Raw genomic sequence first — 122,858 nt, 5'->3', positions numbered from 1 at the left:
AAACAGCTGCACAATGGTACACTTGGCCTTCACGTAGTCAGAAGCTTTTGGATGGTTCCCCAAGTAAAGCTGAAATGAAAGCAAACTAGGCCACTGACAAAAGTTGCTTTCTCCCTCCTGCGTTTTGGGAGGGGTGGTGTGTGTGTGGGGGCACCTGGGGGCGGAATTGGGTGGAAGGAGAGGCGCAACTGGGGCCCCACTCGGATCGTGTTCAGCCGCCATCTCGTTTGTTCCCGCTCCCTCGGTGACTGAACGATAGCGGTCCTGGCCTGGAGCGCAGTCACGTGAGCAGCGCCAGTGCCGAGCCTGGGCCCGAGCAAGGCCGCGCGGCGACCGCTAGGGGGAGCGCGGGAGCCAGGTCTGTCGGGGAACTGGGGCGCTCAGCGCGGGCGCGCTGGACCACAGATTAGAGGGGCGCTCCCCCTAGCGAAGGGCCCCCCACCAAAAGCCTCGGAAGACAGAGACGACGATCTCCGCGGAGCTCACGCTGGAGCCAACTCAGCAGGGCCTCCCCGTATCTCCCCTTCCCAGGCTCTGAGAGGAGGGCAGGGGAGCCCCCAGATGTATCACCCTCCCGCCTCCTTGGGGGAACTGACGCTGAAAGAGCCAGTGTATCACGGAGCAGGGCTGGGGTAGCTTTCCTTTAGAAAAAGAGAAAGATTTTTATCATACAGATTACCTCGTCTTTCTGTGGGGGCCCATGTGACAGATTACCTTACGGATGACCAAAAGATTCCATACTGGTGGTTAAGATTATGTTTCTGGGAGAGGCCGAAACTCCAGTTAGATTCGGCATTAAATCTAGGTTTGTTTCATGCAATAAACATTCTTGAAATATAAATGTTTATTGCATGTAACATTATTATATTTAAAATAGTTTTTCTTGAAATGTTAATGTTTAATGCATGTAACATTATTATACTTAAAATCATTTTTCTTGAAAAAAAAATCTAGGTTTATCATGGGCTTTTAGCATGAACGATGCCATTTTGGGCCTGTGGTTTTTGTCTTTAACACTCCCTGTCTACTACACCTAATTCAGATTACACTATAGTTATCAAAAATGGTATTTCCCTACAGATCCTCCATAGGTCCTTTCTGAGCCTGCTGGGCCTTGATTGTTTTCAAATCCAAATAATCTGCATGCAGGGCGTGTGTGCTCAGTGGTTGAGCATCCACCTATGAACCAGGAGGTCAGGGATTCCCATGGGGCATGCCAGGGTTGCAGGCTCATCCCCAGTAGGGGGATTTCAGGAGGCAGCTGATCCATGTATTGCTCGCTCATCAATGTTTCTCTCTCTCTCTCTCTCTCACTCTCAAATCAATAAAAAAATCTTTAAAAATACATAAAAATTTAAATTAAAAAAATAGACTACTGCTGATGATAAACTGAACAAAACCCTTTTCAGCTACTTTTTAAAATGTAATGAAGGCTCTTGATTTTAAAAAATCTTCTAAATTTTATTTACTCCTCTTAAAGGAAGCTAGAATTTCGGGGAATCAAGATCAATAATAGAATGTGAGAGTTGGAGGTTTTTATTTAGTTAAAAAAAGTCTCATTTTATAGATAAAGGAACAGGAGAATAATTTGCTTAAGGCTGGAGACAAGAACCACAAGATTTTAAATAATCATTCTGCATTCTACCTCAGTGGAAGACTTGCTCTGGCCAAGTTTTCTGCCCCGGGGTTAATTCTTTTGCATTTAAACTAGGACTGTTAGAATAGTTTGGAATGTGTGGGGTGGAAGGGGAACTAGTTGGGACTTCTGGAATTCAGTTTCCGGTCTTCCGAAGATTTCGAAGTGATACCTATGTGGACGAAAGGGGCCACATGCTGACCTGACAAGCTCAGGAGAGGCTTGCATGGCAGTTTTGCCACAAAGGATGGTCTGAAATTAAACTTTAATTAAAAGCAGTTATGGTGGGCAGTTGCGTCCTAAGCCGATATCTTCACTGATAAGGTCAACCTTTACTGTAACTCAGCCTATCTGTCTTTTTGCATCTATGACAACATGTCCTTGGGATGTCTGGGTAACTTGTGACTTCCCTTTTTATGGAGCCCCTGGGGCACAGCCAGGTGTGCTGGGTCCCAGGACAGATACCACAAATTCCTTCATCATCATGTTAATTGTTCCTGCACCCACCTAAGTATGTGTCCATCATTTTACTTTTTATCCTATCACAGAGGTCCCCCCCCCACCCCCTTCGCTTAATCCCACCTCCTTAAATCTGTCACCAATGAATTTCATGTATAAATACGGATGTAACCCTGCAATTCTCCGGAACACTATCGCAATTCGTTGAGGTTCTGCTTCCCGGCATATGTCGACAGTTTGGCTCAAATAAACTCACAAAAATTCTTCACAGGTTTCAATGGTTTTTTTACGTTAACACCTATCGCCTTTGTCAGCGTTTCCTTATTTTAAATGGACTCCAGTCAATAAATATTTCTTGACTGCCTAACGTGTAGAGCGCATGAGGATTGTATTTTCACAATAAACTAAAGAGGAGCCTGCCCCTCAAATATTTGACTGATAAACTGGTACCTTGCATGGGTACATGTTACTATAGGGAAAGTTCTCTCTTGGCTAGACGAATGGACGGGTTCATTATCTGCTTTAACTCCTCCGTCGCTAACAGTTCCTTGCATTACCTAGAACAGAGGCTAAGACGCACGGTGGAATCAGTCCTTTTTTACGTAGATTTTCAAATTATGCCAGGCCCTTTCTGCCGAGTGATGGCGAAGGCACTTCAGGTTTCCAAGCTTTCGCGGCTGTCTGGAGCTGCTGCAGACCACCAAGACGGGTCCTGGGCCCGCGCCTTCCCAGCTCCGGCGCCGAGCGCGCCTGCGCGCCGCAGCCCCTTTGTTGCTGGGGCCGGGCGGCTGCGCCTGCGCGCTGGGCGGGCGCGAGCAAGTGCGCTGCGCCGCAGGCACCGGCGGGGGGCGAGCTGGCCCGGAGCCGCCGCCGCCGTCCTCGCGACCGCCGCAGTGGCGTTCTGCGGGCCTGGCGGCGGGAGACCGGCCACGCTTAGCCGAGATGTCGTCCACCGCGGCTTATTACCTGCTCTCCACCCTGGGAGGGTACTTGGTGACCTCCTTCTTGTTGCTCAAGTACCCGACCTTGCTGCACCAGAGGAAGAAACAGCGCTTCCTCAGCAAACACATCTCTCACCGCGGAGGTGAGGGGTCTCCGGAACCCGGTGGCGGAAATGGGGGAGCCTTTTTGGTTGGGTTTGTTTTGTGTGTGTTTTTTGCCCCCCTAGGTCCTTCGGAGCCCCGCCAAAGCCTGGCGGGTGGACATACGCCCGAGTTTGAGGAAGAATGGGGATGTGTGAATGGGGGCTCCCCGGAGGTGCGGGCCGTGTGGAGGGGAGGTCTCCTGTGGGAAGGAAAGGGCCGTGGGACAAAGCCCCGGGTGAGGGTTTCTTGGGTGCAGCGGTGTCGGGGTCCTCGGGCGGAGGAGGGACCGTGGAGAAGCGGGTGGACGGGAGCTCCTCAGCGGACGCAGGAAGGGTCGCGCCGGGAGGCACGAGGGGGCCGGGGTGGGGGGCCGGGACAGGCTGCTCCCAGGGGCCGGGGAGCTGGTGCGGAGGGAGGTCCCGGGCCGCCGTCTTCAGGGCTGAGGAGCCCGGAGCCCGGAGCGGGCTGCCGCCCAGGTGTTGCCGAGCCCGCGGCCGGGGCCAGCCCAGCCCACTCCGCCCAGCGGGATCGTTCTTGGAGGGGATGATCCAGGGGCACCGTCCGCGCTGGGGCCGGAACCGGAACGTCCCGGTGCCCGAGGCTGCACGCCTGTGGGGTTTTTGGAAGCCTCACCCACAACCCAGCCTTGACACGTGGATCTCCGCAAGATGAAAAGATGATTTCGTCTGAGACAGCAGAAAGCGAAAAGTTTATTTTGGAAAGATGTCTTGCTGGAAGGAGACTAGATGGTCCACCCTGTTTCCCAGGCAGCGGTCACAGCAGGTCCAGCCCGTGCCTCTTCGTTATTGAGTAATAAGTGTCTCTTTCACTCTAAGTGCGATGTGTAAAATGTCATCCAATTGGATGATTTCAATCCACGTTAACTCTTCTTTAGAAATGAGTGTAAAAGTAGGTTAACATTGCTTGGAGTTTGTAGCCTACTACTTAAAATGGTACATTTCTAGATTTATAGTCTAAAACTTGGTTTAGTAGCATCACTCCCTTTCTGACAAGAACTGGCCAGGAATAGGGTCTTAAATGCCACAGGAATGCATTATCATTCATCTGTATAATTTTATCAGTTACACTTAGTGCGAAAGACTAACTTAACTTGCGTGGTTATGCTCGTCTCCCACGCATGAAAAGTATCCAAGGTTTTCAGGGGTCACCTGCTAAGCGCCATGTTATTTCTCATTTGGTTTATCTGCATTTTAATAAGTGCATAGTTCAGCTATAAGATGTACATATAACCGCTAACACGCCTTCAGCCATTAACGCCGAAAACCAGCGTTTAGTGTTTACGTTGTTGCTGCAGAAGCAGTTTTCAGTGGTGATCGTCCTTTTCTGGGGATGGGCAGTCCACACTGCAGTTGTGTTCACTGGTTTTCTCAAAAAGTGTGCTTGCTTACAACCCAAAACAAAACTAGATCCTCTAAAAAGCTCTCTAATCTGTCATTGTGGGTGATCTAAATTTTATTTTAGAAGAAATAATCTTGTTAAAATATCTGCAGGCTCAAAAATCTGTTTTACTCTGTATGCTGGGCTAAAGCCCTGTAGTGAGTTTCAGTGTCTTAGTGGCTTCATATGCTTTTGTGTGGAGCATGTATACACCAAACAATACAGTTGAGTCCAGAGTGATAGAGGAGATACTTATTTTAAACACACACACACACAGACTGTAACTCAAGATCCTACGTTTCTGGAAAACAATAGACTGGGAAGGAGTCTCCTTGCTTGCTTATTTTTTTTTTCTTGGACACTGATAACAGCAATCTCTCAGTGCATATGACTAACATTTGGGCTAATACTATAATTGCTCCAACGACAAATACCTGTTATTTCATATAAACCAGATGTATAACCATTCCGAGACTGAAATATTGGTAGCTATATGTGTTTAAAGTATATACAACTGAATTGCTATAACTTGAAACTCTTAATGTGTACTATATTATGTCTGCTATAAAAGCATTTTCCTGAGTCAGATGCTGGACCTGCCACTAATTAGCCTTGGGAATAAGCATGAGTTTTGCTTATCTATAAATGGAGAGCATTTGCCTTGCTTCTCTTTGAGTTGTTAGAGGACTAGGCGTATAGAAAACACTATGAAATTTTGTAAAATTGAAAATATAAGCATGGCTATAGGGGATCCACATTTGCATTTTTCAATAGAACTTTGAGTTGATTATGAAGATTGAGATCACCCTATAATTGTTTTCAACATTGTTTTCAAACTTTTAATGAACACTTTTGCCTTTTTTAACATTGAGTGCTCTTGAAAGCAGCTGTCTCGGAAATTAAATGCTGTAGTCTTGCTTTGCTCTTACCTCTTTAAAGCATACCTTGTATTGCATTATATTGTAATAGGATATATTAATACATCTGCTTCCATTACTAGACTGTGAATTCCTAAAGGCCAACTTTTAGATTTTACTAATTCTTTTGTCTCTAGCCTCTAGTACAGATACTAATATATAATTAAAATAATAGTTTAAAAGTAATAGCTTATTGTCTGCTAATTATCTACTACATGTTAGATACTTTTCATGTATTTCTTAAATTTATTTGACCAAGAGCACACTTTATAACTACAATGTATTGATGAAACATCAACAGAACCAAAGATATATCCTTTGGATTAAATGGGGAGCAAGCAGTATAATCAAGGGCCATTTTCTTAATTCCTTTATGAAATTATGGGTTTTAATATTTTTCCAATTACAAAAGTAACTCATGTTCATTGTAGAAAACTTGGAAATATGGAAATGAGAAGAGAAAAAATATCTCCTAAACGTTACTATCTGGACATTTTGAAGTATGTCCTTTAAGTACATATTGTCCTGCATTTGGAATTATACGGTATACAGTATATATTTATTTCAGATAGAGATAGGGTAGCAGGGAAATAACATACTTTAATACTCTCTAACCTGTCTCTGTGAGCCAATTGAATTAAGCAACAGGCTTTAAAAGAAAAGTCTGCTTACTAGGAATTAATGGTCAAAGAATTTTTAAAAATCAACAACTGATCAAATCTTTTTTTAATAATTAATTTTTTTTTGAGAGAGAGAGAGAGAGGAGATGGGAGAGAGAGATAGAAACATCAATCGGCTGTCTCCTGCAAACCTGGGCATGTACCCTGACCAGGAATCGAACCAGTGACCTCTTGGTGCATGGGTCAATGACATTTCACCACCGAGCCACACCAGCTGGGCCAACTGATCACATCTTAACCTTTCCTCCTAATCTTTCACCCTTGCAATTAAGCGAGAGTACCGTCACAGTCTGGGCATATTGCCACAGATTGATTTAACAGATGATAAGTTTGAGGGTAAAGATTGCTTTTGGGCCTTGGCCGATCGATGTGAGTCAGTTTGTTGAGTATCATCCTATGCACTGAAAGGTCGCCAGTTCGATTCCCAGTCAGGGCACATACCTAGGTTGATGGTTCAATCCTTCATGGGTCAGAGTGCATATGGAAGGCAACTGGCTGCTGTTTCTCTCTCTCTCCTCCTCTCCTTTCCTCTCTCTAAAATCATAAAATAAGGTGGAATGAAAGTATCTCTATTCCTTTAAAAAAAAAAAAAAGGAATTCCAACCATTTCATGAAAGAAGCACTAACACCAAATAATTCTTTGGAGAGGAATGACATACTCTTAATTAGTCCCTTAGTTACTCTCTAGGCTTTCCCCATATGAATCTAATAAGTAATTTGTCCCATGCACCAAAACGTCTCTGGTTTGATCCCCAATCAGGGCACATACAAGTATCAACCAATGAATGCATAAATAAGTGGAACAACTAATTGATCTCTCTCTCCCTTTCTCTAAAATGAATAAATAAGAAAAACTGTCAGTTTCACTTAAGACTATCTTTGATGTGTTAGTAAAAATTAGTAGTGTTATTAAATTTCAACCTTCAACTATACATATTCTATGTGACATAATTGGAAGTATTCACTTTTGCTGCATACCAAAGTATGATGATGGGTGTCTTGAGAAAAAGCACTTGTGCAGTCATTTGAGTTGTGAGCTGAATTTACCTTTCCCACAGAACACCATTTTTACTTAAAAAAAACCTGACAACTGGTTATGGATACTTGAATATTCAGCAGATATGTTCTTGAAAATTAATAAAGTATATCTCTCGTTAGAATAAAGATAATCTAGCTGCCTTCTATCAAGGTAGTGCCAATGATTAAATTTGAGCTTTTAAGCAAAAATTAGAATTTTGAAAACTTGCATCTGCCACTGTGAGCTTGATAGCTTTCCAATTCTCAAAGATTCTCCTGATGAGAGAAGATGTTAACAAATGAGATTTAAAAATATGTATTTCATGCCAAAACCGGTTTGGCTCAGTGGATGGAGCGTCGGCCTGCGGACTGAGGGGTCCCAGGTTCGATTCCGGTCAAGGGCATGTACCTGGGTTGCGGGCACATCCCCAGTAGGAGATGTGCCAGAGGCAGCTGATCGATGTTTCTCTCTCATCGATATTTCTAACTCTCTATCTCTCTCCCTTCCTCTCTGTAAAAAATCAATAAAATATATTAAAAAAAATAAAAAAATAAATAAAAATAAAAATATGTATTTCATAATGAATTGTGTCCAAATTTAGGAGATTAGCATAATTCAGTGAATCAGTATTTTCCAAAAGATGAGTGGATGATATAAAGCCATGAATGGGTGAAAGATCCATTCAGAGTTCACAGTGGACCAGTGGGTTTTTACGTAATAGAGTATGAAAAGGACATTTCTGTGGTTCAGATTCCACATTGCAGCTATCTTATAAAACTACCCCTTGTTGAATTCAAGTACATATTAAGCAGATATAAGAATCTAGCTGCCTTCTATTAAGCCAGACGGAGTCAATTTCTGAAGCTCTTTGAGGTAGTCAGTAAGAGTCGTGAGAACAAGTGGCTGGAAACTGCCAGTTTAATGAACTCTTGTCTGTGATAAGTATCATTGTAATCTGAAGCGACAAGAAAGTACTGTGAATTCATTCTGGAATTAATGTTAAGAAACATTGGGAGGCAATGGTGAAAATGATCTTCCCAGGCATATGGCATGAGCTTAAGACTTTGATTCTTCCCTCTGCTTTTAAAAGTAGTGCATATTCATTGTAGAGTGTTTGTAAAGTATAGAAGAATGCACATTAGAAAAGAAATCATTTGTATTCTGACCAAATTGATAACTGTTATTAATTTGCTTTGTGAAATTAAACTACTCACTGCTTATTGTGCCAAAAAGCAAGGAAATTAACAGGACACAGCAGTCAGCTTGAAGGAGCCAGTGATGTTGAGTTTGGTCATTTGGTTAAAGTGGTTTCTGAGAGACTTTTCCACTGAAGTTACTCTTTATTCTTCGTAATTAATAAGTGTTTTTGTAGGGAGGTACTTTGAAACTACATAAGTAGGCATTCCTCATCAAACTTTCCATTTATTAAAATAGACTGAGAATTTCCTATTTTATCCAGTAGTTTAAAATTTGTTACTATCACTAGTTTGATGCTAACGTTGTTTCAGGTTTGGCAGGTGAAAATGCGTTTAAATTGCCTCCAGAATTCTTTCAACTTGTTGGGTTTTTTGGGTTTTTTTGAGAAAGCAGTCACTAGTTTACTTAACAATAACCATTTTAGCACTCTAGTTATTTTGATAATATTTTAGAGTGCTTTGTTCTTGAAATGTTGGTTAACTGAGTGTAACATATTTCCATAGTTTTTGACTAAAACAGACACCAGCTGGATGTTTTAAAGTCATTTAACCTCAAAACAGCACTTACTTGCGAAAAAAAACTATAATCTTCATATTTACTTCATCTCTTTTCTATTATGCAACAACTCTAGTAACCATTATCCTCATTCTTATAGGTAAGAAAGCTCAGTCTAACAGAGAGATTAGGTAACTTTCCCAAGGTGACACAAATGTCAAATAGATTGTAGAACAAATATCAGAACTCTGGAGTCCCATTCTCAGCTACTATAGTATTCTGCTTTCAGCCAAGGTGATTAAAGTACAGTCACTTGTCTTAAGTAATTCATGGGAAAGGAAGGAGAGAGATAGGTAATAACTTATGCTATAATATGATAAATGCATGGTAGAGAGGTGCATAAGGGACTATGTGAATACAGAGGAGAGATGTTGTAACTCTGCTTGGGGAGGTGCATATGTACCAAGTCCTCTTCTGTCGTTCCTCTATGACAAGCTGGTATGACAGTTTAAAAATCATGTTTAGGTGCTCTCACACTTCTGTGGTGGTATGTCTGTGTTTTGATCTTTGATTCTTCCTCGTACAGCTAAAATATAAAATAGAGATACCATTATATCCTTTAGAACATTTGTAAAGATGTATCTTTTTTTTATTTTATTAAATCTTTATTGTTCAGATTATTACATTTGTTCCTCTTTTTTTCCCCCCATAGCTCCCCTCCACCCAGTTCCCACCCCACCCTCTGCCCTTACCCCCCCCTCCCCCCACTGTCCTCATCCATAGGTGCACAATTTTTGTCCAGTCTCTTCCCGCATCTCCCACACCCCTTTCCCCCCCCTCAAGAATAGTGAGTCCATTCCCTTTCTATGTCCCTGATTCTATTATAATCACCAGTTCATTCTGTTCATCAGATTATTTATTCACTTGATTCTTAGATTCACTTGTTGACAGATGCATATTTGTTGTTCATAATTAGTATCTTTACCTTTTTCTTCTTCTTCCTCTTCTTAAAGGATACCTTTCAGCATTTCATATAATACTGGTTTGGTGGTGATGAACTCCTTTAGCTTTTCCTTATCTGTGAAGCTCTTTATCTGACCTTCAATTCTGAATGATAACTTTGCTAGATAAAGTAATCTTGGTTGTAGGTTCTTGGCATTCATCACTTTGAATATTTCTTGCCACTCCCTTCTGGCCTGCAAAGTTTCTGTTAAGAAATCAGCTGATGGTCGTATGGGTATTCCCTTGTAGGTAACTGAGTTTCTTTCTCTTGCTGTTTTTAAGATTCTCTCTTTGTCTTTTGCTCTTGGCATTTTAATTATGATGTGTCTTGGTGTGGTCCTCTTTGGATTCCTTTTGTTTGGGGTTCTCTGTGCTTCCTGGACTTGTAAGTCTATTTCACCAGGTAGGGGAAGTTTTCTGTCAGTATTTCTTCAAAAAGGTTTTCAATATCTTGCTCTCTCTCATCTTCTGGCACCCCTATAATTCTGATGTTGGTACGCTTGAAGCTGTCCTAGAGGCTCCTTACACTATCTTCGTATTTTTGGATTCTTTTTTCATTTTGCTTTTCTGGTTGGGTGTTTTTTGCTTCTTCGCATTTCAAATCTTTGCCTTGATTCTTGTGCTCCTCTGGTCTGCTGTCGGGAGTCTGTATAATATTCGTTATTTCAGTCCGTGTATGCTTAATTTCTAGTTGGTTCTTTATCATAACATCGAGGGTCTCATTAGATTTCTTGTAGATCTCATTAAGTTTATCGGCGGCTTCTAGACAGTTCTTGAGAGCCCTTAAAAGTGTGGTTCTGAACTCAATATCCTCCATTGACAGTTTTGTCCTGTTTCTTTGTCTCCGCATTTTTTATGCTTTCTTGGTGCACCCCCTAGTGGTCTTTGTGCGCAGTCTTGTTGTAGTTAAGCCTTGATTGTTGTAGTTAATACTAGGGGGATTTGACTTCCAGGCCAGCTGGCTGTGAGAATCAGCTGTGTCTGCAGTGAGAAAACTTCTGTCCTCTAGGGAGGTGCTAATCTAGCCTTTGCCTGAGGCTATCTGGCAAATGGCTCTGCGCAGGGCTTGGGCGGAGTGGGTCGCAGGGGATCAACAGAGCGGGTGGAGGGAGCAGTTATGGCTGCTCTCAGTCCCGTCCCTAGAGGCTCTGCCTCTCAGAGTCCCAACAACTTCTGCAAACCTCGGAGAGAAAGCTGCCCTTGCGTTCCGACTGATGCCAGACAGTCTCACTTCTTCCGTTTGAGTCTGAGTCCCTAGAGACTCGCCCAGAACTGGAGCTCAGAATCTGAAACTCCCTCCCGATTGAAAACGACAACCGCGCCCTCAGCTACCAGCCCGCTCCACGCGTACCTCCGCACCTTTGTATTTTCCGCACTGCGCCTCCTCTGAGTCTCGTATGCTGTTCTCTTTCCTTCTAGTTGAAGAATTTCCCCTCAGCCAGTCTTCCTGTGGTTCTGGGCGATGTCCGTTCCATCTTTTAGTTGTATTTTTGAAGTGGTTGTTCGAGGCAGCTAACTCTGGTGTTTACCTATGCCGCCATCTTGGTTTCTCCTCTAAAGATGTATCTTATTAAAATGAATTTATAGAAAAATAAAATGTTCAGAGTATATAAGTAAATGAAATTTACATTTAATGTTTTTACAGGTGCTGGAGAAAATTTGGAGAATACAATGGCAGCGTTTCAGCAGTAAGTATATAAAAGATTATTCATTTAATGTTGATTCACAAAGTGAAGATAGTATACATGTCATATCCACTTGTGATAGTTGTTCCTATATTATTAAAATTGCTTTTTTATGTAGTTAGTCTCCAGTGTAACAATAGAGACTGGCCTCTGCGTAACTGAAAAAACTACACCAGAGTTTTGGGTAATCAAAAGATACTATAGTCCCAAAGTTGAAAGAAGACATTTATAACAAGGAACGTACTGTGTGTAATGCTAATTAGTCTTGGAGAGAAAGAGAAAAGGAGAAAATGAAACAACTGTAACACTGACTGCTGTTTATGAATAGGATTATGTGTCTACCCAGTAATTCTCGTACAGGCTTAAACCCGTAATCTAGTCTAAAACAGGGAATGTGAGAAGTTAAACCCCGTGAAAGACGTTACCTATCCATATTGATTTTTTTCTTACGTAATTTTAAAACCATTTTTATGTATGTAAAGAGAGCTAAGAAATCAGGAAAACTTGGCTTATGTTTTGGTCCTGCTTGTCATCATTCAAAGGCATTTTAGAGATTATTTTTCCTGTTATCAGGTCCAAAGGTATGCTTTTCCATGTTTTAGTTTCATCCAAATCCTATCCCCCTGAATTTGTCATGGCTTATTTTCCTCTTCTATATGATGCCTTTTAACTATAATCTCAAGAGTCTCTTACAGCTTTAAAGTGAAAACTCTTTCCTCCTGCCATAGACTGTGAAACAGAATAATTTAAATTATTTTTTTCTACTGAGATTATATTTCTAGCTAGCTATAGCTAAATATGTGTATAACTTCATGTGTACAGTTTCCACTGAGATACACCCCCACACACATATTTAGAAGAATGCACATTAGAAAAGAAATCATTTGTATTCTGTTATTAATTTGCTTTGTGAAATTAAACTACTCACTGCTTATTGTGCCAAAAAGCAAGGAAATTAACAGGACACAGCAGTCAGCTTGAAGGAGCCAGTGATGTTGAGTTTGGTCATTTGGTTAAAGTGATTTCTGAGAGACTTTTCCACTGGGAAGTTACTCCTTTATCCTTCGTAATTAATAAGTGTTTTGTAGGGAGGTACTTTGAAACTACATAAGTAAGCATTCCTCATCAAACTTTCCCTAATACCTAGCTCTGGTACTAACAGGCTCTTACTAGTTGCTTACTGAATGGCATACAGAACGGGGTACTCAAGAACAAAGCAGAATATTAGCAGAAGACAGGATGAAGAAGATAGAACCCCATCCATAATAAACACAGAACCAAAGACTAATGAATTATACTACACACACACACACACACACACACACATACACATACACATACATACACACACACATACATACACACACACACAGTGTCACCAAGCCCTTGAGTATGTAAAATCTGGTTCTTAAGAGCTAGTAAAACTAGGTTATTAAATCAGGCCGTATTTGTAAATACCCATAGGACAATTTGATCCCTATGGTATTAGCATGAATGGTAAGAGAAAGAAACAAATTGTATTAGCAATAGCTGGAAGTATAAGTTGGCAGACAGTCAAAGTAATCAGCGACCTGATTCTTATAATATTTTTTAGACTATCTAGTTAATATAATACCAATTTTCTCATCAATGAAATGGGAATGATAATACAACCTCAATATTGTGAGGAATAAATGAAATTCAAATAAATTCCTTAACAAAATTCCTGTTGAAACTGTGGAGTTTCAAGTAATTTCACATCTTGTATAGCTAGAGTTTTACTTCCTTTTTTCTTTTTTAAAAAATATATTTCTTTATTGATTTCAGAGAGGAAGGGAGAAGGGGAGAGATAGAAACATCAATGATGAGAGAGAATCATTGATTGGCTGCCTCCACACCTCACTCTGGGGATGGAGCCCACAACCCAAGCATGTGTCCTTGGCCGGAATCGAACCCGGGACCCTTCAGTCTGCAGGCCGATGCTCTATCCACTGAGCCAACCCGGCTAGGGCAAGTTTTAATTTCTTTCTCTGGAAATGTTGGAGCCTGGCTTCCCTAACTTTTTTCAGTGTTTTTCATCAACTTGTCAGAAATTTAGCTACAAAATAACTGGTGTTTCAATTGATGTAGATGCATATTGTTATTTATGGAAATTTCTGAAGGCCAAAGTGATAAAAAGATTTTCTTGCTATGTTCTAGCTATTTGTTTATCAAATTGGGATAATTTCTTAGAATAACTTATAAGTTGTCCTAGATATACTTGCTATTGCTCTAAATTTTTATTATCTTGTTATTAAGAGATAAGCATACGCCTGGCCAGTGTTGCTCAGTGGTTTAGCATCGAGCCATGAATCAAGAGGTCACTGGTTTGATTCCTAGTCAGGGTACATGCCCAGTTTGCTGGGCTCCATCCCCAGTAGTGGGGCATGCAGGAGGTAGCTGATTGATGTTTCTCTTTCTACCTCTTCCTTCCTCTCTAAATATTATATAACAACAATATTTAAGGAAATTAAAAAATACAGAAGAATAATCTCCCAACCTAAAAGCTGTTTTTGTTTATTATGTCTTTTTGGATTTCATTTTTACACATTTGTGGCTCTAAAAAAAATACAATATTTGGAAAACAAATATTCTCTTTTAAAGTTGAGAATTTAATGCTCATTGAAAATGTACCTGGTCACCCAAGAGTTCTGGTGGAGATGTACACTGAGTTTAATGTTTTCTTTTTTTAGATATATTTTTATTGATTTCAGAGATGAAGGGGAGGAAAGAGAGAGAGAGAAAAAGAGAGAGCGCGCGCTACACTGGCCTGGCCTGAGTTTAATGTTTTCATTTCTGCTAGCACAACATCCATTCTGCAGCTCATGGATCAATAAGTAATTTCAACTTTCAAGTCTTATTATTTAGGAAATATATTTTGTAAGGCTATAGCTGCTTTAGTGATTTCTCTGATAGATTTGGGCAAAGTAAATTGAAAACCTTATGGAAAAGATTCACCATTCTAGATGTTAAGAACATTTGTGATACATGGGAAGAGGTCAGAATATCAACATTAACAAGAGTTTGGAAGAAGTTGATCCTAACCCTTATGGATGACTTTGAGAGCTTCAAGACTTCAGTGGAGGAAGTAACTGCAGATGTGTGGAAATAGCAAAGGAACTAGAATTAGAAGTGGAGCTTAAAGTCATTACTGAATTGCTGCAATCTCCTGATAAAACTTTAATGTATAAGGAGTTGCTTCTAATAGGTGAGCAAAGAAAGTGGTTTCTTGGGATGGAATCTAATAAAGTCTAAAGCAGCCGTGGGCAAACTACGGCCCGCGAGCCGGATCCAGCCCGTTTGAAATGAATAAAACTAAAAAAAAAAAAAAAAAGACCGTACCCTTTTATGTAATGATGTTTACTTTGAATTTATATTAGTTCACACAAACACTCCATCCATGCTTTTGTTCCGGCCCTCCGGTCCAGTTTAAGAACCCATTGTGGCCCTCGAGTCAAAAAGTTTGCCCACCCCTGGTCTAAAGTGAAAAAAAAAGGGGAGAAAAATTAGCTCTGGCCAGTGTTGCTCAGTGGTAGAGCATTGGCCTGTGCACTCAAGGGTCATGGGTGTGATTCCTGGTCAAGGACACATACCTGGGTTGCAGGTTTGTTCCTCACTCCAGTGGTCTGGGCACATGCAGGAGGCAACCAGTCGATGTGTCTCTCTCACACAGATGTTTCTCTCTCTTATCTTAATGTTTTCTAATGTTCCTTATAGTAGTGTTCTGATATGCATAAAGCCTAATGTGAGGTGGAGTCTGTTCCTGGAGAAGATGCTGACAAAATAGTTGAAATAACAAAGGATTTAGAATCCTATATAATAAAAGGGTAATAATGCAAATTGACCCTAACAGCAGAACCACTGGGAATGACTGGTCACTATGACACACACTGACCACCAGGGGGCAGACTCTCAATGCAGGAGCTGCCCCCTGGTGGTCAGTGTGCTCCCACAAGGGGAGCACTGCTCAGCCACAAGCCAGGCTGCCGGCTGCCAGGACAGCCCTGGTGGAGGGAGCCTCTCCCGCCTCCTCAGTAGTGCTAAGGAAGTACGACTGCAGCTTGGGTCTGCTCCCCGCTGGCAAATGGACATCCCCTGAGGGCTCCCGGGCTGCCAGAGGAATGTCTAATTGCCGGCTTAGGCCCAATCCCCCGGGGAGCAGGCCTAAGCCAGCAGGTGGTCATCCCCTGAGGGGTTCCAGACTGCGAGAGGGCACAGGCCAGGCTGAGGGAACCCCCTTACCCCTGAGTGCACAAATTTTTGTGCACCGGGCCTCTAGTATTACATAAACTTCATTGATAAAACAGTGGCAGGGTTTGAGAGGATTAACTAGATAAAATTCTATCAAACAGCATCACATGCTACAGAGAAATCATTAGTGAAAGGAAGAGTCAACCGATGTAGCAAACCTCATTGTTGAAGAAATTGCCACAGCCACCCCAGTCTTCAGCAACCTCCACCCTGATCACTCAGCAGCCATCAACATCGAGGCAAGACCCTTCACCACCAAAGAGTATGACTCACTGAAAGCTCAGATGATGGTTAGCATCTTTAAAAGTATTTTTCAATTAAGGCATCTACATTGTTTTTTAGACATAATCCTTTGCAAACGTCTTTTAAGTGGATGCCTTGGCAATCAAAGCTTAAGTCAGTCACTTGCATTATAAGAAAAAAATATCAGGGCTTACACTACACTATACTGTAGCTTTGTAATAAGTTTTGAAGTCATGAGGTGTGAGTCTTCCAACTTTGTTCTTTTTCAATATTGTTTTGACTCTTTGGGGTTCCTTGAGGTTGCATATCAATTTTAGGGTGCATTTTTCTGTTTTTGCCAAAAACATCATTGGGATTTTGATAGTAATTACATTGACTCTGTAGATCAGTATAGTATTTGCATTTAGCAATGTTAAGTATATTCTGATTCTTGAATGTGGGATGTCTTTCCATTATGTATTTCTTCTTTTCTTTCAACAATGTTTTGTAGTTTTTTTTGTACAAGTCTTTCACCTCATTGGTTAAGTTAATTGCTTGCTAAGTTTTTTATTTTTTTTAAAATATATTTTTATTAATTTTTTACAGAGAGGAAAGGAGAGGTATAGAGAGTTAGAAACATCAGTGAGAGAGAAACATTGATCAGCTGCCCCCTGCACACCCCCTATTGGGGATGTGCCTGCAACCAAGGTACATGCCTATGACCGGAATCCAACCTGGGACCCTTCAGTCTGCAGGCCAACACTCTATCCACTGAGCCAAACCAGTTAGGGCTAAGTTTTTTATTCTTTTTATGCTATTATCAGTAGAATTGTTTCATGATTCCCTTTCCAATTTGGACTCCCGCCCCCCTTTTTTTCCTCCTTGCTTAATTGCCCTGGCCAGAATTTCTAATCCTATGTTGAATTAAAGTGTCAAAAGCTGTCATCTTTTTCTTGTTTTTCACTCCTTTCATTTTATAGATGTGGAAAAGTGGGCCCTGAAGGGGGCATTTACTTGCCCAATGTTATACAGCAAGTTTGTAGCAAAGCAGGAACTGACACCTAGATCTCTTCACTTCTGGCCCAGTGTTCTTTCCGTTCTATTGGGTTGACAGAAGTTAGGATAGCTAGTTATGGAAAGACTCGTCTTCTGAGTTCCTTTAGAATATTTTCACATCAGTAAATCCTAATAGATGACAGTGTTGAGAAATTTTAATATTATGGATTTTTAATTTTTTGCTGTTTGATTTATAATTCCAAATTTAAGTTTCAGAATGTCATTATTTGTATTTCTTCAGTGCAGTTACCATTGGAACTGATATGCTGGAATTGGACTGTCATATCACAAAAGATGAGCAAGTTGTTGTGTCACATGATGAGAATCTAAAGAGATCAACTGGGGTCAATGTGAACATCTCAGATCTCAAATACTGTGTAAGTATAAAAATGCATGGTAAACTAATATCTAGTAGATCTTGGGCCTGTAACATTTTTAAAAACAGTGAATGCCAGATAAATAATAAAAAATAAATGGCAGTGGTTAAACAATGAATGTCAAAGGAAATTTAAAATAACTATTCTGAGTTTCAGTAAAAATGTACTCACTATGTACATATATAGAGTCTTATTTTTGTAAGTAATTTAACAAAATTACCAAAGTCCTCAAATGTAAAACTACTAGTGTTCAGTTCCTTGAAGTATTCTTTAATTTGTTTTATTTGGATTAAATATGTAAATTAGTTTTACTCTTACAGTATAGGAAAGAACTCTTTAAAAATCTGGTTTTAGTAGTAAATCCCAATAAATAGAAGGCAATGCTGTTTTACCACCTAAAAAAAATTTACGTTAATAGGATACTATCTTATTGAATATCCTGTATGTTTTTTATATAGTTGTGATCCTGCTGTTTATTATATATATTGTATTTTCTAATATTTTCACATGATACACATTTTCTGAATTTTTTGTTTTTAATGAACTTTAGTCTTTAGAGCAGTTATAGGTTTACAGCAAAATTGAGCAAGAAAGTATAGAGAATTCTCACATAATTATATGATTAAATTGCTTTTGGAGATGTTCTGCTACAGGGGGCCTTACATATGTAGTGTTTTATTTTATTTTTTGAAGAAGCAAATATTTATGTCTTAATGTAAAACATTAAAATACTGATTTTTTGAGAGCTAACTCTTTTCAATCATATCTTTTAAAGGAACTCCCACCTTACCTTGGCAAACTGGATGTCACATTTCAAAGAGGTAATATTTCCCATTTGCAACTTAAACATGAATATTAAAGTGTATTCATTTATGTTGAGAATTAGATATATAGGCATGTTCTCTTGTCATAGTAAGTTCCAGCTAAAAGTACTGCCCTCAAAAAATTCTCTCAGGCCTAATCTGAAATCTTGACCCTGAAAAGATGAAGTCCAGAGATTTAATTAGCTCATTCTACTAAAATTATATACAGTTAATTTAAACCAAATACTAATGACAAGAAACCCATATATTATTAGGGACACTTTGTACCTCTAAAGCTTCCAGTTCTAGAATATTACTATAACTTATAGTAATCATAAATCAAGTAAATAAATAAATGAAAAGAAATTGAAGGGACCCCTTTCAGATCCTTACTAATTGTCTCACATTTGATTCTATGTCATTCAGGTGCTTCATATTTTAAATTTTTAAGAAAATTTGGTTTCTCAAATAAATTGTCCAGTCCAGCCAGTGTGGTTCAGTGGTTGATCATCGATCTGTGAACCAGAAGGTCATGGTTTAATTCCCGGTCAGGGCATATGCCTGGGTTGCTGGCTTGGTCCCCAGTGGGGATTGTACAGGAGGCAGCTGATCAGTGATTCTCTGTCATCATTGATGTTTCTATCTCTCTCTCCCTCTCCCTTCCTCTCTGAAATCAATAAAAATATAAACATATAAATAAATAAAAACCATACTTTTCCTAGTCATCTTCACTTTTTAATTACCAGCATAACAGTTTTCTTTCCTTTGAAGGAGCATATCTTACAAAGAAACATGTCCCTTGGCCCCAATTTGTTAGTTATGTTAGAATGGAAAATACACCTAGAGATACAGGTTGCTGAGCAGGTATAGTCTCCCACACTACCACAATTCAGCCTCGTGCTTTGAATGATTCACATGTAACTCAGTAAAGCTATGAGATGCTATATGTTATGGTCCATTGTATGGCTTGGATATACTTAAAACTTTGGTTAAATGTGAAGGATGTATTGATACTAATTTTCAAAAAGAACTGTTAACTGCTCAGTGAGCTACATTTAAAATTAGTATAATTTCTCTTTGGGAAATTTTAGAAAGGTAAATAAAAATTAGAAAACTGTTTAAATTAGCTATCTCTGAGTGATATTTACCTCTGATGTTTGTTGGTTTTTGCCTTCTAGGTAAGTATCATTAAGCTGTGTTGGTTTGAGGAAATATCTTTCTCATTCTTGTAATTAATAGGATGATACTTGCCAAGCTTTTCTAATAGTTGTGTAAATTGTGAACTTGTGAAAGTTAAGAAAATTTCATGGGTGGGGAGTAGGGGTCAATTTGGGGCAAAACGGGACATATGTAATACTTTTGACAATAAAGAATTAAAAAATAATAAAATATAATTTTTTAAGTAAAAGAAAATTTAGAAGTGAAGTTTTTTCTGTTTTTCCCTGTGTAGAGCAAAGCCAAAGCCTCATAAAGATGAAAAGATCATTTGCGGGGGAAAAAAAAAAATGTTTTAATTTTTTTCTGTTTTTTATACCTTCCTCATAAAGTCATAAAACTTTTGAATGTGAAGAGACCTTTGAGACAATCTGTCTCTTCCTGTTATAGATAAAGAGGCCTAAAGATGTAAATTAAGGTCATACAGTCGGTAAATGACAAAGCTAGGGCTTGAATCTAGATTTTCTCCTCACCAGGCCAGTATTTAGCTATACCATATTGCCCCTCCATCTGGAGAAAATAAACCTCAGGGAATACAAAGAAATATAAAGGATGATTAAGACCCTCTTTTAATTTTTTTCATAACTCAATTTTCTTTGAATTGAGTTGCACTCAACACATTACTGAAGTAGCATATATTTCTCTTGCCTGAACATATTATTTTCAACCTCTGAAAAATTCAATGATGATAACAGAGGAAAACTTTAGAAACAATCTCAGTAACCACTTATAGGCTATGGAGAAGAAAAAAATCTTTTTCTTTCTACCTTTCTAGATTCTCAGCTGAGACTCTGTAGCAAAAGAGAGATTAATATGAGAAAAACAAGCAGAAGTGTATTAATATGTATGTCTCATGGGAGAGACTCAGAGATGGCTAGAACCTGAGTTTATAGAGCATTTTAACAAAACAATAATATATTTTCAGAGAAGTGACAAGACAAAGGAAAAGGACTTTGAATTTTTAGGGTGGCAAATTGTGGAAATGTACATATGTGGGAGAATAATGGAAGATAAAGGCTAGTCAGTTTGTTATATCGAGTCCTCTGGTACTGATAAGGGTTTATGGTTGTGGGTGATTAATTTTTGTACAAATTTAAGTCTTGTTTTAAGGCAAAAAGGGGAAGGGCAGAGAGCCTTTCTTGTATCTGCTTCTTCTCCATTGCCTTCAGTTAGAAATAATCCTTATACCAAAGTGGCATATTTTGGAGTGGCAGACACTGCTACCTTTCAAGGGAAATGGTTAAACAAAAATAATTAAATTGATATATGGCTACTCAATGGGATATTTTAAAACTTTAAAATAATAATTGTAGTCCTGACTGGTGTGGGTCAGTGATTAGAGAGCATTGCCCTGCACACTGAAGGGTCGTGGGTTTGATTCCTGGTCAAAGGTATGTTACCTGGGTTCCAGGTTCCATCCCTGTCCCAGGCTGGGCACATGCAGGAGGCAACCAAGCAATGTGTCTGTGTCTCTCTCATCAATGTTTCTCTCCCCCTCTCCCCCCTTCCACTCTCTCTAAAAAAAAAAAAAAAAAAAAAAATTAATGGAAAAATACCCTCAGGTGAGGATTAACCAAAAATAATAATAATTATAGTATTAGATCAGTGGATTATATCAATGTCAGTATCATAACCTGATATTATAGTTTTGCAAGGTCATCATTGGGGGAATCTGGGTAAAGGGTACACAGATATCTATTATCTCTTACAACTTCATGTAAATCCAGTTATCTCAAAAAGTTTAATGAACCCTAACTGGTTTGGCTCAGTGGATAGAGTGTCAGCCTGCAGACTAAAGGGTTCGGGATTTAATTCTGGTCAAGGACACATGCTTGGGTTGCGGGTTCCATCCCCAGTTCAGGGGGGGTGCAGGAGGCAGCCTATCAGTGATTCTCTCTCATCATTAATGTTTCTATCTCTCCCTCTCCCTTCCTCCCTGAAATCAATCAAATATATATATATATATATATTTTAAAGTTTAATGAAAAAACTTAAAACATAATTATAAATGCAGTGTGTTAAAATGCAACATTTATTTATTTTTTATGTAAAAAGATCAGGTTAAAATGTGTAGGTATACTATAACTCTATTAAATTATGCATGGGGGAAAAGAGTAGAGAAAGTATACCAAATGGTCACAATGGTTATATCTAAATTGTTGCATTTATATGATTTTTCTTTCCTTTTTTTATGCTTTTCATCATTTTGTAAATGTCCTATTATGACTACTACTTTATCTCTTCTAACCATCAAAAAAATAAGTTATCTTTTAAAAATACATTTAAAAATCTTGCTTTCTCAGCATGCCAATGTGAAGGAAAAGATAACCGAATTCCATTATTGAAGGAAGTTTTTGAGGCCTTTCCTAACACTCCCATTAACATCGATATCAAGGTCAACAACAGTGTGCTGATTAAGAAGGTACTTAAGGCATTGCCTCCTCTGAATGTGTTGCATCCAATTTCACAAACTAATAAGGCTAGAGTAGGTGGCTGCATAGACTGATAATGTGCAGGGAAATGTGATGCTCTAGGGTCAGTGTTGTTTTAAATAATGCTCTGGTAAAAGAGATCACTTTACTGTCCGAAAGCCTGTTTTCAGAGTTGTCATGTCTCAGTCAGGGATAAAAGTGAGCTCCTGTGAGCCAATAGTTCTGGCACTTGTATAATTAACTTCTAGTTTAACTTGTTTCATTTTTAGTTAGTGTATGTCAAATTATTAAGTAATTGTATTCTGTTAGATAAATGATATAATGGTAAAATGTAACTAATTTCTTATATTTTATAAAATAATCTTAATTTATACATCGGTTCTTCTAAGATTTTGTAGTCTTCACTGGTAGATAGTCAATTATAACCCATTTTTAAAATGAAATAATATAAGTGAATTTACAGTAGGCACATGCATAAAAATTTGAATTTTCACTTGTAGGTTTCAGAGTTGGTGAAACAGTACCGACGAGAACACATAACAGTGTGGGGTAATGCCAATTATGAAATTGTAGGAAAGTGCTACAAAGAGGTAATTCTTTCAAAAATGATACAGAATGACCTTTGTTGTTGTTATGTATCTATAAATGGTAAGTTATTGTAGTAATAATTTTTTAATATGAAGACCAATGGTACTGGGTGAAAGCAACTAACCAGAGTTTGCTAATAGAGATAATGGATTTATAGATAATGGGTTTCATAGAGATAATGGACCTTGCAATTAAAGTTCAAAATAATTGGACTGGTTTACAGGATTATCACCATTTGGGGCAGTTAAGTTAAGGCTAGATAGGACTATATTATGTTTTTACAACCTCCTTTTTATTATTTCAGAATAAAAAGTTAACTTTTGGCCCAGAATCACAGAACTTTTCCTTTGATTCATTTTTTTTTTTTTTTCCTAGAAGCCTCTGGCTTTCTGTCATTTTATTTATTTAGTTAGGTAGGTAAGTAGTTGGGTTTTTTTGTTTTGTTTTTAGTTTCCTGTCATTTTAGAATTTAAAAACTTCCAAGCTTTCAATAGTAATTTTCTTGTTTGTTTTTATTTTTTTCTTCCAACAGTAATTTTCAGACATCAAATAATGATTGTTTCAATATTTGTCATTCATATTATGAACATCTGTATATAATTGTCATGTGTCTTTTATAATTCTTAAAGTGTGATTTACAAGAATTTTACATTAACCCTTTAATTCCCACATGCTAGAAACTAAAAAAGAAAGAAAGAAAGTGGGCTACACACTGGTGATGGGAAAACATGTGGCACTATTCTCATTTAATGATTTTTTTGTTTTTCATTTGTTTGTTGTGTGTGTTTTTTTTTTCAGAGAGGAAGGGAGAGGGAGGGAGAGAGAGAAACATCAATGATGAAAGAAAAATTCATTGATCGGCTGCAACCCGGGCATATGCCTGACCAGGAATTGAACCTTGACCTCCTGGTTCATAGATCCATGCTCAACCTTTGAGCAATGCCAGCTGGATAATGCAGTGGTTCTTCACCTTGACTGTATGTTGGAATTACCTGAACAGTTACAAAAACTACTGATGCCTGGGCCCCATCCCAGATTTTCTCATTTAAAAAACATGGGGGCCTCGTTGCCAAAACCGGTTTGGCTCAGTGGATAGAGCGTCGGCCTGCGTACTGAAAGGTCCCAGGTTCGATTCTGGTCAAGGGCATGTACTTGGGTTGCGGGCACATCCCCAGTAGGAGATGTGCAGGAGGCAGCTGATCGATGTTTCTAACTCTCTGTCTCTCTGCTTTCCTCTCTGTAAAAAATCAATAAAATATATTTACAAAAAAACAAAAAACATGGGGGCCTGGTCGGCATGGCTCAGTGGTTAAGCATCAACCTATGAATCAGGAGGTCAACCTATGAATCAGGAGGTTACAATTCGATTCCCAGTCAGGCCACATGCCCAGGTTGTGGGCTCGATCCCCAGTGTGAAGCGTGCAGGAGGCAGCCAGTCAATGATTCTCTCTCATCATTGATGTTTCTATCTCTCTCTCCCTCTCCCTTCCTCTCTGAAATCAATAAAAATATATTTTTTAAAAAAAAACATGGGGTGTGGCCAGTTGTTATGCCAGTGGTATACCAATTCCCTCCCACCTCTCCCATTAGCAGCCTTGCATGACTCTCCAGAAGTACCAGTTACTGTTTTTAGTTCTCTGGTTCCAAAGTTGCCAAAGTTTTGAGGTTCAGCTCCTAACCCTATTTTCCCCATAAGTTCTGTTATTCTTAGGGTCTGAATTTGCAGAAATCAAGGTTTTTCGGGACTTGTATATTAAGTTGTAGTTGACACACCTGTATATATAAATAAGCTGAAAATACTACAAAGCAGCATGTGAACATAGAGGAAAAAGAAATCCTCACACTTATTTATTCTGTTTTTTAGAAAATAAAGAGGTGGGTAATTTAGAGCTACTATTTAAAATAAATTACTTTTTTTATATGTATTTCCCCCCAATATAGTACTTTTATGTAAAAAACTCAAATGTAGCTCAGCAGGTATGCTCGGTGGTTAGAGCATTGGCCCGTGTACCAAAGGGTCTCAGGTTTGATTCACAGTCAAAAGCACACACCTGGGTTGTAGGTTCGATCCCCGCCCTGGTCAGGGCACATGCAAGAGGCAACCAATTGATGTGTCTCTCTCACATCGATGTTTCACAGTCTGTCTTTCTCTGTCTTTCTGTCTCTCTCCCTCCCTTTCACTCTCTCTAAAAAAATTAATGGAAAAAGTACCCTCTGGTGAGGATTGACACACAAAGATAAGAGTCTTGGGAAATTTTGAGGATTGTAAAATAATCCTCTACTTGAGCAGTTGCAAAGTAACATAATATTGTTTGTGTCTTTTAGAATTCAGATATTCCCATCCTCTTCAGTGTACAACGTGTTCTGCTCATTCTTGGCCTGTTCTTCACTGGTCTCTTGCCCTTTGTGCCCATTCGAGAACAGTTTTTTGAAATCCCAATGCCTTCTATCATATTGAAGTAAGTGATTACCTGTTTTCATCAATTATCCATTACAGGAGGACGAAGATAAAGCTCATTAATATTAATATTAATGATAAAGAATAGATTGCTATAGTTATTTCCATATTTTTTTAGCTGACCTATATTAACAGTGCTTTTTGCCATAAGACATTCTCTAAAACAAATAATAAAGGGTTATAAGTATTTAATCTGGGCCCATTTCACATAACGACGACTTTCTGTGCCTATGTATTCAGAAGTCAGATAAAAAGAATTGAGCTTAATTGTTGAAGTTTAATAATTCCCTTATTCTAACATCTAGTAGCAATTGCCCTCCAACTTCCTTCCCTTCTTCCTACTTCATTGACAACTATACAAAGCTGAAACTCCATTAAACTTGAAATTCACCACTAGTATTAATACATTTAGGAAGAAAAACAACCACCCCCACAACAACCCAAAAGAAACCTCTAAAGATGGGAGAAAGAAAATGATAGGATTTGTTTACATAAGATATTTCTATGTATGCATAACTTCTCTACAGGATACAAAGCCTTGCTTTCACACACTAATTTACTACAAAAAATATATATAAAACAATTAGTGCCTGACAAATAATAAGCACTCAATAAATGATAGCTTTTATTGTTAAATTATCTTTATCATTATTATTAAAGACAGTTTTATCTCCTGCACCCTCAGAATGTAATCGCTAGCTATAAGTTTATAATAATAACTGAATCATCACAAAGGAATTCAGAGTTCCTGGGAGATCATTTAAATGTGATTTCACCTGCATGGAAACTTTTTTCATTCTCCAAACAAATTTTTTTAAAAAACCAAGCTGAGCCGGGCTGGTATTGCTCAGTGGTTGAGTGTCAGCCTATGAACTAGGAGGTCGAGGTTTGATTCCCAGAGTACATACCCAGTTGTGGGCTCGATCCCCAGTGTGGGGCATGCAGGAGGCAGCCAATCAATGATTCTCTCTCATCATTGATGTTTTCTCTCTCTCTCCCTTTCCTTTCCTCCAGGAAATCAGTAAGAAATATTTATTAAAAAACAACAAGGTGAATAATTGTCATTAACCATTAGAGAATATTAGTAAGAAAAGCAATTTGGTCAGGACCCTTGTATTCAGCATCTGTGTTTCATACCAGTTTGAGTTACTTAGTGATGAGCATTTTTATCTATTCCTAGTTATATTTATTAGCGATCTTTGTAGCTATTTCTCAGACAAAACAACAGAAATCACTTCTTGTTTACAAAGAAATAATTTGCATTTCTAAATTAAAATGATTTCTAACCATTTATTCCTAGTGTTCTTAGCTTTCCTCTGGCCTGGAATGAACTCTTGAGCTCTCTGGATTATCTCTATGTGTTCCTTTTAGAAGTTAGTATTATTGAAATACAGACATGAAAAAACTTTATAGAATTAATCTTTTCTCTAAAGAGTGATAATGGATTAAGTCATGGGTAAAACATTGTGTTGTATGTTTTAATGTTTTGGGGTTCTTTTATGGGAGACAATGGGTACTTCCTAAGACAACATAATAATTTGTATTTAGTGAGGTACTTTAGTATTTGAGGTACTAAATCCCTGAGATTCCTGAAATAGCAACCAGGACTTTCCACTTTGGCTAGAGTTAGGGAAAAAAGGATTTTATTTAGAGAGCTTCTAAATAAAAACTGAATTCAGAGAGAAAGAACAAAGTGAATTTAAGTGTGGGGACTCAGGATTATACTAAGAGTATAGATAGGTGGCTTTAGAAAGAAAACAAGAAAGAAGATCTGGGGAGATTGAGAATCATTGTGTGCTGTTAAACTTAGAAAGAAACTGAGAAATCTTCATAGTAGAGAGGCTAATCAGAGATTTCCTATGGTCACAACCCCAAGTTAATAACACAGGTAGTGGTGCTGCTCTGGGCATCAATAAGATTGAAGAAGAAATAGCATAGGTCTAAAAGTCGTGTGCTCTTTCAATAGCAAAGATAATTAAAAAGTACAGGGCCTAGATCTTCAAATATTGAAAGGGAAAGAAAAAAAAAACCCATGCTTTTATAGGGGGTTTTTTGGTGTCTCATTTTTACCCCAAATATCTTTTAATCCATAGTAAAGTTTGGTTATATGTTTTAAGTCTACTATATACTAAACCATAGCAGACAAAGCAAGAGAAAGTTTCACCAAAATAAGAAGAGACATGAGCCCTAGGCATTCAGGGTCTCTAGAAAGATAACTTTTTTTAAACCTTTCAGTAGTGTTTGCAAAAAGCCTGAAATCAGTGGAAAATAGAGAACCCAAATGGGCTTTATTTTAATTTATAGTTGTCCTTTTAGGAATATTTTTTCAGTACATACTAAGTGTAAGGCACTTTCTGTTTTTGAACTTGTTTTATTTTATCACACTGTGTTTCTAATTTATTCAAATTTTATTTTGTCTCAGGTTAAAAGAACCACACAAAATGTCCAAAAGTCAGAAGTTTCTCATCTGGCTTTCTGATATGTAAGAATTTTTGTTTCTTGATATACAAGTTAGTGTTTTAGCTATATCTATTAAATACTATGCTCAAGTTTAGTGTGATCTTTCTACATGTAATTTGTAACAAGGATGTGTTGAGTATCAACTATACAAATGGATGTGTATGGATCATTTAGAACTAGTTTAATTACTAGTCAGAAAGCCTTAGGCAGAATCTAGGGAGATAATCTCATTCAACTAGAACACAACCCACCCAAAGTTAAATTATTTACTTGGGGTTATCTAGCTAGTTAGTAGCATTCTAATAAACATAAATGGAATAGAAATTAGATGTAGCCCTAGCTGATTTGGCTCAAGGGACTGAAGGGTCCCAGTTCAATACCGGTCAAGGGAACATGCCTGGCTTGCGGGTTTGATCCCCAGTAGGGGACATGCAGGAGGCAGCCAATCAATGATTGTCTTTCATCAGGGGTCCTTAAACTTTTTAAACAGGGGGCCAGTTCACTGTCCCTCAGACCGTTGGAGGGCCGGACTATAGTTTAAAAAAAAACTATGAACAAATTCCTATGCACACTGCACATATCTTATTTTGAAGTAAAAAAACAAAATGGAAACAAATACAATATTTGTATTTGCATGTGGCCCACGGGCCATAGTTTGAGGACCCCTGTCTTTCATCATTGATGTTTCTCTCTTCCCCTCTCCCTTCCTCTCTGAAATCAATAAAGATATATTTTTTAAAAATAGAGAAATTAGATGTAAAGCTTTTCAGTACAATAGTTCCCATCTTGCTCAAGTGATTTGTATTCTAAAAATTCACTTTTAGTTGGTTATGAGCTTTAAAAAAATGTTTTTTTTCTTATATGTAGATATTGTAATTAATGGACATTAGGTTTCTAAGAGAGCTCACAAAGGACTAATCCACTCTGTAAATGAATTATGATGTTATAGAACTTGACCCAAGTTTACCATCTTATTTTAACTTGCAAACCTAGGAATACAGACTTTAGTGAGCTGCTCCAATAAGAATGGAGCAGGATCAGTGGCAGCAAGGGGTAGAAAGTCAGTTCTGGTTGTTCACCAGCCAGCAGTGAAGAGAGATCCAGCAGTTAAGATACAAATGCATCCATAGCGGCGGTTATTATTTGAGGCCATTGCTTAAAACTCTAAATTAGGACTAAGTTAGGACTAAGGACTAATTTTAGCCATTCCTTCGGCTAAGAAGTACCTAAATCTGTTCTGCTTTTCTCTTCTAGTTTATTAATGAGAAAAGCTTTGTTTGACCACCTTACTGCTCGAGGCATTCAGGTAAGTTTCTAGAATGATACGTTTTTGGAAACAGACTAGTTTACCAGTTTAACCCAAGTATAAGGAGCAGGAACTTTTAACTGACTTAATTTAGTCCCAACTCTGATGATGATGCTTGACTGGTTGACATATGAAGATCTTAAGTTCTGCCTTACAGTGAACAAGAAAGCATTGGCATTTCAGTAACTACAAGTCCACTTATGTAGAGGTAAGAGTAGCTAAAGGCAGATGGGTAGGTCAGTGCATATTTAATGAGCAAAGTGGAATATTTTAAAGGGTGCAATTATTTCTTAAAATTGCAGGTAGATAAATGCTATTATAAAAACAATTTTCTTTTTAAAATAATTTTCTATCCTAGCATTTGTTCTCATACTTCTCATGCTTCTAATTTTCAGGTATATATTTGGGTATTAAATGAAGAACAAGAATACAAAAGAGCTTTTGATTTGGGAGCAACTGGGGTGATGACAGATTATCCAACAAAGCTTAAGAATTTTTTACACAGTTTTTCAGCATAGAAAAGGAAGTATTCAGAAGCATTCAAAGAAACTATGAAAAGATCTAAGGTGGAAAAATTTTTCATTATCATTTTCCTAAGCCATTTTCAGAAAGGTAAAAGGTTTAATCAGTTAAGTTTTTATTACCTCATTTTTAAGCTGCCTGAGAATGTAGAAACTCTATATTGTATATTTATTTTAAACAATATTGCATATTTGCATTTGTAAATAGTTTATTTAGAAAGATTATTGATCAAGATTTCTGTATATGATTATATTATTGTAATTCTGAAATCAAAAGACCATTGGATAATTTGATAATTTCACTGGAATAAGGCCAGCTCATTAGTAAAACAAAACTATTCAAGGCCTCTATAGCTATTTTGAGTTGTCTTTTTATTTCTAGCTACATCTTAGTTGGTGGGGAAAAATACTGTGGAAGGAGAGCTTGGAAATCATTGATGTGGTTACCTGACAAGTTGTACATGTTAACAGAAGGCAGACTAAAAGAATGAACTGGAAGCTCATTACTTGATCAGAAATAAAATGTGTAGACTGAATTAGATTTCATAGTTGCTGTTGTTAATGGGGACATTCTATTTGGAATCCTCTTCAGGTGTGTAACATGTCCTTTTTCTTTTTTTGGGGGGTTAAATATTAAAACTAGATTTATCAATTGTAAATTCAGACAAGATCCAAATAGTCATATTTTTATGTTTCCTGTAAAGAAATTTAAATTTTCCATTTTGGGCAATGACTGTTTGGGCCTACATGTAGATTTTCAGTAACATCTTGAATCCTAATTACATGAAACTGATGAAAGTGCATATCATTTGTTAATACTTGTAGTATAAACTACCTGTTCCTGATCTTTAAGAATGTATTCTTCTGAGTATTAATGTGGAAATGAAATTTTCCAAAGCACTAGCCATCACTTTCTCTGCTTTTCTGATGTGACCTCAAGTAAATCTGTTTCTGATTTTATTGACTAATTTTCATGTTCTCTTTGGGAGATGAATGTAATCTGGATTAATAAGTATCTTTTACCTAGATCACATCTCTCATTTAGAGTTTGCCAGTTTACAGCTAAGAAGGATGACCAGACTCCCACTTATCCCTGGATGATAAAGTAACATTTGCCTTTTTTGTTTATACTGAAATAAAATTTTCCAAGAACAAAATAAGGTTCCTTCATTGTTTGTTTTTGTAGTTGTAAATTCACATATACTTTGTAGATTTTTCTTTTGCAGAATTTGATGAGGTGATGAATTGATGAGTAAATGCACCTGAGATTTCTCTCTAGAATAAAGAAAATGTGGATACACTTTTATGGTAAAGAAGTTGCTTCTTGGCATGTGAACAAATAACTTGGGCAGGTAATCCATTATATCAGTCATTTTCACTATAATTTATGATTGTAGTTGCTAGGGATCATATTTGATACAATTCTTTTTTTTATTTCTTTTTACCAAATTTTGCTTTGTTATGATTTGGAGCAGTTTAATATTGTAGGGCCAGCATATATTTTGTGTCAACCAATAGAAGATAAAGTACCCAGTGTGGTAAAGCTATTTAGAAAGTCATGTTTTAGAAGTTTGATGATTTTATAGTCGAGGTGACTAAATCACTTAATTAAAGTATAGTAGCTTTAACAAGAGCGTTGATATTCACTATCAGAACACATTTAAATACTGCTTTTCTGATTGGGGTGTCATGTTTTAAAATAGGCTAAATAGCCCGGCCGGCCTGGCTCAGTGGTTTAGTGTCAACCTATGAACCAGGAGGTCACGATTTGATTCCCAATCAGGCACATGCCCAGATAGTGGGCTCTATTCCCAGTGTGGGTCGTGCAGGAGGCAGCCAGTGATTCTCTCTCAGCATTGATGTTTCTATCTCTCCCTCTCCCTTCCTTTCTGAAATCAATAAAAATATATTTTATAAATAAATAAACAAACAAATAAATAAATAAAAATAGGCTAAATATCCTTTCATTTTGAGATAGCTATTGCTAGGCTTGGTGGACAGCATGGTGGGGAAGACCTTTCTGCTGAGATGCAGCTGGCACTAGATTTGACAGAAGCAGCTATAGGTCTAGTGTAGCATGATAGTAGTATCCCAGGTACATGGCAGTTGGCAGGCATTTCAGTAAGCAATTGGCATGAGGGAGTTTTAACATGAAGTAGTAAGAGCTTCTTTGTAGACTAAAGTCCTAGGCACGTTACCAAGGCCAAACAGAACACCAGGTACCAACCAGAGCTAGCACCCCGGTCTTGGAAATAAGCTCATTTAGTAGAACTGAAGAACAAAGTGATAACACTGGACTAATTATAGCAGCAAGTTGGTACTGAGTCCTAGAGAATATTACATCTCTAATATCTGGCCAGGGCTGGTTCTAGAAATTGGGGTAGGGCCCTGACGACAGTGGACATCTAGAAGCCACAACTGTAGAGAAAGAATGGCAGCAGGGAATTGAGATAAAAGAACGTAAAACGTAAATCTTAGTATGTTGTGTTTTTTTGTTTTTTTTTTTTTTAAAAAAAGGCCCTTGCTGGGTAGTTCAGCTGGTTGAGTGTCATCCCGATACACCAAGGTTGCAGGTTTGGTCCCTGGTCAGGGTACATACAAGGATCAACCAATGAATTCATAAATAAGTGAAACAACAAATTGATGATCTTCCCCCCCCCCCCCCCCCGACATCCCTCTCCCTTCCTCTCTATCAAATCAGTTAAAAAAAATTGTTTTAATGGTCAAGAGAGACCCTGCAGTAGATACGAGTGCCAGGCTGAATAGTTTGTTCTGAGCTGAAAGTCTTATGACTTCAGCAGGTGTCTAAACTCAAGGCATTAAAAACAAGAACCAAAACTGTTAGGCAATAATATGACATAATCATTTCAGTAACAAGTAAAATATAAATAGCAGTCTGAGACCAGGCACCAAAACAAGGTCAGAGCTAAAACGGCCAGATCCAAGAGTCAGAGATCAGAATGCAGAGAGCAGTGGTGCCAGATGAGTACTAGAAATATCAGAGGGGACACTCTGTAAAGTACATGATTGTCTGACCACTATACACCTGAAACTAATACAAAATAATGTTGAATGTAAACTGTAATTGAAAAAAAAAACCTACGTTGTACATCAACTGTAATTGAAAAAAAATTATTAAAGAAAAAATTTAAAAAAAATTTTTTTTAAAGAAGGCTGAGAGCATACCAACACAATTCATAAAGCCACTAGTGATGTTAGTGGCTTTGGACTGTTCTCTGGACTGTTCTGAATGCTAATTCAAGGCTTGAGATTCTGTATTTAAAATGAAATAAACCTGGTTGTGGTTTATTAAACTTCATCAACAAAAGAGTTGATAATTTAAATTAAGAGAAAAAGAAAAACTCACAAAGGCAATGAGTGCAGGGAAAAGAATGACAGAGTCAGTCCCTTGAATTTGCCCACAGCATCTTCAACCCCATGAAAGTAGAGAATTTGTGAGAGAACATGGTTATCAGCAGTGTCCAAAATAGGACATTGAGAAGGCAGGGCCTGGGAAAGGATGACTGCATTTGGTTTAGAAGGAGGCCTCCTTAACTGTGATTCACTTATCTCTCTAGTTGATGGAAATGATACCAGATTGCAAAGGGCTGAAGAGGACTGAATAGTACTAAATGAGGCTAGTAAAAGCCAGCCACTTATTCAAAGGAATTGGAGAACCAGAACATTTGAAAAGACAGCAGTATCAAGTGAGTTGTGTTCTAAATGGGGACTGGCTTATAAATGTGTGAAAACGAGAAGGAGCTATTGGAGAGAGATTGGAGATATTGGAGAGAGAGGATATGTGAGGATCTCTTTTAAGACTGAGTGGGTTGTATTTTTCAACAAATATTTATGAATGCCTGCCATCCAGGCACCTGGCTTATAGCTGTGAACCATACAGAACAATTCCTGCCCTCCTTAGGGCTTTTGGTCTTGTTAGTAAGTAATTGAGCTGAGAAAAGGAGGAAGCAGTATCTTTTTTTCTTATATTCCAGGGTAGCATCCTATATAATAAAAGCTTAATATGCTAAGTGTCCGACCGTTTGTACGACCATTTGACCAGTCGCTATGACATGCACTGACCACCAGGGGGCAGATGCGCCAACCATTAGATTAGCTTGCTGCTGGGGTCCAGCCAGTCGGGACTGGATGAGACAGGCCAGACATGCCCTGGAGCCCCCCCTGCAGTCCCTCCCAGGCCCCGATGGTGCACCGGTGGGGTCCCTCAGCCTGGCCTGCACCCTCTTGCAGTCAGGAATCTCTCTTGTAGTCTAGGATACCTCGCTCCTTACCACCTGATTGCTTGCTGCTCCTTACCACTTAGCTCACTGCTCCTTAGTACTGCCACAGAGGCAGGAGAGGCTCCCACCACTGCCACTGCCACTGTGCTCGCCATCTGTGAGCCCAGCTTCTGGCTGAGTAGCGCTCCCCCTGTGGGAGCCACTGACCACCAGGGGGCAGACGCTAAACACAGGAGCTGCCCCCTGGTGGTCAGTGTGCATCATAGTGACCGGTTGTTCCGCTGGTCTTTCCGCCATTCAGTTGATTTGCATGTTAGGGTTTTATTATATAGGATTATTGACTGTAGTCCCTATGCTGTACCTTTGATGTAGTGCATTTTTAAAGATTGTTCTTGCTGCTGAGTAGAAATAGATTGGAAGGGGACAGGATGGAAATAGAGATAGGGCAGTGGAAGTGGAGATGGAGAGAGTGGCTAGATTTGAGATCTATTTTAGAGGTAGAACCAATGGACTTGGTGGGTAAAGGAAGAGGGGAAACTCTTAATTGGTAGGTTTGGCTTATACAACTGAATAGTTAGATGGTGGAGCCAGTTATTGAGATGAGAAAGAAATGTGTTTCAGGAGGGAATATGAAAAATTCCAATTCCAGTCACTCTTTGAAAAGCAATGTCCAGACCCCAAGTATGCATGCTTTAGCTCTACCAAATAACGAGACAACTCTGACCCTACTTTGGAAAGAGGAATAAAGTTAACATGTATCCAGTATCTTTTATATGCCAGGTATTATTACACCTATTATCTTATTTAATATTTACCACAGTCTTGTGAAATAAGTGATATTATCCCTGATTTTTAGATTAGGAAATGGAAGCTCAGATGGGTTGGGTGGCTCACACAGATTGCACAGCTAGTAAGGTGACAAACCTATTTATGCAAAACCTTGAACTTGGTCTTCGAATACCAAGTTCAAAGCTGTTTTCAAAACACAACACTGCTGTACCCAGGCTTGTTCTTTCTCCATGATCTTTGTCATTGAACTTCTTAAATATGATCATAGGAAGAGTGTGTTAAAAGAAATCCAATTATTTCTCACATGTCATTGTTTTCCTTTTTTTTCCAAATAAAACTTTTGATTAAACAAATTAATATTTAATGTACATAAGTACTGGGCCTCTCCCAACTATTGTATGGCATTAAACAGAGGGTAGTTTTTTTCCCCACTTCCTTATTTTAACCATTTCACCATTTTATGAAAAAAAGAAATTTGAGTTTTAAAAACTCCGAAAATTTTACCTTTCTGTCTTCTGTGGTCTTTGAAGTCAAATATTAAAGTTTACCAACGATAAAACTATACTTTTGTATATTTAAGTAAAAGTTTGGATGAACTATTAACTTTTTACAGGCTCTTTCCCAAACCCATCTCCTTCATAGCTGATTCACTTCCCTTTTTCTTGGGTATATCCCTTTAGTCATCATGTTTAGGTCAGATGATTCCAAAGAAAAACATTTGGGTGGCTTTGCAAAATGTAACAGGATACACCCGGTCCTATTAATCACTAACAGCAATCACTAGCCTATCAAAAAGTTAGATAAATGATATCATCTTAGTAGAAAAATACCTCTCGGGTCAGATGGGAAATGATGAGAACAACTACGGCAACATTTTTCTCAGGAAAACGTTGTCTTTTTCTAAATTAATCAGCTTTGGGAATAACTTCTCCCAAATAACTTATTTTTTGAAAATTACTAGAACTACTTCACACTCATTAGAATGACTACTATGAGAAAAATCCAGAAAATTACAGATGTTGACAAGGTTGTAGAGAAATTAAAACTCTTGTGCATTGCTGGTGGGAATGTAAAATAATATGACTTCTAAGAAAAAAGAGAATAGGGTGATGCCTCAAAGAATTTAAAATAGAATTACCATATCATTAGTAATTGGGTACATACACAAAAGAATTGAAAGCAGGGACTTTTCCAGTACACCAGGTTCGTAGCTTTATTCACAGTAGTCAGGGAGGGAATATGAAAAATTCTAATTCCAGTCACTCTTTGAGTGTAAGCAACTCAAATGTCCATTGACAGATGAATGGACAAACAAAATGTGGTATACATGTAATGGAATATTATTCTTATACGTGTGGAGTGTATAAAGCTGTGGTTGGGCCCTACCATCAGGAATATATTTTAGAGAGAAAGACTTAGAATAAGAGTTTAGTGGTCCAAGGACAACCTCTAACTTGGCATCTTATGTTACTACCCTATTATTAATCTAAAAATTAGAGTAAAAGTTGCCTTATGAGGACATATTTATATAGTAAAGTATTCCTTCAATCAAAATTAAATAATTAGGTATCTTCTATGTCCCAGGAACTATTCCAGATGTTGGGAATTTAATAAGAAATAAGATGCAGTTCCTATATTCAAGGGATTGGTGGGGCATTCTTATTTAGAAGGCTTTTATTCTTACTGATTTTATTTTATTTTTTCACCTGAGGATTTGTTTTTATTGATTTTAGAGAAAGGGCAAGGGAGAGAAACATCAATGTGAGAGAAATATCAGTTGCCTCCCATATGCACCCCAACCAGGGATGGAACCCACACCTGGGCATGTGCTCTGACTAGAATCGAACCCAAGATCCTTCCCTTTTTAAAAATATATCTTTATTGATTTGATTTCAGAGAGGAAGGGAGAGAGAGAAACATCAAAATGAGAATCATTGATGGGGTGCCTCCTGCATGATCTGGGATTGAGCCTGCAACCCGGACATATTTCCTGGTGGGGAATCCAACTGTGATCTCCTGGTTCATAGGTTGATGCTTAACCACTGAGCCACCAGCGTGCCCAAGATCTTTCCACACACTGGGACAATGCTTCAACTGAGCCACACTGGGCAGGACCTAAAGGTTGTTTTTATTCCCCTCCTGGAGGGGCGAGTGTCCCCAGGTGGTTTTTTTCACAAGCTACAGTAGGCACCCACAGTGTTGTCAAAGTTTTGTGTTAGGAAAATACCCAGCTTTGTCCAAGAGGAAGTAGAAGCGTCGGCCTTTGACCTTTAGAGACACCATGGCAGGGACTTCACCGCGGTGGGCCACGCAGGATACTTGGTTCTAGGGAACAGTGAATTGCGCACCCAAGCCAAAGGGGGCGTGAGTGGTGAGGGTCACCTGCTTCCCTCCAGCCTGCAGTATCACCGAACCAGAGCGGAGGGAGAAGTCCAGCGGCGAGGACCAGGGTACCGGTGGCGCCGCAGCCCACTACCAGGTCATAGCGCCAGAGCGCGGAGCGCATGTCCACACGGCCGGGGTCTGGGATCTCCGCATCCGGAGGCTGCGCCGGGACCCGGGGTCGGGCCAAAGCTGCACTGGCCAGGGAGGCCCAGAAGACGGCCTGGCCAGTGCAGAAGAGCCCCAGAACCGCGAAAAAGCGGCCCGGCTCGTGCTCGAAAAGCAGCACATCCGCACCGGGGCCCACTAGTGCAGGGTTCGGCGCGCGCGCGGGGAAGCCCCGCACCGCCACGAGCAGCCCCACCAGCCACCACCGCCCAGGTGCCGCCATCTCTTATTGATTTTAGAGAGGCAGGGAGAGAGAAAGAGAGAGAAACATTCATGTGAGAGAGAAACATCAACTAGTTGCCTTCATATGCACCCTGACTGGGGACCAAACCCAAAACCTGGGTACGTGCCCTGACCGGGAATTCAACCAGCAACCTTTTAGTGCACAGGATGATGCTCGACCAACTGAGCCACACTGGCCAGGGCTAGAAGGGTGTTTTTTTTTTAATATGGCGGGGGTTTTTTGCCCTGCTGTCATGGCTCAGTGTTTGAGTATTGACTTATAAACTGGGAGGTCACGGTTTGATTCCCAGCCGGGGCATATGCCCAGGTTGCAGACTTGATCCCCAGTGTGGGGTGGGCAGATCAATGGTTCTCTCTCATCATTACTGTTTCTATCTCTCCTTTCCTCTCTCTGAAATAAAAACATTAAAAGAAATGATTTTTTCTTTAAAAAGACACACACACACACACACACACACACACACATATATATATATATATATCCTATCTAATAAAAGAGAAACATGGTAATTGGCGTATGACCGCTACCCTTCCCATTGGCTAATCAGCGAGATATGCAAATTAACTGCCAGCCAAGATGGCGGCCGGCAGCCAGGCAGCTTGAAACTAACATGAGGCTTGCTTGCTTCAGTGACGGAGGACTCCAACGTTCCCCGCCTGCTGCTGCCGGCCTCTGAGCTTGCAGTTTAAGAAACATTGTAACAAATATAGAAGCTAAACAAAACCCCAGAAACCTGCTTTCAGCAGCCCGGGATCTCAGAGCTGTAGTTATACATTGTTTCGATTATAGAACCGAAACAAACCAGATACCTTCTTTCAGCAGCAGAGGCCTCAGAGCTGGAGCCAGAGCTAAACCTGGCCCAGAATAAAAAAAGAAAAAGAAAAAAAGGAGCAGTTGGGAGCTTCAGTCAGCCTGAAAACAGCCCTCAGCCCCTCACCCAGACTGGCCAGGCACCCCAGTGGGGACCCCCACCCTGAAGGGGGTGTGACAAGCTGCAAACAGCCATCATCCCCTCACCCAGGCTGGCCAGGCATCCCAGTGGGGACCCCCACCCTGATCCAGGACACCCTTCAGGGCAAACCAGCCAGCCCCACCCATGCACCAGGCCTCTATCCTATATAGTAAAAGGGTAATATGCCTCCCAGCACCGGGATCAGCGGAGCTGAGAGGCCTCCCAGCACCAGGATCAGCATGACAGGGGGCAGCGCCCAAACCCCCTGATCGCCCTGTGGCTCTGTGAGTGACAGGGTGTGGCGCCTCAACCCCCTGATCGGCCCTGCCCTGAGTGTGACAGTGGCGGCGCCCCAACCCCCTGATCGGCCCTGCGCTGTGGGTGACAGGGGTCGGTGCCCCAACTCCCCTATCGGCCCTACTCTGTGAGTGACAGTGGGGAGCTCCTCAACCCCCTGATCGGCCCTGCTCTGTGCATGACAGGGTACGGAGCCCCAACCCCCCTGATGGGCCCTGCTCTGTGCGTGACAGGGGGCAGCGCCCCAACCCCCTGATTGGCCCTGCTCTGTGGGTGACGGGGTGGTGCTGCAACCTCCCCATCGACCCTGCCTTGAGTGTGACGGGGCAGTGCCCCAACCCCCCAATCGGCCCTACCCTGATCGTGACTGAGGGTGGCATCGCAATCTCCCGATCCACCCTGCTCTGTGCATGACAGGGGCGGCACCCCAACTCCCCAGTCGGCCCTGCTCTGAGCCCGACCAGGGGCTGCACCTAGGGATTGGGCCTGCCCTCTGCCACCCGGGAGCAGGCCTAAGCCAGCAGGTCATTATCTCCTGAGGGGTCCCAGACTGCGAGAGGGCACAGGCCAGGCTGAGGGACCCCCCACCTCCCCCCCAAGTGCACAAATTTTTGTGCACTGGGCCTCTAGTCAGAGAGGAAGGGAGAGGATGAGAGAGAGAAACATCAATGGTGAAAGAGAATCATTGATTGGCTGCCTCCTGCAGGCCTCCTACTGGAGATGAGCCCACTACCTGGGCATGTGCCTTGACCAGGAATCGAACTGGTAACCTGGTTCATGGGTTGACGCTCAACCACTGAACCATGCCAACTGGGCAGGCATTTTTATATATAGTATTTCCTTCCTTGATTCTTACAGAAGTCTCATGAGGTAGTCACGAAGAGACAGAGGCTGGAGAGGTCCAAGAATTGCCCAAGGTCTATGATCAAGTAAATCACAAAGTATCCAAACTGAGGTTTTCTGATGGCAAAGTTCATATAGACAATGAAAATTAATATTTAACACATGAACTTGGAGAGAACGTGGAGATCTGACTTATTTCTCTGTATCCCTTCTTTTTTATGGAAGGCAAAGGGAAATTTTCATTCTAGCTGGTAGTGCATTTGTACTTAACATTTTGAAGAACCAGTAGTGTTCTGACTACTTATCTCTTGAGACTACTTAAGCAACAACCTTTAAAAGATCTTAAGTGATAGCATGAAAACTCTTAAGTGCTCTTGTTGGAATTTTTGTTCTTGTCATAAAAATACTATCCAGGAGAGCAGAGATTTCTTACATATTTCTTTTCTCTGCAATGCATAATGTAGGTATATAAATTGCACTTCCCTTTGGGGTAATGCAGTCACAAACAAAAAATGACTTTATTACACTGGGCTTCTGGAGTGTGAGAACTTGTCTTCACCTCTGCTATTTACCTTTTCCCCAACTTTGCAAAATGCACATAAGGTACATGGTAGGTCCTCATTAAAACTTCAAGTTGAGGCAGCTCTCCCTGCTGGGAGCATGCCCTGACCTTTCCCTTACCTCTCTCCCTCAACCCCCACCCCCCACCCCCCACCCCTAGGGCGTTATCTTTACCTTTCTCTTTCCTAAGCTCCAAGGACCCTTCTGCCTCTGTAACTTGTTTCCTGAGCCCACTTCTTCTACCATTTACTTCTTCTAATGAGAAAAAAACAAACAAAAATTCAAGTTGAAAAGGTTATAGAAACAACTTCAAGTTGAAAAGAGCAGAAAAAGAGAAACTGAGTTATGGAATCTCTTTTTTTATGACAACAACATTCTTCAGGGTTAATATTTCAGGTAATTTAGTTTATCTAATATTTGCAAGTAGAAAAAAAAGCAAAGGGAGCTATGAACTTCTTTCAGTATTTAGTGAATTAAGATAAAATAGCATCCTTGTATAAATAAGAGCATTTGGGTTTTGTGTTGTTTGGGTTGGTATTTTCTACATGCATAACCAGCCATCTTTGAAAAATGCTTCAAGGACAAAAGAGCTTTGCCTGCAGGAAGAGGAGATAAGGAGGCTGAGCTAGGCTGTAAACATGGGTTTGCTCCTTCTGGCTGATGTTGAACAGCCCAGTAGCTGGAATCAGAAACAAACAAATCTTCCTGTGGAGCCTTCACTAAATAGTAGCCATACTTGCTCTTTGACTTAAGCACAGAGAGGGGGTGAGGGGCCACTGCATTCTGGAGTGCTCTGATCCTGAGGTGGAGCAGAGGTCTGGAGTGTTACTGCTGCAGTTTCCCCAAAGCAATTAGAGGCCAAGAACAAAATGGTTCTTTTTGTTCAATGCCGCAGCTTGAAGAAAACGTGAGCTAGAGTAGCCAGCTTCCTTCATAAGTGTGTGCAGAGAGTTTATGCTCATGTATTCATTCAACAAATATCGAAGGCTCACAATGTGGAGGTTCTGAGGCTACCGTAGTGAAAGAGGCAGGCAAGCTCTCCATTCTGAAAGTTTCAATGCCACTGTATGCGGGCTGACTAAATCACCATTGCGTATCCCTGACTCTTTTATATTAACTCCCCATGGAAAGGGCCAGTGTAAGAGCAGAAAACCTGAACAGTATCTGATTCTAGCTGATTAAATGGATTTGTATCCCTTTCCTTTCTTGGAAAGGTGATCTTTCTCCTTTCTATTGCCTGGAAAGAATGAATGCCGCCCTGACCGGTTTGGCTCAGTGGATAGAGCGTCGGCCTGTGGACTCAAGGGTCCCAGGTTCGATTTCTGTCAAGGGCATGTACCTTGGTTGCGGGCACATACCCAGTGGGGAGTATGCAGGAGGCAGCTGATCGATGTTTCTCTCTCATTGATGTTTCTAACTCTCTATCCCTGTCCCTTCCTCTCTGTAAAATCAATAAAACATATTAAAAAAAAAAAAAAGAATGAATGCCAAGTGCTGCAGGTAAAAGCTGTATACATTTGCCTGGCTGGCATAGCTGAGCGGCAACCTGTGAACCAGGAGGTCCTGGGTTCGAGTCCCAGTCAAGGGCACATGCCCAGGTTGTGGGCTCTATCCCCAGTGTGGGGTGTGCAAGAGGCAGCAGCCAATCAGTGATTCTCTCTCATCATTGATGTTTCTATTTCTCCCTCTCCCTTCCTCTCTGAAGTCAATATTCATTAACAACAACAACAAAAGCTGTATACACTCACATCATCCACCAGATTTGTGTCTGTGCTTTTCCATTTCTGGGATGTGCACTCAATTGCATTTTGGAAATAAATTCCTTCGCCTGTTATTTCTACCTTGATACATCAGTGTGATATCGAGCAGGGAGTTGGCAAGCTTTTTCTGGAAAGGACTGGATAGACACTATTTTAGGCTTTGCAGGCTAGAAGGGCTCTTGTCACTATTACTCCACTCTGCTGTTACAACGCAAAGCAACCATAGCTTCTACCTAAATGGATAAGTGGGGCTATGTGGCAATAACACGCCAAAATTTGCATTCCATGTAATTTTCACATATAACAAATATTCTTCTTTTGATTTTCCCCCCAGCCATCCAGAAATGTGAAAACCATTCTCAGCTTGTGGGCCATGAGTCATGATTTGCCAATGCTGTGGCTGTCATCCCCATGTGAGCAGTCACGTCAGCTTGGCTCTGGTGAGCCTGTTGCAAGCTCGAGTCCCACCCTCGGTTTTTGCCAGTGACTCGAATATGTCACCAGAAGCCATTGAAAGGCGCCACTTCTCATGCTTTCTGATGATTGATCCCTCTTTTTCTGTCACTTGAAAGTTTTTTTTTTTAAAATCTTTATTGTTGAAAGTATTACATGGTTCCCCCCTCCCCCCCCCCCGCCTGCCTTAACCTCTTCCAGCCCACTCCCATCCTCCCCCTTGCCCCCCGAAAGTTCTTTAATTCCATTTTTTCAGAGGAGGGCAACGCAAATTACAGTGTGCTCTCCTCACTCCCTCAGTAAGGCAACAACACCAGAAATCTATGGGGTTTTGTTGTTATGTAGGAAAACCTACTGGTAAGCATTTTCAGATAATTCTCTGAGAGAGCAAAACAGCTGTGTTGTGCATATTTAATGTCAACCTTGCACTTTTTATTGACCAGGATGATTTCATTCAGTCCCCTCGGGTTTGCTTTGTGCTCTGAAATCCGAGGAGCACTTTTGTTTCCTGTTGAGGTCCTTCCTGGTAAGGCCCAGAGCTCTCCGTTCACCTTCACTGAGCTTTACAGATAGCTTTGAGGTGTGCTCTAATGTGAAGGCATTTGTTTTCCGACCTAGATTCCCTTGCCTCTTTCACACCTCTTAATTCCCTGCTTTTGAAATGCCTTTGTTTTGAGGTGAACAACTGGCTAGTGGGGGATTTGTAAAGTGTATAGAGCCCTTGGAGGAGATTTTATAAACAAAGGCACTCTTTGTCAGCTATCATTGTAAACTGGCTTAAATCCCTCCAGAAGAAATTATTTTTTATTACAGGTATCAGTAGGTGCAAGGCTGTTCCAGCAAAGCTCTGTCACATGGACGGTTTCCTAAACTTGATGTTACTGCAATGCGGTTTAAAGGAGTAAACCCCTGGCAGATTCTCTGTGTGATCAGTTTTACCAAAAAGTTTGTACAGAAGACTGGGTTCAATTCCACCCTACTCGAGCCTGAAAGCCTGGACTCATGCTTGATAATCTCTTTTTCTTATACCCCAATCTCATCTAAGAACCCTGTCAGGTCTGCCTTCACAATGATTCCAGAACCAGATCCCTTACTTCCTCAGTGCTGTAATCCTGACCCAAGCCCATGCCATGTCTCTCCTGGATTACTCCCCCTGCCTCTTCCCTGCTTTGCTTCCCTGGCTCTTCTGGCTTTTTTTCCTTCCTTCCTTCCTTCCTTCCTTCCTTCCTTCCTTCCTTCCTTCCTTCCTTCCTCCCTCCCTCCCTCCCTCCCTCCCTCCCTCCCTCCCTCCCTTCCTTCCTTTAAATATTTTTATTAATTTCAAAGAGGAAAGGAGAGGGAGAGAGAGAAACACCAATGATGAGAAAGAACCATCGATCGGCTGCCTCCTCCTATACTACCCCTACTGGGGATGGAGCCCGCAACCCGGGCACGTGCCCTGACGGGGAATCAAACCGTGACCTTTGTTCATATGTCAATGCTCAGCCACTGAGCCACGCTGGCTGGGCCAGGCTTTTCTTAGCAGAGCAGCCAAAAGGATGCAGTTATAAACCTCAGTAAGATTGTGTCTGTCTTCTCAACACCCTCCAATGACTTCTTCTCTATCTCAGTATAAAAGGCCTGCTGGTGGCCTAGCCGGTGTGGCTCAGTGGTTGAGGTTCTATGAACCAGGAGGTCACAGTTCGATTTCAGGCCACATGCCCGGGTTGTGGGCTTGGGCTTAATCCCCAGTGTGGGGCATGTAGAAGGTAGCCAATCAATGATTCTCTCTCATTATTGATGTTTCTCTCTCTCTCCCTTTCTGAAATCAATAAAAAATACATTTTTCAAAAAAAAAAAGGCCTTTCGATGGCTTACTTTATCCTTTGCCCCAGCTCTCCACTTCTCTTCTCTTACCCTCCCCATTGTTTACTCAATTCCAGCCATACTGGCCTCTTTGCTTCTCAAACAACATGTTTCTGCCTTGAGGCCTTTGTACTTCTCTTTCAGAGGCAAAGTGTTCCAAGCAGAGCACACTTCCATGAGGTCTCTGCTTAGAAGTCACTTCGCAAACATAGAAGTCTACAGTGAAAAAGACAGTTGCAACCACGTGATAGCAGAGATGTGGCTCAATTGGTTGGGTGTTGTCCCGTGTACTGAAAAGTTGCTGATTTGAATCCCAGTCAGGGCATATGCCTGGGTTGCAGACTCGATCCCAGGTAGGGTGTGCTAGAGGCAGCCGATTGATGTTCTGCTCTCACATCAATGTTTCTCTCTCCACTTCTCTTCCTCTCTCTCTAAAATCAATTTTTAAAAATTTATCAAGTTGTACATAGTTATACACTTTACCTGTTATTCTATATAATAAAAAGCTAATATGCAAATTGACCGAATGGCAGAACAACTGGTGGCTATGATGCACACTGACCACCAGGGGACAGATGCTCAACGCAGGAGATGCCCCCTGGTAGTCAGTGCACTCCCACAGGGGGAGTGCCGCTCAGCCAGAAGCTACGGTCACGGTGCAGCGGCGGTGGCGGGAGCCTCTCCCGCCTCTGTGGCAGCGCTAAGGACCCCTCGGCAGGCATCCCCCGAGGGGTCCTGGACTTAAGAGGGTGCAGGCCGGGCTGAGGGATCCCCTGTTCCCCCAGTGCATGAATGTCATGCACCGGGCCTCTACTATCTTGATAATTAAGAAAAAAAAAATGAAACAAATTCACTTACTAAAGTAGCCCTTTCTACCTTCTCATCACTTCTCCCCATATTTGTTTTATTTTTGTCCATAGCACATGTCACCAGCTGGCATATTTTGTATATACTTACGCATTTGCTTATTCATTATCTGTCTCTCTCACTAGACTGTGAGCTCCACAAGAGCAAGGACCTTGTTTTGTTTACTGCTGTATCTCAGAACTTAGAACAGTGCTTGGCACAGAGAAGGTTTCAATAAAGATTTATTCGATAAATGAATTACTATATTGCAGCCTTCGGCTCTGGCTATACCTACAAATCAATTTTTGTCCGGAACATGAGCTACTCCTCTTTCCTGATAATCAGCACTATTTAAATGGTGCCGTGTTTTACTGATGACAGATGCAAGATGGGTTTGGGGACAAAGTCAGTCTTTGGGTTGGGTTGCAGGCACTGAGATTTTTACTGACAAAGACATAATTTGGTTGACTTCTGAGCCCAAACCTAAGAAGGTAGAAGAGTGGGGATGTCGGTTCATATTTCTCATTCTCCCAAGGTTTTTGAGTTGTTCAGTTTTATTTCCTCAGAAGCTAGAAGAGGAAAATGAATAAGCCATTATCTCTCTGAGTTAAATGCTTGTGCTATCATCAAGATCTTTGACGCTGGAATCAGATGGAAAGAAGCAAATCTCAGGACATGTGATACAGTGAAATGGACAGGGTGGAGGAGCTGGTCTCTCCAGATCTAAAATGCTCTTGGCAGGATAAAGAATATACAACAACAACAAAAAATTGTCCTAAGGTAGAATTTAAGTACAAGAATATAGACCTGAAAAAGAAAATGGGTAGTAGATTCTGAGAAGTCCCAGAGCATGAAAACAGTGATGAGTAAAAATGCAAATTTCTAAACTGTGAACTCAATCAAGGTAGGAGCTGCACAATTCGAAATAAGACTTATTGAGTGGACTACTCTGTAGTTGGCATTAAAATAGTTTTTCTCATTTAGTCCTCACCGCAGGTACTGAGGTAGGTATTATTGGCCTCATTATTTTATTAGAGGTCAGGAAATTGAGACTCAAAAGGCTACAGCCAAAAAAAAAGGCTACAGCCCCAGCCGATATGACACAGTTGGTTGAGTGTCGTATTCCAGGTTGGGGCACATGCCCAGGTTGCAGCCTCAATCTCCAGTAGGTGGCGTACAGGAGACAGCTGATCAGATGTTTCTCCCTCTTCCATCTCTCTCTCTCTCTCTCTCTCTCTCTCTCTCTCTCTCTCTCTCTCTCTATATATATATATATATATATATATATATATATATATATCTTTTTTTTAAGGCTATAAACCTTGTTCATAGATGATGAAAGACCTGGGATTCCTGCCTACGTCTGATTTTAAGGCCAAGATTCCCTCCCTATGTGGTGATAACTCCCTCACCTGAATGCCTACTGTTATTATCTGTGCCATTTGTCACAGCACATTTTACTGTTTTATTACTTATTTGATCTTATCACTCTGCTGCCTGTGGGTTAAGGTCCAATGGCAGACTTTGCTCCCTACAGCATGCAATGTTCTTCACAGTCTGGCTGCCACCATCTCTCCAGCCTTCTCTCTTCCCATTCCAAGCCATCCTTGGTGCCAGAATGATTCTGTCAAAAACTAATTCTGATAAAAAAAACTCCTGCTTTAAAACCTTTGCTGACCCTGTTATTTTTATGATAAAGTTCAAACCTTTTGCATGTTATACACCTTCACTCATCTTTCCAGAAGCCACCCCCATTCCAAATACCCAAAACTTGAGCTACACCAAACAAATGCACTGTTCTCTGTGCAGAACATACTATTCAGTGCCTCCCTAGCAATTCCCATTTGCCTTGTGTCAGCCCTTCACACAGAAATGTCCAGTTTCCTATCCTTGAACATGAGGTGTTTCTGCTCCATGGGATGCACCTTCTCCTTTCTTTCCTGGAGAACCCTTGTCACTGACTAATATTATCTCCTTGGTGCAGCCTTATTGACCTTCCTTGTGGCATTTTATTGCCCTGCTTTAAATTATTTAGATCATCTATTTATCTTTCCGAAGAGTATCAGTTCCCCAAGGACAAAAAGAAATAGACACACTCATCCATGTGTCTTCAGAGCCTGGCATACAGCATATGCTCAATAGATGTTGTGATGAATAAATTAATAATCCATCTACAAGGCTAGTATATTCCTCTGCTATATTAAACAATGTTTACATTAATTTATATCCCCAATGCCTGACGATAACCAGTGAAATCAATAAAAATATATGTTTAAAAAGACCTTTCTCTGCACCCTTTCACCAACACAATCAAAAGAAAAATGTCACTGATTAATTTTAACAAGAAATTTGGGTGACAAAACCACCATATACTACTCAGGAATACAAAGAAATACCTGAATAAGTGGAGAAGTAAACCATATTTCTGAAGGAGAATTTTAATTAGTATTAATATTGGTATCACATTAACTCTTAGTGTGAATTAGTTCCCATCAAATCCTCAAAAGCAGATGTATTTTTTTAAAATATATTTTATTGATTTTTTACAGAGAGGAAGGGAGAAGGATTGAGAGTTAGAATCTCTGAGAGAGAAACATCGATCAACTGCCTCTTATGCATCCCCTACTGGGTATGTGCCCACAACCAAGGTACATGCCCTTGACCGGAATCGAACCTGGGACCCTTGAGTCTGCAGGCTGAAGCTCTATCCACTGAGCCAAACCAGTAAGGGCTTGGTTTGTTTTTATTTGAGTTTTGAAACAAATGACTTAGGAAAGTTTATCTGTGGTGCTTATAATTCTTTTTTCTTTAAATTTTTCATAATTAATTATGGGTAATAAAATTTATTTGGAAGAATGAGCAGGCAAGACTAGCAAGGAAAGTGTTACAAATGAATAGTGGGTATTGGTGTGGGCTTGCCCTATCAAATTTAAAATGCTATTTTATTTTATATAAATTAAAAAAAAATTTTAATTAGTTGCCCGGCTGGCATGGCTCAGTGGTTGAGCATCAACCTACGGACCAGGAGGTCACGGTTCGATTCCCTGTCAGGGCACATGCGCGGGTTGCGGGCTCGATCCCCAGTGTGGGGTGTGCAGGAGGCAGCCAATCAGTGATTCTCTCTCATCATTGATGTTTCTATCTCTCTCCCTCTCCCTCTGTGAAATCAATAAAAATATATGTTTAAAATTTTTGTTCTCAATTAGTTGACATTCAGTATTATATTAGTTTCAGATGTACAGCATAGTGGTTAGAGATTTATATAACTTACAAAGTGATCCCCCCCCATAAATCTAGTACCCAACTGACACCACACAGTTACTACAATATTATTGACTATACTCCCTATGCTGAACTTTACCTCCCCATGACTATTCTGCAAATACCAATTTGTACTTCTTAATCCCTTCACCTTTTTAACCCAGCCCCCGACGCCAATGCTATTTTAATAATCAAAGCTAAAACAGAAACCAACACAGATCAATGGGATACAAACAGGTATCCTTGAAACAGATTTTTGGATAAATAAGTCCATGACATTTTCCCTGAATTTATTAAACAAACATTTATACAAAGATTACTATATGCCAAGCACTGCTCTAGATTCTTTACAAATATTAACTCATTTATAATTTAACTCAGTTAATTAAGAATGGATCTCTGATGCCAAACTGCCTGTGTCAGATTGAGTCTCTACCATTTATTAGTTGTGTAACCTTGGGTAATTTACTGAACCTCTCCGTGCCTATTTTCTTAGGTGTAAAATGTGAATAATAACAGTTATCTTATAGGGTTTTTTAAAGAGTAAATTAATATTTCATAAAGGCTACATCACAGTAGATAAGAAATTATATAATCAGTTATGTGTAGCAAATTGTATAAAAATACCTAGTTGGGTTTTACCTCACACCATATAACGAAAATAAATTCTAGAATTTAAAGAAGTATATCTAAAACTATTGAAACAATGTTAGAAAAACTACTGAAACCATAGGAAAATGGCTATACTGTGGTTCATCTACATTGTGAAATATAATATAGACATTTAAAAAGATAATGGAAAAAAATTTAAATGAAAAGATAATAGAGACTCTAGGAATATAAAAACATTTCAGATACAACATTCATTGAAAAAAGTAGAGTATGAAGTGGTTGCAACAACATAAAATATATAGGAATGCAATTGAAATAGTTGTGGATCATGGTTGTAATGGGCGTGGCTGCAGCTTTCTCCTAAAACTTATTTTTAGTTTAATTGATTTATATTTTAAAAATCATCTGAAAAATGTATTACTTATTCCCTTTCTCAGAACACTGGCCCCGATTCAGTTCTTTTTCTACCTGCACCTCTTCTGCTCAGAACGGCTTCCCATTTACCAATTTCTTCTGCTTTGCTCCACAGCATGAGCTTTTGCCATTCGTATTCATGTGCCCAATGTTGGCCCCAACAGAAACTGCACATTTCCAGAAATCACTTCGCCATTTCTTCTATCTCTGCTGTGGTCAGTAGCGTTGAGCTGCACATTTTATTGAAGAATTTGTCCTCTCTTTTTACAAAACAGGGTCTCTCTCTCTTTCTTCCTCTCCCCTCCCCTCCCTTTTAATAGTGTTTGTTTGAACATGACCATAGCCTTTATACACCCACAGGGCTTCTTTTAAAAAAAAAAATATTTTATTGATTTTTTTACAGAGAGGAAGGGAGAGGGATAGAGAGTTAGAAACATCAATGAGAGAGAAACATCTATCAGCTGCCTCCTGCACAGCCCCCACTGGGGATGTGCCCACAACCGAGGTACATGCCCTTGACTGGAATTGAACCTGGAACGCTCAGTCCGCAGGCTGACGCTCTATCCACTGAGCCAAACCAGTTACGTCTGGTCACAGGGCTTCTTAACCTCAGCATTATTGACGTGTCAATTCAAATCATTCTTTGTTTGTATGTGTTCTGTGCATTTAGCAACATCCCTGGCCTCTTCTTACTAAATGTCAGTAGCATCGCCTCCTCAAAACGTGGCAATCAGAGATAGCTCCAGATACTGCTGAAAATTCCCTGGGGCTGGGAGCAAAATCATCCCAGTTTGAGAACCACTGGACTGAAGGAATGCCCGTGGCACAAGGCAAGAGCCCGCAACTGGCTGGTTATGCCCTTGTTTAACCACTAGAGGTCTCCCTACACCCTGTTATGGTTCTAATCTGGAAACTAGTACAGGGCTATGGAAATCACCAAATAGGTTCATGGTCAGGCCTTGGTGTGCGTTGACAGCAAAAGGTTTACAAACTAAAGCTTTTGGACAATCTCCAAATCTGCAGAAGCATTCCAATAAAATGATATTCCACTGTCAAGCGGAGGGGGGGCTGCATGACTCCCCCAGTGTAGGCTGTACACAGTGACTTCCTGCTAAAACGTCAGTATGGAAAGGGGAGTAACCACAGTGGAGAAACCTAAGGGGACCTCAGCCAGGTGATTACAGTCAGCAGCACTAATAAATCAAATAGCATGTGCTGATGATATGATGTGATGAAAATGGCACTTACCTCGGTGATCCTCCTCCCCAAACCACATAAACCCAGTCTAATCATGAGAAAAGCATCAGACAAATTGCAATAGAGGGGCATCCTACAAACACCTGACCAGAACACCTCAAAACTGTCCAGGTCATTAAAAATAAGGGAAGTCTGCCAGGTAGCTCAGTTAATGTTTTCTCTATACGCTAAGGCTGTGGGTTTGATCCCCAGTCAGGGCACATACAAGAATCAACTAATCCAGTGGTCGGCAAACTGCGGCTCGTGAGCCACATGCGGCTCTTTGGCCCCTTGAGTGTGGCCACGAAGTTTCAATCGCACTGTACGTGCGTGCCCACACATGGTATTTTGTGGCAGAGCCACACTCAAGGGGCCGCAGTTTACCGACCAATGAACTAATCTATCTATATAAGAGGCTAAGTGTCCGTCCGTCTGACTGGTATCTATGATGCGCACTGACCACCAGGGGGCAGTCACTCAACGCAGGAGCTGCCATGACGTGCACTGGCCATTTAAAAATAAATCGCACCACGGACCTGGCGCCGACAAACCAACACTCGGCTTCCCCCAAGTGGGACACAGGCCCCACCACCACCCCAGAGTGACACCCCACCAAGTCACAGCCAATGCTGCCAAGACCCCATGGCGCAAAATGTGGCCCACAGCCCTGGCCAGTTTGGCTCAGTGGATAGAGTGTCGGCCTGCAGACTGAAAGGTCCCAGGTTCAGTTCCGGTCAAGGGCATGTACCTTGGTTGCGGGCACATCCCTGGTAGAGAGTGTGCAGGAAGCAGCTGAATCTTCTTCTCCCTTCCTCTCTATAAAAAAAAAAAAAAATCAATATATATATTTTTAAATGTGGCCCACAGCCCAGCCCAGCCCGGAAACGATCACTGTGGGCGCTGGGTAATGATGTCACGTAGCAACACCTGGCTTCCTCTCCCTAGCAACCTGCCTCCTTGGAGTTTCTTCAGCCCAGGAACCCAACTTGCTTTATAGCCAGGTGCAAACATTTTACAGTTTAACCAAATGTTTGTGAAGTGTTTTCCCGTGCCTCATCTCATTTGATCCTCACAGAAGTCCTGGAGTAGGTAGATAGGAGACTCGGTAGAATCCTATTTTCATTAGCAAGACTCGAATAGCGATATTAAATATTTCTTCTAATTAATTTCCTTTCAATGTGCACAAATCTGTGCACCGGGACACTAGTGAATGCATAAATAAGTGGAACAACAAATTGATGTGGTTTTTCCCCCTCTCTCTCTAAAAAAAGGAAATGAATCAATCAACACTGTAAATGGTGAATTTGCTATGCTTCTAATTTCTGATCTAGATGAAATCATTTGGTGACTGTAATGAGAAATGCCGCCAGCACAAACCAGTGAAGCACCTCACCTGTGCAGTTGTGTCAGGTACGAAAGGCAAAGATTGAGACCAAAGAAAACTTAATGGAATAAAGGAGCCCAGCTACATTTAAGAAAAAAAAAAATTCTTAGAGATTTGTTCACAAGTAGGAAACTGTGGCATGATTATATAATGAGAATATCAACTGTTGTATCTCTTTGATGCCCCTTTGAAGGTGGCACTATATTTTTGTTCTATATTCAGATGAGGAAAACTGAGTCTCAAAGAGGTTATATATGTACCTAAGATCATAGAGCTAATAATTCACATTCTTACGTCTGATTTTTAAACCCTTGCTCTTCATTCCTATGGGATATTCCTCCTCCGTGTGACAGCCGAGGTTATTTACTGTTGCTGTAGAGCAGTGGTTCTCAACCTCCCCAATGCCGTGACCCTTTAATACAGTTCCTCATGTTGTGGTGACCCCCAACCATAAAATTATTTTCGTTGCTACTTCATAACTGTAATTTTGCTACTGTTATGAATCATCATGTAAATATCTGATATGCAGGATGTATTTTCATTGTTACAAATTGAACATAATTAAAGCATAGTGATTAATCACAAAACAATATGTAATTATATATGTGTTTTCCGATGGTCTTAGGCGACCCCTGTGAAAGGGTCGTTTGACCCCCAAAGGGGTCGCGACCCACAGGTTGAGAACCACTTCTGTAGAGTATGCGGTTATGTAATTTTAAAAGTTGCTGAACAAAAAACAGAAGTCCAGGTCCTCAGTGGGCTCAGGATACCAACGTCCTTACCAGAAAACTGTGGCTAATAATACCTGTCCTGCTTGCCTCACTGGATTATTTTAAGAGTCAGATGTAAGAATATGTGAGAAAATGTCTTGCTGCCTGTGAAGTGTGGCATTGTATCCTTAACACCGTTCTTTGCAGTTTTTTGCAAATATGTCTAAGCTAATTACCAAAGGTGTGGAGATGCTTGAGGGGAGCTTAGAAGGGAATTATGCCAGCTTCCCATCCTCTCTTTTATCATAAGACCCCAAGTCTGTGGTCTTCATTGCAACTGCAAATATGATCTGGGGAGCTTTTAAAGGCATCCGTGCCCAGATTCCACCCCAGACCAATTAAATCACAATAGGTAGGAGCAGGGACACAGGCATCACTACTTTTATAAAGCTCTCCAGATGATTCTAATCTGCAACTAAGGCTGACAACGGCCGTCCTAATTGATCTGAGGTCAGCCCAGTTCCCTGGATACCCTTCCTGCATGGGCTGCCCCTCACTCCTAGAAATTACTGGAGTTGGAGTATTGCCATCAGGCAGTGAGGCTAAAAGAAAAGTCTGGTCATCCAAGCTGCTAGGACAGCTGACGGTATTGTCATTGACTAAAGAAAATGGGTCTGTTTCCGTTTTATTCAAAGAAGGAAGAGTCCAGCCACAGGAGGGAGAATGCCAAAGAGGCTGGCTGTGCAGTCGTTCAGCACTCAGCCACAGTAGGAAGCCAGGATGGCAGACCCAAACCTCTGTAAACACAGCTCTGTAGGTCAGTTCATCAGTGTCGTCTGAAGAGCCTTTGTTGAGAGGCTGAGCCTTGGTGCCTGGCAGACCAAAGCAACAATCAGCTAATGAGTTGGTGAGTTCACACTGTTCAAAAATGGAGGCCATGGCCCTGGCCGGTGTGGCTCAGTTGGTTGGGCATTGTCGTATACACAGAAAGGTTGCTGGTTTGATTCCGGTGTGGGCACATGCCCAGTTGCTGGCTCGATCTCTGGTAGGGGTGTGCAGGAGGCAGCCCATCGATGTTTCTCTCTCGTTCCCTCTCCCTTCCTCTCTCTAAAAATCAGTAAACTATTTTTTTTTTATCATGTTCCTTCTTATATGTATCAAAACTCATACTGAGCAATGAGTTCTGGGTTGCAAAAGAGTAAACTAGTATTTAAAAACAAAACGATCCTGAGGCCATAGAAGAAATAGCTGTTGAGCAAGAATAACATTAGGTGTGCTGCAGAATTATTACAATTCAGAGCTATAAATTCTCTTATTTTAGAAATAAGGCACAGGTTTCAATCTGTCTTACTTCTCAGGGTCTTCGGTGGAAGAATTTGGGTTACAGCACTGGGAGGAGAGAGTACCAGCATGAAGTCATCTGGGGAAACTGAGGGTGTCTGTCCTCTAGGCTCTGGGCATCACTTTGACAAACACAGGACCTCATTTTGTCATAATGCTCAGAGGTGGGGCGTTTCCTGGGGATGGACCCACATTAACCAAGCTCCCAAGAGTCCAATACTGGATTATGCAATGACCAGACCTTGGACGGCACATGTTCTACCTGTGAGAAAGGTAACAACGTGGGAAGCCACATTTGAATCATACATTATCCTTGAACATCAAGGACATAATTAAGAAATGAGTTGGGTGATCTTAAAAGATGGTATCATCGAACTACAGTAGGCTCATTCAGCCTCCCCGTAGGCGTGAGCAGTTAAGCAGAATGAAACACCCCAGACTCTGGGGCACCTTCTGTCTGGACCATGTGGGAGTGTCACTGACAAATTCTTGCTCTTCGGGGGTCACTTTTTCAAACCAGGGGTCTCCAAGCTTTTCTGATTGTATGTGACTAACAGCAAAAAATGCATAAATCCGTTTTTCAAATCATTTGTGGATATTTCTTGGTACCATTTTCTTGTCAGATCTGACAAGAAGGTTACTGCTTTTACTGAGTAATGTGGCAGACAAATTATATTCAAGGGAAGAGAAATTACCGATTGACCTTACTATCAACCATATGAGTGGCTATTTTTTTAAATATGTTTTTATTGATTTCAGAGAGAGAGAGAGAAACATCAATGATGAGAGAGAATCATTGATTGGCTGCCTCCTGCACGCCCCCTACTGGGGATTCAGCCCCAAACCGGGCATGTGCCCTAACTTGGAATTAATGGGTCAACACTCACCTACTGAGCCACACCAGCCTGGCAAGTATGGCTATTTCTTTACATCTCCAACACAGTGTCACTGAGCGTTTTACTACTTGCCAATCTAAGATTAAAATAGCACCTCATTATAATTTTAATTTACATTTTTTTCTTATAAGTATGGTTAAACATTTTTTCATATCTTTTACAAGTTATTTCTATTTCCTCTACAATGAATTGTTACTTCATATCCTTTGCCTTTACAAAAATTAGCCCTTAGTCTGTCATGTGTGCTCCAAATATTTTCTTTTCACCATTTCAGACATATTTTTAATTCTAGCTCTACTATTTACTAGCTGTGTGACCTTGAGAATATTAGTTAACCTCTCTGTGCCTACGTTTACTTGTCTGTAACAGAGATAATAATATAGTTCTCAATCCTATATTTGATAGGTAGGTGTTTTAGATTCTAGAATATTTTAGTACAAATGCTGTTGTATGTTACATAAAAACCTAGGAAGTATGAGCTGTTTCAAACATTAATATTCCTATAAGAAACATATGAATGTACTAGGTGGGATTAATAATACCTACGAATGACCTCATATCAGTTTAAGTTTGCCATCAAATGAGTTGCATCAAACGTTTTTGTGGGGGGGGGGTTTGGAAAGTGGAGTATAGGAAAAGCTACGGTTTATTGCATCAGGTTGTTGAAGAAAGACATCCTAGTGGTATTATGGCCGATTGTTTAAATATTGAGACTAGCCCACGTGGGAAGGATTGGAAAGGAAAAGATACTCAATGAGAGTAATTTTAGTAGCTTGTGCAAATAAAGAAACATCATAGTATTCTTACAAATATATTCTACCCTACTGATCGTAATGATTGAACACCACTGCCTGTAATTGTTCCATATGAGCTCTGTCAAGCTTGTTTTTGATGTTCAGAGCTTTTTAGATTTTGGACCAGTGGTGGTATCCTCTCATAGATTGTTGTGAATATTGGATTAGATTACGTCATACATGGAAGGCATCTATAGCAGCTCTTAGAACAGAAAGCACCAAGTAAATATTCTTGTTGTTCTTGTTTTTAAGATGGGACTGCTAAGCCCTTACAATTCTTGTTTCTGGGCCTTTAGCTTGGCTTTGTGGGGTGGCTTGGTGTTGAACAAGTTTCCTTGTAAAGGCGATGGAGATATTTAAAGAGGAGAGATGCATTTTTATTCTTTGATGGACACTGTAGAAGAAAGAACACATACATGGCCTTTGAAGCCAGAAAAATCAGGGTTCACCTTCCATCGGATCAGCTTCTTTTAAAAATGGGGGGAAATACCTATCTTGCAGGTTGCTTTGAGGATCACCTATAACTAGATAGGATGGAGACTGCTCTGTATACAGTATATGCTCAATAAATGATAGCAGCTGTTTTGTTAGGGGAATTTCTGGAGGGCTGAGGTCCAACCTTTACCCACATACAGTCTAAAAAGCATACAATCAGCCACTTTCATGACTGAAAATGAGGGCCTTGGACAAAGATCAGAGAAAGCATTTATTGTACATAAAGAAACAAAGCACCGTGACCATGATCCGTCTGCAAGGAGGTGGCACCAGGCCCTCCTTTGTGACATAATGTCATGGGACTTTACTTCTGGGCGGAGGTGGGAGGAGGGGTCCAGTGAGGTCTGCCAGGAGCAACCCCCCTTCCCCACAGAGGCCGAGGGGACAGCACCCCGGGGTAGTAAAGTAACCCAGCAGCCTTTAGTCTCCAGGACATTTCCATTGTACTGTGGTTTTAAGATATAGGTTGCTCCTTTTATTATAGAATATCCCCCCAGCTTTAGATTGAACTTCTCAGACTTCAAAGTCAGACTGCTATCTCTTGATCCGTATACCCCGAGGCTAGACCCTATCCATTTCTGCTTAAATCCCTACTGAATTCAACGGAGATATAAACCATGAGAGAGTGCCTCCCATGTGCCAGGTGCTGAAAATACAAAGACAATCTGATAAGTTTCCATCCCAGGAGGGACTGGCAAAGAGGAAGGATAGCTGATAACTCTCTTAATAGGGAGTGCCGAGTGTTGAGTGATGTGACAGAGCTATGATAAAGTGCTATAGAGGGTACTGAGAAGAGAAAAATTAAATTTTCTAGGGAGGTTAGGGGAAACGCCTCCACAGAAGTGCCATTTGATCTGATCTTTGGACTGAGTCATAAAGTAGAAGGCTTTGAGATGGAACCAGGAGAGGAAAAAGCAGAGACAGAGGGAAGTGGGGGAAGGAGAGAATAGCACTCCGAGTGAAAGAAGCTGCAGGCACGAGGGTGCGAGGCAGGAGGCATATTCATCCACTCGTTCCGTTATTTATTCAATAAGCAGGCACTGGTTGAGTGCCGGGCACGATTCTTGGCACTGGGGACACAACAGGGTGCAGACAAAGTCCCTGATACTCTCATGGAGTTTACACTTCAGAGCAGGATGGGCCTGAAAACAAATAAATAAAGGAGGTAACTTCCGAGAGCAATATGTGTTACGAAGAAAATAAGTTGGGAGAGGGTATGATGATAGGGAGTACCTTGGCGAGGCCAGTGGCATGTACGTTTGGGTAGTCAGGGAATGCTCTCTGGAGGAGGTGTTTGACCTGAAAACCAAGTGGCACAGAGGCAGCCTTCTGAAGGCAAAGTGTCCCGAGTAGGGGGAACCGCAAATGCAAAAAACAAACAAACAAAAAACACCCAAAAAAACAGCAACAGGCTAGGCCTGGTGTGTTTGAGGGACAGAAGGGCAGGCAGCTTGACTGGGAACAGCCTGAGCAAAGGAGTGATGGGGGCAGACCACAGAGGGCAGGCCTGGTTGGAAGGCCTCCTGGGGCATCCTAAGGAGGTTGTTTTGAAGAAGTACCATCTGGCTGCGGGGTAGAGGAAGGGTTGGAAGCAGGGAGGTCAGTTCGGTGTTGCTTACTCTGGGCAAGAGATGTTGGTGGCTCCGACCAGGTGGTAGCAACAGAGACAGACAAATACATATATATTTTGAAGTAGAGCTCACAGGACCTGCTGAGGATTGGAGTGGGGGTGAGGGAAAGGAAGCTGTAATCATGTCAAATGCTACGAAAGGTTGAATAAGATGAGCAGGTGAAAGTGACCTTGCTCATTGTAGTAGTGATGTCGATGTGGCAACAGTGGGAACATGAGGTTGGAGAAAGAGGATGGTGGAAAAGAATGGCTATAAAGACTTTGGGAATGAATGAATCTGGCCTCACACAGAGGACACAAGGGTACTGAGCCACTGACAAAGCCAGGCTGATAACCTGTGAGGCCAGGTACCTCTCAGAATGTTACTGCCAAGGGTTTTAAAAAAGAGGCCTTCAGCTAAATATGAACAGTCTGTCTCTCCCTCCCCACCTCCCTCCCTCACCCCCTTTCTCTTTCTCCTTTCCCCTCTCTCCCTCTCTTTCCTTCCCTGCCTCTCTCAGGAAGAGATAGAGAAATAAACATCAATTAGTTGCCTCCCACATGCATCCCGACTGGGGACCAGCAGCCTGGGTATGTGGAATTGAACATCACCACCTTTTGCTGTATGGAACAACACTCCAACCAACTGAGCCACACCAGCCAGGGCTCTTCATCTCTTTTTTGCCTTGTAGGGTAAATATCTGCCTGTTCTCACACACTCTCCATTAGCCTCAGCCTCTCCTCTCAGTAGATTATTCAGATGTGTACTATCATCCAAGTCAAGCAGGAAATTCTGCACTTAACGGGCTTGAGTAAACGTGTGCTGAGGGGCAATTAGAGGTGCTTGCTTTCAGAGAGGAAGAGAAAACACTTTTGCTACTTTGTTTCACCCAAGACTTTGTTTTACTCTCACTTAACAACCCGGGATGTTTGACTCCTTTTTGACTGGGAGGGGACATTATCAGGCTTCTGAAATACTTTGTGTTGACTGGCTGGCTAGTTCAATTGTCTCCTGATCCTACAGTCCCCTGCAGACCCACAGCAGGCCTGTAGGGGTCCTCAGACCTCTCTCTGAACCACTACACCAGGCTTGTCCTCTTGAGCTAACATTATCTTTTATTTAAACAGAAACAGTAGCCACCAATCTTGTTACATAACATACCAATATCCTAGGGTGTTACACTAATGTAATATCTACTGTTAGGGAGTGGTTATCTGTCAACACAAATATTCACTAGGAGAATATTTTGGAAACATTGTATTAGGTTTGACTTTCTGGCCCTACTTAGAATTGTGGAGCCGGAAGGAACTTGAGAGATCATCCTATTTCATTCCACCTTTCATATGGTGAAAACCAAGGCGCAGAGAGACAAAGACATTTGCCCAAGAGGTGGCCCAAAAGGCTAGGTAGAAATTAAGCTTTTGATAATCCAAAGAATCCATCACACATTCTTAGGTTAAGGGGTTCAGTGTTAAACCTTTCTTTTTCAGGATTCTTATCTCAAAAGCCTTTTTTTTCTGTTTAAGACTTTGAAATTATGTCAATTGTGAATAGTGACAGGGTGCTCCTGCTTTTACTGAAACTGCATATTTGAGACTAATAAATATGTACAATACTGACATATTTAAGGTAGCTTTGTTGTTTTTACTAACACTAGGGCTGGATTCACACCCAACCATGCAACTCATATTAACTGAATACAATTTGAATGCAATGTACATATATTAACTGAATCAAATATATTTTAAACACAGCTGGGTGAAGTTTGAACCACCAGGGGAGCCACCCCTGTACCATTCTCATTTCTGGTCTCTGAGGAACTGCAGGAACCTCAGTGGCCTAGTGAAAAGGCTGGGCCGCTCTCTTCCCCTGACCCCTGCCAGCATTCTTTTTCAAACAGACCTGTTTTCCTGCTGGGAGGCTGCCCCACTCCACCCCTCTGGTGCCTCCCCGAATTTCCTGACTGCCCTGGGCTTATTTTTTAACCTTCTGTTCCTTGAAAAGCACCACCCCACTGACCCAGAATGTGGGCTCCTCCCCGCTGGTCACTGACCCACCTACTCTCCCGGGATTACCATCCCCGTCTCCCTCTAAAAGTCTTGGAAAAGCAGCAGCAATAGGCGGCTGAGCGCCAATTTCCCTAAAGGCTCCTTCCTACTTTGAGCTCACCGAAATGGCTAGCAGAGAAGAGGGAGAACGGCTTGCTTCTGAGTAGGGCCTGGTTGGGCCGGGCTGGCACTATCTTATTCAGCAGCCCCAGGATCTGAGGGCCTCCTCAGTTACCTTCGGCTCTGGGTTAGGCATGGCTAAGGTGTAAGGAGAAAGTTACCATCTTCGGACCCCTAAGCAGAAGCACTGTAACACCTCCCTTCTCCCTACCCCAGGTTCTGAAAATCCCAGTTTTGACCTGGGGACAAATCCCAAACCCAAATAAAAGATCTCCTCCCAGGCGCTGAGAGCCCTCCCATTCTCATCACCCTCTCTCCCCGTTCCTCCGGCCAGTCGCCCTGGTTAGCCGGGTACAGCGGCCTGAGCCTCGCGGGGCCAGACCCGTCAATCGCAACACTCCCCGCACCCAAGCCCCGCCAGGGCAGAGGGGTGGGGGGTGGGAGGTAGGGGAAGCGGGGGGCGGAGTTCCGTCCTTTCCTGATTGGCTCGGGGTGGGTGGCTGCGGCCGTGCCGAGCCAACCCGCGGCGTGTTGCTATGTGCTGAGCTGAGGGGATAGGCGCGGGGGCGCGTCCGTCATAGGGCAGCCCCCAGCCCCGACCCGGAGGGATGCAGAGTGGCGGCGGCGGCAGTGGCGGAGACTGTGGCTTTAAGAGAGCGCCCGGAGCCCGGGATCCGGCCGGGCGGTCCTTTGCTGCGGCGCATCCCCGTGGAGCCAAGCCTGGCGCGGGCCGGACGGTGCAGCTTGCAGCCGGGTAAGCAAATCGGGAGCGCGGCGCAGGCCGAGCGCGCGTGGGCACGGGGCGCGCTGACAGCGTGAGCGCCGGGCACCCAGCACAGGGCACCGGTCCCGCGGCCCCTCCGGCCCCATCTCGCGGGGCGCGGCGCTCTCTGCCCAGCACGGCCGAGTCAGAATCGGGCGTGGGGTCTCCGTGGGGGCCACGGGCGCAGGGGGCGGGGAGCTGGCTGCCGGGGCCACGTGACCGGTTTGTTTACAAACACTGGCGGGCCCGCGGTGGCCCGAGGAGGGAGCCGAGGTGGCGCGGGGTCCTCGGGTCCGGGTCCGGGACGTATTCGGGGAACTGGGCATGTCTGGGGTGGCGATTGGGCCGAGGGAACCTGGAGACCCGATCGCTGTTTCTTTCTTAGCATAGTTCCGTGGGTTCGGACTCCGTGGGGGCCAGGGCGGGGGCTTTGGACATTTCTGTCCCGGGTGAAGCTGAATGCCTGCTGGAGACTCTGGGTCCTGGAGCGCGGTCCCCGGGGCCCCCGCCTTTGGGAGACTGGCCGCCTTCAAAACTCCCGGGAGGGAGCGCTCGGCCGGCCCGAGCCGAGGTGACCGCAGCCGAGTTCCTGCCTGGTCGCTTCCCGGCGCCTCCCCAGTGCCCTTGCCAAGGGGGTGGGCGCGAGCTCGCTCCTGCCCGACAGAATGTAGGGGCCTCTGCAGCGATTACCTCCCAGGACCTCCCTGCTTCAGGTTCACCCGCTGACCTCTTGTGGGTGTCTGTACCCAAGTGGTGGCTTTTCTCCTGTTGGGGGCTGGGGGAACCACCTGTTCTTTTGGACCCAGCCCAGGAGACTGCCACCTCCGACTGCACTCTCAGTTTACAATTGTTTCGAAAGGCAAGTGAGTGAGTGTCCTCTGTTTTTCTCGGCTCTGCACGGGCTGCTGTGAATGGCACGTGAAACTGCTCAGGGCTCTGCTGGAGGGGGAGGGCGCTGCTTTCCGGCCTGCTGTTGTATTTGCTCTTCTGGAGTCTTAAGGCTCTTTTAAGTGAGCCCTTGCTTCGTCAGTCTGAAGGCTAACAAGACAGCTAGCTACTCGTCCTTTTTCCTTACCTTGCCTCCCTTTTTCTTCTCTTCAGATCCAGCAAGATATGCACGATGGGGCTCCCTGTCCTAGAGCAGTGGGCAGAAAGAGGAACTGCTACCCTGTACCCCACTTGCTCACAGGACATTAGTGGTTCAAGGAACCTGGGGTGGGGGTGGGGGTTGAGAAGTTAAGCGACTTGCCCAAGATAAACATGCCACTGGCTTGGGTGGGACTTGATCTCACATGCTTGATGCTAAGTGCTCTTGATTTTGAGAACTTGACCTTGTGATCAGTAGGATTGGATTCAGCCTTCCCTGGCTTTTCTTTGACTTCATCACCAACACAGGACTTGCAGATGTGGGCTGAACCTGAATGTGACTTCTGTCCATTGCAGTGGTTCTCAACCTTCCTAATGCCGTGACCCTTTAATACAGTTCCTCATGTTGTGGTGACCCCCAACCATAAAATTATTTTCGTTGCTACTTCATAACTGTAATTTTGCTACTGTTATGAATCGTCATGTAAATATCTGATATGCAGGATGTATTTTCATTGTTACAAATTGAACATAATTGAAGCATAGTGATTAATCACAAAAACAATATGTAATTATATATGTGCTTTCCGATGGTCTACCCCTGTGAAAGGGTCCTTAGACCCCCAAAGGGGTCGCGACCCACAGGTTGAGAACCGCTGGTCCATTGCTTCCCTCATTGCCTTAGCCCTTCATACTAAGGCTGAGTCTTGCCCTGGTGAGGAATATGTTAATTCTTCTGGACGGTGATATGAGTGGCCACAAGTTTTGTTCTTATCAAGGAACAGGCCCAGCCTGAGGAGAGTTGCGCCAACTTCCCTTTGACATTGTCCCTTGTCCCCAGGTCCATGATAAGGGTGTCCGATCTGAGTAGAAAGGGGCCTGGGCTCATCCTCCTCACCGGTTTGGTCTTGCCTTGTCAGTTTAAGATTTGATAACGGCATTTCTGGGATGTGCCTTGGTATCTTGTCCTTGACCTGAAGTCATGCTTGGAGTTAGCGGTGGAAAATAGAAAATTAAACGCCATGTACAAGAAGACCCTTTTCCTTCTAGGAGAGCAGTTTTCAAACTTTGAGTGGGGTCCACATTTTACATGACTACATCCCAGAGCTGTGATAAGTTCCAGGAAACAGTTGCCCTTACTACCTGCAGTGTGCTCTACTTAACAATTTTTGTCTCCTTTTTAAAAAACACACACACACAAAACAGCTGGTCATGACCCATTAATTTGATTTCTTGACCAAATAGCTCAAGGCCCACAGTTTAAGAAACATTGCTCTATGGCAGCAGTCCTTAAACTTGATGTGCATAAAGATGACCTTGGTCATGTTTAAAAATGCAGTTGTCAGTCCACTCTGGTGATGTTTATTTTCAGCGGGGCACATTTTTAATAAGTGGGCCATGCGATTGTGATGCAGGTGGTTGATAAGAAACTCTGACCTAGTGGGGATTGCGGGCAGTGAACAATGAAAGGCATTAACTTGGGTATGAAGTGTGCAACGCCTGAGTCAGAAATGTGACCCAGACTATGCAAACCTTAGTCTCTCATCTGCCTGTCTCAGAAGCCTATAGTGTTGTTTGCTTTCAGCCGCCATGAAACTTGGCCATAAGAGAAGAGAGAGACGCCCCTTCCCTTCCCATCTCACCCCACCCCACCCCATTTGAGGGCTGCTGTTCTCTGTTCTGGGCCACTGGATGTCTTTAGATGCCTGACGTTGGGGTCATGAGTAGTGCGGAGGACTTAGCTCTGCTATTCACAGATTGTGTTAAAATCATCACTGTTTTAATGGTTTTGAGTTAGCAACACAGTCATTGTGCCTTGGATGTTAACAAAGGGCCGGGAGAAGAGGTTGATTTTGTTTAATATCTGGGTATTCCAGGCTCTGTGGTCTGGGGGAAGGGCAGGCTGATGGTTTTGTTTTTGTTTGGGGGGAGGGGGGGGGTCGTGTCCCAGGCTTGTCTGTCAACAGTTGTTAATAAGAGACACAGTTCCCCACCTCCTTGCCTTCCTTGGTCCTGGCTCTTTCCTGTGGTGACAGCTCGGGCTCCTGTCTGCATGTGGATTTGTTAGTCATTCAGTTTCTGATGCTGTTACCTCTATCTCTACCTTTGAGCACAAACATACACAGATCCGATGCATCCACATGTTGGATGTTTCCGTCTTAGTTACTGTATCCAAACATGTTGGTAAAAGAAATTTCCTTGAATTAAAGCTGCCATTTAGCTTCAAAAAGAACTCTAAATTATCCAAATTTAAATTCAACTGTGGTCCTTCTTGCCAAAGGTATGCCTTATATGGGATTGCTAACTGTAGGATTGTTGACATGAATAATGCTCAGTTTTGGTCAAGCAGGCCACACTGAGAATGTTTTGAGCCAATGGAAAACAGAAAGCAACAAAAGGATGGCAATGGATAGGATATCCTAGGCGAGGAAAAGCAGAGGGGAGAGATGTTCAGGTGCCATTCAAATGGAGGATCATGATCAGTTTCCTTTCTATATTATCTTGGCACTTCCCTAGGGTCTGTGGACCAAAGCGCTGGATGCTCTGAAAATTGCATTCTTAGCCAAGTGAGTATTAGGCTCTGGAAAAAGAAGAATATTTTTGAACTTGCACCTTCAGTGATGGAAAGCCGGGGCCTGCAGGCTAAAGGTGTTTTGTTAGAGTTGATAGAGTGATATTATCCTTAACAAAATAAGGTGATGGTACTTGATTTTCATCCTAAAGAACCAAACCTACCTGAATTTCACTGGGAGTGGTGAATGTAACCTTGGGAGGTTGGGGGCAGGGGAGGGGAGGTAAAAGTAAATTGGATTATGCTCCTCCCCTGTTTACAATTTTTCAGTTGTAATCCAGCTGCTTTCTCTGAGGCCCTCCTCTCTCCCCTAACCTCTCCCACCTTATCTCCTACCAGCCCTCACCTGGTCGCCTATGCTTCACTCTGGTCCAGCTGCAGGTGGTTTGTTTTTGTCATCGGGCCTTTCCTACTGGCAGTCCCTCTTTCCAGAATGCCTTTCATCCAAATTTCTGCATGATTGGCTTCTCTCCCCTGGGTCTCGGAGAGCCCTTCCCTGACCAGTTATCTAGAACAGCTCCTCTCCTCCCTGCCCTTTGGCCTTTCTTAAACCCCTGGTATGGAGTAGCACTGGCTAAAATAATCTGCGTTGTTGGAGTGAATGAATGAATGACGAAAGAGCCAAGGTTGAGTCTCCAAGAGTAGAAAATAGTACTTTATTTTCAAGGGAAGAAGATATAAAACAACACAAGCATTTCTACCAGTAATCACATTTCATTAATACTAAGAGACATTATAAGTAGGGTTAAGAAGCCTGGGCTTTGGAACCAGAAAAATCTGAATAATTATCACTGTGATCTTGGGCAGTTTGCTAAAATTCTCTAAATCTCTGTCCCTTATTTGTAAAATGGGACTAATAATAGTTACTATCACACAGGGTTGAGGGGAGTTAATGAGAGAATGCATGGAAACCAGATGCAGAGCCCGCCACCTGAGCACTTGATGTTTTGTTTTTTGTTTTTGTTGTGGTTTTTTTACAATAGGCACACTGGTTCTTTTCCTAATGGGGGTCTGCTTCCCTGCTGTTGGTCTTTTGTGAACCCTTCTTCCATTGGGGGTTTGTTTCTTTTTCTTTTTTTTTAATGTATTTTATTGATTTCTTACAGAGAGGAAGGGAGAGAGAGAGTCAGAAACATCCATGAGAGAGAAACATCGATCAGCTGCCTCCTGCACACCCCCCACTGGGGATGTGCCAGCAACCGAGGTACATGCCCTTGACTGGAATCGAACCTGGAACCTTTCAGTCCACAGGCCGACGCTCTATCCACTGAGCCAAACCAGTCAGGGCAGCACTTGGTGTTAATAGCTAGATTCTCCCTCTCTGACAGGAGTCAGAGAGGCAGGAATTCCCAAAACATTGATTTGAGAATGGGCAGTAAGAGGTAAAAACTACTAAATTATCAACATAAGAACGAGTCAACCTAAGAGTTTATGTGAGCCAATCTAAGGAAGATTGCATGAAGGTGGGAGAAAGCAAGGCTGGGTTTGGATTACAGGGCAGTTAACAAGATTATGTGCCCTCTTGAGGGTGGTTTTTCAAAGGTATGTTGACCTAGATGCTCAAGAACAATGGGGCTAGGAGGGTTTGCTTAAGGCAAACATACGCCTTTTACTAAAAAAGTTACCTGTCTGAGGTGTGACTACCCACCATGACCTGTGAGGAATTTAAGATGAGATCACCCTGTGAGGTTACTTTTCGGAGAACCCCTTTTTCATCCACAAAAATCTTTAATCAGATGGAGACAAAGTGTCACTTGGATCTTTCAGAACTGGAATGGAATTTAGAAATGCATAACTGTAAATACATACCCATATGGAAGAAGTAACTTTTATAGAAGTTTTTGGAAGGAAATGTTGTCTACTTGTTCTTCTTTTATCCTTGGATTAAGGTGGGGCAACTGACAGCTGTTTACTGGGGCCATTGGTCCCACCCCCCCCCCCCCCCCCCCTGTTTTCGCTGCAATGAGGTGTCCTGCTCTTTGCTTTGTGGAGGGACACTGTCTGAAGTAGCTGTGTATACCATGATGCTACATTTCTTATAAGGCTTTATATTGTTGATAACTTAAGCTACAACTTTAAAAAGTTAATTGGAGAAATTTCTTTCAGAATCAAGTTCTCCGAAAAGCTTTGTCTCTTCCGAGGAACTGTTATGATTTTTTTCTTTGGACAATTGGAAATTTATAGCTGATCATGTTTCTCTTTTTGCTTTGGCTGCCAGGAAGCACAAAGCCAAATTTGTGGCTTGAATTTAGTAACTAGGGGGCCCTGCATCCTAACTTTTTCTGGTGTGAAACTTGTAATTTTTATTTTCTCTAACCTCTAGTTAATGACTTAATAACTTTTTATTAATGAGGTATATACTGGATTGGGCATTAACATCTATTTTATGGACTACGTTGTAGAGATTTAAACGCTGAGGCTCCAACAGGGGAAAAGGGCTTACTTAAGACACAAAGCTAATTAGGGCAAAGCACAGGCTGGAAACCATACCTTTTGTTTATTAGGCCCAGGGCTCTTCCTACTCCTGTACGTTCTGGAAAAACACCAGCTCCTGACTAAAACCCTAATAGCCCAGGATGTCTCAACACTAGGCAAAGCCTGCCTCCTCTGTGATAGGGCCAAGGAGCATTCTGCCATTGAGGTGCTACTGTGCCACCCACATTCCTATTTCCTGGTTGAGTCAGCAACGTTGTGTGCTCTCCCGTCTCCTGAGCTACATGGCTGACAGCCCTCCCCTGAGGTCTTGAGAATGTGGTGTGTCCAGATCTGAAACTAGATTGCCAGCTCAGAGTGAAGACACCCTCTGGTGTCTGGAGCTCTATTTGTTCATCTCCAGGAAGGAAAGCTTGATGTTCAGGTGGCCAGTGGGTGCCCCGAGGCTTAGACAGGGTCTTCTGGGTGCCAGCAGTGGCTGAGTTTGGTTGGACTGAAGAAAGTGCTTTAATTTGATCTGATACGAAATTTAGTTATAGGAAATACTGATTTTGTTTTGTTTTCCCATGGTGTTCTGGTTGGGAGTACCTGGGGCAAGAGGGCGCAGGCTTGGAACACATCCTGCCTATTTTCTATTTTGAGTGAGAGAAGAGAACCTCTGGCCTGGGGCTGAAACTCAACCTTGGGTTTTGTTTTATTTTCCTGGGTGATAATCATTGAACAGATATAAGACCTTGGGGAGATAAGGATGAGTTAAACATGGCCTCTGCCCCTAAGAGCAATTAAGGCATATGTATTAGTAACTAGAGTACAAAACAAGGTAGACTTTTAAAGTCATCACAGAGACACAGAGAAAAGGGTAGGCATATTGAAGACGAGGTGGTGAAGAATAAAGAGGACTTCAACATGTAGAAACACGCCAGGGGAAACTGTGGGTGCAAAGCCACAGAGGGGTGATCATAAGAGGCAGCGTATGGGCAACGTTCAGTAGGCACAGGAGATGTGGAAAGGAGACAGCTGGGATATTGCCACAGTTTAGAGTAACTCCATGGAAGTGAACTGTGATTTCCATTCACAATAGCACTCCTGAGCTTGCAGCCTGTGCACAATGGCTAGTTGACACAGATAATAGGCTTCCTCAAAAGTGAGACTATCCTTAGGGCTCCTCCGTCCTGGCTGCCATTAAGAATTCCCAGCCCAGCCCTGACCGGTTTGGCTCAGTGGATACAGCGTCGGCCTGCGGACTGAGGGGTCCCAGGTTTGATTCCAGTCAAGGGCATGTACCTTGGTTGCAGGCACATCCCCAGTAAGGAGTGTGCAGGAGGCAGCTGATCGATGTTTCTCTTTCATTGGTGTTTCTAACTCTATCCTTCTCCCTTCCTCTCTGTAAAAAAAATCAATAAAATATATTTAAAAAAAAAGAAATAGTTCCCAGGTTTCTCCAATGCAGCCATCCCACACATGTCTGAGGTCTGGAAATCACTAAGGCAGTTGCTCTTCCTGGCAGAAACCAGCCACCTAATTAATATCTTTGACCTTTGGCCTCCTCTCCCACTTCCCTTTCTTTTCTTTTGTTTGTATGACTCTGTGTATGTCATCCATTCTTTCACCACTTCGGTCCCTGTCTGTTGAAAGGATTCCTCCCTAAATTGACCCACTACCAAATGGACCATAAGGTAGAAATGAATTCTCTTTCAGTATTTGCTGCTTTAATGGTATAAACGGGTACCATGTAAATGTAAATAGGGCTTTTGGTAAGTTTTGCTTATGTGGTTTTGAACTTGTTCCCTTCAGGATTTGAGGAAAGAAGTGTCCCACACATGACTGCAGCCTCAGCCAAACAGCCCATTAGCAGGAAGATACTGAAAACTAGCTTTTCTTGTGCCTAATCTCTTGATTCACCTTCTGGTTCAGGTTATTCCCTACCCTCGTATGTTTTCTCAGGTTTCTGTAATTAAAAGTTGTAGCATTGGGCCAACCCTGAGAGTCTGAAAATGTTTTAAAGAGAACTTAACATCTTTGTCTTGCATTATAATTACTTTATTTCGACTCTCCCGCTGGGAGATACTCTGCTTAGTGCTCTAGAGGGCTCAAGAACCTAGGAGGGAAAAAAAAAAAAAACCTAGGAGGCGCAAATCGAGACCCGGCTCTGGCTTGTCTTAAGTTGAAGAATCCATGAGGGGTGGGAGGGTGAGGGCCCAGGACTCACATGTTGGTTCTGGTACTTTCAAACAGGTAATCTTAATAATGCCCGCCTCCCTGGGTTGTTGTGAGGATTAACTGAGAAAATGCATACCAAGTGCCCCCTCCGGGGCCCACAATAGGAAATTAATAAATTGTAGAGTCCTGGAGGCTGACTGACTTGTTGCTGCAGAGCCTCAGGTGACTCCTCCCCACACCCCCACCTTTTCCACCAAGGCTTTTTTGAGCTCTTACTGCCAGCCAGACTTTGGGCTGGGTATGAGGGATGATTAACCAGTCCTGGCCTCTGGCCAGCAATGGCTCACAATCTACTAGGAAGACTGACCCATCAACAACCAGCTTTGTGAAGGTTTCTCAAATTATATGAAAGGCTGTGCTGGCACAGTGCTCGTCCCCCTTGATGTGCCAGGCATGAAAGAGAAAAGAGGCTGTAATTCTTACTAAAACCTACCTGCCATCCCCATAACAGGAGAAACCCAGAAATTTGTTCTACATGAGTCCCTCTCTTCCTCCTGACTCCGTTTCCTTTCCTTCAAGAAATGGCAACACTAGGTGACAGTTTAATAATCCTTAGAACAAAATATGTCCCTCTTTGTCCTGGTGAAGGCTGGGACTTTAGACATACAGACATTCTTGTGAAAGTTCCTCTGCCCTTTCTTTCTCTTGAGTTTTAAGTTTAATTTCCAAATTCCAATTGTGGAAAGGCAGGGAAGGGAGCCCAGCCACAGATGTCAGAGTCTAGAGTTTTGGATTTATTTGAATTGGGAGATGAAAGTCGGGAAGCCAAAGGCATGCTGACAGCTGAACAATGAAATTGTATTGGCAGATCGGGGATGGATGGTTTGTAACTAATTGGGGCCCCAGCTGTGCCCTGGGGGAGCAGCAGTTAAAGAGGCATGGGGTCACACAGTACCCATGGTCCAAAGGACATTTGTTTATTTAGTAAATAATAGTTGATATTTGAGTGTGTGAGACACAGATGGCAATCAAATAATGTCTTTAATAAAAAATACTACAACTGTGAAAAGTGCTATGCATGTGGAATAGGGGACCTGACTTCATGGGGCTTGGAGGATGCTCTGCAGAGGGCTCCCCCAGCAAGGAACTTCTGAAGATTGGCCACATCTCTTGCTCTATTTTCAAAGATGTTTTCTTGTTAGATCTTCTACATGGTTGTCTTAGATCAGGGGTTGGAAACCTTTTGCCTGCCAAGGGCCATTTGGATATTTATAACATCATTCTCAGGTCACAGAATTATCAACTTAAAAATTAGCCTGCTATATTTGGTCAAACATTTAATTAACTCACCCCTAATGCCCTGGCAGGGCCAGACCAAATGATTTTATAGGCCTTATATGGCCCTCAGGCTGGACATTCCCCACCCCTGTTTTTTTAAAGTATTATTTTTTAATATATATATTTTTATTGATTTCAGAGAGGAATGGAGAGGGAGAGAATGATAGAAACATCAGTGATGAGAGAGAATCATCAATCGGCTGCCTCCTGTTTCTGCACGCCCTGCACTGGGGATTGAGCTCGCAACCTGGGCATGTGCCCTGACCCAGAATCGAACTGTGGCCTCCTGGTTCGTAGGTCGATGTTCAGCCACTGAGCCGTGCTGGCCCGGCATTCCCCACCCCTGTTTTATAGAGTATAATTCAAGGTTAGCTGTGTCTGGTCCCTCTCTGGGTCCCAGACCATGGAGAAAATGTATTTGTTTTGTTTTCACCAGGAGTGTCATCTCTGAGCATGGCCACATACAAAACAAAGGACTAATGCTGAGGGTGGCAGTCTCCGGGGGCTGGAAGAAAAGGGCAGGTCTGGCCCTCTTTTGCATGTGGAGTAGAGAGGCAAGCTTCATGGACCCCTTTCCTTCTCGGCCTGAACCAAGTCTGACACCTCATTTTTTCCTAACTCAGTCCTTTAACGCAGTAGCTCAGACCGCCCTAAGGGATTTATGAGCACCACTCCAGGAGAAAGAAGGTTCCTGTGTTGACAGTCTAAGGGTCTTTCTAGGGGTCCAGAAGCTGCCCCAGGTGATGCTAAGAGATGGTGTGAAGGGCAAGGGGAGGTGGAATGGGAAATGTTTCTGCCATCAGACAACAGCCAGTGAAACCACCAGTGGTCCCATGTGGTGGGGTGGATGGGAGACATGGCTCCACAGCACTGAGTCTTAGACTCCTGCCAGCCCAAGTGAGTTGAGGTCACAAGAGTTTGCTGCCTTTTGAACTTTGTGGCATATAAACGGTGTGTGAATCCCAGTCATGTCCAGCATCAGATTGATTTTTTTTAAATTGACTTGAGAGAGAGAGAGGAAGGGAGAGAGAGAAACATTGATTTGTTGATTCACTTATTTATGCATCCACTGGTTGCCTCCTGCATGTGCCCTCACCAGGGATCAAACACACAGCCTTGGGAAGATACTCTAACCATCTCAGCTACCCGGCTAAGGCCAGAATTAGATATTTTAAATGTCCTGCATAGGGGCAAAGTAAGTAAGGAGATTTTTATTTATTTTTGTTGTTGTTGTTTTATTTAATATATTTTATTGATCTTTTTACAGAGAGGAAGGGAGAGGAATAGAGAGTTAGAAACATTGATGAGAGAGAAACATCGATCAGCTGCCTCCTGCACACCCCCTACTGGGGATGTGCCTGCAGCCTTCCGCTCAAGGTACATGCCCTTGACCGGAATCGAACCTGGGACCCTTCAGTCCGCAGGCCAACTCGCTATCCACTGAGCCAAACCGGTTAAGGCATGGAGATTTTAAAAATATCAGCGTTATAGGGCAGCATGATTTCATGGGTGGTCATTCATTTACTCAGTTAACACTTATCAAGAATCTCCAATGTGCTGGACACTAGGTAGGAGTCCTGGGCAAACCATGGCTCTGGGCAGGGGCTGGGTAAAGACTGGACTTATGACTTCAGTAAGTTCCCAATCGGGTGGGGAGACAGACACAGGAACAGTGTGATAAAGGGCCATGGTGAGGGTGCATGCTGGAAGAAGGGGGCTACCAGCTGTGCTTAGTATCACATTTGAGCTGGGTATTACGGCATGAGAGACACCGACCAGCAGAGAAGCTAGGTTAAGGCATTGCAGGAGGCTGAAACAACTTGAGAAAAGGCAGTGAGCAAGCTTGGTTTGCTGGGGAAACAGGTTTGGAGTGAGGTGGGAAGGTGATGAGAAGATAAGGCACCAGGTTCTTGGTGCCACCTGAGGTGTCGGGCTTAGTCCTGCAGGCTGCTGGGAAACTTGAGAGAGATGTGATCAGATTGTGTTGTATAAATAGAATTCTAGAATGGGCTGGCGAGGTAAGCGCTGAGTCAGGGAGCCCAGTTAGGAAGCTCTCACAGTGGTTCAGGATGAGAGAGGACAGGACTCACTCAGCGCTGCGACTGGGAGGGTGGCTTTCAGAGGCAGAGCCAGCCGTCTAGGGGACAGATAAAGAGGGAAGAGAAGAAAGTCAAGAGTGTTTTCTGGCCCTACCTGGTTTGGCTCAGTGGATAGAGCATCGGCCTGCAGACTGAAGGGTCCCAGGTTCGATTATGGTCAAGGCCATGTACCTTGGTTGCCGGCACATCCCCAGTAGGTGGTGAGCAGGAGGCAGCTGATTGATGTTTCTCTCTCATCAATGTTTCTAACTCTCTATCCCTCTCCCTTGCTCTCTGTAAAAATCAATAAAATATATATATTTTTTAAAAAAGAGTGTTTTTGTTTGGGCAACTGGGCTTCCAGGAGGAAGGAATAGAATTTGGGATGAAGGTGATAGGAGCCAAAGGGAAGGAGAAAGATGGTGTGTTTTGAAGTGCCATCCGAGGCGCCAGATAGAGGCATCCTTTTGAAAGGGACCCAGGTTGCAGAAGACTTGAGGGTGTGGCTGAGAACACAGTCAGTCAGGTACATAGGGGGAGCGCCTCCAAGGAGGAGGAGGATGGAAGAAGAGCAGGCAGGGAGACCTGAGAGGGGCACCATGAGGCCCATCAGGGAGAGTTTTATGGAAAAGCAGCCCATGAGAGCTGAATGCAGCAGCAGGACCAAATCGTGTTAGCATTGAAACGTGTTAGTGTTTGGGCTTGGCACGTTGGAGCTGCCCATATTTTTGTTACTCAAAAGCCTGGTTGTGATAAATGATATTCGTGGAGCATTGCCAGAAGGCGCTGCAGCTCTTCCATTCCTCTGAGAGTCTGCATCGCTGAGTCCAGCCAGACCATCAGAGAGCCATGTTCTTAGGCTGCCCTGATGTGACCCTATTAGAGTCCGTTCTACTGCATTGCCCTTTGGTGTTTGTTCTGATGTCTGTTTTCATGGAGGGACAGTCTTGCAAGAGGGTTACATGGTAGGAGCTTTTGGGGTGCGCTGCGGCTCTTGTCCACTGGGTTACTCATCAACTCCTACTCATAGAATGTCTCTGAGAAAAAATCTGTATCCTGAACAACCAAGATTCTTTTGTTTTATAGGAACTATAAACTTGTTTAACTGCTATTTTCTTTTCTGCCGTGGTTACTGGGGAGCTCAAAGCCAAATTTGCAATTGAAATTCAGTAAATATTTAGCAATGTAATAGCATGCATTTCTATATCCTAACTCTCCGTTTTTCTTTTTTTCCTCCTACCCTAATTTCTTTACCTATTTTAGTAGTATTGTATTGTTTATATTTGTGTAAGTCACTATAAATCCTTTTTGGAACTAGGAGTTGTATGAGAAAGAGAAGGAAGCCATCAGTGAGTTACCCATGTCCTTGGCAAACTGTCTTCAGACAAGTAAACCAGGCTTTTCACATTATTATTATTATTATTATTATTTTAAATAGGAAAGTTTATTTAGAAAGCCACAGAGATAGAATAAGTGAGCTGTAGCAGAATGGGCTCAGGAACCAAGTTACAGGCAAAAGAAGGGTCCCGAGAGAGAAGGATTAAAGGTAACACCCCTGGGGGGGGGGGGGGGCGGACAGGAAAGGCGCAGCTCCAAGAGGGAGAGTGCCACATTATTTTTTTATTGAAATTGTAGAAACAACCCAAAGAGATTTCTGATCTCTTCATAGCCAGCTAATAACAACAGCTATTTTTATCTGGTATCTAGTAAATTACATGCAAGTTTCAGGATTTTCTAGGGGCACTGCCTTTCCTCTATGCAGATGTTCAAACAGATGCAAGCTTCCCGTGGGGCCTCCCGGGCAAAATGCTGACCTAAGGGCCATGTGGTAAACGCATTGCTGTGTGAACAGATGTTGCAAAGGCACATCCAGCAGCCATCTCTGAGCAGGCTCTGCGAGGCTGGCGTGTTCTGCAGCCTCGTTGAAGTCAGGGTCTTAGTAGGACGAAGGTTGGTGGGTGGATACTCTGCTCTGGGGCAGGACTCAGCTGGTAGAGACGTCATTACAACATGGAATCAGGACTTTGAAAGCTGAAGGGATCCTAGAGATCATGGAGGATTATCATCTGACAGATAATCCCCATGAAACCAAGACTAGGCCTGGTATCCAGGATAGAGATGAATGGTTGGTTTTGTTTGTGAAAGAGAGTGGTTTCCTGAATATCCAGGCTGGTTTTTATTATCCACTGGATGGATGTGAAGTACCACTTGGGTCCAGTGCCATAAAATGGGAAACCGTGAAACATGATGACATGATTTTCCTGTGCGTCTTGCATGCAGTTTTAAATGACCACAGCCTTTTCTCAACAGTGTGAAGATTGTATTTTTAAAAAAAGATTTCTTAAAATTTATTTTTAGAGGGAGGGGAAGGGAAAGGGAGAGATAGAGAGAGAAACATCCATGTGAGAGCAAGACATGGATTGGCTGCCTCCTGCACATCCCATTGGGGATTGAAACCACAACCCCGGGCATGTGCCCTGAGTGGGAATCAAACCAGCAACCTTTCGGTGCAGGGGACAGCGTCTAACCAACTGGGCCACACCAGCCAGGGCTCATGGCAGTTTTAATAGGGGCATTTCAGCAAAGTTCTCACTAGTGGTTCCATCCTGGGATTAGTAGAGACAGCGCCGATCGCAGAGGTACCTGTCCGCTGCACTAAGTGATGGAGTGGTCTGTTGTTTGTAACGACATAGTAGTAATACCAGGTCCCCAGCTAAGCCACAAAAACCCACTTAAACCACAGTGTACCTTTAAGTGGATTAAGTTAGGTCCTAACCCTCTAACCACCGTGAGTCAACTCGGAGACAGGAACGCTGCTCCGAAGGGTCCTGTGAATCAGCAGTTCCTGTGCTTTTTCATGCTTGCTGGCCAGGATGGTGACAGCTAATCAAGGTGAATGAGTACTAACCACCCAAGTGTGCTGAATGCTTCACTTGCATGATCTCATTTGATTCTTTTGTCTCCTCCATGAGGTAGGCACTGTTGTTACTCCCTTTTAGGCACCTTGCCTAATGGTGGTGCAGCTAGTGAGAGGAACCAAGACTGAATCCCAGTCCCTCTGCCTTAGATCCTGCACTCATCACTGGACTACACTGCCACCCACTCCTCTTGCTTGGCTGGCAGCCCAGGGAGACTGAGTCTCTCTGCTTCCTGGCCTGGGTTCAGGATTCTGGTGACATTGGGAATGGGGAAGGAGATCAGTTCTGATAAAGGCCATCCATTGCCTTTCTATTTCTCTATCTTTATTGTCTCCCAGTTCCAGAAATGGCTGGTCTGTTCCCTTCCCCTGCTGTCACCTGTGTATTGCCTCCAATCAAGGCTTCCTCACCTGTGGTGGAACAGAACGCGGCTATTGGTCCTGCTCCCACACTCCTGTCCTCAAAGCTAGCAGAAAGCCTTCCTCAGGCTTTCTAAGAGTTATATATATACTGTAAATGCAAAGAATGGGCATACTGGTAGATGCCAATGACAGGTCTTTAGGGGTTTTATGGAGCCTGGAGACCGAGAGTAACTTTGTCCCCTATCTCATTACTTGGGAGAAGGGAGGAGCCTCAGCCATGCCTGCTACCTACATGGGTGGGTGGACTGGTCCCGTCAGCAGCCCAGTGAGAAGCAGATGGCGGCCTCTCCCGTGTGCTCCGCACTGCTGAGTTCAAAGGTTCAAAAATGACTGAAACATGGCCCCTGCCCTTGGAGCTTACCTCTCGTAGAGGAAACAGGCAGGAAAGGGTACTTTCACTTTCAGTGGGGTGTTAACTAGAGGTGAGCGCAGAGGAGGGGCCAATAAGCCCAACGCGGAGGTGACATTTGCTCTCAGTCTTCATGGTGAACAGTGGTGAGAAAGAACCGTGTGTCAGCCTGAGGGAATGGCATCAATGAAACTTTCAAGAGTGAAATGCAGAGGTGTATTAGGAGGGACTGCAGAGAGCTTGGTTGCCAAATCTGAACACATAGGAGAGTTCCTGAGACATGGTTGACCCTTAAATGTCAGTCCAATTAGTGGAGTATAGAGTATGAGGTGGTGATGAGTCCGAAGCCATTTATGGGTGTGTGGATAAGAAAACAGTGGTAGATGGTGGTCAGTGGTCATAAACAGAATTTATTGTATACTAACGACATGCCAGGCACCTATGTTGAGTACTATAGATAACTAAGTTAATCCTCACAAGAATCCTAGGAGGAAGGTACTCCTATTCTTTGATGAGGAAAGTGAGGTCCAAGATCACACGGCTAGTCAGAGATAGAACGGGGATTTGACCTATCTGAGTCTGGTTCCAGAGCCTGCCTTAACTGTTGCCCCGAATTGCCTGTCTGAAGGCTGTTAAAGTGGTGACATGGTCAAGTCTGCTTTTAAAAAATAGACCGTGCTGGCTGAAATGCAGAGAGTGGATATAAAGGGGAAAGGAGGCTCATGGGCCTGCCGGGGCTGTGTGCCAGCATTGTATAGGTGCACTTACATCATCTCATTTAATCCTCCTAACCCTCTGTAGGTTGGTATTATTAGAGTTGGGGAAGCTGAAGGTCAGAGTAGTTGAATAACTTGCCCCAGATCACTCAGCTAGAAAGGAGTAGAACTGGTTTGATTCCAGAGCCCACGTCTTCTGCAGGCAGCCTTCGCCTGCCCTCTACCAAAACATCCCACAGAAACAACCAAGCACCCCACAGAAACGACAGCACACCGAGGCCGTCCTGTGGTTGGAGGTGTTACTTCCCCTGTGAGTTCCACCTTCTCAGTGTCTGTGGCGCCGAGTGTGTGTCAGTAGAGCTTTGCCCCCACGTCCTTCGAGTTCCTTCCTGACTCACCTGAAGAATTCACCCCTCTCACCCTCCATCCTGGGGACACGCAGAAGGCTCTGTGTTGAGTCCCAGCTGCAGTCGTGGCCCCTTGGGGAGCAGGCCTGCCCATCAGGTGGACCAGCCCATTTCGGCCTGAGCTCCCTTTCCTATGCATTTGGCTCTCAGAGTGGTGTATCGAAGGTCTTTGTTTTTAATCATAATAATAGTTCACCTATTTTCTTTCCGTGCTGATCAGCAGGAGCCAGCTGGGGGTGGTAGCAAATCTTCCTTTAATTTCAACTGTGATGGATTATCACTTCCCTTAAAACGGTGTTTAATTTGTACCTGTGCCCGGAGGTTTTTAACTACAGTATTGAGCTCATTTGATTATTATTGGGAATCAATATGTTGGCGTTAGGAAGCTCCATGGAGCCTGTAGCCCCATACCCTCAGTTTCTTCCTTAAAAAACAACAACACGCACCTCAACTGTGTTATATTCCTTCCTACAAACCAGCTCAAAGAAGCTTTAACATTTTTCCCACAGGAGGGAAGAAGGTAGTTATTTTCCCGTCCCTGACCGGCATCTGCTTTCCTCTTGTTCAGCCTCTTCTTTCTTCTCAGGCACAAGGACCTTCTTTCTTGATGCTGCTTCCTTCACCTTGCTTTGCACTCACCCCCCTCATCCCTTCTAGTTTGCCCTGTACCAGTTGAACAGGATTCATATTGCAGCACCATACTTTTTCTTTCCTTCCTTCTTGGGGCAGGAGTCAGCTTTCAGGTGCTCTGCCTTCCTGTGCAGGAGCGAGAAGGCAGGGACCGGAGCAGCGCAGACCAGCGCCTGCTGTCTGGGCTCCCCAGGGCCTTTCCTAGCACCGGGCAGCCTGGGACATTGCCTACATGGCTGGCTTTTCTCTTGTCTTCTCAAGTTCAGAGCTGTGGTGTGCAGTGAATGTGTGTGCGTGGGTATGTGTTTGTATGGGACATAGGGTTAATACAGGCTGTGTAAATGCCTGTTGCTCAGAAGGTGGCTTTGAATACAATACACTTTGTGATTCAGATTTAAAGCAGAGCAAAACCAGAAACCCCTGCCTACAAACTTTTTTTTTTTTGGTTTCCTGCAGAAGAGAAGTGAGAGAAGAAATCATTCTACTCTGGGGAAATGCATAATTTAGAAGCCGGCTGCGTGTATAAGAAAACAGACCCTGTGGCTGCTCTATAAACCCAGACTGGCAGCCTGGGCTCTTTGTTTCCTTTTCATCCCTCAGTGTTTGTCTAAGACTGAGGAGGCCCGTGCTCTTCGTGCTCCCCACTGGGCAGCGAAGGCATGGCCTGGGGTGGGGGGGGGGGGGCGGCCAGCCCTGAGCAAGCCTCCTGCTCGCTTCTGTTCCTTACCCTGCGAATACTCGGACTCTTCCTTTCCTGGGAATGCTGTTCTTCCTGAGAGTGGGACAGGAGTATTGGGAAGCGCAAGGGCATTTCAGGAAACCAACTAACGAACACAGAACAGCCTTGCTATCCCATGGGCTTTGGTTCTACCCACTCCCAGAGTGGGCCCAGCGGGGCATGAATGGGACCTGCAGCCAAGGGCCATGTCTCTTCCTGCCGCACCTCCCGCTGTGGCCAGGCCCAACACTGAGTCAGTCAGTTCTCACCTCCATATTCTTCAAGTTATTTTATAATGTTCCGTTTAACCAGATTTCACAGCTTTCAAAGGAGACTGTGCAGAGAAGACTGGGCCCCTACAGGCCTGAATTCCTTCAACAATGGGACATCTCATGGATGTGGACCCTGCTTGGCTCGGGGGTGCACAAGGGACAGGCAGGATAAGGGTAATGACCACTGTTGTCCTTCAGGCCAGTGCCGGCGGATGGGATTGACCACTCAGGAAGATGGAGTTCCTGGATGCAGTGGCCTTCAGTGGCTGCTGGGGCGGGGGGTAGGGGGGGGATGGTGTCAGGGGGGAGGGCAGCCTCCCTTGGGAAGATTTGATTCCAGTGAGGTTTAAAGGAAAAAGAACTGTGATTTGCAGACTTTCTCTAGATAGCCAGATGGATTCCAGACATAATCCAGCCAGGAAGATTGGTTTTGTTTATCTTCCTCCCCGGTCTCTCTAAATAATTTTATCTTCAAAGCCTGACACAGGTGGTAATTAACACTCTGGTTCTCCTTGGAGGGAGGCAAGTGGGAACACCACCCCCGGTAGTGAAGCTCAGGGACTAGGCGGGTCCAGAAGCCTCAGGCAGGTGAGCCTGAGCAGGCAGAGGGAGGCTTAGACCTTGGGGCCCTCTGACCTTTACTTGGACACACCCTGGGAGCCATCCCACAGTCTCAGCGTCCTTGGTCCCCAATAGAACAAAGGAGCCGAGGTTCTGATAGGAGAGAGGTTTGGCACCATGGGATGAGTAAGGGGAACGGTGAGGGTTGAGGAGGAATTCTGGTACAATTCACTATCATTGTGAATTTTAGGTGCAGGAGTTTATTTCATTGGTTTCATTTATTCACTTGAGGGTTTTTTGTTTGCTTGCTGGCTTGCTTGTTTTTAATATACTAAGCATCTACTTCTGGGCAAGATAGGGCAAAGGGAATTACTTCTCCCCAAAAAGCTGGCCAGCCATGAGGGCCCTGGCTGGTTGGGGACTTGATCCTTTGTATCCCATGCTTAGTGTGGGGCATATTGGAGTTCACGTGTTGGGAATGGATGAGAAATCCAGATGTGACTGTTGATGTAGTGACTCTCTGGAGGCTGCATTTCTCCTTTCACTCCTGCCATTTATCTTAGCCGGCTCAGGAGAGGGGGGCCCTTAGGAGCCCTCTCCCAGGGGCTACAGGTAGCACATTTACGCCTGGCCTGTTGCAGGGCTCCCTAGAATGGTGATCATGCCAGTTTGCTGTATGTCGGTGGAGGGACTGCTGAGAGCCCTGAACCTCCAACTCAAGGAAAGCAGCAGCTCTGGGATCTCCGGTGGTTTCTTTCTCCTTCATGGGGCATCTTGACACAGTGCAGGAAGCAGAAGGGGGTCATTTCATTCTATAACTGTTGCCCTCCTGGTGGCAGTTGGACTCGACTTGCTTTGCAGGAAGCCCAGCTCCATCAGTTAATGATATTCCCTTATCTTGATACTGCAGGCTGCTGAGCACCGGCCGGAGACCTCTGCTTGAGGGTCCTTCCTCTGAAGACATTGCCAGTGTGTGGAGCCCGCCCCACACCCACTCCCTGCCACACCACGGCCTTTACCTGTGTCTTCCGGTGTTTCCCCTGCGACCCGTCCTGTGGGAGTGCCTCGTGGGCTGCCCCAGAGTTCACCCCACGCTCAGCGGCGCCAATGGTGAAGATGACAAGATCCAAGACTTTCCAGGCCTATCTGCCCTCCTGCCACCGGACCTACAGCTGCATTCACTGCAGAGCCCACTTGGCCAATCATGATGAACTCATTTCCAAGGTACACGTTCCCTGCAAGCCTGCCTTGCCTTCCCCGGGGAAGGGCACTTCCTGCCCCTAAAGGTATAGAAGGTTACAAGCTCTCCAAGAGCCTGGGTATTGGTGCTGCATCTTCAATACCAGGGGAGGAGGTGTGGGAGTTAGGGAGGGGCTGACCCACATGGCTGTCTCATCCAACTGAGAAATAACTGAGTTGGGGAGGGCATGTGCTAGTTTGTTATTTTGGAAATTAGATGCCATCCCTGTTGGAGGCTGTGGGGAATGGTGGCTCGCAGGCCAGAGGGGAGAGGGGCTAAGGAGGGATTGGAGTCTTTGGGTTGGCTTGCTTGGCGTAGGTTGGCAGACGAACACTGTCTAGAGTGCTGCCTGCCTGGAAAGCGAGTGGAAAGAAAGTTGGTGGGGCCAGGATGTCTTGTAGTGGGTTCTTAGCTGAGATGAGTTGAGGATACAGCCTTTCAAGGTCATGAGACTATTGACTTTGGGGAGGACCAGGGTGACTTGGTGAATAGCTGACTCCCTGGCCTGTGGGGACCATTAGGGCCTTAACATGGCATTTGATCCCAATTAGAAGAGAGAATGGAACCCTATTTTCCAGAGGAGCCTTGGCAACTGCTTCCTAAAGTTGGGGTGGGGGTGGGAGGATATGAAAAAAATAAATAAACCCAACATCTCTGTTGTACAGTCTAGGAACTGGCTCCTTCAAGCAGCACTCTCAGGGGAGCTGCCTCCCTCCTGGCCCTGAATTCCCACGGGAGGAGAAACAGGTTTTACGAGGCTACATAAAAAGGAGAAAGAGATCACGGAGGACTTTTCCCTTAAAAAAAAAAAAAACACAAAAAAACCCTCCTTCCTCTGAACCTGTACTACATGCCATTCAAGCAAAAAAAAAAAAAAGAAAAAAGAAAAGAAAAGAAAAAGAAAAAAGATAAAAAGAAACAAACAAGCCTTTATGCAGACCCAGACTAAGTTTTAAAAAAATGCTAGAAAAGATGGCATCGTTTTCCCTGCCCCGGGCCTGGGAGCCCCAGCCAGAGAGGGAGGAAGGAGCAGCAGTTCTACAACAGTCGTGTCCAGCTGGCTGACCCACCAGGACATGAGGAAGGCTGCTGAACAACCACGTGTGGTGTAGGGATTCTTAAGTCAGGACCCGGGTTGGACCTCCTCCTCCTAGGCCTATTCCAGGGTCTAGGGTTACCACAGACCTTGAACCCTGGAGCCCTCTGAGTTCGGCACCTGGCCCACTTCCCTTCTCTGGGTTTCTTCCAGTTACTCTCCTTCCTGCTGTTTCTGCTTCAGCCAGCCATAGCTTCCTCCTCCGTCACCTAACTCGTGTTGTCTCAGATGCCTTGGATCTTACGGGAACCCCTTGAGTGTGGAAGTTTGGATGGGGGAGGCTGTGTCAGCGAGGGAAGACAGGATTCAGTCCTTTTTGCTTTGGAAGAGTGCCTGCAAGCTTGAAGGGAAAATGTGAGTTGTCCTATTTCTGAAAACCTCCAGAGAAAGTGGAAGCCAAGACATTTTTTTTTTTAATACCAGGAAGAAGTGCTCTGTATCATAAGAAATTGAAGGACCAGTGAAATGTATTTTAGCACCTTCTCTGTCCTAAAATCCTGCTACTTGACACTTTGTTATCTCACTTAACCTTCATAAGAAGCCTTTAAAGCAGGTGACATTAGTCATATTTCATTTTTAAAAATACCTTCAGGCTTCTTTTCCCCCCCTTTAAATATGTTTTTTTTTATTGATTTTTTTTTAGAGAGAGAGAGAGGGAGGGAGGGAGGGAGGGAGGAAGGAAGCGGGGAGGGAGAGAGAGATAAACACATCAATGAGAGAGAAACATCAACATCGATCGGCTGCCTCCTGCACACTCCCTGCTAGGGATTGAGCCTACAACCCAGGCATGTGTCCCAATTGGAAATCAAACTACAGACCTCTTGATGTATGGTCTGATACTCAACCACTGAGCCACACCGGTTGGGTGATACTAGTCATATTTTATATGGATGGAGTTTTATATGGATGGAGAAGTTGAGAGTTATAAATGTTGCCCAAGAACTTAAATTGGAGGCTCAAAGAAGAGAGAGCAATTACTCTGAGCATGTTTAAGAAGGATTTCTGGAAGAAGTTGGCCCTGTAGGATAGGCTGAAGTGACTGTGGGGAGATGGCAATGGCCTTCAAAGTCACTCTCATCTCTGGCCTGGTGTACGGGATCTTGGATGATCTGGCTGAGCCAACCTTTTGAGTTAGGGCTCCTGCCAGTTCCTTGCTTTATGTTCCAACCACTTGGAACTAAGCAGCATTCCCTAAATATACAGACAGGATTTCAGGCTGCTGTGCCTCAGCCAAGGGCAGCCCTTTTTCCTCACCTTCCTCTTTCCCAGGAGCCCCTACACAGTCTTTTCCACCTGGGGCCATTTCCTACTAGCTTTGTATCCTCTGGGTCAGAATCCCACCCAAGGCAAGAGCTCAATAAATGATCAAATACATGCATGGATGGAGCCTGACCTTTGGGAGAAGACAAGTGACGAGCAAGAGAGACTTGGTTGGCCTCATGCCCTCTCTCCTGGGCCTTCTGGGGCAAAAAGGCTCATTCACAAATCCAGGCCAAAGTCAGCACAGGCTTTAGTTTCATTGGCCACAACCGGTGCACAGATGGGGTGCATTAGAGCTTGATGATTTAAAGAGTTGGGTTAAATGCCTGGCTGTGGGTTAGGACTGAGGGAACTGTGGCTGGCACCACACAAAGATTCCTTTATTTCACTCCACAGCCATCCCCGGCGTTAAGTAATCTATAGATTCTTCTGCAGGTCCGCTTAACAGGAAGAAAATTGCCCCAGCCCCCTCCTTGGAAAATGGGCCTTTCTTTTCATTTTGTTTCTCCCTTCCATCTAAGAAAGTTCAGGGAGAGAATGTTTCTCCTGTTCTCCCCCCTTGAGGTAATCTGTGTGGTTTCAGGGTCAGCCCCGTGGGAGTTAGGCACTGGGAAGCAGATAACTGGGGCAGCCGTGTAATTAAACGATACGTTGTGCTTGTAATAGAGCCTTTGATCTGGAAGCTTGACATTCCATTGTTTGGTCTAAAAAAAGAAAAGATGACACAAAAGTCCAGAGAACTGCAGTCCTGAGTGTTTGGCAACAGCAGAGAACAGGGGATGGTACCAAGACTTTGGGCTCCCTTCCTACCAGTGTGACTAAGCCCAATGGAAATGCATAGTTGTCAAAGGATTTGAACAATTAGGGCCATATTGGCACGTGGGGTAAAGAATCCTGCACCGAGTGGTCCACCTTCCCAGCTGGCATCAACTGTCCAGCCTCTGATTCCCAGCCCCTCACTAATCAGAGGGGTGAGATGATATTTGCTGTGTCTAATGCCTAGTAGCTAGCACTGTGCTCGCTGTGTGCTCTCTCCCTAACAGTGCTGAGTGGTAAGTGTACCTTACTGTGTGTGGAGGGGGGAACAGGTTTACCTCATTGGGTTGCTATGAGGCTGGATGAGATCATAGATGTGTGGGTGGTTTGTAAATCAAAGAAAGCTCTATGCAAGTATAAAGTGGTTCCTCTGCTTCTCTTGCCTTGCTGTCCAAGAAAGAGAGAGAGGGAAGGGAAGGGAAGGGAAGGGAAGGGAAGGGAAGGGAAGGGAAGAGGGAAGGGAAGAAGGAAGGGAAGAAGGAAGGGAAGAAGGAAGGGAAGAAGGAAGGGAAGAAGGAAGGGAAGAAGGAAGGGAGGGAAGGGAAGGAAGGGAAGGAAAGGAAGGAAAGGAAGGAAGGAAGGAAGGGAAAAGAAGAAAGAAAAAAGGAAAGACAAGGGGTGGGGTGGAGGGGATTGTTCCTGCTGACACCAAGCAAATTTCCATTAGCCAAGATAGTTTCCCTTTAGACCATGGAGCACAGGAGTTAGACAAGGAGGAAAAGGAAATAGAAGAAATCGACAGCAAAGATGCACTTGTCTGCAGAAAGGTAACAGCTTTCACTCGGTGGGATGATGGCTGGGGGTGGGTAGGTGAGTCGATGAGAGAACTATCTGGGGAATGTGCTGAGGCATCATCCTACAGCTCCTTTCTTGGGGGTGTTGTGCTCTGCGTGTTTGCCTGCAGAGGTGTTTTGAGTTGGCATGAGGAATTGCTCACACTGTAGTTTCTTACTTAATGGTGCAAGCCCCAGGATAAAGTTATACCTGGGTTATAAATAATAATGTTTTCCATTGGAACCGTTAGTTGCCCTGAGTAAGAACCATCCAACGCTCATTTCAGTGGGGACTATTATGGAAACCTGGATCTTCACAAAGCTTTTCCCTGAAAACTTCCTCTGTCATCGTCATTCCCTTCCCTCCCACCTGCTAACCCTACCGTGGCATCCTGGAGTAGGCCATTTGGGAATGGTGAGTTGGGTTCATTTATCACAATCCCACTCTAAGGACAGTGGTTTCATTTGGAGACACTGGCTGCTTTAGTTACTGCTCTAGGTCCTTGGAGGGAAGGTGTAGGAGGCTCTGGAATGTGGGGGGTGGGGAGTCCAGTGAAGGCAACAGGAAGAAATCCTTTGCTCACTCTCTCAAACTGTTTTTACTACGTCAAACCTTTAGGTCAGTTATCTTCTGGTGACAGATACAAACTTCCCAGAGTTGCAGGTCACTGATGAGCTCAGCCCCTCTTCATGAGGAAACAGGCCATGGGCCACTCACGGACCAACTGAGGTTCCATAGCCTCAAAACCGCACCCCTCAGCCGCACTCCGTGGGAAGAGCCTGCCTCAGCTGCTTCCTTCTCAGCTGGGGAGCTCCTAGGAGGCAGGTTCTTTTTGTTCCCTCTGGGGTTCCGTCAGGCTTACCGTGGTAGCGTTTGGGTTTTCCCTTCGTGCCTAGACATTAGACGAAGTGTTTCTGTCATCATTCAGAGCAAGACCTTCTGAAGGCTTGTGTGGATCTCACAGTTGCTGAGAGGCAACTCTGCCTCAGGTTCCCAGCTCTGCTTCTGAGCCTAGTGCTTGATACCTGTGATTCTCAAAAAGACTTGTACCTCCAACACCATGGCTTAGAGGTAGTGGGCACGGCGGAGGTGTCAGTCTGGAAGTACCGAGATCCGACCCATTCTGTCTGTCTCTATACATCATCATATCCTTTCTCAATTCCCAACCTCTACCAGCTTGCCTTTCATGTACAATAAACGAACTCTCCAGAATATTAATGCCATTTTTTATGTCCCGAAAATCTCATGTAGAAAACCACACAGGAACAGAATTTGTAAAAGTCTACTCATTTCATTTTCTCTAAGTAACCTAGAAAACGTTATAGTCTGCATTGGATTGTACTAGTCACGTTAGTGACTTCTATGCCACATCAAGCAGAATAAACCATAAAGAACATGCACAATAAGATGTGTCACTTAGATAATTCTTGCAAATTATTTTTTCAGTTCTAATTTTATCAGTTAAGAGATTTTTGGTATCTAGTGGGGTATATGCCAGTGATTTTTACAAAAACCGTGATTCAATAAAATTAGTATTTCTAGTCTAGCAAGATGATTGTATGAAAATCTGTAAATGTTAACCTCACAAAAGTGAACTTTTTGTTTCTGAAATAGTAGGACTCAGGCTTTTCCCAGAGTGACCGATGAGCTGTCAGCAACAAAAGGCTGAGAGCAACCCCATACAATAAAGTGCCTTTGTTGCTTTTGCAGTGTTTGCAGATCATTGTTGAATGTTTGTCAGTGTTTCCTAAAGAGCATTTCTGAGGTACAGCAAAGGCACGAGTGACAAATTATGGAAGAGCTCCAACATAAGCCAAGAAGCCCAGTTTCAAAACAGTCCATCAGTTTAGCTTCTGTAGAGAAAATCACATATCTAACCTAAATTACTCCTTTACTTCTTTTCTACAACTGCTTGACCTTTGCAAGTCCCAATCTCCTATCCAGGAAGTATTAGTTCTGTAAGAGGGCAAACAAGATGACCTGTCGACCACGGAGGAAGGAGTAACAGGTGAACCAAGTTTATACAGAAAATCTTCCAACAAAGTGATGTCATTAGATTACAGTGTTTCTTGGTGAAAAGAAACCATATGGAGCTGATAAGATGTCTTATAGCATCTTCCCCCCTACAGACAGAGATTGATTCAAATTCTGGGTGAGATCAGCCATAAATTAGGCCGGGATGTTTGCATGGCGTCATTGTTTCAGGACAGGACCGCCACGGCAGGATCTCAGAGGCCTCTGGCGTGTGTGGGTGATGGCAGCGGGGACTGTGCCCATACTTGCTCTTTTGTCTCATTGTCTCTGTTCTGTCACTACACAAATGCTAAACATGTACTCTGTGTGTGTATGTGTGTGTAGCCCTGTTCTAGATACCCTGCTACTACCCTTAAGGATTTTATCTTCAAGGAACTTTGTAGTTGGGGAGTTAATAGGTTCATAAGTCATCCCTTCTTGGAGTTTGTACTTCACCTTGTGTTTATCTTAAAGCAATTATCACAGTGTAACGATGCACATCTCCCATTAGCTTGTGAACTACTTGAGGAGATGCTTGTGATGTCATCTTTGTGTCTTTGGCACCCGACACAGCTCCTAAAGACTGGTAGATTTTCAGCGAATATCTGAGTGAATGACTGTTAGTACCCAGGATAGAGACAGAGATCAGTGGCCTTAATTTGGGGTCCATGGACTGGCTTTAAGGCATCCCTGGAGTTGTATGTTTAATTCTGTGTGCACGTATCATTTTCTAGGGAGGTTTCCATGGCTTTCATTAGGTTTCCAAAGGAGTTGTTGGTCAAAAATGAACTTTATGGGCCAGATATTGAGGGACTGTGATGGAAGGGGTAGGTTGAAGCCAGATTGTTGGAAGAGTACAAGTTCGACTTGATCCTGCTGGCAGCTGGGTACTACTGAAGACTTTTGAGCAAGTAACTAAGTGACCAGAGCTTTGTTGTGAGAAGGGAAATGTGGTTGTGATGTGGTAAGGGAACTGCTGAAGAGACTAGAAATGGAAAAACTAGTGCATGTGCATAGCAGGGATCTGAAGGTATCCCAGGCATGTGGTGATCATGCAGTAAATGCTTGTGGACCACTGCTTGAGAAAGAAATGCTCGCATTCTGTCCTCACGAACAAGAGGAACTGAATTCAGGAAGCCACATGCTTTGGATGGCGGCAGACCTGTCCCACTATGTTGCCTGTTCCCTGTGAAAATGAACCTGGGCACAAGTAGAATTGCGTACCAGTTTGTTATCCAAGGAGCTGCCAGGGGCGGTGTCTGGTGCAAGCAGCAGGAGCACACGAATCTGCTCGATTGTGATCCCTTCTCTGTAGTTGCTTTAAATACCAAAAGGAAATGTCGACTGAGCTCTGAGGCGTACCCTGAAAATTAACTCTGTTTGCAAATGTCTGTAAGGATCCAATCATAAGGCTGGTTGGTACATGAATGTCTCAGCATTCGGTGAGGACGCTGGTGATTGCAAACTTGTGTTCCCAGTCAAAATCCAAGAAAATCATTTCAATAGGAAGCTGTGAAGTGGGTGAAGGACCTCTGCCCTGTGTTCGAGCACCTGTCCTCCCCCCACCTCTGCACCATTGCTGGTGTGGCTGTTCATATTCTGGGGCCTGACCAGAATCCACTGTCATACACTGTATGTCCATTTCAGTATTATTTATTATTTATTTTGCATTCGAAACAACATGCCAGGCCCTCGCCTGTGTACCAGGCATAGGTAGATGAAGCCAACAAGATTCCTGCACCTTTGGGTACATGGGAATGAAAGGCTCTCTGGGGAGGGCAGAAGGTTACTGACTGAGGTTGTGTTGGTGACATAAACACCACAGGGTGAAAAGTCTACATTGCTGCTATTAACTACTATTTATTGAACATATATTGTGTGCTAAGGACTCCTTTAGATGTTTTCTTTACTTCATCACTTTACAACATCCCTTCAAAGTGGGGATTAACTGACTTGCCTACGTCCATAGTTTTCCAAGAAGCTGTATGGGGTATGGATCGAGATAGGTCTATGCCCTCTTTGCCATTTAAGGACCTAGGTTATTTTCTGGTCTCTCTCAGTAAAATTGTTGGTGAACGGTACCCTGCATTCCCTCCTTCATTTTCCTTGCCTAGAGAATCCTTTCTTTCTCTATATCCAGTTTCTACCTATTCTTTTTTCTTTTTTTTGCATCTACGCATGCATTAAAAAAATTGAATATGTGGCAGAAAATTTGAAAATACAATATGCTTAAATAATATATAACCAGATACACTTCAAGTCCACATTAGAGAATTCATCATGTGGAAATTTGATTAAATGCTTAGGGAAAACCTATTTTGCTTTTAAGCACCTTATGTGGCCAAATGTACAACGTATGTGGTCATTTATATAAAAAGCTGGAAACTGCAAAACAAAGCACCAAATATACCAGCCAAATACTATAATGTTCACTTATGCAGGATAGTCGCATAAAGGAAGTAAAATCAGGTTCATGAGGCTATGCATTCTTTATTAACTACCTTAAAAAAGCTCAGACAACTATTCTTTTCCTGGTAAGAACGCGACGTGAAATGCAAAAAAAACTGCAATATATCTGAGGTGTTATATTAGGCAATTGCATTAAAAAGCTTGTAGAATGATATGCAAAAAGCCATTTTCATTGACTGTTAAAAGAAAAAAAGTGTCTTTTCTCAATAAGCATCTCCATCCAACCTTATAGAGAAATAAGTAGCCTCTACCCATTCTTTTTAAAAAATATATATTTTATTGATTTTTTTTACAGAGAGGCAGGGAGAGGGATAGAGAGTTAGAAACATCGATCAGCTGCCTCCTGCACGCTGCCTACCAGGGATGTGCCCGCAGCTAAGGTACATGCCCTTGATCGAAATCGAACCTGGGACCCTTCAGTCTGCAGGCCGAAGCTCTATCCACTGAGCCAAACGGTTAGGGCTCTACCCATTCTTGAATACCAGCTTCAGTGTTTTCCAGGATGTCTTCCTGAGCTAGAGGATTGTCTCCCTCCACTGAATACACTGCGTCGCTTACGTGTTCGTTTAGCAGTTAATAATGACGTCTTGTAATAATAATACGGTCTGTGTTATTGTGGTTACAGGCACTTTTTATGTATAATTGCCTTGTTTCCTAACAAGAGTCTAAATGACCTGAAGTCATAGACTCTGAGAACATTAGAGCTGGAGGGGCCTGGGAACCTGGGTTTTCTAGCTCAGCTCCTGGTACAGATCAAGAAAGCCCTGAGTACCTCTTGACTTTGTACCTTGCCACCTCCTCCCTGCTGCTCCGCCTACTGCCCTGCACCTAACGGTTGCTTGTCAATGCTGGAGGCAGCCCGGGGAATTAAAGTATCAAGCTGTCTGATCTTGGGCAAGGCTGGTCTCTCTGGCTCTCCTTTTCCTTCCTCCTTCCAAGTGAGGCGTTAGATGAAACTACCTTGAAAGGTTCCTTCCACATCCCCCTGATCATAATGTAGCAGCAAAAGGTGATATGAGGCAACGTAACTTCGGGTTAACAGGGTAAAGTCTGAGCCAGAACGTTGCCTAGGTTTAGACTCTGGCTTCTTTACTTAGTGGTTATGCAAGTTAAGTAACCTTGTCTCAATGCCCTCATTGGGAAAATGGGAATACTATTAATATTAGATACCAGATAGAATTTTTGTGGAAATTAAATGAGGTAATCAAGCACTTCACAGTACTTGACGTATAGTAAATGCTTAGCAAATGCTGCCAGCTGTTGTTTTCTGCAAAATAACAACAGAAAGTGGCACTCAAACATAACCAGGTCCTGGCACCCATAATTGTCCTGGTATATTTATTCCTTCTTTTTTTGAGAGACTCAACTTTTGCCCATTAGCTATACAGCTGGTCTTCTGAGGCTTCTGATCCTTGTTACTTACAATTCCAAAGGGACCGATAGGTCTCTGGAGGCAGTTAAATCACAGAAGCAGCAGCCTTCATCCTGCTTCCTGGGGCCTTACCTGCAGGCACCTGCCAGGTCTCTCCAGCATTTTAAGTGGAAAATCTGTTCTACCTCCGTCTCTCCTGTTCTGTCGGGTGGTTACTTTGCCTCTGACCATAGACCTGCAGGGTTACAGAGACCTCAAACTACTGTGACAACAGCAGCCAGGCAGCTGGGAGAGAGTTCAGGGCCTGGGTGTCAGGGCCACAGCCAAGAATTGCTTGTCAGTTTGATTAACTCTGTGATGGTTCAGGTGTGTGTGGGGAGGCAGGGAGGCCGAGCTTCTTTGGAAAGAAGTCATTTTGCTTATCCTTAAAAAAAACAAAAACACAAAGAATCTCTGATCCTGTTGTTTCCAAAGCACTTACCCTGTTCCTGAGGGAGGTGGGGTTTGACCTGGTGACCCAGAGCTGCCAGCCGAGGAGAGCTTCCCCACCCTCTGCCTATTGCTGGTGGCTGGACAGTGACTCAGGGGAGGAGGGAGCTGAGGAGGAAACTGGCTCTGCCAGCTGCTGCTAACAACATCTAATCAGTCTACAAGCTCCTCCCTCCAGACCACAGTGAAGGCAAGAAGCAGAGCAGGTGGCACTGGCTCCCCCTCCCCGTCTCCCCCAACACCTTTGGATCTTTAAAGGGGCAACTAATGGTCGTCAAATGGTCTCTCTTTGGAGGCCCAGGAACTCCTTTTCCTCCCTGTTAGGGCTGGTCCACCACAACATTCCCTGGAACTCCAGCTCTCTAACAGGTAAATGAGGGCACAGAAAAGCATTTCCTGACCAGAACAAAAACTCCCAGAATGACCCCTCCTGCACCACGCTCCATCATCATTTGTTCCACATTTAGGGAGCTCCTCTTACATGTTAAGTGGCGGGGATGCAGTGGCAAACAGATGCATGTATGCCTTGCCCTCACCCAGCTTGTACCCAGTACCCTTTGGTTACTGGGAAGCCACTGTCCAAAGGAGCAGCTGGCGACAGTAGAGGTGGGGATCTCCATCCTGAGCCTGGTACCGAGTTGTCTGGGGCAGCTGAGAAGCCAACATTTCCATGTTGTTTTCCATTCCATTTGCCTGATTTCCATGCCCAAATGTGTACAGCTTTTTCCTTGACTATCCCTGCCCTCCCATCATGTCAGCCGGGTTTAGTCCAGCCTCGTAAAAGTGCCAGCTGGGCCCTTGCAGCTCGAGGTGGCCAGTGACCGAGCCCTGCTGTTCCCTGATGTGTATTTGGAAGAATGCCTGTTTGCTGAACCAGGCCTCTCACCGTTGCTGGTGGCTCCATTTTTATTTCTGAAAGTTGCTTGACTTGACCCTCATCTAGCCCCTTCCCTTTCCATGCCAAATGTTCAAAACGACAGGGAGGGCTCTGCAGAACCCCTTAAGGCTCGCCCCAGACAAGTTCACTTGAAAAAACCTAAGGCAAGAGGAAGCAAGAGAAACCAGACCTCCTGCAGCTCCATAAGTCACCGTATTTTTTTACTCTCCCCTCAGCAGAAGAAAGAAAGAAAAAAAATAAAAGCAAAGTATGTTTGTGGGGGAGGAGAGCTCCTCCCTGTCTGTCTCCTCTGTAAAATAACAGGCGAATCTGCCCTGGGCACTGAGCGGGCAGGTGCTGGGTAAATACAGGAGGAAGGAAAGCCGATAAGATATGGTCTGACAAATCTAGGTCACCAGGCTGCTGCTAGGCACCTGTATGACTGGTCACCTTGAAACTGACAGGAGGGAGGAGGGTAGACTTTTGTTCAGGGCACAGACTGGCCAACTTCCCATGCTTTTGTTTGTTTATTCGGTAAGCATTTCTTGAGCACCATTATATCCCAGGCCACGTGGTGTAGGTATTTTAGGCCCTTCTGTGTCTCCATTAGGCAAAACCTCCTCCTGGATCCCAGGCCTATAACTAGTGCTAAAAAAAAAAAAAAAAAAAAAAAAAGACATGACATCATGCAAAAGCCAGTCCACTAACTCGCAGAGTGGGGGCAGCCAGTCTCTTGGTAGACGAAGGAGCTGTTGGAAGGCTTACTTCCCTGTTCCTTCAGCTAGATCGGGGGTGGGCAGAACTTTTCTGTGCAGGCCAGATAGTAGACATTTCAGGCTTTGCTGGCCATATGTTCTCAGCCACTCAATTCTGCACCCATAGAATGCATCAGCAAAGGAGTGTGGCTACATTCCAGCAAAACTTTATTTGCAAAACAGGTGAGAGACCCAGGTTGGCCCTTGTGTATTGTTTGCTGACTCCTAGGCTAGATATGTGGTCAGGGTGGCCTCCGGCCAGAGACAGTGACTCTGTGTCCTCAGTTTTTGTTTTCCTGTAGGAACGAATTCAGATAGGAGAGTACAAGTAGCAGCACGAACAAGTGAGAATTTACCTGCAGAAAAGGAATACGCTCAGATATAGTCAGAGCAGGCAACTCTGCCAGCCAAAACCGAACCAAGGGCCCCCCACGCAGTTGGGGGTTTGGGGAATTTATACCCCTGGCTGGAGTGTCCCCAATTAAGTCTCCTCCTCCATTATTTCTCACAAGTAAAAATATAGCTCCAAGTTGTAAGGCTCCTTCACCCAGGTGTGATGCCACTGGTTACACCACACCCTGGAGGGGCTCTAAGTCTTCTCTCTTCACATAGGGGTCTGTTGCCTTTATTATCGAACTTAGGTTTGTCACACCTCACAGGTATCCCCTCCAGGCCCTAACTGCCTTACCCAGCTCATGTCTTCCTTGCTGCCTGCTCTAACAGATGGTCGAAATGCGTGTTGGAGAATTGGGTTCATGTGATTTCAGGAGGAATTCCAAACCAGCAGGTGACTGCCTTTGGTGTGGACAGTGTAGGACAGTGATGGCGAACCTATGACACGCGTGTCAGAGGTGACACGCGAACTCGTTTTTTTGGTTGATTTTTCTTTGTTAAATGGCATTTAAATATATAAAATAAATATCAAAAATATAAATCTTTGTTTTACTATGGTTGCAGATATCAAAAAATTTCTATATGTGACACAGCACCAGAGTTAAGTTAGGGTTTTTCAAAATGCTGACACGCCGAGCTCAGAAGGCTCGCCATCACTGGTGTAGGAGCTAAAGCACTGTGCTTGTTGACAGGGTTGATTGACACTCCGGTGTCAGTTTAACCGCACAGACAATTCCACTTCACAGGCCAAACTTCAGCCTCGGCCACGTCGCGCGCTGGGTTCCCACCAAAGGTTACCAGGTGACCCAGCCATAGTTTCATACAATCTCAGCACTCCAATGGGAAAACAGTGAGGGGCGCTGCTGATGGGGAGTCAGTAGCATCATTTTAAAAGTCCTGCATGAAGGGTCACGCCGCCTCTCCTCTCAGCCTGGCTCTGCCACTAACTATTTGTGTGGCATTGGTAAGTCACTTTAACCTCTCTGCCCAGTCAGCAGATACTGAGTACTGTGTGAGGCCCTGGGGATACTGAAATGGATGCAACAACATTCTTGCTTTAAAGGAGCTTATGGTTTATCAGGGAAGAGAAATAAGATGCAGTGAAACACAGGGTTTGAGTAGGTGATTGTTCAGGATTCTGGGGGGACAAAGAGCAGGATGAGTGTTTACTTAGTGAACAAAAAAGGGGAGTCCATCCCGAATAGAGTCAGAGAAACATTCTAGAGGCGATCGAGCCTAGGGAATCACAGGTGAGAGATGGAGGAGGCATGTGAGGGGGAATCAGGAGGTCAGCAGGGGTGGGTCACGAGGCCCAGACTCCCCGCGAAGGAAGTTAGACTTAGTCCTGTGTGCCGTGGGAGCCACAGGAAGGTTTTAAGCAAGGGAGTCCTAGCATCTGATTCAGGTTGGACTCAACGCCTCTCCAGTTTCCATAAACCCTGTAGTCGCAAGCTTCATGTGAATAGAAATGTTGATATTGTATAAAGTTAATAAGCATGATAATTAAACCAGTGGCTGTAATTAATAACCAGGCTCAGTCCCTTGCTGGTAGTGCCTTTAGCTAAACAGCAATCGGATAAATCATTGGCCAACACCAAGCACCCTTAGCTCTGAGAAGAGGGACTTTCAAAGTTCCCTGGTTTGCTGGGCCATGTACTCCCTCTTATGTGACCCTTGTGGCTTCTTGAGGCTCACGGAGCCGTCATAGGCTGGCAATTGCAACGCCACACTGCTGTGCTTTTCTGCTACTTTAAAGGGAGAGCTGAGCTGCATCATTCGGATGGCATTTGGTGTAGCTTTGAGGCTCAGGACAGGGCAAAGGGGGGGAGGGGGTGGCGCTAAGTGGCTTCTGCAGTCTTCATGTATTTTAGGGCCTGCCTGAGCATAATTTAGGCCATTAGAAAATGGGGGTTCCTGGGCAGCGATTTCCAAATCTGACAGCACATCAGGATAGCCTGGGATGAAAAGGCTGATCTACAGGTCCCACCTGCAGAGATCCCTATGGTGTAGGTCTGAATGTGACTAGGGCAACACACAAGTCATCTAGGACACAACATTTAAGGAGGCATGTATTCGTAGGGTTTGTACAAGTGCAGAGGCGGCACTTCAGAGTGAGGACCTCCTTAAATGTTGTGTTCTAGCTTTCTGGCTGGCCTCCCCCTAATCCCAGCCCTAGGAGGGAGTCTCCCCTCTCCCCCTGAGATTCTGATGCAACTAGTACTAATATTGGGAGCCACAGCTCTGGGACAAAAGTTCTCAATACTTGGGAAATAGCTACCCATGCTGCCCCTACCACCCGCTACCTACCGTCCCCATTCCACTGCTTGAAGGCCCAAAGGGCGGTTTTGGCTAACATTGTCTGAAAAAAGAAACAGCTCTTTGGAAGCATTCATCTAATAATGAAGACAATAGTCATCATTTTACTGAGAGTGTACTAAGTGCCAGGCACTGTACTGGGGACTTTTGGTGGGACTCACATCTGTCTTAATACCAATCCAGAGAAAGGTGTGCTACTATTGTTCTCATGTTCAGGCAACGAAAGTAAAGCTTAGACAAATTGAGTTGACCAACAGCACTCAGCTAGGAAATGGTAGAACCAGAATTGGAATTTAGGCAGGATCCCCGTCCATGCCCCTGAAAGTACTCCAGCGTGCGGTTTATTTTTTTGCTCTGGATTAGCAGAGGAGACCAGCTCAACCCCCTCTCCTGGTCTTTCCCAGGCTGTCTACCTGGCTCTGAAATCTCAGCCCCAGATTTCCTCTGCGTGTGTATGTTTTTGTAAATAGGGTTTCTGACCCACGGACCCATGGCCCCCGGAAAGGGGTGGAAGGAGACCCTCAACAGGGGCAGAAGAGTTACTCTTTCTGAGCTATTTACTGATCGACTCCCTTTACTCCTGAAACCAGAAAGAAGAGGAACTCAAGAGTCAGCAGGGCTCAGAGCCCTAATTTGTGGTCCAACTGGGTCAGGGGGAGTGACCCGGTGCAGTGGCCTTTTTTTTTTTTTTTTTTTTTTTTCCCCTTCAGGGACACGTGTGCCCAGTTCACTAGAGCAGAGTTCCATGCACAGAGGGGAGAGATTCCAGATCCCCCCTCCCGGGGGTGGGGTTATCTCTCCCATAAAGCATGTCTGCCTATTCAGTCCCTTCCTCCCTGGCTCTCTGGCTGGGCTCCTGCCGGTGTTAAGTTGCTCCAAATACCCAGTCTCTTATTTCACATCCTCAGGCAAAGATCCCACAGCCAAGGTGCCCTTTCAGCTTAGCTTTCCCATCGGCTGCTCACTGACAGATAAGCTCCTAAGAAGAGGGAAGAGGGAGGGTGCAGAGGTGGGGAAAACCGGAGCCCACCCCTTTGTTGTCCTCCAGCCCCCAGTGTTGTGTGTGATGGGGTGGCGGCCAGCGGCCTGGCCCCAGGCCCTCATTGGCAGCTGCGACTTGACTTGGCCAAGACACAATGGCACATATGCTTGGGCTTTACCTTAGGGTGGGAATTGGAGGCCGAAAGTTTGTTAAGTGTCAAGAGACAAGGAAACTCTGTTTTGTGTGTGGGCTGGGAGAACGCAGGGGCTCCGGAGCCAGGCTCTGTTTCTGCATAATCTGCCAGACTCCCAGTCCAGACCTCACGGAGATGGCTCATTCCCTGGGCTGGGTAGACTGAGACACGAGTGCTGCTGGGAGTCTGGAGTGAGAAGGAGCCAGTGGATAGAATGTTCTTGCACCTGGATGGACCAGCCACAGCACAAGCTGGGCCCCTGCAGGTAGAGGCGAACCCTTTCTCATTTAGTCAATCCATATCTTGAGTAACAAATTTACTGCCGGATGAAGTGGTTCTAATGTACCTTTCTGAAGTGATATAAGTGGTTAAAATAAAAACGGGAGTGACCAGGAAGTTTGCACAGTTAGGTCAATTGGTCTTACTGCTCTGGGGAGTGAACCTGTATCCTGGACTTAACCTTCCACCTCTGTTCCTCTCTTGCCACTCGCAACCAAAGCGAATGCCTGGAACCTGGTGATAGGGATGATTACGTGGAGTTCGTTGGTATTCCAAACAGGCTCAGCTAATTTCCCCAAGAAGAGGTCCCCAACCATGGCCTCCAAAGATAACCTTGTGGGCAGTGCCTAGGTAACAGAACCCAAGAATTGGGCCTCTGTGTGTAGGTTGGTGCCCAGAATATATCGAAAATGATATCCAGAATGTCCAGAGACTATTTAAAACGTGTATAGAAAGGTAGCAATTAAATGTTTGCCTTGGAATAAGGCTGGCCTCTGCACTCTCCCAGGAGCCCTCGCCTAGGGAAGATGATTAAAAATAGATCCGAGTAGCACTTCCTGCTTGGCAGATGGCTGATAGCAAACACTGGGGCTTGCAGCTGACCTTTCCCTTCTGAAATCTGCTCTGTTTCCATGATGCTAATTGAGTCCCTCTCTAGACCTAATCAAAGAGCTGGCTGCAAAAAAAAAACAACACACACCACACACACAAACCACACTTGCCGTCCTGGCTGGGCTCACTTCATGGAGCAACTTGAAAGTGCTGGAATTTGCATGGAAACACCCACTCTGAGTTCCAACTGGCTGGTCCTTGTTTGAAAATGAACAAGTTCTGCTTTCAAATTTGCTGTCCAGGGCTGTGGAGGATCCCACCCCCTCTCTGCCCCCGTCCATAAGGAACGATTAGTGGATGGGGGAGTGATAAGAGCACCCAGTGTTTAGACCTGTGCACAATAGACAATGCTCACTCTCACTTCAGAACAGAGTAGGTGTCCGAAAGAGGGGCTTCTGGAGGTTCGGCTTCTAGGGGTGGCTCCATCCTCGCTTATAAAGCACAATATCAAACTATGGAAGATACAAGGCATGTGTTGTTTTATTATTATATGTAGCAAACATCTAGGGACCCTCACTGGCTTTTCATTGAGTTATTCTCCTCCCCAAGGAAAGAGAGGAGGATATACACAGACTGCCCTGAGTCCTCAAGGGTTTCTTCTGCCTACTTCCTTCCCAAGGACAGTCCTTGCGCACCTAGAGTGCTCTCATCCCCTCCAGTCCCATCCGTGTTCTCAGAATCCTTTTAACATCCATAATGTATTATAGGGACCTCTAGGTGGTTTTGTACATATTTTATAGGTTGTAGTCCCATTGACTAGATTGTAAGCACCTTCAGGGCAGAGCTGACTGGCTGTATTCTCATGGTGCCCAGCAACATCTGACAAAGCTGCTCATTACCTATTTGCTGACATATAATTACAGAGGCTCCATATTCCTTCAGACGACTGCATCACAAGATTCTGAGCCATACCCTTCTCATCGGAAATCAGGTTCCCCCTCCCCAACTGACTACTTTAATGTGACACAAAACTTTTTGGCCTGGGAGAGGATTTTCCAGGGCCTGATATTTTACAATGGACCTGAGACTTTCATGTTGGCCGGGGAGAAGGTTGAGCGCCAGAAGATGTGAAGGGGATTTTAGTGCCTGTTTTGAGGATGAGAGTTGCAGGGTGAAATGATCAGATAAAATAGACCAGCTGATGTTTTATGCAGATAAACAGGAAGTTTGAAAACACCAGGGAAGAGGTCTAACTCTGAGTCAGAAATGTTTGTTTAATGTGTGAGGCGTATTCTCTCTAGAGAATATGGACTCACAAAATGTTCACCCTTCTAAGAGACCTTACTCAACCCCCTCATTTCACAGATGACACAACTCCCAGCTCAGAGGAACAGGGATCTGTCCAAGGACATCATGGTAGTTGGAGGCAGATGACCCTGGCAGGGCTGGGAGTGGGTGGCCGGTTAATCCTACCCAGTCACATTATGCTTCTAGAGGGAATACCAGTAATCACCAGTGCACAGCTTTTGCACTTTGGCAAAAATATTTCTAATATTTATTTGTTCCCGTTTCTTTCTTAAGAGCTCTTTGGCTGTGATTCCTTCAAGCCGTACAATGATCCTCACCACTGTGACCCTTTTAAGTAACATTGGCTCTTCCTTCATAACTCTACTCCTAAACTCAGTCCCTTAGGGTATAAGAGTACAGAGGTTAAATGTAGGTCTTTGCTAATATGCTCACCGGAGGAAACCTACTGCAGGACCACTGCTAACGTGCGAACACACTGATGAACCTACTTCAGTTTGTATGCAGCCTCAAGTCCAGTTGTTTCATTAAATAAGGCCTTGCGCTTTGGTTAGCATTTCCAGGAGAGGGAAGTGGTGAAAGTATTTAGAGAACACCTAGTAGGAAATGAAACGTCAGGTTCAGAAGCAAGTTGGTAAACTTGGTGAGGAAATCTGAAGGAACTGACCTGGCTGGAGAACCTGACTGGAGAACCTAGCGAGAGAACATGGCTACAGAACTTGGCTGGAGATCCAAACCAGAATTTGACTGGAGATCCTGGCTAGGCTGCTGATCAACTGAACGCTGTCTCCGTGTCATTCCTTCTTCGCCGACTCCGTCCACACCTTTGGGGACCCCTGGACCTGCTGGGGTTGGACCTCAGCAGTAGAGGAAGTGTGCTACCATTTATTGAGGGCCTGGTAGATGCCAGGCATTTTACTTTCTTCGAGGTGTTACACCATTTGGCAGATGAGGAACTTGAGACCATGGAGGTCACCATATCCAATAATATACCCTACAGAGAGTTCCAGAACTGGGAATTTAACTAGTCCATCCAACTGCTTAATTCTTTCATTATACCAAAGCACTAAACTGGGACAGGTTTAGCCCATAGAAGGAAACCTTGATATGGGCAAGAGAACAGCATTAAAGCTGTAACTTGAAGTGCTATTTGGTACCAAAGGATATAAAGATGGAGGATTTGGGGGGCTCTCAGGAGACAGAGTTCATCCAGCTCATGTAAGTAATTTTGGCACTGTCAGAGCAACTGGTAGCGGGTTTCCGGTCCCTGGAAGTATTTAAGCAGAGGTTGGGTAGCAGTGTGGACAAGGTGCATCGGGTGAGTGGTTGGCCTTTGGAACTTCTTCACATCTCAATAGACTATGAAATTAAAATTAGGTTAAGTCATATGCATATTTGCTTTGGTTTTGAGATCCTCCGCTGCATGAGATTCCTACAGACTGCGGTTAGTTAAGTATTTCTCTTATACCATTTCTCCAAGCATTCTTCTGGGTTCTCTGCTCAGTCTTGGCCATGAAGTTCACGAATTTTAAGGGGCTTCTTGGTTTTCAATTATTTTTTTTCCATGGGTTGTAAAATCTGAATCATTCATTCAGTAATAAGCTGGGAAGGCTGTTTTCAGGCTGTGATGCAGAGTCTTACGCATGGAAGGTGTACAAATTTAATTGTATCCATTCATTCATGGTGACCAAGCTCTGGTGGAGTGAGTTCTAATTTATTAATTTACAGTAGAACAGATCATCCTGAACGCTTGAAATGTGTGTTATCTTCCTGGAAGGTAGACCCACTTGAGCAAGAGGATTCTATTTAGTCAGCTGCCAAGTAAACATGGCATCAGAGCAGAGCAGAGGAAACTGAAGAGCCTAAGAGGTTTTCATCATTTTTGACAGCTTGATCCACCCTTCTTCTTCTAGGAGATGGCTTTTCCAAGTGGACACGCTCTTGAAAAAATTTGAGGCTTGGAGTCAGAAGCCATCATTTAAGTTCTGACCTTGACTTCCAAGCTTTGTGAAGCTGAGTAAATCACTTGAGCCACCCTGGGCTTCAGTTTCCTCCTGTTGTTTTGGAGGTTGATTCCGTTCATGTATGTGAAAGTGCTTTGCATGTTCTGACATCTTATATATGTGTCATATTAGTCTAGCTCTGTTACGCTCCCCTCTTTCAGGAAGTCACTTGGACAACACCCTTGTTATCCCATCTTCACTCTCCCCTGGACTTTGGAGCCAGACCACCTAGGTCTCCATCATGTATTGGCCTGGGCACATGTCTTAACTTCTCTCTCTGCCTCACTTTTCTCATCTGTAAAATGGGGACGATGATTGTACCTACCTCATTAGATTGTTGAGAGGATTAAATGACTTTGCTTATGTAAAACTATTTGAATCCTGCCTGGCATATGATAAACACTACGTAAATGTGAGCCGTTAATGTTATTTCACAACTTAACGAGCCACCTCAGTTTCGTCTATAAACTCTCTCCAATATCACTACAGGATGTGCTTGTTAGGAAAAAATTAAAAAAGCAATTTCCTTCGTAGCTTCAGTCTTGGATATTAGGCTTTTCTGGCCTTTTTTTGCCCAGATTGGTTGCAGAGCAAGCCTTACCTAGAGAGTCTGTCGGTTTTGCCAACTGACTTCACAGACAGCCTTTGTAGTGCAAGGAAACTTTCATTCCCCAGTGCCCAGTTGGCTTTGGAAACAGAAGCGTAAATTGAACCATAAATCTAAGAAATTGGTATTTGTCCTTCCTAGGTATACAAATGAATAGTGAATTGTTTTCAAAGGCCTCGTGGTTTTGAGAGAAATTTGAGCACCACTGTTTCAGCTTTAGTTTTGTATTTCAGTTGAACTGCAAAGGACCCAGTGATTAATGCCTTGTTGCCATTACATCCTGATTCCACCATCTCTACTGTAACTCAGAAATCAGTCTCCCTGGACTGACCACGTGAGGGTGACAGGTCAGGCTTTCTGTAGAGGCCAGTGCTTGCATGACTATGGGACTCCCCTGCTCTTGATCCTTCTGGAGAAAGCGTGCTTTCCATACCTTCTCTCTAGAAAGCAAGGAGGGAATGCAGGATACTGAGAGCTGGTAGCATCTGTTTTCCCACTGGCTGTATGTTTACATTGGCATCTACTGTCCTAACTGTTTGCCACAGACTAGAGAACGTTGGTTCTTCAGAGAACAACCCCCGGGCCCCAAGCCACATCTGAGGCCCTTAGGACAGCTGGGGAGGTGTGGGAGAGGAGCTGTGGAGGTCTGTGGCTGGAGAGGGGTTTAGGAGAGTGGCTGGAGAAGCTCTGGGAAGACAGCCCAGTCCTTCCAGAGGAGTTCTACAGCTCCCATTGTAAATCCCCAAAGCCTGTGGTGGTGTGAAAGGAAACGGAATTTATAAATACTTTTTATGGGCCAGGTACTGTGCATTCATTTTATACTCACAATATACCTTTGGAAAAGGCATTCTCTTCTCCCTTTTGTAGATGGGACCTTGAGGCTCAGAAGTGGAAGTGTCTTGCCCAAGGTTACACAACTAGGAAGGGCTGGATCCAGAGCCTCCCCAGATCCAAAGCCTGCCTCTTTTCCACTGCACATCAGGCAGGCGTGACACATGGGGGAGCCGAGCTTGCAGGGTCTTCTCTGGTCCATGGCTTTATTCTAGGTCCTTCCCTGAAAGCAACGTGTTTCACCTGGGTCAACAGGAAGGTGGATTTGTAAGGTCTGATTAAGTGAGGGCAGATCCCAGAATTTCCCCCTTTCACCAGTAAAATGTGACACCTCACCACCTTTTGTTTTTTGGCTTTTGGTGCTGTTTCTTGTAACTGGTATGCTCCCATGCCCTTGGAATTTTATGACTCTGCACCGCAGATATTTCCTCCTTTCCAGCCAGTCCCTTCCCTGCCCCTCCCTCCATCTGTTTTGGGAATGTGAGGTTGCCTTGAGACCTACCGAAGCTCAAAGCCAAGAAGGAGGGCTGTAGGAGACCATGCTTCTACCCCTAGGCAGCACACATGGCCTTTTACCCCATTCCAAGTTTCTAGACAGATACGTGAATGCCTTTTGTAGACCATAAACACGTACAAATGGCTTTGTCCTTTCCTAGTCTTTCCTGGTGACCTGTGTCCTAGTTGTGGAAGTCATCGAGTCGGGAAATTCTCCCTTATAATTAACCCAGGTCTCTTATTTCCATTTAAGTCCATTTCCTCTTCTTATTGCAGAGAAGATGGAAGAAATCCCCTTTAATCTTTTCCCTCTGGGCTAAATGTTCCCAGTTTCTTTTTTTAAGTTGCGTTTGAGTTCTAATTCTGGAAAATTTCATAATTTTCATTGTTCTTTATTATCATCCTTTCCACTTTCTCCATATGCTTCCTTGGGGTGAAATACAAACAGGATCCAGTTTATTTTGCTTGGGTTTCAGGTTTTTGGAATGGAGCCTGTGGCTTACATTGACCCTAAGTAGGAAATTCCACTAGGTCTAACTATGAATGGAGAAAAGAACGAGAAAGGAAAAATAATGACCTGGTCCTCCCCAGCCTAATGCCAGTTCTGTTGAAGTGGAGGTGTTCAGCTGACCGCAATTCTCTATCTCTACCTAACACTTAGGCCACCTTTTCACTGAGATGGTATGTAGTATAGTATATAGTTCTTTGAGCAAACCCATGGAGACAGAAAGTAGATTTGGGGTTGCCTGGGGTTAGGGGCAAGGAAAATGGAAGGTGACTAGTAATGATCTGAGATTTCTTTTAGGGGGTGCAAATTAGATGGTGATGGTTGCACCACCTTGTGAATATACTAAGCGCCACTGAATTGCATACTTTAAAGGGGTGACTTTATGGCAATGGGGATTACCATTCAACTAAACAAAACAGCTTTATGTTGGCACCAGTAAGTTCTTTTACAGTTATCCTAGAGGCCTGATGCACAAAGATGTGTGCAAGAATAGGCCTTCCTTCCCCTGGCTACCATCATCGGCTTCCCTCCCGCAGCCAGGATCTGGGCTGCTTCACTCCTGCCACTGCCAGGCACCCGGGACCAGGGCTGCTTCACTCCAGCCACCACTGCCACACACTGGGGGCGTGCTCCAAGCCGTGCCTTGGCCGCTCAGAGCACGCTCCCACCCCTGGAATGTGTCTGCTGGGGCTGGGGGTGGCATGCAGTCCCCTCTCGCCCATCTGCGCAGCTCCTCCTGAGCCAGTCGTGATGCCCGGCTAATTTGTATATTACCACTTTATATATATAGATAGTAAGACATTCTAACAACAACAACATTTATACAATTCCTTGACGTTTAGGAAGCTCTTTCTTTTATACACATTATCTTACTTTTTATATAAAACTGGTGTGAATATAATACTATTTTGTTGTGCCCATTTTATAGATTAGAAAATTGAGTTTGGGGGAAGTGAATTGGCTTGCCAGGGCTCAAACTCTGTCAGTCTGCCTCTTTGAAGCCCATGTAATTAAAACTGTGCCTGTGGTATATATCAGCGTTTATTCCAGTACTGCCAGCAGTATGGGAGAGCAGCAGGTCATCCACAAAAATCTGCTCTGTAGCCCCCCATAAGCCAGCTGCTTATATAGGATAAGACAAAGATTACATGGGGAAGTAGGGATTACTGGTATGGGGAAGTAAACTATGCAGGCCTGGGTGGGACTCCATAATCTGTCCATGATAATAGACAGTTCTTGAATGAGAATGGCTACATTCAAAAATTGACTCCCAGATCCAAGGCTGACTCCCCGGGCCCAGGGGTACACAACACCCAGCCAGGTCAGAATGTCCTTTCTTTAACCAACACAAGGCAATCATGGTTAACAGAGCATGATTAATATTTCCTATAACCATAGCTAGTCCCCAGTATTCTATTTTTGCCCCTCACAGAGTCACAGAGCATCATGAGTGAAAAGAACCATGGGGAGCGTCAGTCTGCCTCCTCCATTTTTGTGGAGACATTGAGTTGCAAAGAGTGAAAGATTTATCTCTTGTCATAATAGTAGAGAAAGGAGGAGACCAGAGTCACCAAAGAAAAGGATGTCTACGAACCGAGTAGATGAGAAGCAGCCTTTTCATTGCCGCTCCGGCTCCTGAAAAGGCCCAGGGGGAGAGACAGGGAACTGACCTCTTCCCTCTGCACTTCAGTCACGCTGTTTTACGGATCCTTCTCAACAGCCCTATGAAAGACAGACATGGTCTCACCTACAGATGTGAAAGATGGAGAAGCTGAGAGAGGCCAAATGATTCTCCCAAGATCAAGTAGCTTGTAAGTTGAAGTTGCAAAACCAGAATTTTTTTTGTTTGTTTTATTTTTGTTAATCCTCACCTGAGGATACTTTTTTTTTCTTTTTTTTTTTTTTTTTTGAGAGAGGGAACAACAGAGAGAAACATCGATGTGAGAGAAACGCATCGATTGGTTGCCTCCTGCACGAGCCCTTTGGTTCGAAGGCCGGATGCTCTATCCATGACCCAAACCGGCTGGGGCGCAAAACCAGAATTTGATCCGAATTTCTGGTGCCAAGACTCAGTTCTCTCGCCGAAACCGGTTTGGCTCAGTGGATAGAGCATCGGCCTGCGAACTGAAAGGTCCCAGATTCGATTCCAGTCAAGGGCATGTACCTGGGTTGCGGGCACATCCCCAGTAGGAGATGTGCAGGGGGCCGCTGATCGATGTTTCTCTCTCATCGATGTTTTTAACTCTCTATCTCTCTCCCTTCCTCTCTGTAAAAAATCAATAAAATATATTAAAAAAAAAAAAGACTCAGTCCTCTTATCGTGTGCAGATATGCATCGAGCTCCTGGTGGACATCTGCTTCCCCATCCCTCTGCGCATCCCGAGGCACGTGCTCAGTTGAAAAGGGTTGGCCTTCCCAAGAGAGGAGAGGACCTGTGTGCGAGAGGCTCTGCTTGCTGCCAGGAGGCCTTCACGCCTGAGTCTGTCCAAGTATCCAGGACTCCAGGGCCAGGGCCTGGGCCTGTCACCACGGGGAAGGAACCACATGTTTGCTCTGTTGCCACCTCCCCATAGAAGTATTCATTTTTCAACGGTCCTCCTCCTTTTCAAAGGCATTGCTGTCTTCCAGACTTTCAAAGGGGCCAGAAATCAGTGGTTTTGGCTACTAAACAGGAAACTCAAAGCCCTTTCCGTTCCTTTGAGCTAGCTGGAAGGGCTGGGCCTGAAATGATTACTTTCCTATAAAGGACAGAAGAAAAGTTCTGTGTAACTTAAAAAACAAAAAACAAAAAACTTTCCCAGAGCCCTAAATACCAGCCGTGGTTGACACACAACATGGCAAAGAGCTGCCTTGTTGCCTGGCAGTGCTGACGGCCAACTAATGTGTCTGACCGTCTGTTTGGGATCTCCTAGCCTGAGATCCTGGTTGCTTCATCCTGGTTGCTTCCTGAACCTCTTAGTCTCCCCACCTTTGGTACCACCCTCACTCGGGGGAGTGCCAGGCTGTGCCTGGTTGCGCCAGGCTGGGCCGGGCCCCACAGGATCCAGCGACCCAGCCGGGGCTATTCTTGTCTGTGTCTATTTGCAAGATGCCTGTTGTTCTCAGTCGCTGTTTTTCCATCATAACTGTGGACTTGGCAGGGGGCCCGTGTGAAAGGCCTGGTGGGAGAGCTCTGCCCCAGGAAACGCGGCTGCTCCCACGTGCCAGGCTGAGGAAGCAGGTTCTCAGACAGCCGCTCAGGGGCCACCTGAGTGGATGCTGCCGGATGACAGCCCCGCTTGGGTCCGGCACCCTTTTGCAGAGCGCCGGCGCCTGCCAGCATGCTGTCGTGGAACAAGCCTGCGCGAACCATAGTGGCCCTGCGAGGTGCCGCTGGGGCTGGCTGGCTGGCGTTTCTCTTCTGTGTGTGTCCTCCCCTAGCCCCACTTTCTAGGAATTCTAATCTGTGTCAGGCCAGAGAACATTCCTCTTGGGCCCTACCCCAGAGCCCCAGAGCAGTGGCCTCCAGACTTTTAAAATCACACACCCCTGGCAGTAAAATGTTCGTGCATATACTCCTAATTTGCATACTTACAAATGGTATGCATGTGCTGCTATGTAATGTGTACATTAGAAACATATAGGCAAAGGAAATCTTAATAATTTATGTAGTTTTAAAGGACGGAAGAAAAAGGGAAAAATTATCAATTTGCTTTTAATCTGGTTTAATTGAAGGTGTAGGTCATTGAATATACTCTTTAAGCAAAATTAAATCTTGTTCCTCACTTTCTGATTCCGTGATTCCAAGGTATGTCCCAAGCAGAGTGCATTTCGGTACTTCATTGTAAGTTTCCTTCGCTGGAAACGGACTTCCAAAGAAAGGGCGATTCCGTGGAACATGTGTAGCGTCGTCATGCTTACCCAATCCTGACCCCATTTTCCAGCCCATCCACCAGTTACACAAAGGCTTTGGCTGAACTTTGCAGTTGCTCTTGCGGTTTTTAACAAGGCTGCAAACCCCTCTGAAGCTCTTTGTTTGGAATTCTTTTAAATAGATAAGGAAATTGTTTACAATTCCTAATTATACAACTATAGGAGTACAGTGTAGAGGTACAGGAAACTTTAGAGATGGCTATTCTTTAAAATTTTATTGGATTTTTAGTTTTTATTTATCTAATTGGATTTTTAAAAATGATTTTTAATTCTATACACAGTAAAATTATAGTCCTGTGAGTGTTGACAAATACATACTCTTGTAACCATTCTCACAAGTAAGAACAGTCTCACCACCCCATCAGCCCTTTGTGGTCAAATTCTCCCCTGTTCCATAGCCTTTGGCAACCGCCGGTCACCTCAGCCCAGTGCATTTCAGGTTCATCCATGTTGCTATATGTATCCGTAGTCAGATATGTGATTTTCAGATATTTCCTCCCAGTCTTATTTTTTTTATTCTCTTACGAGTATCTTTTTCAGAGCAAACGTTAAAATTTTTTAAGAAGTTCAATTTGGCAGGTTTTAAAAATTATGTTCCTGTTGAAGTATCTTAAGAAATCTTTTCTAACATTAAGTAACAAAGATTTTCTCCTGCATTTTCTTCTAAATATTGTCCATTTTTAATTAATTTGTGCATAGGCATTTCTGTTGTAGACTACAAAGATCACATAAAATGAAAATACTGCCAAAAGCCAGTCCTCTTCATAGCAAAAGTTTCTTTGAAGGGACAGATTTAGTGTGTTTATGTTTTTGGAAAATCTGGCAAAATAGCCTACTTTTTACCACAAAAGGCAACTAATTTGGAGTGCTCGTCTTTTTGCAAAAGAAAAATGTATAACTTATATTTACATTTTAAAGATTTTTTATGTAAATGAGCCTCTTTGTGGTCCTTTATCTCATTACAAAAAATTACAAGGATCCTACTGTTTAAAGATCTGCTTTTATGAGCTCAGTCTCCTTATTGACATCCCAGAGCACAGAAATAGTGGTGTTCACGATGTGCTGAAAGCAAAGGCAGAAGAGTATCCCCCCCCCAAAAAAACAACACGCACACAGCGAGAACCCCATACTTCCTGTTAGATACCTGTACCCATGACACATACTAGCCCAGGAAGATCCCAGAGGCAATCCATGTCTTATGTCTGTTTAGCAAAACTTTAAAGATGAAAGAGAATAGATAAAATTTCCAGTATTCTTGTCCTACTCTGGGGGTTTGCCTTGTGTACCTTCTGGGGATACCGCTGCCCTGGAAAGTCTTAGAAAGCTGCCTCGCTTCCTGCTTTCCACTTGTGCCGAACAGATAGTGGGTGACCTGTGAGTGTTTGAGAAGCAGATGACTTTTCCTGTCATAAACGGTAAAGCTGTGGTGCCGTTTTCCTGCCTGCTTTCTTCTAGAATTTATTTTCCCATCACCACCTTCGTCTAAGCTCTGAACTTAAAGGTCTTGACAAATGTTTTTTTACTTTATTATAATTTTTTAAATATATTTTTATTGATTTCAGAGAGGAAGGCAGGGGGAGAGAGGCAATGATGAGAATCGTTGATCGGCTGCCTCCTGCACGCCCCCTACTGGGAATCGAGCCTGCAACCCAGGCACGTGCCCTTGACTGGAATCTAACCCAGGACCCTTCAGCCCGCAGGCCGACGCGCTATCCACTGAGCCAAACCAGCTAGGGCTTGACAGATGTTTTTTAGAGGATGACACTCCTGATTATTCATAATGTATGGCCATTGAACTATAAGTGAATATAATTTTGGAGCTGGCAGGGGACTTGGAGGTCAGCTAATCCAAATTCGTTCTTAAAATCAAATAAAAAAATTAACGGAACAGGAGGCGTCCAGAACACAGGTGCCAGGTGGGACACCTCTTCCTGGGGCGGTCAGAGGAAGCCGAGCAGAGACTTAGCATTGGTGGGTGAAGAGCCTCCCCCCCTCCCCCGCCCCCCCGGGGGCAACATTGTGGGCAAAGTTGGTGAAGTGCAAGTTCCAGGAACTTCATGGGGTTGGGCCCGACTAGAGCAAAGGCTACCATGGGAAAGGAGCAGAGAAGAGGCTGCAGAGGTGGTGGGGCCAAATCCTGAGGCCCTTGCTATCCTGGCTGGGCTCAGGTGTCTTCGTGCTCTAAGGTTGAGCCAATAGGTTGGCCAAATCTGTGCTGTGTCCCTGGGACATTATCTCATCCAAACACTTCCAGGCTTCAAGGCTGTGACACTCATGTTCATGCTCAATTCTAGTCTGAGAGCTCCTGTGTTTCTCAGGGATGTTTCAAGACCCAGGAGAGTTGGTTTAGGTTTGAGCAGCAGCTGGGGAACATCTGGAGCTACACCTGGGAGCAAAGGCTTCTGGTGTGTTTGTATGCTAGGGGCAACCAACGGTTCAGCTGCCCCAGAGGCAGCTTTCCCACAAGTCAAGCATTCTGCCTTTCCCTCTGGCAGGCGGCACTGATCCCTGAAGTCCTGCGCTTCTGACTGCAACTGTCTCGTGGGCACCGATCTGCATCCGGTCTGGTTAACCAGTCACCCCCAGGTTTCTCCAGCCACTGAGTAACAGAGGTCATGGGAGAGCCCCTTTTGCATTGGTTTGTTTTCAGAGTGGATTTCAGAGCAGACTGAGATATTTAATGCAGGGTACAACCGTCAGACCATTAAAAATGCAGGCAGCAATGCAGAACACGGCTGGCTCATGTCAGCCAGACATTTCAGGGTAACCGGAGGAGGCAAACATGGGTAGGGCCGGTGTTAGTGGGAGTAGACGCCAAATGGCATGGCAGGCCCTGGCTCCTGTTTCTCCTGTTCCCTGCCACCCCCCAGCCGGAAGAGGAGAAAACTCATATTTAAGCTAGACGTGTAAATGGGAGTGCTGCTTAGCGAGCACTCCTGTGACCTGGAGATCAAGTTGCTCACACCTCAAAAGGAGACGTCCCGTGTAGGAGGGTTGTAACTGTCATGGAGGTTAGACTCTACACCAGTGGTTCTCAACCTTCCTAATGCCGCGGCCCTTTAATACAGTTTCTCATGTTGTGGTGACCCCCAATTTCATTGTTACAAATTGAACATAATTAAAGCATAGTGATTAATCACAAAAACAATATGTAATTATATATGTGTTTTCCGATGGTCTTAGGCGACCCCTGTGAAAGGGTCGTTCGACCCCCAAAGGGGTCGCAACCCACAGGTTGAGAACCGCTGCCCTACACGAAGTCACGACACATGAGAAGAAGGTGGGTTTGATGGTTTTTTCTTGCCTCAGGGACTCTTCGCTGTCTCTGTAGAGTTGGACCAAGAGGGTGAGCAAAAGTACGGGTGCTGGTTTCCATGCCCTAGACTACTCGAGGAAAGCCGTGGCCAGCACACAGGGCTGAAATCAAGTGGGTCTAGGAAAGGCCAGTGTGGATCAGTGACCTCAGGTGGATCCTTATATCAGAGGATGTCAGGAGGGAATTGGGAATTTGTGTTTTTAAATACCTTCTCACCTGGGCTACTGAACAGGAGACAGTCCTGGTGTGGGCTGGCCAGGCTCCTTAGCTCTGTCTGTTCTGCCTTCTCCTGGAATGCTAACTGGCTTACTGCTCCCTTTTTCCTTTGTCAATCCTGGAAGGTCATGATCACTGTGATTTGGGCTGGTTTTCCCGAATGGGTGGGTGAAAGAGACGTCTAACCATCGATTTGTGTTCTTGCATTTCAGTCGTTCCAAGGAAGTCAAGGACGCGCATACCTCTTTAACTCCGTGTGAGTGTCTCTCTACAGTACATCCATTGTTTGGTGCAAATTTGAGGGTTGGGGGGAAAAACACAACACTCAATGATAAACAGTGGACCCTGCCCTCTGTGCCACAATAAAAAACCCGTGGCATGTTGCGCTCCACAAGTAGTCACCAGTTATCTTTGGGGGATTTTTTGGCAGCATCTTTGGCTACAAACAATATATTCCCCTAGCCCCAGGCACCTCAGAGAGCTGTGGTCTCATAGGGAAGAAGCTGAAGTGCCTCTTAGAAAGCCTCTGTATGAGGGCTTCTAACCAGGTCTGAGGCATGTTGGGAGAAGGAAGAGATTGCACAGAAGACACCAGCATCTGCTGGAGGACCTAAGGCTGGAGGGAAGGCCCAGTTAGAGAAGGCCCTCCAGTCCTCCGGCAGATGCACAATCTGCCCCAGGCCTCAGTCATTAACCGGGCACATCATTTACGGCCTCTTCCCGGCAAAGGAAGGTGAAGCGCACGCAAGCCGAGGAGCTGACAGTGGAAACCCTGCGTGCACAGTTGAGATGGTGCATGCTCTGTGAAGGAGCAGAGTGTATTTGACACCCAGGGCTCGCTCACCCTGTGCTCAGGGCAAGATTGGGCTGTCATGTTTCACATTTCCAGCCGCAGCCGGCCCCCAGGAAGCTCCGAGGAGCTGTGCCCACGGCTGTGGACTTCACAGCGTGGCCATCAGTTTGTCCCTTTATATCACAAGATTGAGAGCACCTCTTAGGAACATTCCAAGCAAAATCTCCACCGTCGAGACTATTTTTAGTCCCCTTGTTGAATCAGAACTTGCAGACCTAAAAGTCACTTCAGTGGAGATTTTCCACGTGGCTGTCCTTTGGGGGTTGTTATTGATTTCAGTTATGGGGGGCACCCTCTTTGGTGTGGGCTTCCCCCGAGGCCTCTGTGCTCAGTGGATTTTTTGCTGGGAGCTCAGCTTGATGCTGAATAGGTGACTGACTACCCGTTCTCTCTTTCTGTCCCTTGGCATAGAGTTAATGTGGGCTGCGGGCCTGCGGAGGAGCGAGTGTTGCTAACAGGACTGCACGCAGTCGCTGACATTTACTGTGAAAACTGCAAAACCACTCTGGGCTGGAAATATGTAAGTATTGAGAAGTCTGGTGGAGAGAGGGACATGCAGGGGAAGCCGAGAGCCTCGCTCTAGAAGTAACCTTTCTGTGGCCTGGGGGTACTGTCTTTGACCAGGACGGGAACCTGACCCCAAAGAGCAGCTCATGGCACACTCCTGTTTGCCACACGCATTCTTCCCTTTTGACTACTCATTCCCTCACACCACCCCTGAGACAGACACATACACACCCCGCCTTTGCCTTTAAATAAATAATAATTACACTGGGACGGAGCATTTCCTGACAGCTTACTGTGTTCCAGGCATACATTATTTTATTTACTCTTCACAGTATCCCGAGAGCAGCGGTTCTCAACCTGTGGGTCGTGACCCCTTTGGGGGTCGAACGACCCTTTCACAAGGGCCGTCTAAGACCACCGGAAAACACATATATAATTACATATTGTTTTTGTGATTAATCACTATGCTTTAATTATGTTCAATTTGTAACAATGAAATTGGGGGTCACCACAACATGAGGAACTGTATTAAAGGGTCACGGCATTAGGAAGGTTGAGAACCACTGCCCTAAAGGATAGGTCATATGTTAACCCCTATTTTTAAAAAATAAGTTTTTATTGACCTGAGAGGAAGAGAGAGATAGAAACATCGTTGAGAGAGAATCATTGATCTGCTGCCTCCTGCATGACCCCCCCACTGGAGATTGAGCCCACAACCCCTTCATGTGCCCTGACCAGGAATTGGACTCTGACCTCCTGATTCACAGGTTGATGCTCAAACTCTGAGCCACGCCAGCCGGCTTAATCCCTATTAAGGACGAGGACACTGAGGCTTAGGAAGGTTAGTAGTACGTACAATGTTATCTAGCCATTACATGGCTAAATAGGATAGGGGTCCAGGTTGTGGTCTGACTGCAACTCCCATGCTTCATGCCCCAGTCAATGCCCCCAGAGCATCTCTAGTCCTGGGCCCTGTGCTCTGCATCATCAAGCATTGGTAGTGCATGCCCACTGTCAGCCATAGTCACGGCTGGACTTTGCCAACCGGACATTCATCCCTTCGTTGCTTAACTCAGCAAGTATTTTCCACACCTTCTCGGTACCTAGGAAAGTCAGCAGTCCTTTGCCAGGGTGGGAGGAGGTATAAGTGTTCTATGAAAATACTTGTATTGTTGTTGTTTTTACTGGGTGATCTTTCACAGTGCTTTTCTCTGCCCTTTCTGTCACTGTGGCGGAATTGAACAAATGAGTCTTCCTGTCTCTGGGAGGGCAGTTTATCCCATATAAGATCCCTCACATTCTGCCTTTTCAGTCGCCTAGGGTCATGTCACCTGCGTCAGGTAGGAGGAGCCTGCAGGAGTCCAAACTGCTGGCAGAAGGATAATGACATGTGGATGTTGGTTTGTTGTTGTAACACATGTACCACTGTACGGGGTCTGCTGGTGGGGGAGGTTGTGTGTCTGTGGGAGCAGGAGAGTAGAGGGGAAATCTCTGTGCCTTCTGCTCCTTTTGTGCTGTGAGTCTAAAACTGTTCTGAAAATAGGACTTGTATTTAAAAAGGATGTTGAACAATGGAGGCCAGGCATAAAAGTATGCTTGCATTTAAATAAAGTGTAAAAATATGCAAATCTTGAAACCGGCTGCAGGTGGAGTCTGTAATGAGCAGCATTTGCATCTCCCTTGAAAGGTTTGGATTAGAAAGGAAAAAGCCTAGACTGTGTTTCACGACACCCAGGTGGTTCGGCCCGAGCTCCCTATGGTTCCCTTGGTGGTTTCTTCTGGGGAAAAACTGGCCTTGACCATTCATCCCCCCCCCTACCCCCTCCCCATACCCCCCCCCCCCCGTGGCCACTGGCCCTGCTGGGTGATCTGGGGGCCACGGTTCTGGATTGATTATCCAGTAATGTTCTCCCCCTTCTCTTGGCTGTCTGATTCCTTTCAGGCGGTGCTGGGTTACAGACAGAAGGTAAGTCTGAGTTGGTTGGTTTTGCTCCTAAATTACTTAAGGGCAAATGACTCACTGCTTGACAGAGCTTTATTGAGAGCCTTTGTGTTTGTTGGATACAAAAGAGAAGCTATGTAGTCCTTGCCCCTGGGTGTTCGCAGTCCTGGCCGGGGAGCAAAGCCACAGGTAAACGGAGGAGATAGTGGGCAGGTAGAATGTATGCATCCATCTCCACAAATATCTGTTGATTGCCTCTGTGTGCCGGGCCAGCGCTCCAGCCTTCACCCCATGATTTCTTCTGACCCGCACAGTAATCCTGAGAAATGCTTTAATTGTCCCAGTTTTATAAATGGAAAGTTTATCATTTTGTACATTGCAAACCGTTAAGTGGCGCTTCTGACACTGGGAAGCAGAGTGGAACTCTCCTGCTGGGGTGGAGTTCAGACTCCAGATGTGGTGCTCCGTCCAGTAGAGCCCAGTGGTGACATTTTGCAAATGCCCTGTGGCTTGGGGAGTGTTGATTTTTTTCTGTATTTTGTTTTTGTGTGTGTGTGTGTGTGTGTGTTTTAAATAAGGATACACTCCCACTTTCCTAGTTTTGTTTTTTCCTCTCTCCACCCTGAACACACTACTATGGGACAATAGGTCTTATTCCTGAACCATATTCTCTGCTGTATGCACCTCTCTCTCTCTCTCTCTCTCTCTTTCTCTCTCTCTGCTGTATGCACATCTCTCTCTCTCTCTCTTTCTCTCTCTCTGCTGTATGCACATATCTCTCTCTCTCTCTCTCTCTCTCTCTCACACACACACACACACACACACACACACACACACACAGATGGGGAATAATGAAGTGTCAGGAATATCACTGCTGAGCCCACAGCTCTTGTGTGTGGTGTTAGTGCATTCTCTGTTGGAGCCCCTCCCTCTCTACTCTGTGGAATGAGTCCTCTCAACCAAAGACTAGAGGCTGAACTCTCCTCCTGCAGCCCAGAGCCCTGAGCTCTAGGCCAGAAGAACCGCTCGTCAGTTGGATTTAGTTACTAATATGGGGACTCAGGAGGAAGAGCTGATGTCCACTGCTTCTCTGCACTGACCTTGGCCATCTAATGACTGCTCATCCACCAGGATGTTTTAGGTATCTATGCCTGCAAATAATAGCCCCCTGACCTCACGCCTGTGAAGGACTGCTCTCTGTGTGGGGCTTACTACAAGCTGGAAAGTCCGCAGTGCTGCAAGGTTAGTGCGGGGAGCTGCCAGGTACTTTGTTCTTTGTAGTGAGCACCCCCACCCCCACCCCCACCCCACCCCTGGAGGCCTGGCAGCTGGGTGGGCTCATATAGCTCCCGTGTCTCTGGAGAAAGGCAGAGAAAGAAAAACAGATGTAACACATCTGACATAGAAACAGCAGGGTAAGAAATGAAAAGACGTGTTTGGCCTCACCATACTTTGTTTCCCTCCCTGTCTTTTCTCTAAGCCTAACAAAGTCTAGTTTTAAATTATAACACAGACACTCTACAGACACATCCATAGGGCAGATTTCTGGTTAGCGTCAGACACCAAGTTCCCCAAGATAAAATATAGGGTGTCCCCAAAAAGGTATACACGTTCGTATACACAGATGAATGAAATGCATTCATTCATTCGGCGGTTATTTATTGAAGGCCTGTTATGTGCCGAGCAGTCTTCTTGGCGCTAGGGATAGGCCCGTGAACAGGACAAAGGAAATGCCTGCCTCCCACGAAGTTGATATCGTCGTAGTGGGAGACAGACAACGCACAAAATACGCGCGCAGGTTACAGCGCACGTTGGGAAGTGATACGCGCTGCGGGGAGGGATTGCGGTGGAAGCTCTGGTCTTCAGTTGCTGCGTATTTGGCAAGAGCCTGCTGAGATGGTGACATTTGGGCAAAGACCTGACTGAGCAGAGATCCTAAGGCAGTTCTGTTGTAAATGTGGAGGAAGCCCTAGGGTCGCCCCCGTGCCCTAGTGCATTGAAAGGGACACAGCGTGCTTACGTGGTGGGAGTTCTCTCCGTGAGTCTGGGCACAGCGGGGCAAAGGCTTCTGTGCCTGCCGTGGGCCCCGCCTTTGCTCCTGTGCCACCAGCGTCACCTGCTTGTCTTTGGTCACTGAGCATCTTTTCTCTTCCTTGTGTTTCCTAGGAGCATGCCTTTGAAAGCAGCCAGAAATATAAAGAAGGGAAATACATCATTGAGCTGGCACACATGATCAAGGACAATGGCTGGGACTGAGCCGAGAGCCGCCGCCAGCCCGTGTCCGCGTGAACGCCACCCAACTGAACATTCTACCCAAGCGTGAGAGAGTGACTGGACACTTGGTTCCATCCATGTAGGGGCCTTGCCCCCGGGGCATCCACCCACCCCGACGCCGTCTTTCTGGTGACCGGCCTCTAAATCGCTGTCTCTCTGTCTCTTTGCTTTGTACCTGTTTGTGAGTTGATCCTGGCTTCTCTCTCTGTTCTCGTGTTGGCTGAAAACAAAACAGCAAAAGGAACAGACGCCTGACCGCATGGCGGCAACCCACCCTGATCAGGGCCTGGGGCCCATGTGAGAGCTGCCTGACGGCCTCTGGTCGGGGGGAGCAGTGCACGGCGGGGTGTGAGCAAGGGGGAACTTTGAGGGTTCCAGGGTGGGCAGGGGACGGGAGGGGAGAGGTAGGGACACAATTGTGCTACTCCTGGAGACCCGGTAACTTAGGCTTGAAGTAACCAAGTTGTCTAAAAGGACAAAGAGAAAAAAAATACCTCATGGCCGTGCTCTCTCCGATCAGAAGCTTCTGCTCCTGACACCACAGGGGCCAGGTGAGCAGGTGGGCACCGGAGTGGCCCTGATCCTGGCTGGCGGGGCAGCGGCCTGCTTCTCCTGGGCCAGGTGGGGTGTCTTGGAGGCTGTGAGTGATTGTGGGGGAAGCCCAGCTGGGTTTGGGTGACTCTGGGGCCCCACTGCTCCTCTGGGTAATCTTCATTTCCTCTCCAGCCACCAGAGGTGAGAGGAGGGGGGCTGCCATTTGCAATGGGTGCAAAATCCAAACATCCCAAAGGCTATGATCAGGAACCAGGTAAAAATCAGTAATTGAGGAGAACAGGGAACAAGGAGCTGCAGTTCACGGGAGCTCCTGCAGAAATGGCTCAGATATTGGGCTCGGAAAAAACTCCATGTAAAACCAATTAGCATTTCTGCGTGTCTGACCGTTTCCCTGACCCTCAGTGAGAGGAGAGAGCGCCGTGGCGAGGAACGGGGCGTGGGGGGCGAAGCTGGGAGGAGCCTAGCTTTGAACCACTGCCGGTTCGGTTCGGTGCCTCTTCCTTCTGTCTCTGGTGTGCAGCAGCTTCGGGGAGGTCAGCAGTTCTCCGTACATAGAGTTTTGGGGTGGTTTTCTCCAGTTCTATCATCATAGATTGTGGAAAACAAAGTCCCAAGGGTTTGAGCTTAGTGATAGCTTGAATGTGAGAGAAAACTGTCCGAATGGTCCAATAGGGGGAGGGATCAGACTTGATGTCAAATGTCAAATTTTAATATTACCCAACGCCCCCGCTCCTCTCCTCCTTATCCAAGTTCATTATATTCGGTGAAGTGGAGAACAGATCCCTGTGAGGCTCCTGAGAGAGGGAGGAGTTTGTTACATTTAATCAACACTGTGAAGTCTGTTCCACAGCAGTTTAGCCAGTACACAGCGCATGACGGAAACTCATTGAGCTGAGTTCATTTCATTGCTTGGACTGAAAATATTATTGTTCAAATATGTGTAGGTTATGTCAGGTAATCCTCAGTATCTCATTCTCCAGGTAGGCTGATCCTATAGGAATATTCACCTTAGAAATCACAAAAGAGTGTGTTCATGGAGACAAGAGTCTATAAAATTGATTAACCAAGATTCATGCAGCCAACCCAGGATTTTTCAGAATTGAACCAAATTCCCCTAGGGCAGTGGTCCTCAACCTTCTGGCCCTTTAAATACAGTTCCTCATGTCGTGACCCAACCGTAAAATTATTTTCGTTGCTACTTCATAACTGTCATGTTGCTACTGTTATGAATCGTAATGTAAATATCTGATGTGCAGGGTGGTCTTAGGCGACCCCTGTGAAAGGGTCGTTCGACCGCCAGAGGGGTGGCGCCCCACAGGTTGAGAACCGCTGCCTAGGGAATGGGTCAGCAGTGGAAATGCCTTTTTGTGTCCCTGTGTGCTGACTGCAGGATGGGGGACCTGAGATGGCGTGGTCCTGCCGGCCGAGGTGGACAGCAGGACAGAAGGCAGGGGGCTCCAGGCTCACAGTAGACTGCCTCTGTGAGACTTCTGAGTTTTAGAAATGGAACTTTGTTCCCAAAGGCTTCTCGCCCACGTCTTCGGTGCTTTAGTAGCCCTGGGAGATTTCGTTCTCCCCACATTACTGAAAAGCAGACTGAAGTTTAAAAAAAAAAAAAAAAGTATTGCGTGTTTGCTCCCAGAGAAATAGTTCCTCTGGTTCCCAGGCACTCCCAGGCCCAAGATCTCAAAAAATAAATTTTTTACAACTTTCACATTCCTCAGCGGGCTTGCCAGCCCAGAAGTCATAGATTCCCTTCCAGCCCCCTGAAGGTAGTGGCCTTCAGTTACGGATTTTGATTAGCCCCCTTGCTCAGGGAATGTCCTGGCAATTGATACTCCTTCCCGTAATAAGAAAACGGGGGCTAAACATGGGTAAGTGTTTTGTCTTTGAAAGTAAGAATGGAATATGACAACAGAGAAACCAGACATGAGGTGCCCAGGAATTTTCAACAGAAGGAGACCGATGTTTCCCTCTTCTTCCTTGGGGATAGGGCCTGCACGGATCAGCCCAGGCTCCAATAAGACCCTGGTTTTGGTTTTTTTGTTCGTTTGTTTTTTAAATTAATATTATCCATTGAGCATCCAGGGGTGGAGGCCACCATACGTGGTGCAAAAGACCTGAGTAAAATGTTGTTTTTTCCCATAAATATAGAAAAACAAAAGCCCAACTCATTAGGCTTTCCCTTCGTGTCAATGAAACCAAAAGTGCTTCTTAAACCTTCAGCTCCATTCATGGCTTGTCTGCCTAACGTCTGGTGGTATCAGAGAGCCCCCAGCTGAGCAGTGGAGATGCATCAACGCATGGCCTCAGTCACTCATCCTTTAATTTTCCTCACCAAATCATTGACTCAGCATAACCAAAGACCTCGTCCACTCACCCCTGGTAGGTTCAGGGAATTGGGGTTGAGGGAGTAAGGAAGGGGAGGCGAGGAGTGAGAAAGGAATCGGCCCAGAGTTCTGTGCCTCCAGCAGCTGCCTTCATTGTCCGCTGAAGTCCAGCCACAGATGCTCCAGTTCCATCCCAGGTCACATGGCCTTGGTGGCCCTGGCTGACACCCACCCCAGCCCCAGCCCATCCTTGCTGTTCGCCTCAGGCTGCTGATGGGCTGAATTGGCATGAATCAATTTCAGCCGAAGGTGAAAGTCACAGATTGTCATCTGGGCCTGACTGAGTGGTGCCCCGACTCCGTGGACAGTAGTAAGATCAGGGACATTGGATGGAGGACATCTTTCCTGGCAGGTCAGTGTGTGAAATAGAGGCATCCCCTTTATACAAAGATTTTCAAGTGGATATATATAAAAGAAACAGTTGCTTGTGAATATATACTTTTGTAAATAATATTTAATTTTTTAAATAATATATTTGGTGCTGTTTTCTCAGATCCCCTGAGAGCACTTTTTATTTTTCATTTTTAAATTTTATGGTTTTCTCTGCATTTCTTGAAGTATATTTTAAGGGAAACAGTGATCACCAGTGTATTCTTTTTTAAAAAAATAAAAAAAAAGATCTCTATCACATTAGTCTGGAGGCAATAAAGCAATGCCTTGCTGTATTTTTCCCCATTGGAGTGGACTCTACATTAGCAGGTTGAGAATCCAAGTATTTTCTTGCACCAGTATTGGCTAGAAAAGAAATAAATATAATCAAATAAATTTAGTAACAGAGTGAAACAAATTGGAAAATTGGAATCGTGTGTGTGTGTGCGCGTGTAAAGTACTTTGGATTGTGCCTCCTGTTTTTTTTATTGGGGACATTATACCTTCAGTTTACACCTTGGGCACATAAGGATTTTCCTTCTCTTTCTCTCTGGTGTAGTTTTGTTCCTGAGTGGACCAACAGCACAAACCTCGGGTCTTGTTTTCCTGAGCGTGGCACTGTTGCCGGTTTACTCCCATTTCTTTCCTTGTGTGCTCCACTTTTCCAGACCTTAAAGGAAATCTGTTTGTGAAGATCAGGCAGAGTCAGATCTGTGGTTTTCTGAGATGTGTCTGCATCACACATCCCAGGGCTCCAGTTGTAGAAGCCACATCATGGTAAAACATTTGGGTTGAAAGAACAGTAAGAAAATAATGCACGTATCTTGTTGGTAAGCTGCTTTTTATAAAAAATAAAAAAAAGTTCAGATTGCCCCAGGAAGAGGCTGAGAAATCAAATCTTGAACACAGTCAACTCACATGTTTTTTAAGTCTGCCTCAAGTGAGAAAATGTGCTAATAATGGTCTAGGTAGAGGAAAGAGATGTTTAATTTTAAAAATTAAAATACAGGCATGAAATCTGCCAGTAATATAAGGTAAAGCAAGAAGAAACAAGCTATTCTCATTTTACCAAATTCTATCTGCCCATACGTTTTGTATAAAATTTCAGCGAGAGTGAGAGTTCCCTTCTCCAACCTGCAGAGACGATCTTTGAATACAGAATCTATTTATGCTCGTGTTTACAAACTACATGTTGGGTTTGGGTTTTGTTACTTTCTTTTGTTTATCTTTTTGTTGTTGTTGTTGTTGTTGTTGGCATTTTTCAGGTCACTTTGCTTTAATAACAAAGATGATTATTTTCAAATAATTGGTCTTCACCTTTTCCTGTATTTGTACATAGTGGTTCAGTATTAGAGAAAAGTGCATTGTTTCTGTCATATTTCCAATCTGTGTTGGTGCTCATTTGAGAAAATAAAGTTTTCAAATATTAATTCTCTGGAGAGCTCATCTGTCTTAATTGACCCAGCCAGTTTTATCTTGACATTTAATATGTAAAGTAGCTGAAAGGCCTGCAGGAGCTCACCCCACTCACAGATCTGTTGACTGAGGCGTTATTTTCTCCAAGGACGGTTTGCCCGTTAATGAATAAAAATCAGGTCGTCTCCTTATCTATCTGCAAATGTTTCTCCTGGCTTCAAATATCAGAAATGCATGAGTGACCATTATCCTTTCTGTCTATTCAGCCCATATTCTTAGCTTTTCTGTTTATACCGGTTTCCTTGGAAATAGGAATGCATTAGGTAAGCGGGTGGGGTGGGGGGACAGAGGGGGAGACAGAAGAACAAAATTATGTCAAAAAGAGGCGGCAGGATCTCTGAATTGTCTAATCAAGTCTTCTCAGTCACCGAACACATTTATTAAACACCTTCTGTTAGATTCCAGACACAAGGTGAGGCAAGTTAACATCCTACAAATCAGCTGGTTTTGTTTTCCAAGTGCCTTACCTGCAGCCTCGTCCACAGGCACACAGTCTCCCAGAGCCAGTTATAAGTACAGTTTTATATTCTGGTACCTTCATGTTGCAGTGCAGACGTTTTTGCCTAGACGTCATCCATTTATATCATATTTTAAGCACTTTTTCCACAGCTTGCCTCCTTAAATCACATGGAAAGAAAATAGTAAAGACACACAGGTGTGTGGATGTGTTTGTGTGTGTTCACATTGGTGGTACTATTTTAAGAGCCGATTCCCCATAAAATAAAAAATCCCTTCTCTACTTCCCTTGAGTTTTCACCTATCCCTCTGGGCCCAGCCGCTGTTGGCTTTTAGTTATCCTTGGGTGTGTTATTTTCCTGTGACCTGATTTGCCTCAGTGGATGTGCCTGTTATCATTTCATTCTTGTTTGCCTTTGGCAGACAGGGAGGAGAGGAGATAACCAGTCTCAAACCAGCAACCCCTGGGTCCTCCCCCTTCCCAGCTCTTCTACCCCCAGCAGCTATCCTGTTCCAATGACACTGGGAGAAAGTGCAGAGAGACCAGGGCCCATTGAGTGCCTGGTCTGTGCCGGGCCCCGTGCTTTGCCTACAGGACCTCATTGAGGATCCTTGCGATGAGCTGCTTCCTCATCATCCCAGGAATCCTCACCATCCTGTGGGAAAGCTGATTGGAAATTAAATGTTGACTATTCCTGTTCTATAGATGATGAAATCGAAGTTTTGCAAGGTTTCTTTGCTGGCCACAGGGTCTTTCCCTATGCTGTATTCCCAATTTCATCCTCTTTCTTCCTCCAACCTTAACTCCAGTGAGGCTCACAGTAGGTAAGGGTTCAGGGAATGAAAGTTAGAACATTAAAGTAAACAAAGCCACCAAAGTCAGTGCTACCTGAATAAGATTGTATATTCCGTAGCTGAACATAAGTGGGGCTTTGTTGTTTCTAATACTCTGTAATGGATTACATATGTCATCCTTGGCCCCTCGGTTAATAGTAGGTACTTAATATGGTTTGGTGAACATTGAATTAATGTGGATGGGGGAGAATTAACAGCTTTAAACAAAATCTTTTCAATGTGTTAGATTCCCTAAGTGGAGAATAGCAATGAGGTTAGCATTAAATGTTTTCTATGTGAGCTCATGGTTAGACCATGGGCGATCAAATTATTATTTGCATGTATTTATTCACGAAGCATTTTTTTGACATAATATGTGCCCGGTCTAGTCAGGAAACTTAACCCCAGGGAGCAGAAAATCAGAGGCACTAATTGTGCAGAGTGGGAAACAAAGGGCTATGATGCATGGCCCTCCCTACTGTTGGCCAAATATCCAGCCACGACCCTCACAGGCAGCTGTTTCCTGCAGAAGCAATTGCTCATAAATCCTTTTATCTGGACCCAATAAATGGCTCACATCCTGGAGCAGGGCACAGGGCAAGCTCTTAGAGCACAGGGCTAGCCTCAAACACTTGCTTCCCTTAGTAAAAAGGAAATCTATGGAAAGGGCTCAGCCTGGTGCCTGGTATATAGTGAGGAGTCCATCATAAAGTAATTGTTATTATAACAGCTTGTTCAAATCTGTTTTGAATTGGAAGTGGGATAAAGAAGGCTATTGTATTCTTAATGTTTAATTTTGCAACAATCCTATGAAGCAAATATCACCGTTTTACAGAAGAGAAACTAAGACTCAGGGAGTGTAGATAACATGGCCTGTGGAAGAGCTGGGACTTTTTAACTCTTGTTCTGATTCTGAGCCTACACCCTATCTGTGGCCCTGGCTTGCCTCTCAGGAAAGGGAGTAACTACCAAATAGGAAACTTTCTGGCAGATCTAAGCACACACCCAAAATTTCATGGTTATTTTATTTTTTTAATGTTTTCTTCCTTTTTTATGAAATGGAAATTCTGGCTTTTCCAGTGGAAACCAAGAGCTTAGAATTGAGACTAGGGTTGAATTATACCTTTAT

General features: G+C 44.1%; 2 protein-coding genes and 1 pseudogene across 5 annotated transcripts; 2 read left to right on the top strand and 1 right to left on the bottom strand.

Annotated features, from left to right (window-relative positions):
- The first annotated feature begins 2,902 nt into the window (after positions 1-2,902).
- GDPD1 (glycerophosphodiester phosphodiesterase domain containing 1) lies at positions 2,903-30,580 on the top strand. 2 transcript variants are annotated; one of them, XM_081109404.1, is made up of 10 exons: positions 2,903-3,179; positions 11,533-11,575; positions 17,361-17,496; positions 18,272-18,317; positions 21,818-21,936; positions 22,447-22,536; positions 24,860-24,993; positions 27,415-27,474; positions 28,707-28,758; positions 29,154-30,580. In XM_081109404.1, the coding sequence occupies exons 1-10, from the start codon at positions 3,038-3,040 to the stop codon at positions 29,274-29,276; spliced, it is 945 nt and encodes a 314-aa protein (XP_080965530.1). In that variant the 5' UTR covers positions 2,903-3,037; the 3' UTR covers positions 29,277-30,580. The 2 variants fall into 2 exon arrangements, with proteins under 2 accessions (XP_080965530.1, XP_080965531.1); XM_081109405.1 differs by having other exon boundaries at positions 2,942-3,179; positions 29,662-30,580.
- On the top strand, positions 30,285-117,892 carry YPEL2 (yippee like 2). Of its 2 annotated transcripts, XM_081109409.1 has the most exons (6): positions 30,285-30,631; positions 32,858-32,986; positions 79,915-80,228; positions 110,286-110,329; positions 111,338-111,446; positions 115,542-117,892. In XM_081109409.1, the coding sequence occupies exons 3-6, from the start codon at positions 80,112-80,114 to the stop codon at positions 115,629-115,631; spliced, it is 360 nt and encodes a 119-aa protein (XP_080965535.1). In that variant the 5' UTR covers positions 30,285-30,631; positions 32,858-32,986; positions 79,915-80,111; the 3' UTR covers positions 115,632-117,892. The 2 variants fall into 2 exon arrangements, with proteins under 2 accessions (XP_080965535.1, XP_080965534.1); XM_081109408.1 differs by lacking the exons at positions 30,285-30,631; positions 32,858-32,986 and adding an exon at positions 60,179-60,335.
- LOC308532136 (transmembrane protein 223-like) lies at positions 36,481-37,082 on the bottom strand (annotated as a pseudogene). Its single transcript has one exon. The product of its transcript is annotated as a transmembrane protein 223-like (transcript).
- Positions 117,893-122,858: the final 4,966 nt, after the last annotated feature.

This window comes from Myotis nattereri, assembly GCF_964212035.1.
Source record: "Myotis nattereri genome assembly, chromosome: 16".
In the NCBI taxonomy this organism is placed as follows: Eukaryota; Metazoa; Chordata; class Mammalia; order Chiroptera; family Vespertilionidae; genus Myotis; species Myotis nattereri.
The sequence above is the reverse complement of the archived record's forward strand: the minus strand, read 5'-3'. Positions and strand labels throughout refer to the sequence as shown.

Excerpts from the sequence above, each read along its gene's own strand:
- GDPD1 (XM_081109404.1), top strand. The coding sequence starts at position 3,038 with ATGTCGTCCACCGCGGCTTATTACCTGCTCTCCACCCTGGGAGGGTAC. Across the intron at positions 22,537-24,859 it reads TAGGAAAGTGCTACAAAGAG|AATTCAGATATTCCCATCCT; the intron begins GTAATTCTTTCA and ends TGTGTCTTTTAG. Across the intron at positions 28,759-29,153 it reads TTACTGCTCGAGGCATTCAG|GTATATATTTGGGTATTAAA; the intron begins GTAAGTTTCTAG and ends TCTAATTTTCAG.
- YPEL2 (XM_081109409.1), top strand. The coding sequence starts at position 80,112 with ATGGTGAAGATGACAAGATCCAAGACTTTCCAGGCCTATCTGCCCTCC. Across the intron at positions 80,229-110,285 it reads ATGATGAACTCATTTCCAAG|TCGTTCCAAGGAAGTCAAGG; the intron begins GTACACGTTCCC and ends CTTGCATTTCAG. Across the intron at positions 111,447-115,541 it reads CCACTCTGGGCTGGAAATAT|GAGCATGCCTTTGAAAGCAG; the intron begins GTAAGTATTGAG and ends TGTGTTTCCTAG.